The sequence below is a fragment of the Colias croceus genome, chromosome 18, assembly GCF_905220415.1.
Source record: "Colias croceus chromosome 18, ilColCroc2.1".
Classification (NCBI taxonomy): domain Eukaryota; kingdom Metazoa; phylum Arthropoda; class Insecta; order Lepidoptera; family Pieridae; genus Colias; species Colias croceus.
In genome coordinates this window covers 549,186-651,427 of record NC_059554.1, presented here as the reverse complement: position 1 = coordinate 651,427, position 102,242 = coordinate 549,186, and the positions used below count along the sequence as shown (strand labels likewise).

Sequence of the window (102,242 nt, the reverse complement as noted above, 5' to 3'; positions counted from 1 at the left end):
ATAAACTTTAGAAGTTAGATGCGCTTTTTTCATGTGATATTATAGTAGGGGAGCCCAGGATGCTAAATGTGGATTTACTCGAGCGTCACGGGAACCTATTAGAATTGGTAGATTAGACCATAGCGAGAAAAAAAGGTCCTATAATGTTTTCACTTTTAGCGGTGGAGAAGGGTTTTTTGATTTTTTTTTAATTTAAAAAAGAAAAAAATTGGCTTGGAAATACTCAAGCGCGTTAGATATTGATATTTTGCATGCTCCAGGACGTCACTGAAAAATAGTATACGTTAATCTGACGATTTAAGTGGCGATTTAATCGCTATGAAGAAAGGGTAAAAAAATTAAAGTAATATTATTCGAGCGCGTCAGATTAATATATGGGGGGGTTAATTACAATATAAGAAGTCCCCATTTCGCTAATCTGACGATTCGAGCTCAACCTTAGGGAATTATGGATTATTCAAATTTTCCAGCGGGGCCCCTGAGCGCACCCACCAACCATAACTGCTCATATTGACTAGAGGTACTAATGAATAGCTAAGGTACCGTCCCTTATAGTAATCTGACGCGCTCGAGTAAATCCCAAAATCCCCTCTTGGGCTCCCCTAATATTAAGGCTGGGTTGCACCCCGTTAGGTTAGGGAAAATATGAGTTGCACCATTTGACAATTTTATAGACTTCATAAGTTTAACACTAACTATAACCGCATAATTTTAACATTAACTACATATAACCACATGTGTTTCATCGGTTTTAACTTTTGTTAACGTTAAATAACTGTCAGAGGGGTCAAATACAAAATGAGATGAAATATGACTTGAGACTTTGATAACTTTATCTATCCTAAAAATACGCTGGTGCAACCTATTTCGTTGTATCTGTTAAAGTTACTATTATTGTTAAATTCGACATTAACCTTTACTATAAATAACATATGGTAAAACCAGGCCTAAGAATACTCATGAATTTAAGCATTTTTATAAAATTTATCTTCACATAATTCAAAATATGTCAATCTGTTGAGCAGTCGCGCGATTCACTATTTGAGCATAGATGAGCAATCTCATGTCAATGTGGCCACGACATATATTTTTATCAAATTATTATATTATGGGCAAACTGGCAATGGAATTTGGGTTAGGTTAGAATTGTGAACAGATAACGCACAGAGTCGAGCAATCAAGTGATTTATCCAAATTTTACTTATTTTACTTGGTTTGGATATTTTTTATAACAATCTTTTGTCATTCATTCTTTGTAAAACATAATGGTTGGTTTACACGTGTTTTAACTTAATTTTAAGCTGTCCAAACGTATTTAGTAGATAAGTTCATTAAGTAGTTAACTCAGGACGGACGATCAACAACTTAATACGTGTAAACCAACCATTAGATAGTACTTTTATTAAGTAGGTAATATGAGGGAAATAAATAAAACGATAATTAAGAACAATACTTTATTGATACAAAATATATCTGTATTTAATTTCATAATAAATAAAAGCACATTTACACTGAATTGCACAAGTCCACACTTAATTTTTATCACCAATCATTATTGCCCAAATCCATGAATAGTTTGTCCTTTATTTTGGGCCTGGGGTCATCCTTGATCTTTGTGTCCACTGCACCAACTTGTCCTAATAAGTATTCGAGTTCTGAAAATGAAATGAGTTCATATTAACATTAATAAATATGTATAGTGTATACAGCTACACTTGTGCGTGAGGAGTTCAATAGACAATTTGTTGTTAAAAAATTGGTTGTCTGTAAAGTCGGTTTACTGACGATAGTTGAACGTGACAACGTCCGATTGTGCTTCTTTGTCGCTCGTTCCGCGCTCTCGCTCGCACTTCAAGCCTTACATGGAACGCCTCAGATGAGTCAGAGCGAGGTAACGCCGCATGAGTCATGTTTTTTCGTGCGTGCAGCCGGCTTTATCGAATTAAAAGACGTTGTCACGTCAAAAAAGTATATGTAAAACTTTTTTGAATTATGAAAGCTCATTGAAAGGCTTTTTTGGAAAGTATTAATATTGGAATTACTATGTAATATTTTAGTTATTATAGCTTTTACGGGTGTTCGAATTGTCAGGCGTCGCCCGGGTAAGGCACGCCTCACACGGCCGCCGGAATGCCTATCTAAATTCAGAAAGCACAGAAATGCATACAAGTTCACTGCACACATTGTTTTTTTTTTCAGGATCTTAATTTTTCTGTTCGATCTGACAAAATGTATTCAAAGACATGTGTTTGAATTAAATTCCGGACAAAAAAATAAAATTTATAAACCCATAAAACACGCATGCCCATGTATAGTTTGATCTGAATTTTTTCAGGGCGATCTGATTTTTTCCAGAGCGAACTGAATTTTTTCAGAGTGATTAAAAAAAACATGTCAATCGTGTGTTCTAAATTCCTGTTATAAAATTGAAACGGACGCATTTTGCATGCGCTTCGCATGTCAACAAAACAAGAAAACACAAATACCGGAATTTAGATTATGACGTATCGTTTCAGTTGTAATGCAAAATTGATAGTATGCTGTAAATAATCTGATTCTGAATTATTAGGCATGTGTGAAGCTTGCTACCGGGTATCAGTTTATTTTTTTTTTTTTCATGTCGGTGGTTATTTTTTATGGGTATCAATTTTTGAATTAAGATTCTGAATTCAGTCAAGCATTTCGGTAGTATGACACCTTTGTAGCGTAAGTTCGTATCAAAATCCATAAAAAATAGCATCTGCTACTTCATAGAAATTTTGACCGTAAAATTTTGGGTATTTCTAAAAATTCATCCGGATTGTATTATGAGAGCTGAAATTGATTTGTACAGACATAATATGTTTCATTCGATTTTCGCTCCTGCGGTAGTGAGTCCCGCTCGCACGCAGCCATGACAGTCGTTTTATGGTATTACTTATGATGTTAACATTTTTTAGGCTAAGAGCTAGCGCGCAAGAGCAAATTTAGTCTCCGCAACTATTTTGTCTCTCCCATCAACTCTATGGGGAGATGCGTCGCTAAGTGCGCGCACTTTCTTACTAGCCCATAGAGTTAATGGGACAGACAAAATAGTTGCGGAGACTAAAGTTGCTCTTGCGCGCTAGCACTTAATGAACTTGGCACCCGACTTCATCATCGCATTTTTTGTGAAAGTTTTCGATATTATATTATAAGTATTAAGTAGTGAAACTTATTTTGTTTGTGTGTAGTAGAGATAAAATGAAATCGACGTTTCCACTACAACCTGTAGGCTCATTTTAGTCATTTTTAAAGTTTGTTGTAATCGTAAAAAGATCGTAAAATCTTCGAATCGAAAGTTATTGAGATAAAACGTTTCGAATATGGTTAAATCAATTTCTGGCTAACTATAAATAATCGAATAATTTTCCGATACAAACCTCTAGGACCAGTCATTTTAAACGTTTGTGGTAATCGTAAAATTTTCATATCGGAAATTATTGAGATAACATTTTTTGAAAATCGATTTTTTAGATTATCCGCATTCAATCAAACGAATATTTTTCCACTTTTTAGTGTCACGTTTTTACGTCTACAGCCATTTATCAGTTATTTTTAACATTCGTCGTAATCACATTATGTTTGGAATCAGTTGATGGTGTAGAAAATAAAATAATTTCTTAAAATATTTTTTTTTTTTATCTACTACAATCGAAATGCACTACAATAAACTCCAAAAATTTTTAACCTTTTAACCGCCCGACTTCAGAACAGTTGGCGTGTCCCTAGCGCCCGGCACAGTGAATCGAAAATTAAATACCTAAAAGAAAGAGGGATGTGCAAATACTTAACCTTGTGATGTCGATATTTTGTTTTAATAACGACATTTGCATTTGCGAGCGTGGATAACTAACAACTACATCTCACCAAGTTAAGTTTGCACCTTGCGTCGTTTACGTCACACTGAGGTACACTGATTTACAATTCAAGTCTACACTTAAAGTAGAGTCGCATTTTGAATTAAAATCAATTATTTTTGAACACACTGTATAGTGAAATTGCATAAGTGTGAGTACTGTGAACGCGGCAGGATACGTTAGTCGGCCTATAACAACTTGTTTTGTTTACTTTTTTTTTGGAGCAACTATAAACAAAATAAGTTTCACAACTTACTTCACATGAAAATGTTTGATTTTAACACAAAAAAATGTGATATTTAAAAAAATTTAACACATTGAAATGTTTGAAATGAACACAAAAAATGTCGGGTGCCAAGTTTACATATCCGATTTTTTAAGTTTAATACATACCATCAGTAGTGAGAGAAGTGCCTCTCAACTCATGTGGTCCCACAAACTGTTTCTTCAAGTCTCCTTCAAAGTACACAAACACACTTGGCAAGTTCCTCTCGGGAAAGTTTGGTATACACGTCTGTGCGATGGCCTTCAGGAATTTCGTGTATGGATACTTGGCTGCTAACTCTTTGAGGTGCAGGTTGAGGAGTGCACACTGTTGGATTCTGGAATATTTTAACGTGATTATGAAATTTGTTTGTCATGGCAAAATAACATGGCTTTTGTAGAAATGTTTTGTCTAAAAACATTATATTGAGGTTCACAAATATGTACCTGAAAATTTTTTAAAGATTCTCGCCTCGCTTTAATTTTTTTTTCAATTTACTATATTAATAGGGAGAAGCAATTCAAGTTTTTTTTGCGTTCTTACAGAAAAAGTTTGACATTGAGAGAAATTAGGTTTCTTTATTATTTTATTACTTCCTCTTTTGAATAATTTTCAAAAATTTATTTTGGAATAACATGATTTAAGAGATGATTTAAGATGTAGAGCCATTTTAATAGGCAACATTTGACAGTTCAAAAAAATTCAACAACGTAACCTAGTAACGACGACATAGAATAACATGATATTTCGTTTTGTTAGAACTGCACATTTGCTTAACTTTTTTCAATTACGATTACATATTTATAATTATAATGACCGATACAAGTTATTTTAAGATTTCATTTTACTGATAAACCATCCTAAACATAATAAACAATTTCTGAATTGAAGAACTGACGTCGCTACAATTTTGTGTCAATAAACCTTTTTTCTTTTTAAATACTAGAGACGTTACTCTAAAAATCGAAATCTGATATCTAGAATCGAATGCATTGATTACTTGTCAATAAAAATCATCATAAGTTAATAAATTCGATTGACAAATGTTTCGAATCCGTATCGATTAATACACTTTAATCGATGTTTTTAAGCAGGTTACCTCTCTTCGAAGATAAAATTGATACGTCAAATGTTGCCTATTAAGGGTCTCAGCACACATATGGGATCGGAAAGGGATCGTAACCGTATCGCCTCGAACCGTTCAGAATGATTTGTATTAAACTCCCTACTGCAACGCACACTAATCGGAATAGTAACGTAATCGCCTCCCCTCGGAACAGGCTCCGAACTTGCAATTCCAGTGCTAACGGCTCATCGTCCTCGCGCTTACGTCTCTCCGTCCCCGCGCTTACGACTTGCCGTACTTACCGTTTTCAGGCGTAACGCCGGTGTCGCCTAGCCGTAGTCGAGTTGACGTACAGGCGCTGCTGATACGCTTTCGTCACGTGCATACGGTAGGTTGACGCCTGGTTGACAGCGAGGCGAAAGGCGTTACGGTTACGATCCCTTTCCGATCCCATATGTGTGCTGAGACCTTAAATTGGCTCGACTATACAATAAAAACACTGTATTACCTACTAAGCATGCATTACAAATTTAAAAATCTTACCCCTGTTTATACAAATGTATGACAACCCATATCCCCTCCCCAGCCTTGTTCACCTCTTGCACATAATCCTGCCCCGAGATCTCCCGCACCTCACCAAACTTGGTCTTCTCCGCCAGCTGCTTCAGCTCAGCTATCCTCTGTCTCCTGTACTGCTCTATTACTGCTTCATCCTCTGAATCCTCCAGCTCGTCGAGCCCGTCGAGGTCTAGTTCTGATAATTGCTTGTCCTCTGAAAGATTTAGGATAAATATAAATATTAGCAATAAGTAGTCATAGAATTTAAATGTTTATGTAGATTTCACAGAACACATAATTTTATTTATGTATAAACATTTGGTTAAAAACCTACTTATAAATGGATGTGATTGCTATAACAATAACAATACAAGATATGTGCGTAATAAATCGAACACACATAATATACTAGAAGGCAATCCAATATACGATCATTTATGTATTGATTAAGTTTTAAAATTATCAGAATGTAAATATCGTCTTTTTCTTTAATTTAATTTAAACACCACCTATCTCATTCTATTTCATAAAACTAATCCTGTCCAAATGTTGCGTTAGAGATCGCTAGAAAGCTGTAAGGCCGCCTATTTAACATGTTATATGTTTTTCTCTTTTCTTTTTCTTTTCTTCTGTATGTGTGTGGTAAATAAAGAATTTGTATTGTATTGTTGTTTTCTTTATTCAGGGCCTCCATGCTTAGGGAGCGTTCAAGTAATACGTAACGCAATTTGGGGGGAGGGGGGGTCTCGTAAAACGTTACGATGCGTTACAGGGGCGGAGGGGGTCTTTCTTACAACACGTTACGTAACATTGTTTTTTTTTAGAAAAAATTAGTGAATTAAAACTCCAAAATTGGCAACCACTTTCATTTACGTTTTACGGGGAATCCCTTAATTGTATTAATTAGTCTGGTCGTCATTTTTGATTTGTTCTCGTAAGTTGGCAAACCTTTTTGTTTATATTTCACTGGGAATCCCTAGATTGTATTAAACATCATTTATTGTTGTTCTCTTTGTCAGTACTTGTTAGTGATGATGATTATAAACATAATACGCAGGTGTTGCGGATTAAAAAGGATAAAATCTGTAATATACTTTTTTGCGACTTTAGGGTAAAAGTGGTCACTTGAGTGTTACGGAACGTTCTGAGACTGGGGGGGGGTATAGTAAAACGTTATGGTGCGTTACAAGGGGAGGAGGGGGTCAAAAATATACAAAAATTGCGTTACGTAATACTTGAACGCTCCCCTACATAATATTACTGTATCTACTAAACATTGACAAAGGCAAAGCACAAGGATAAATGGCAACTGATTACAAATGAATATGACTGACTCATCCAATTGCATGTAAATAATATCATATATTATATAGGTACTTGAAATATTGGTGATAAAATATTATATATAACTTTACTTTCGTGTTACATTATTTAATGTATCAACTGATCATATAAAAGACAGAGAACCATAGATTCCTTAGCGAGGTTTAAAAATATAACAGTAAATACTCGCAGGTGTATATAACCTCTTTTTAAGTTTTGTGATTAGTAGACCGTAAAGAACTTACTTTCGGCTTGTTTTTGTTGTATCGTCTGTTCAATCATGTTAACTATTTGATCTTCGGATATTTCCTTTTCTTTTTGGGGCAATATCCCCTTGGCTCGTAAAACATCGTTCCATTCTGTATCTTCATTGGGATTCTGAAATAACAAAACAACTATTATAGCTTGGTTAAGAAAATCTTAAATAGTTACTGATCGTTCTATTCACCTGCATGTTTATTTTGTTTTGTTTATCACAATTATTTTACAAAATTTGGAAATTTTTAGATTTATTTTTAAAAAGGAAATTTGACACCTATCCCGAAAGGGAAACCAAAATCAAATGACACATGACGTTAACGGTTTATATGACAATTGACACATGAAAAACTCACGACGTTGACATGTGAATCGGATTCTAATCGGTATTTGAATTAAAATTTTTAAGTTTAACAAAAATTATTTTATTATCATAAATAAAATGAACTCATCACAAAATTAGTTCTTTTTTCTTTATGTACTTATTATCATCGTTTTAAACCTTCACAATAAATATATTTAATTTTTAAAGAAAAACGACATTACATAATTTAAACGGTTATTTTGACACTGACACGTCTTTTTTATGTTATGTTGTCATCCTGCGTCGTGTTGGAAAAATTGCATGTCGCTATGTTCAGTCAAGTCAGTTCACGAAATAAATAAATTGGTCATGGCTGATATCGAGGAATACAAACATCAGGAAACGAATTTCCATGAGGAAGAAGGTAATCATTGTTGAAATATTATAGTTAAGAGTGCGAGTGTCTTCAGTGCGTGGTGCAAACTGCTGCGTCGCGCCAGTTACCCTCGTGTGACTTGTGACATTGAAAATGGGTTCTTTTTATAATTGCTGCCTGGATTTTGGTGCTGGTCCTCAAGGAATGAGGTGCGCTAGCCTCCTCACGCTTTGTGTGTCATAAAGAGTGCAGCGAGCGCGCGAAAATGACGGGAGGATCCGATAGAAGTCTTGCCTCAGGTAAATGTTTTTATTATCATATGTCTTGTCAAGATTCATTGTCACGTATCATCGAAAATAATTGCTATTTACTCTTTAACCTTTTGCGTATATTGAAATAAACTTGAAGGTTAACACGACCTTTCGTGCAAAACATAATCGAGAATACACTCGGATAAATAGATGTGAACTTAGCGAAATAATTCAATTAAAACGATATTATGCCAATTAAAATTCCATAAATGACAATAATCAATAAAAAATTACCCATTACTACACACAAAGGATTTTATTGTTGAGGTGTATGTATGTTCTATTTTTTTATTGATCTCGATAAAATTTTATGACAAATTAAAATAATTTAGATAGTTTACGTTGTTATTGTTATTGCATTCAACAGTAGCAATTATTCATTGTGATATATTATTGATAATATTTGGTTTTGTTGTGTTTCTCTTATCGTTCTTATTACATGGATATGAACTTAGTTATTCTTTATTGGTTATAGTTTACATAAACTTGGTTAAAGACTTTCTATTATGCACTATTCTTTATAAAAATAGTAGAGTGTACAAAAGACACCATGCTATTTTATTGTTTTAATTACATCATACTTTTATCATAATACTAAAAGATAAGAGAAAAGCCACTGGGCATGATATTTATCAATTGTAGATCTATAAATCACATTGAGATAATAAAGTATTGCTGTTTTTAATAAGTTTTTATTTATATTTTAAGATTGTAGAATAAAAAGACAAAGAAAATATTGATTTCTGTTTGTTTTCATCCTTGATTTGATATTTAATTGTTATTATGTAAAAATGATGAATTTCTTGAGTTGTCTCTCAATTGATCATCTTCTATACTAATATTATAAAAAGGTAAGGTTTGTATGTATGTATGTATGGTTTTCACGCCTACTACTGACCAATTATAATTAAATTTAGCACACATGTAGAGGGTAACTTGGATTAACACATAGGATAGGTTTTATCCCGGAAATCCCACGGGAACGGGAACTGCGAGTTTTCCTCTGAAAACGCAGGCGAAGACGCGGGTGAAAAGCTACTAGTAAATAATTACATTGCAATTATTTTTTATTAGATTTATATCGACATATTTGGGCTTATGAGGAGTGTCATGCTTTTTTATAATTATTCTAAGTGATTTAAAACTACATTTAAATTGTGATATTCTTGAATCAAATAACATTTCATCTTGAAATCTTATCTAAGTTTCCATTGATGGAATTGACCTTGACAGCTTGTTTTTATAATTCTGAGAACCACACTGTGTTTATCTGATTTTAATTTATATTTCAGTCAATTATGGTTATTATTGAGTTGTCTATTTGCTCGTTATATGATTTGAATATGGTATTATTTATTTAAATATGATATGGAAAACTACTGAATGAAATGTTGATTTCAATAAATTGATAAAATACACTAATAAATAGTGAAAAAAGAAAGATTTCTATGTTAGAGTTAGTTATATTCAGTAGTTCTTCTGGTGCAAATACAGGCAGAGGAAAGTATTTTGAACAATTTATAATATTTATTGTGCTTATTCCAATTTCTTTGCTTTCTTTTTTTAATTGTATCTGGTGACACCAAATATTCATTCTTTATTGCACTGTCATATATATCTGATATGAAAAATGGAAAAAATGAATCCAATTACAATTTAATTATTAAAATAATTTTTATGGATATAAACAAACAACAATAAGTTAACTGACTCGCATCTATTAATATTATTGAATAATCATTGAATAATGATGATTTTATAACTATTGGTAGTGGACTGGATTGACGGATTGCTTTTTGTGTTTATTCTGTTTTTATTTACTTGTTTTACTTACATTTATTATGTTTTTATGAGGTTTTTATTATGCTGTAGAATGAGTGTGTCAAAAGTTTAGAAATCTACAGATGTCATGTTTAATTTCCATATTTCTTGTGCAAAATCAAAAACAAATACTCTAAAATTTATTTAGTTATTAATATGTTAGTGTGTGTCTACTATATTCATTGGCTTATTTGATTCATCTGACTTCAATTATTCAATTGTAGAGGCCTCCTTTCTTCGCTAGGATTGTATGATTGTTATTTGATGATTCAGGACTATTTTTTAATATTTGAGTAAGTCTAGGATAAAGGATCATTGACAATAAACCTATAACGTAATATTTTTTATAGAAACGAAATGTTATTTTTAAGGTCGTAAACGTATTTTGCCGAGACAGCAAAGACGTAACATTATTACGTACATTCTAGCGAGGGTATCTTATGCCACTGACCGCGTCGGACTGTCGCAGTAAAACCTAAAGTCTTCGATTTTTAGCCTTGTAAGGATTCTGGCGCGATTATTTTATGCCGAGATAAGTAACAAAAAGTGCAAATTACAAAATGCGCGTAATTTTTTCTCGCGCGGAACAAGTCGGTTTGGTCCTTCACCTCGCCTGAGGTCGGCGGAGTAACGTCATATAATATCGTATACGTAGCTTATTATAAATCGGTTGCATGTTTATTTTATGTAATTTCATTGTGTACTTTATTGTTTTCAAACAATAGTGCAACTCGTGGAGTGGGTGGTGTTACGGACAAGGCTTATTTCCTCGTCAAATTATTATTAGTTTCGACAAGTAGACAATTTCGTTATGTATGTGATCTTAGACCTTGACTAGAAAATAAAACTAGGAACGGTATCGTAAAAATCCTCGACAACGGAATAAGGAGACACACGGAGGCTAATATTTGAACATACACAAATAAGAATTTTTTGTCGATGTCCATAATATGTTTTTTGCTCAATCAAGCAAATATCAACAAATTACTATGAAGATTGCAAGTAGATGAAAATAAAACTGAAAAGTAAAGTGCAACACGATGTATGCTACCACCTACCAGTTTTTATCTGGGACGCACTATCATTCCCCTGTCAAACAGGACTGTGAGTCAACTGGCGAATGCAGGGGATGTACACGTAGGTGGTGCTAAATTTATATTCGCGTAAATTATGATGGTCGCCAAAATGCAATGAATATTATTATTTATTTTAAAACATACGTTATTTACTTTAGACTCATGTTTTCTATATCTATAATAGTCTATGCTAATATTAAAAATAGGAAAAGTTTTTACGTAGTAGGGTGTACTCTCTAAATCTCTCCCGAGTCGAAGTCGAAGTCGTTAACTACTTACTAATTATTATTTATTCACTGTAATATCATTAGTGGACTTAATCCTACTTAACAATTTGAAACACCGGTAAGACAAGTGCGTCTGAGTTCGATCGCCGAAGTGTTTTGAACGTCGGGCTTAATAATAAATTGCGTTTTAATCCGTTGTGAAGCCATTTGTTTATTCATGTACTAGATTTCCGCCCGCGGCTTCGCCCGCGCTTTCAAAGGAAAACCTGCATTGTTCCCGTTCCCATGGGATTTCCGGGATAAAACCTATCCTATGTGTTAATCCAAGTTACCCTCTATATGTGTGCTAAATTTTATTGTAATCGGTTCAGTAGAATCTGCGTGAAAGAGTAACAAACACACACACACACACACACACACACACACACACACACACACACACACACACACATCCTCACAAACTTTCGCATTTATCTAATACATATACATATATAAAATTCGTTGCCATACTCCTCCGAAACGGCTGAACCGATTCTCATGAAATTTTCTGTGCATATCGGGTAAGTCTGAGAATCGGCCAACATCTATTTTTCATAATATGTACCACGGGCGAAGCCGGGGCGGACCGCTATTAATATTATATACTTAGTAGGATACTAGCGGAAAGGCAAACAAAACAATATTCTAGCTAGATTATTCTTACAAGACTGACTCATATAAATAGTGTCAGAGTTAGATATTGAAACCCAGCGTACGTCGGACAAAGTCGTAGTATTAGTTATTCATTAGCTCATAATGAATAATTATCTCTTGTTCTATATTGTTACTTACTTTATAAAAGGTGACTCATTTGTTATGGAAATCGCATATGCACGCACATTGTGTTAATCTTCATTCTTCACACTAGAATATGGTGAAAGTGTATTTAAATTATGGAAAATGCATACAAATGGCACATTAACATAGAAACCGCGAAAGAATGTTTCCTAAACAGTTGTTATCGAAGAGAAAACTCACTTATCACTATGCTAATTATTCTATCTACACTTCGGATTCGTAACGGGACTTAGATTTGTTTTGCAAATATGTATGACTAGCTGTGCCCTGCGGTTCTACCCGCAGTGCTCCACTCCTGTTGGTCTTAGCGTGATAACCTTCCTCAACAAATGGGCTATCTAACACCGAAAGAATTTTTCAAATCCGACCAGTAGTTCCTGAGATTAGCGCATTCAAACAAACAAACAAACTCATCAGCTTTATAATATTAGTATAGATGTATGATTTCTACAATGTACAGGGCTAAGTAGGTTACGTTTGTCCTTGGCAAGTGCAACAGGATGGACGGCGGTAGACCTAAAAGGGTTATATTACATGTATTGTTGTGAATTGATGCCCTGTTTTCTGCAATACGATGCTGTAATACTTCTTTATATTGCCTCTTATAATTCAGGTAAGTACTTACTAAATCTGTAGTTTCTGCATATTAAAAAGAACGTTAACTTTTACGAATATCAAGTGTGCATATAAATCGTCATATTATTTAACAATTAGGTTTCAACCATACGGAAAGTTTCCTAACTCAGTATGCTGAGGTTAACGAATATGCAAATAGCACTGATTTTTAAATAACAATATAGGTGACATTCAGGTGAAGTTATTCTTTATGGGCAGTCTTTACAATGGCCAGCGTCGGGCGAGTAGATGCAAACACGATAGTGTAGAGAGCCTAAATGTCTATGATCGACCGTCACTGTAGAAGTCTATTCATAATCGCCGTATTAGCGGCAAACATCGACGATCAACATTGGGCCAACGCTGCCCATTATGAAGAGGGTACATTACAAGCATTTCGTGGCACACTATTAAAATCTTGCCCTACTTCTGTATCGGTCGTTGGCACCGACACGCATATCAATGGACACTAATTCGATTTAACACCGAATTATTTAGATATGGTTTCGTTAGACGAGAACATTATTTGAACATTAGATGGTACACGTGTTGGTAAAACTAATGCGTTGTAATTGACATGCGTATTGGCAAAATCTCGAAGAAATGAGTCAATAATGATGGTTCGACTTGAGACAATTCAATACTTTTATGATATTATGTAAATTGAAACACTACCAAATCTATAGTAGCTATATTTATGAAGATGTAGACATCTTAGATACTTTCATTAAGGTGCCTCTGGATGTAGTTCAGAAGATCATTGTCTAGACGAGCTTGAAGCGGCCATAATGAGTTTATTATCGAAACGCTTAAAATGTCCGCCTTAATTGTCTTGCTCATTTAAAAATTGTTACGTACGATTAAATGTCGTGAAAAATTCCACAGATTAAACAAAAAATGGCCAAGCAATGCCATTCTTGGGATAGGTACATTTCATCTTATCGAACAGAGTAAATATTCCAATACTTGGCTCATTAATAGAGATGCCTATTGATATTTAAATTTATAGATACATGTTTGATAGCAATAGAACATTAGATGTGGAGTTTGTTTGTTGATTTGGCAGCGTCGAGCGGCGATATGTAAAATATTTTTGGCACGCAGCAACGCATGTAGCAGTCAGAAACGAAAGATTCGTTAATCATGTGCGATTGGAAAGTTTTATCACGAGACAGAGACATTTAGGACAAACGAAAACACAAGTGCCTAATACGACTTATGCCTAATTAGACGGCCATGACACAAAGATCTTTAGTTTGCGCCAGCCGCCAACACAAGTGATTATATTTAGTTATGGACAGTCTATAAAACGGAAAACAGCTCTAGAAAAAGGGAAACCAAATAATAAATATGGCAAAAGTTTTGAGTCTAAGAATGAACAAAAATACCTGTTTGGCATGTACACAGTACAATGTGCATAGTGTACCTACCTAAGAATAATGATTATTTATTTGCTGCATAACCTATCTAAATAAGACAGGAGATAAAATAGATCGGAACATTGTAGCATCAGTTAACAAAGACAAATAATTTTGTAATCCATTACCAAATGCCACAAGAAAAGTAGCAATTTGAGCATCGCATGACATAAACACAATTTCTATAAAACGATTGACACGTAAAACGTAGCGTTCGTGTTCTACTAATATCATAATTAAGCCCTCTAGTTGTCACGAATTTAGTTGTATTGCAATTAAACTTTTGCACTAACATATAACGAGCGGTAACAAATATGACAAGAGAACGGCTTCAATTTGCGTCGAGATAACGATATAGTCAGAAACCCATTAACGATGACCCAAGAGGAGTACTAGTTCATATGCAGTGGATTCCAGGCCATTAGAATGAAGCTGGTAATGGTAACAGGGCAGATAGCGGTGTGAAAGCGCAGGACGGTAGTTGTTTATCTAATCTTTAAAAGCTGCCTGACGAGTGATATACCTATGTGTCGAGAAACAGGTGATGTATACTTTCACATCTTTGATTATAGGTAACTAATGCATCAAAGGAAGACACGAACAAAATATAAGGCACGTCTTTTAGCAGTCAAATAGGTTTACTAAAATATTGTGCCCAGTTTCACTACGTATTCAGGTATAGAGTAAACTCACATTGTCGGAATATTTGTATAGAAATGTTTGCCCTTCCGGTTCTCGACAAGCGACTCGAATTTTAATGGGGTTAAGTTATTTTAGAGAACAATGGACTTAAATATTTATCTATCGTTTATTATCATTCATCGTCACGAAAATTGGTCCCACTGCAGGACCTTCTATTAGGTCAAAGATGCAATTTATATTGCTTTTGTTCGCAGTCTCTAAATGCCGGAATGTCAGGTCGATTCTAATAAGCTCATAGTTATGTGAATTCTGCAGTCGTTTATCTGGCTATGACCCAAGCTGCCAAGTCAATAACCGATGCTGGACAGGCGCCAGGGTACGGGGGTACACCTGTGTTTTCTATGATGATGTTGATTCTCTTCTGTGGCGTGTTACATGCTAATGTTGAACACGCACGTGTCAGTTTATTGGGGAAAATGTCGCGTGGAATCTTGGTGTTTGTTATATTTTGTTGTATGTTGATGATCTATCGTAGATAAGTGTATGATGTCAAAATACTCGAACGTCTTTTGAGATATGTAAGATAGTTTTTCGCTTTAATTAACTAGGAATCGATAGAGACACTGCTGTAATAAAAGTAATGACTCTCATTTAAAACAGTAATTTATCTATTATCATAAGGTAACAAGTGATAACTGCGTTAAAAACAACCGACTTCAAACTTGCACTTGCAAAATTTACAAATACCTACAGACAAAAATGCTCATAAAATAAAAACTACTGGGCCTATCCGAATAAAATTTTTATGGGACCAATTCGACACCATCCCGCATGGAACAAAAAAAGAATCACGTAAATCGGTTCAGAAACCTCGGAGTAATCGGTGTACATACATAAAAAAAAAAAAAAATACCGGCTGAATTGATAACCTCCTCCTTTTTTTTTAAGTCGGTTAAAAACGACCAACCCGAACTGAAATAAATTCGATATCAATATCATAAATATGGGCGTTATAACAGATGCCAAGAATGATATTAACTAATATCATTCTCCATTTTTAACTCATTTGGCATGCAAACATGATTTTAATCTTTAATTGATACATATTTCATTAATTTTATAATATAAACTACTAGGTTTCCTCCCGCGGCTTCGCCCGCGCAGTCAAAGAAAAACCCGCATAGTTCCCGTTCCCGTGGGATTTCCGGGATTGCGTCATTTTTCCGGGATAAAAAGTAGCCTTTGTCCTTTCTCGGTTATCAAAATATCTCCATACCAAATTTCATGAAAATTGGTTCAGTAGTTTAGGCGTGATTGAGTAACAGACAGACAGACAGACAGAGTTACTTTCGCATTTATAATATTAGTATGGATTGTAATCACTACATAATATAAAAACACTAGCTGCTCCGCGCGGTTTCACCCCCGTGGCTCCAGTCCTGTTGGTCTTAGCGTGATGATATATAGCCTATCTATAACCTTCCTCGATAAATGGGATATCTAACACCGAAATAATTTTTCAAATTTTAAATTTTCAAATTTTTTCAATTTCGGACCAGTAGTTCCCGAGATTAGCGCGTTCAAACAAACAAACAAACTCTTTAGCTGTATAATATTAGTAGGTATAGATAGCTTATAAGTTGCGTGCCGACGAAGGTGCAAAGAAAACGTAATCATATTTAAAATTTAATAAAATAAATAAAAACTTAAAGTACGTTATAACAAATGATGTTTGATGTTAGCAACATAAAATATAAAAAGTACATTCACATATTATAGTGCTACAGAATTCTTAGATGTTCGTGCGCAGTGTGGTCTGTTATATGGTTTTTCGGCGGTTGCGATTAGAATTAATTGATTTAATATGAATTGCATTTATATAACATGATTATTGTTGTATAACTATTTGGCTGTGTTGTTAAATGCCCTTTCTTCTCTACGATTTATTTTTGCGTAGCTACGCTCTATAAATGCCACTTTTTAATATACCTACCTATTGTTGTCTGGAATAGCGCGTACCTCGCGATCAGGCTGCCCTATATAAATTTTTCTGTGGTATATTACCAGACTGTCTGACCATAGAAAGCTATTGTCTATATATATAAAACTCAAAGGTGACTGATATAGTGATCTATCAACGCACAGCCCAAACCGCTGGACGTATCGGGCTGAAATTTGGCATGCAGGTAGATGTCATAACGTAGGCGTCCCCTAAGAAAGGATTTTCCGAAATTCTTGCGGGAACGGGGGAAAACGGGGATGCACGTACAAAGTCGCGGAAGCTAGTTTGCAATAAAGTGTTAACATCCAGTCCATTAACATAATTATAAACGTCGTCTTCTTAAAGGAATACAGTTGTACCAAAGTTCTCAAAACTCTTAAATACTCATGGACCAGCCATGAGTGCTTGCAACTCGATATCACCTCTCTGGGCCAAATGTGAATATTCATGTGCATACGATTTATTACTTTATGTGCTTGTGATAAGATCAATTATTCCTCTGCGTCGTGCTGTGAGCTCAATTTTCAATGTTTAATTCACAATTACTTCCTGTCAATCATTTGCTTTCGTTGCGCATTCTCTAGCTGGTTGAATCTAAATGGTTTCAAGATATGGTTTGGGTTTATTTGCTTTAATAAGTACTATGTATATGTATGTGAAGTTATTTGAGTTTAAGTTCGTAGCAGCAATTACGTGTACAAAATTGGTTTTCAAGGGAATTGAATAAATGTAAAGTATTGACTATGATTATTATGATTGATATTACTATGTTTGCTGTTCCCAGCAGTTATCTTTTGAACCGTCGATATATTTGTGGGAAATTTTAAGCAAGCTTGCAATTATAGGCTAATATATTGAACACTGAAGTTAGATATAATAAACGAAACTATAACCATACACGTATCAATAATGAATATTTAATTAAAATATATGAAATTGAATTCAGGAGAATCAGTATACTAACTCAGATACAAAGATACCTCCCATAAAAATCCCTCCTAAGTTCTCTTCGTACAATCAATATTTCTACATCGTTGTATCGGACAATATGTTTCTTCTTTCAGCACAAGTGCTTCTTGTTCTATTTGTTTATCCACAACATTTTAAAACAAATATTATTGATAGAAAAAATCCCAAGCACCATATGTATACTTGTTCCAAAGGTCACGTCCATAGAAGTGAAAGCATCTCAAAATGTACCGGTTATGATCGATTCGCTCACTCGATATCCACAACGATTTATGACGTGAACTTGCGTAACGTTAATGCTGTAGAATATAGGGTGTGTTCATATTGAATGGGGTTTTAGCGGTGTTAAAAAAGAGGGAGATGTTTTGGGGATGTCTGTGGAATGCCGGGATCTTTTATTTTAAACAATTTTTTTAGATAAGCTTAGAAATTTAATGCTATTTTGACGGTATATTACTTTAAAACTTCATCCAAATACGTTCTGTAATTTTACTAACATCCAAACACCCAACAATCTTTTTAGTATAATATTACTATGTATAGATAAGGTATATAATGAAAGTAGATAACTAGAAATTTTTAGATTAATTTCTAAAGTACAAAATATAAATAAAAACTTTGCTTAGATTCAACTCGATCGTTATCTTTAACTGAAACAAATCGATATCTATCTCGATAAACATTATCGATATGAGCGAAAAAGATGCACGTAATATTATATCATATTTTAGACTGCGTTTTTACAAGTTTAATACAAAATTTACATCACTTCTACAGCACATGTCTTCGGTCACAGCTTCTTAGTTATAATTTAACTCTGTAACCACATTCAAATGCATTCAGCCGGTTCCGTTTGATCGAGTTACAAACATCCTTCTTTTTGTCTTTCTATGGGAAGGAGCACGTGGACCACTAGATAATAAGTGGTCATCACCGCCCTTATTTATATACTGGCAACGCTGGTGATATGTTGGTGCTTTTTTGAACTTTTTCAGGGTATAAATGTTTTTTTATTGTAGATCCATGTAGTTGTTCTGGAATACTTTTAAGACTTGTTATAGGACACATCACACTTTTGAAAAGGCAATTATCATATATAGTTATAGATTAAATAAAAGGTACGAATGTTTTTTTTAACATTTTTGGAATACTTTTAAGACTTGTTATAAGACACAGCACACTTTTGAAAAGGCAATTGTCATGGATAGTTACAGATTGAATACCTAAAAGAACGAAAGAGCATCATAATTCTTGTGTCCAAACTTATAAATGGTAAGATTTATGACTTTTGAATAATATTATTAGATACACGTTTTAACGGCTGCAGGTTGAATGTCCTTACTTGACTTTAAAACTTGTAAATAACCTGCCCCTGGTCAGAATCCATTTTATCTCAAATTCAATCAAAAAATAAATTGCAGGTCCGTCAATTTTCTTATCGCCTCATTTCTTATGCAGTAAAGTAATGATTCTGATTTAGCTGATAGCTATTCGATTAATATAAGAAATCAAAGATTTTAAACATAGGTCGGTAATAAATTTTCTCTTGAAAACGTTTTGGATGATATTCTTGGCGATCTCAATAAAAAAACCTACGTGAATTCTAGCTTTTAAGCTCTAGTTCTTAAAACATTTAAGTAATTTCTATACGCCATTGTTATAGTGTAATATAACTGAATACAGACTCCTGAAACACAGTTTATAACTATACTAGCTGTTCCCCGCGGTTTCACCCGCATTGCTCCGCTCCTGTTGGTCTTAGCTTGATGATATATAGCCCATAGCCTTCCTCGATAAATGGGCTATCTAAAACCGAAAGAATTTTTCAAATCGGACCAGAAGTTCCCGAGATTAGCGCGTTCAAACAAACAAACAAACAAACGATAAAACAAACAAACAAACTCTTCAGCTTTATAAAATATTAGTAAATAGTAATAGTATTAGTATTAGTATAGATTGGAGCCTGGGTCATAAAATGTATGTAACATATACATACTGCTAGTAGTAGTAGTCGGACTGGCAGTTATAGTTGGTGTAGTAGTTCATGTTACATTCTATGTGAGAATACCCTATCTCTCGAGATTAGGGACGCTTGCCAAGTGTTATTGAATGTTGCAATTTAGCTCACATAGTATCTGAAGGCTTTTATTATGTTATTAGCAACATCGAAAGACCATGCTGTTGGTTTGTTCTTTATGTTGTACTAGCTGTAGCCCGCGGCTTTACTTGCATAGCCGAGTAAATGGTAGCTCATTGCTATCCAGACCATAATATCCAAAACAAGTCGAAATTCTTTCTGTATTTTTTTCGAAACTGTAATGTATGTTATTCGTTTGTCTAGTAGTTTTCAATTCGTGTTAAGTCTAGCTTTACGTTCGTTTTTATACCTACTATAAGGATCGCGTTCAAAATCTGACCTTCTTAGTGTAACAATTCTTGTCGGAATTCCTCTGTATCGTATTGCGATGCATTTTTCAAATCTGCGTTACTTATCTACACTAATATTATAAAGAAGAAAACTTTGTTTGTTTGTTTGTTTGATTGTAACGAATAGGCTCATAAACTACTGGACCGATTTAAAAAATTCTTTCACCATTCGAAAGCTACATTATCCACGAGTAACATAGGCTAGGTTTTATCCCGGAAATCCCACGGGAACGGGAACTATGCGGGTTTTTCTTTGAAAACGCGGGCGAAGCCGCAGGCGGAAAGCTAGTGTTTTATATTGTTACTAGCGGTCTGCCCCGGCTTCGCCCGTGGTACATATTCGCAATAAAAAGTAGCCTATGTCCTTTCTCGGGTATCAAAAAATCTCCCTACCAAATTTCATGCAAATTGGTTCAGTAGGTAGTTTAGGCGTGATTGAGTAACAGACAGACAGACAGAGTTACTTTCGCATTTATAATATTAGTATGGATTATTCTTTTGCATACATCGGTTTCACTGATCTTTTTTCTTTATACAAGTAGGTGATCAGCCTTCTGTGTCCTGCCAGACCGAGACATTTTTTTTCGTCTCCACCGTTAATCGAACCCTCGGTTTTACGCTCACGCGTCAACCACTGTACGAAGGAGGTCAATAAATTTCATCTTGATACAAACTCATATTTCTAAAATAAAAGAAAGATCAACTGAATATCATATCTATATTATATCTGTTTTAAAGACTCTGTATACTGATGTATCAATATCAGTTTTTATCGAAAGAAATACTAACTATAATAGCACAGATTCGCAATAAGACCTTGGTATTTGCTTCCGCGATAATTTCAGACACATTTATATGTTTTATAATAAAACGGTTGCATTAACTTATTATCTCCTTCAGGAAGATAATAAAAATGTGCTGATATAAACCTTTCATAGATAACGTTTATTTTTTAACAATTAATTCTAATTTGTTAAGTAACTGTTAAATAAACGACTATCAACTATGGAAATTTGAACGAAATTTATTCATCTCCGGTAGGCCTAAATTAATCATAAAAAATTAAGCACATTATTCAAGTCGCTTTTGATTAGCATATCTAATAATATTCATATTCATAATACATACAACTATCAACACTATACTGTAAAAAGCCTTCGGAACTGTCCCAGTTTTGGCATATAGTAAATTATATACCATATCATATATTTTGGAATGTAAATGGCCAACTATGTATGTATGTACCATGCAATTTACTTTCATTTTCAATTGTACACATGCAAATTAGGTAACTGTTATTACAAAAGATTTAAACACGAATAATTGTCAAGTAATACAACAACAACATTTGGTACGAGCATTATATTATTATGTAAATCTAGTTTATTATATATTTGTTTTTTAACATGTTTTTACTCTGTGACGTAACGCTGACGTTATGTATGAAAGAAATGACTGGCAATATTTACATCGGCAGATAAATAATAGTGTTTTTAATTCATTATTTTTACTTCTTCATCATTGATGAGTAAATATCTCCACTATAATTAGGCAATTAACACCCAGGTACAGAGCAAACATCGATGTTCATCACATTAATATTTGCCCTGCGTGTGAATCAAACCCACGATCTCTGGCTTCGAGGGCAGGGTCTCAACTCTCAACCAACTAAGACAACCGGTCAGTCGATCATCGATATGTTACAAGATTTTTCCTGAAATATCGGTCGATTTTATTGTATCGCAAACCACTACGCCGTAAATGTTATTAATTTTACTGTTTTATAAAAGCTCGATATTAATTTAACACTATGGTCTACCAATGTCCCTGTACCTTGTTCCGTAGTACTTGCAATAATCAATGCTAACCACTTTCAATTGTTAAAGAACAATGACATATAGCTAAATGTGTGCTGTGGTTATATTTTAAAAGCATATATTGAACATAGGAATGTTTTTCTCAATGATTTCTAGCAAAATCCAAGAAAATCTTTTAGTACTGAAGTAAAATTACCCCTTCTATGTATCATGAACTGCATTAAATTAGTTCCATTACTTTTCTCAATGGTTGCCAACATTGACCTAGTCAACAGGCAGTAAACTATAGGGCTATAATCGAAATTCTAAAAAGGAAACGCTCAAATTTAGGACAATAGTGTCAAATTAAGAACAATAGTGCCCTTGGTCGGTTCGTACTTCCGGTCAGCGTTTGAGCATGTCGCTCAAGGTTGAGGTCGTCTTTTTCGCACATTTTTGTAGCAACAATAGAATGATAGTATACTTTTTTTGAATTATCATACAGGTAAATTAAATTTAGCACATCACTGTGCAATAGAATTTATTTCGTTTGTTTGTTCCGATAAATCTCCGAAACGACTAAGTCAACTTTAATGTCTATTTATTTTTTTATTTCAATTAGTTCTTACCGGTTGAGTCCAATCATATCGTTTCAATCATAACAAGTTTTGTTTTACAAAACTGTTCACCAGTTTTTTGCAGGATGACTTCACGTACAAATTTGTTATTTATTCAGCTTTTCAAATATAATTATATAACTTTATAAACTAGCTGGTGCGTTGTGCGCGGGCTGCAAGCAGCCCGCGAGCCCCTTTTGCCCCTGGGTTGAAGCAATAGCGCAGTCATTAGAAAATGTGTTAGAATTCCCAGTCCATTTGTAATTTTCTGCTAACAGCGATTCCACAGTCAGTCGGTAATGCTTATAAATTCCCCATTCAAGTATTTTCCACTCCGGGAGGCTGTCCACCTTCGAGGGAGCGTAGTGCGCGGGCTGCAAGCAGCCCGCGAAGCATCCCAGGACAGAAATCTTCAGTCATTTGAAAATGCATTAAAATTCCCCGTCAATTTGCTATTATCTGCAAACAGTGATTCCACAGTCAATCGGAAGTGCTTATAAATTTCAAATTCAAATATTTTCTATTCCGGGAGGTGGTTCACCTTCGAGGGTGCATGGTGCGCGAGCTGCAAGCAGCTCGCGGCTCATCCTAGGGCAGACATCTTCAGTCATTTGAAAATGCATTCGAATTTCCTTTCCATTTGTAACATCTGCTAACAGCGATTCTACAGTCAGTCGAAACTGCTTATAAATTACTTATTCAAATATTGTTAAATTTTTGAAACGTCTTATCGATAGCGGGCAGTGACTTTTCATAATAAACTGTTCAAGAGTTAACCTAACACGCTCGTCGCTTCGCTCCTCGCTACCTATTTGAATATTTAGGCCGGCCGCTGCCGTGACTCGCTCGCTTCGCTCGCATGGCTCGTGTGGTAGTTCAAAAGTTAACCTTACACGCTCGTCGCTTCGCTCCTCGCTACCTAAACTGCTTATAAATTACTTATTATTCAAATATTGGTAAATTTTTTAAACGTCTTATCGATAGCGGGCAGTGACTTTTCATAATAAACTGTTCAAGAGTTAACCTAACACGCTCGTCGCTTCGCTCCTCGCTACCTATTTGAATATTTAGGCCGGCCGCTGCCGCAACTCGCTCGCTTCGCTCGCTTGGCTCGTGCGGTAGGTAGTTCATAAGTTAACCTAACACGCTCGTCGCTTCGCTCCTCGCTACCCATTTGAATATTTAGGCCGGCCGTTGACGCGACTCGCTCGCTTCGCTCGCTTGGCTCGTTCGGTAAGTAGTTCAAAAGTTAACCTAACACGCTCGTCGCTTCGCTCCTCGCTACCTATTTGAATATTTACGCCGGCCGTTGACGCGACTCGCTCGCTTCGCTCGCTTGGCTCGTGCGGTAAGTAGTTCAAAAGTTAACCTTACAAGCTCGTCGCTTCGCTCCTCGCTACCCATTTGAATATTTAGGCCGGCCGTTGACGCGACTCGCTCGCTTCGCTCGCTTGGCTCGTTCGGTAAGTAGTTCAAAAGTTAACCTAACACGCTCGTCGCTTCGCTCCTCGCTACCTATTTGAATATTTACGCCGGCCGTTGACGCGACTCGCTCGCTTCGCTCGCTTGGCTCGTGCGGTAAGTAGTTCAAAAGTTAACCTTACAAGCTCGTCGCTTCGCTCCTCGCTACCTATTTGAATATTTACGCTGGCCGCTGCCGTGACTCGCTCGCTTCGCTCGCTTGGCTCGTGGGGTAGTTCAAAAGTTAATAAATATTTTCTACTCCGGGAGGCTGTCAACCCTCGAAGTTGCGCGGTGCGCGGGCAGCAAGCAGCCCGCGGTGCCGTCTTTTGCCGATGCTATTCAATTACCCTTCCTACTATGGAAATTTCCATACAAAATTTTCGAAAAAAAAAATTTCGCTTTTTAGCAAAAATTTTTATGTACCTGGAAGCGGACCAAGTTTTTAAACATTTTTTACCTTGGTGACCCCAACCTAAGTGCCACCAGTTCAGAGAGCCGTTGAATTTCGTGATGTATGGAAAATGGAAACCGGGGGTCGAAGAGAAATTCTGAGTACGCAGTTTTGTAAATCTGACCAATCAGAGCACAGAAGTCAATTTTCATACCGATCGTGACGGAACCGGCGCCACCATCTTGCTTTGAAAAATTGGCCATTTTTTGAAAAAAAATTGCGTCCAATTTGAAATTTCTCGATTGCCCTGGTAGCATCCCATCTTCCTGATCATTTTTTAGTTCTACACCCCCCACCTATCTCGCGCCGTTTCAGAGAGCCGTCGAATTTTGCGTTGTATGAAACTCGGAAACCAGCGATGGAAACTCAATTATGAGTATGCCAACTTAATATGCGACTCGATTAAAGCCCCTGTGCCAAGTTTCAGCGCGATCGGACCAGCGATGGCCGTTTTAGAATTTGTATGGCGGCGGCCATTTTTTCCGCCATTTTGAATTTTTTTCACTATCTGTGGTAATTGCTCGAGGTCTACTACAAGTTTAGTTTGAGCACCCCAGATGCAGCTGCTACCGTTTGCGCGGGCCGTTGACCGTCTTCGCGAGATGTGGGAAAGTTTAAGATTTCGGATTTTTCTGGATATCTTGGGAGCTAGGCAAGTACGAACATGGTGTGAGTGTATTTCCGCGACGCGCCACCTCGTCTAAATTTACGTTTTTATGTTTGCGCCAAAAATGGAAAAATTCCAAAATCGAGCATCCCACTACGGCTCCCTGGTAGCGTCCCAGGGTGGTGATCATTTTTAGTTCCGACACCCCCCACCCAACTCGCACCGTTTCCGCGGGCCGTTGGATTTTACGTTGTATGGAAGTTGGAAACTGGGGCCCGGAGCCACTCGAACGGGGCACCGATCGATTCGCCGGCTCGAACAGAGCACGTGTGCCAAATTTGAGACGTAAGGATTCATAAACGGCGATTTTGGCAAAGTACGGCGGCCATCTTGTTTTCGCGAAAATCCCCATTTTTCCACCACCCCTGGTAATCGCCACCAGTTCCGAGCATTTTTTGTTCAGACACCCCCCCTCCAGGTGGCACCGTTTTTGCGCACCTCCAGGGGTCCACTTGGTTTTCGAAGATGATCGAGATCGCTATATTTTTCCTCTGGTCACTCGGCGCACCTCTACACGATCACGTCGAAATCCCCCCCACTTTCCACGTAGTTTCCGAGAAAACCGATGTCAGTCAGTGAGTCAGTCAGTGGTAGTGTAGCTTTATATATTATAACTAGCTGGTGCGTTGTGCGCGGGCTGCAAGCAGCCCGCGAGCCCTTTTTGCCCCTGGGTTGAAGCAATAGGGCAGTCATTAGAAAATGTGTTAGAATTCCCAGTCCATTTGTAATTTTCTGCTAACAGCGATTCCACAGTCAGTCGGTAATGCTTATAAATTCCCCATTCAAGTATTTTCCACTCCGGGAGGCTGTCCACCTTCGAGGGAGCGTAGTGCGCGGGCTGCAAGCAGCCCGCGAAGCATCCCAGGACAGAAATCTTCAGTCATTTGAAAATGCATTAAAATTCCCCGTCAATTTGCTATTATCTGCAAACAGCGATTCCACAGTCAATCGGAAGTGCTTATAAATTTCAAATTCAAATATTTTCTATTCCGGGGGGCGGTTCACCTTCGAGGGTGCATGGTGCGCGAGCTGCAAGCAGCTCGCGGCTCATCCCAGGGCAGAAATCTTCAGTCATTTGAAAATGCATTCGAATTTCCTTTCCATTTGTAACATCTGCTAACAGCGATTCTACAGTCAGTCGAAACTGCTTATAAATTACTTATTCAAATGTTGTTAAATTTTTTAAACGTCTTATCGATAGCGGGCAGTGACTTTTCATAATAAACTGTTCAAGAGTTAACCTAACACGCTCGTCGCTTCGCTCCTCGCTACCTATTTGAATATTTAGGCCGGCCGCTGCCGCGACTCGCTCGCTTCGCTCGCTTGGCTCGTGCGATAGGTAGTTCAAAAGTTAACCTAACACGCTCGTCGCTTCACTCCTCGCTACCTATTTGAATATTTAGGCCGGCCGCTGTGTAGTAGTTCAAAAGTTAACCTTACACGCTCGTCGCTTCGCTCCTCGCTACCTAAACTGCTTATAAATTACTTATTCAAATATTGGTAAAATTTTTGAAACGTCTTATCGATAGCGGGCAGTGACTTTTCATAATAAACTGTTCAAGAGTTAACCTAACACGCTCCTCGCTTCGCTCCTCGCTACCTATTTGAATATTTAGGCCGGCCGCTGCCGCAACTCGCTCGCTTCGCTCGCTTGGCTCGTGCGGTAGGTAGTTCATAAGTTAACCTAACACGCTCGTCGCTTCGCTCCTCGCTACCTATTTGAATATTTAGGCCGGCCGTTGACGCGACTCGCTCGCTTCGCTCGCTTGGCTCGTGCGGTAAGTAGTTCAAAAGTTAACCTAACACGCTCGTCGCTTCGCTCCTCGCTACCTATTTGAATATTTACGCTGGCCGCTGCCGTGACTCGCTCGCTTCGCTCGCTTGGCTCGTGCGGTAGTTCAAAAGTTAATAAATATTTTCTACTCCGGGAGGCTGTCAACCCTCGAAGTTGCGCGGTGCGCGGGCAGCAAGCAGCCCGCGGTGCCGTCTTTTGCCGATGCTATTCAATTACCCTTCCTACTATGGAAATTTCCATACAAAATTTTCGAAAAAAAAAATTTCGCTTTTTAACAAAAATTTTTATGGGCGTGGAAGCGGACCAAGTTTTTAAACATTTTTTACCTTGGTGACCCCAACCTAAGTGCCACCAGTTCAGAGAGCCGTTGAATTTCGTGATGTATGGAAAATGGAAACCGGGGGTCGGAGAGAAATTCTGAGTATGCAGTTTTGTAAATCTGACCAATCAGAGCACAGAAGTCAATTTTCAGACCGATCGTAAAGTAACCGGCGCCACCATCTTGCTTTGAAAAATTGGCCATTTTTGAAAAAAAAATGGCGTCCAATTTGAAATTTCTCGATTGCCCTGGGAGCGCCCCATCTTCCTGATCAATTTTTAGTTCTACACCCCCCACCTATCTCGCGCCGTTTCGGAGAGCCGTCGAATTTCGCGTTGTATGAAACTCGGAAACCAGCGATGGAAACTCGATTATGAGTATGCCACCTCAATGTGCGGCTCGACTAAAGCCCCTTTGCCAAGTTTCAGCGCGATCGGACCAGCGATGGCCATTTTAGAATTTGTATGGCGGCGGCCATTTTTTCCGCCATTTTGAATTTTTTTCACTATCTGTGGTAATTGCTCGAGGTCTACTACAAGTTTAGTTTGAGCACCCCAGATGTAGCTGCTACCGTTTGCGCGGGCCGTTGACCGTCTTCGAGAGATGAGGGAAAGTTTAAGATTTCGGATTTTTCTGGATATCCTGGGAGCTAAGCGAGTACGAATGCATCATTGGTGTATTTCTCCATTGCACCACCTCGTCTAAATTTACGTTTTTATGTTTGCGCCAAAAATGGAAAAATTCCAAAATCGAGCGTCCCACTGTAGCTCCCTGGTAGCGTCCCAGGGTGGTGATCATTTTTAGTTCCGGGACCCCCCACCCAACTCGCACCGTTTCCGCGGGCCGTTGGATTTTGCGTTGTATGAAAGTTGGAAACTGGGGCCCGGAGCCACTCGAACGGGGCACCGATCGATTCGCCGGCTCGAACAGAGCACGTGTGCCAAATTTGAGACGTAAGGATTCATAAACGGCGATTTTGGCAAAGTACGGCGGCCATCTTGTTTTCGCGAAAATCCCCATTTTTCCACCACCCCTGGTAATCGCCACCAGTTCCGAGCATTTTTTGTTCAGACACCCCCCCTCCAGGTATCACCGTTTTTGCGCACCTCCAGGGGTCCACTCGGTTTTCGAAGATGATCGAGATCGCTATATTTTTCCTCTAGTCACTCGGCGCACCTCTATACGATCACGTCAAAATCCCCCCCACTTTCCACGTAGTTTCCGAGAAAACCGATGTCAGTCAGTGAGTCAGTCAGTGGTAGTGTAGCTTTATATATTATAACTAGCTGGTGCGTTGTGCGCGGGCTGCAAGCAGCCCGCGAGCCCCTTTTGCCCCTGGGTTGAAGCAATAGGGTAGTCATTTGAAAATATATTCGAATTTTCTGTCCATTTGTTACATCTGCTAACAGCGATTCTACAGTCAGTCGTTAATGCTTATAAATTCCCCATTCAAGTATTTTCCACTCCGGGAGGCTGTCCACCTTCGAGGGAGCGTAGTGCGCGGGCTGCAAGCAGCCCGCGAAGCATCCCAGGGCAGAAATCTTCAGTCATTTGAAAATGCAATAAAATTCCCAGTCAATTTGTTATTATCTGCTAACAGCGATTCCACAGTCAATCGAAGTGCTTATAAATTCCCCATTCAAATATTTTCTATTCCGGGGGGCTGTCCACCTTCGAGGACGCGCGGTGCGCGAGCTGCAAGCAGCTCGCGGCTCATCCCAGAGCAGAAATCTTCAGTCATTTGAAAATGCATTCGAATTTCCTGTCCATTTGTTACATCTGCTAACAGCGATTCTACAGTCAGTCGAAACTGCTTATAAATTACTTATTCAAATATTGGTTAAATTTTTGAAACGTGATCCCGAATTTTATTTTTTTGATGTGTCTAATCAATAGCGGTGACTTTTCATAATAAACTGTTCAAGACAATAAATGTGTGAAGATGTATAAAACATATTGAAAACTTCAAGTCATCATTAGTAGCGTCGTTTAAAATCAAATTCATTATGCTTTCGGCACTAAAAATATCTAAGTGAAAGCCATAGGACTAAAGTCAAAGGGTGTATCGAATAAGATATCGTTACACTATAAAAATAACTACTTTAAAAAAACCGACTTCAAAAACGGAAAAGTAAAAAATAATTAATTAGTTACTACATATTATTTAGTTGTGTTATTCACTATATAGCTATAGGTTTGAAGTCGGTGCCAAGCATAAGCACTTATTAAACTACGCTATTTTTTGATACAAGAACTACGATTATTTCGATACAAGAACTACCTACTTGCAATTCAATTACATTATTCGCAATACAAAAAATTGGCTATTTTCGATACAAAAACTACACTACTCTTGGTGTAAGTCCTACGCTTATAAAGCGTGAACGATTAGCTCATTCACTCAATAAATGTGTGAAGATGAATATATTATTACGTATTGAAAACTTCAGTCTTTTTAGTAGCTTCGTTTAAAATCAAAATCATTATGTTTTCGGCACTAAAAATAAGAACCTACTTTTCCGTTTTTGAAGTCGGTTTTTTTAACGTAGTTTTAATAGTTTTTAACCTACGTAGTTTTTTTGTTTGAGTGGGAATCGCCCTAAAGTCGCTTCTGTTCAAGAGTTTACTTAACACGCTCGTCGCTTAATCGCTCCTCGCTACCTATTTGAATATTTACGCCGGCCGCTGACGTGACTTGCTCGCTTCGCTCGCTTGGCTAGTGCAGTAGTTCAAAAGTTAACCTAACTCGCTCGTCGCTTCGCTCCTCGCTACTTCTTTGAATATTTACGCCGGCCGCTGACGTGACTTGCTCGCTTCGCTCGCTTAGCTAGTGCGGTAGTTCAAAAGTTAACCTAACTCGCTCGTCGCTTCGCTCCTCGCTACTTCTTTGAATATTTACGCCGGCCGCTGACGTGACTTGCTCGCTTCGCTCGCTTGGCTAGTGCAGTAGTTCAAAAGTTAACCTAACTCGCTCGTCGCTTCGCTCCTCGCTTTTTCTTTCAATATTTACGCCGGCTGCTGACGTGACTTGCTCGCTTCGCTCGCTTGGCTAGTGCAGTAGTTCAAAAGTTAACCTAATTCGCTCGTCGCTTCGCTCCTCGCTACTTCTTTGAATTTTTACGCCGGCCGCTGACGTGACTTGCTCGCTTCGCTCGCTTGGCTAGTGCAGTAGTTCAAAAGTTAACCTAACACGCTCGTCGCTTCGCTCCTCGCTACCTATTGAAATATTTACGCCAGCCGCTGCCGTGATTCGCTCGCTTCGCTCGCTTGGCTCGTGCGGTAGTTCAAAAGTTAATAAATATTTATTACTCCGGGAGACTGTCGACCTTCGAGAGCGAGAGAGCAAGCAGCCCGCGGCGCCGTCCTTTGCCGTTGCTATTCAATCACCCTTCCTACTATGGAAATTTCCATACAAAATTTTCGAAAAAAAAAATTTCGCTTTTTAACAAAAAAAATTATATGCCTCGAAGCGGACCAGGTTTTGAAGTATTTTTTACTTTGGCGACCCCGACCTACCTGCCACCGGTTCAGAGAGCCGTTGAATTACGTGATGTATGGAAAATGGAAACCGGGGGTCGGAGAGAAATTCTGAGTATGCAGTTTTGTAAATCTGGCCGATCAGAGCACAAAAGTCAATTTTCAGACCGATCGTAAAGTAACTGGCGCCACCATCTTGCCTCGAAAAATTGGCCATTTTTAAAAAAAAAATTGCGTCCAATTTGAAATTTCTCGATTGCCCTGGTAGCACCCCATCTTCCTGATCATTTTTTAGTTCTATACCCCCCACCTATCTGGCGCCGTTTCGGAGAGCCGTCGAATTTCGCGTTGTATGAAACTCGGAAACCAGCGATGGAAACTCGATTATGAGTATGCCACCTCAATGTGCGGCTCGACTAAAGCCCCTGTGCCAAGTTTCAGCGCAATCGGACCAGCGATGGCCGTTTTAGAATTTGTATGGTGGCGACCATTTTTTCCGCCATTTTGAATTTTTTTCACTATCTGTGGTAATTGCTCGAGGTCTACTCCAAGTTTAGTTCGAGCACCCCAGATGTAGCTGCTACCGTTTTCGCGGGCCGTTGACCGTCTCCGCGGGCTGTGAGAAAGTTCAGGATTTCGGATTTTTCTGGATATCCTGGAAGCTGGGTGAGTATGAATGCGTCATTGGTGTGTTTCTCCATTGCACCACCTCGTCTAAATTTACGTTTTTATGTTTGCGCCAAAAATGGAAAAAATCCAAAATCGAGCGACCCACTATGGCTCCCTGGTAGCGTCCCAGGGTGGTGATCATTTTTAGTTCCGGGACCCCCCACCCAACTCGCACCGTTTCCGCGGGCCGTTGGATTTTACGTTGTATGGAAGTTGGAAACGGGGGCCCGGAGCCACTCGAACGGGGCACCGATCGATTCACCGGCTCGAACAGAGCACGTGTGCCAAATTTGAGACGTAAGGATTCATAAACGGCGATTTTGGCAAAGTACGGCGGCCATCTTGTTTTCGCGAAAATCCCAATTTTTCCACCACCCCTGGTAATCGCCACCAGTTCCGAGCATTTTTTGTTCAGACACCCCCCCTCCAGGTACCACCGTTTTTGCGCACCTCCAGGGGTCCACTTGGTTTTCGAAGATGATCGAAATCGCTATATTTTTCCGGTGGTCACTGGGAGCACCTCTACACGATCACGTCAAAATCCCCCCAACTTTCCCCGTAGTTTCCGAGAAACCCGATGTCAGTCAGTCAGTGAGTGAGTGGTAGTGTAGCTTTATATATATATGATAATAATATACTAATACATAGTGAGATTTCTCATTCGTTTTTTGAAGTGAATCTTCTTTAGGTGCGTTGAGAGTAAAATGTCAATGTCGCGTCATGGATATACCGTCATGTCATGGAATAAGACGACGATTTTTGTACCTTTGAATATTGCCAAAAAAAGTTTAACTTCTGACACGTATGCTCGGATTAGCTTTCGCTCTTTTTTTTCGTTTTAGCTTTCGTTAGTAGGCAATGTGTGTTCATACATGACGTATATCATTGTTTTCGTATCACAATACAGATTTGTCGAAAGTTTGTTATTGATGTTCGTGCATCACATCATCACATCAAAGTGGAAGTTGATAGAATGGAAAAGCCCAATTTAAACTACCCAGCAACGTGTATTTGTAACTATTTAATGGATATAGACTTAGAGGATAATATTAAACCTTTTGCTAATCGCGAATGACTCCTCAATGTTATTGCAAATATGCAGACGCGAAATTGAAACCGATAGCAACTAATGTTTTCGTGAGAAATTCACAGGCAGGTGCCACTATCACCTGTAAAGCAATCGCAGTCTTATCTCAAGGAAATAAAGTCTATAATTAAACGTAGTTATCAAGATGGAGGTGCGAAGACTAAGTATAGAGTTTCACACGGATGTATCAAGTTAGGTGTACCTATCTGATTCACGGTGACTAATTATAATGTGGTTATGATACAATTTCGACTTAATAATAATATTTAAATAAGCTCTTAGCTGTTGTTGCAAGTTGATTCTTATCTTGTTATTTGATTATCTTTTGTTGTCTTTTGATCTGTGTGCCTAGTGCGAGTTTTCATCGAGTACGAAACGTTACTATCGCGTTTGCGTCACAGCGAAATTTGTATGGGGAATCAAAGCTTCCCCATACGTCCGCTAGGGGCGCTGTTCGATTTCCCATACTAATTCGACTGTGACGCAAACGCGATAGTAACGTTTCGTACTCGATGAAAACTCGCACTAGGCACACTGAGTTATATGTGTTTTTTTTTGTCATATTAGGATCTTTTCGTCACAGTCGTAAGAAAAAAGTTAAAACCAGTATTTACTTTGTTATCTCAACAAAAAACACAAACTAAAATGAAATGACCACTTCTAATGGTGGAAAATTTTTGCAAACGTTTTTTTTTTCTCAATTTATAATGTTACATAACAGATGTCGCTTCAAGAGTATATAAATTTAGATAATAAACTATATATTTATTCTATTAAAATCATGTGTATGTTTATTATACTCTTCAATAGATTTAAAAATGTCCACTAAAAATAACGGCCGAATTGATAACCTCCTCCTTTCTTTTGAAGTCGGTTAATAAAGGAACCTAGAAAGGTAATAATTATTTATCTTCAAAGTTATCAAATTGACACTTTACTTATCATCTCATAAAAACATTTTACTTTACAGGACACCTCAATTAAGTTTAGCAAAATACGCGAATTTTAATGTAATTTTATGTTATCCTCCATTTTTGTCCTCCTATTTATTGGTCACAGGTAACCTTCCTCGATAACTATCCAACCCAAAAAAAATCCAACATTCTTCCTGCATCTTCCCAATTTAAACAAACTCTTCAACCCCGCATATAGTATAGACTATAGAATAAATATAATATATATTTCATCCATTATATGTCTTGCAAGATACTAATCGATGTATTCCCCATAGTCACAGAGAAGCCGGCGCCGGCGCGGACGGGCCCGCACGGCGTCCAGGTCGTGAACACCGGCCCCGACCACACGTTTATCCTGGACGAAGATATATTAGCGGAATTGCTGCTCCAGGATGACATTAAAGATAGATCAGTGGTCGTCATATCGGTGGCAGGCGCGTTTAGGAAGGGCAAGTCGTTCCTGCTCGACTTCTTTCTACGGTATATGCATCATAAGGTTGGTGTTTTTCTATGATTAAAAGTATAGTCAATTCTGCATGCGTAAATACGAATAACTAATGAAATTCTGTTCATGGTCATATTTGTTACAAAAATACAACATCATGTCATGTCATTAAATTGAAACAAAACCAAGAATTATTAATTTTCTCCCGACTGTTTTTATCTCTCTTGTTGTTTTATTTTACTGGTAAATATCTAATAAAATTAAGCTTGTCAAATTAAATAAGCTATAATTATAAAGAGTTTTTTAACCTTTTTTTTGGAAAATTAGAGTCTTCTAACAGTGCTAAAAAGGTAATCATGAATATGTGATTTTTTAGTATGGTTCCGGGGGCGGCGGTGGGGACTGGTTGGGTTCAGACGAGGAGCCCCTCAGCGGGTTCAGCTGGCGGGGCGGCTCCGAGCGGGACACCACCGGCATACTCATGTGGTCCGAGATATTTAAGGCCACGCTCGATGATGGGGAAAAGGTTGGTATAAAGATAATTTATAATTTCGTTGAATATCGACTTATAAACAGTTTGAATTGTTTAAATCTATACTAATATTATAAAGCTGAAGAGTTTGTTTGTTTGTTTGAACGTGCTAATCTCGGGAACTACTGGTCCGATTTGAAAAATTCTTTCGGTGTTAGATAGCCCATTTATCGAGGAAGGTTATAGGCTATATAACATCACGCTACGACCAACAGGGGTGAAGCCACGGGGGTGAAACCGCGTGGAACAGCTAGTATGACATAAAATTTAATTCAATCTGTAAAATTACAATCACTTGAAACATTATCAATAGTATTCCTATCCTAATCTTAAACAATGTAATAAAATCATCAATCAATAGGATCTATTAAAACTTTTTCCTTGTAGAAACTGAAACTACAACAAAATCATTGAATTACACATCTTTTAATCGTTACATATTACTTTACAATGTTCTATTCGCTTAAATATCGTAAAATGTGTTTTTCAGGTAGCAATCATACTCCTAGACACACAGGGGGCGTTTGACAGCGAATCCACAGTACGCGACTGCGCCACAGTGTTCGCGCTGTCCACTATGCTGTCCTCCGTACAGATATACAACCTCTCACAGAACATACAGGAAGATGACTTACAGCACTTACAGGTAATTTGAATAATAGAATATTGTACAGCGTTTGATTATGTACATCTGCATATTAATCTTTATTACACTATTATATTATATACTTACTGTTAATAAACAACTGCATGTTCAATGTTCATAGTATTAAGACATATTTGTAAAACATATGAAATAAAATTTACAGGAAAACATTTACTTATGTGAATAAATGTATCGGTGTCCCACAAGGTTCATATATTGGTCCTTCGTATTTCCTTACATTCATCAATGGTTTTGTTTAGTTATTCACAGAATACGGTCGGCTCGCGCTAGAGGACGGAGGGAGAACTCCGTTCCAAAGGTTGCAGTTCGTTGTGAGGGACTGGAGCTTCCCGTACGAAGCGCCGTATGGTGCTAGTGGCGGGCAGCTTATACTCTCTCGACGGTTAAAGGTAAATAACATTCAGATTGCATTTTTAGCATAGCGCTAGAAACTAATTTTAAAAGTGTCAAATGTTAATGTACTCTATTGTAAATTCCACTAATGTTGAGTGTTGGATTATATTAAATCCTACCAATGTTTAGTTATAAAAAATAAAGTTAATTTTTCAATCTTTTTTTTTCTGTAAATTTAAGTCATCTATGTTTCTTAACAAAATACAATTTAGTAGAATTTTGTTCAGTAATGTGTATCTGTTCTATTATATTATTAAAATTTAAAACCTTCAGACATCACCCATCAATCGTGAACTTATTTTAATCAGGTATCAGACAAACAGCATCCAGAATTACAGTCACTCCGCAAGCATATCACTTCTTGTTTCGGTGAAATCGGCTGCTTCCTGATGCCGCACCCTGGACTCAAGGTCGCCACCAGCCCTACGTTTGATGGAAGACTATCTGGTAAATATTCTTACTGACTTAGGGTGCATTGCCACCAATGTGCGAGGGTGTATAGCGAGCAATGTGTTTGTAAAAACCAATCATATTACTTCATTTAAGTTTGAAGAAGTTACGTATTTGAAATGTTTTATTTTTCTGCAAATAAAATTTAAGTTACATATTTACTTGGGTTACAGATATCTTACAACTCGAGTTATTATAAAAATCTTTTTTTCTTTCTTCGTCTTCTCTTGCCTAAACTGTTCAATCTTCTGTTTGTTCTGGAAAATGTCAGTGTAAATCTAGTTTTGAATTCAAGTTTCAAAAGACCAAGAACTTAACTTTATTCTCAACTAGCTTCCGCCCACGACTTTGTACGTGCATTCCCGTTTTTTCCCGTTCCCGCAAGAATTTCGGGAAATCCTTTCTTAGCGGATGCCTACGTCCTAACATCTACCTGCATGCCAAATTTCAGCCCGATACGTCCAGTGGTTTGGGCTGTGCGTTGATAGATCACTATATCAGTCACCTTTGAGTTTTATATATATAGACTAGCTTACCGCCCGCGGCTTCGCCCGCTTTGTCTTAAACCTAATAAATTATATACTAAAACCTTCCTCTTGAATCGCTGTATCTATTAAAAAAACCGCATCAAAATCCGTTGCGTAGTTTTAAAGATTTAAGCATACAAAGAAACATAGGGGCAGAAAAGGTGACTTTGTTTTATACTATGTAGTGATACAACATATTTTTACCAAATCTTCCAGACATCGAGGTAGACTTCAAGCGGGCGCTACAGCAGCTGGTACCAATGCTGTTGGCGCCAGATAACCTCGTGGTGAAGGAGATCAACGGGCAGCGGGTCAAGGCCAAGGACCTGCTGGTCTACTTCAAGGCGTATATGAACATTTATAAAGGAAATGACCTGCCCGAGCCGAAGAGTATGCTGGTGGTGGGTTTACGATGATTAAAGTATTATGAGGGGTAAATGTTGTGCTGCTAGTGATAAAGTTGGTAAACGCAAGCCTTCCTAAAGAAAATCATATATGTGTATTCCAAAGTCATTGATTTAACAATTGAGAAACTAGATAAGTAAAATAATTGACGTTATCCATTTGTCTAACACTTAAATCGTTCTTAATAGCAATCTTCATTTCCACAATTTTTTTTCAATAATCCGGCTTGAAGGACCAAAGGTATTTTGATCCTTCGAGTCGGATATTAACAAAGATTTCAACCAAATTTAACTTTAAAATTACAGGCAACAGCGGAAGCGAACAACCTCACAGCGGTGGCGGAAGCGCGTGAGATATACACGACCTTGATGGAAGAAATTTGTGGTGGGGCGAAGCCCTACCTCCAGACGCAGCTGCTTGAGGCGGAGCACCGAAGGATCCGTGATAAGGCGCTGCACGCTTTCCGCTCTAAGAGGAAGATGGGTGGAGATGAGTTCAGCCAAGCGTACTGTCAACAACTGACGCATGTGAGTTTTTTAATCTGTGTGAATTTTAGGTTATAACTATGGTCTATGTCATGTTTTATTTGTGTAATTATAGTCGAGCCAATTTAATAGGCAACATTTGACGTCTATCAATTTTATCTTCGAAGAGAGGTAACCTGCTTAAAAACATCGATTAAAGTGTATTAATCGATACGGATTTGAAACATTTGTCAATCGAATTTATTAATTTATGATGATTTTTATTCACAAGTACCTAATCAATGCATTCGATTCTAGATGTCAGATTTCGATTTTTAGAGTAACGTCTCTAGTATTTAAAAAGAAAAAAGGTTTATTGACACAAAATTGTAGCGACGTCAGTTATTCAATTCAGAAATTGTTTATTATGTTAAGGATGGTTTATCAGTAAAATTAAATCTTAAAATTACTTGTATCGGTCATTATTTTTATAAATATGTAATCGTAATTGAAAAAAGTTAAGCAAATGTGCAGTTCTAACAAAACGAAATATCATGTTATTCTATGTCGTCGTCACTAGGTTACGTTGTTGAATTTTGTTGAACTGTCAAATGTTGCCTATTAAAATGGCTCTACTATAATCACTTCCGATATAGTTTTGGATAAATATTAATACTGATGTAAGCAAATGTGGTTCAATCATGAATTTTTGTAAGCTTTTAAAATGTATAAAAGTAATGTTAATGACAGATTTACAATTATTGTACTAAACTTTTAAAACAGTAGGTTCAAAGTGACCAACGGCAACGTATTAAACTAGCACGGATAATTTGTTTTTTTTTTTTATTGTATTATAAAATCGTCAATGTATGGTAAATAAAGGATGAGGATTCGTAAAACTAAAAATATCTACAGAACGACATATTTTTAATATTGTTATGACACATTATTTAGAACCATTGGCATACGTCTAATTTGGGTTTTAGAAAAATAATTTTCTGCTGCATACTTTCTACTTTCATTATTTACTGGCACTGGTAATACGTGACTTCTCAATCCAACTAGCTTAAACCTAACTTTGAAGGGATTTGACAGCACACTAACAGACTACTAGATTACATAATGAGCTTGTTTCGTTCACAGGACCTGGAGGAGCAGTTCCAGCAGTTCGTGGCGCACAACGAGAGCAAGAACATCTTCAAAGCTGCGCGCACGCCGTCCGTGTACTTTGCACTAGCACTGGCTCTGTACGTGCTCAGTGGAGTGCTGGGCTTATTGGCGCTGTACCCGCTGGCCAACCTGTGCAACCTCGCCATGGGGCTCGCGCTGCTCACGCTCGTGCTCTGGGCGTACATACGGTACGTGCTGAACGTGCGGTGCGTGCTGTACGCGTTGTGGCGTGTGTGTGCGGCGCTCTGCTATGGGTGGTGGATGCTGGTCAATAATAATATACACATATTATTATGCTAGCGGCTTGTCAAACTGTGAAATGAAAACAAGTGATACTTCTTATCATCATTTGTCAAAATATTTCCAGCTCCTGCGTCAAAATATTACAAGTTTCCTGAATGTAATTATTATAGTATAAATTATGACGTTATATCCATGATTTCTACTAATATGATAGATATATAAAAATACCCGTGAGATAATTTAGAAAAGAATGAAAAGTAATAATAATAATTTGTTGGTAACAGGTATAGCGGTGAAATGAGAGAACTGGGAGTGACGATAGACGACAGCGCTAACTGGCTGTGGGATAATGTAAGTACCTTCATCCATAAATAATAAATTTTAGCTTTTTGTGACTTTTTTGTATAAAATCTAATTAAACATTAAAATTTAAACGTATTTAATACACTGAGGGTATTTCAAAAAACTAAAATTTGCCATGTAGTATTAATTTATGAAATTAATTAAACAAAACGCGTTTGTCACGCGTATTATTGCAATAACAATTAGTCATTAAAAAAATAATTGGTATTGTACATACAGCATTGTTATGTGTGTCTATATTGCAAATAAATAAATAAAAAATGTATTCTTTCAGGTAATGAAGCCAGTGTACCAAGCTGGCATAGAGAAAGGCATGGAGCGAGCCGCAGCGGCCGCCGCAGAACGAGTGGTACCAACCACGCCCACCACCAACGGGAAACACAAGCAGTTGTGATGGCCGCGAGACCCGCCGGCCATCTGGGATCCGGATAACTGGGACCCGGCAACCTGGGATACGGCTAACTGGGATTCGGCAACGTGCTATCCGAACACCAAGGTTCCAAAAAACTGGGAATCGGCAACGTGGGATCCGTTAAAACGGAACCCCGCAACCCAGGACCCGAAATCCTGGGATCCGGTATATACGGATACGTTAGTCCAGGATCCGACAGTCCGGGTTCCACCAAGCCGGGATCCGGAGACTTCAGCAAGTGCTACGCCGGCACGCGCCCCGCACGGGACACACAATGACCACACATACGAAAAAACAAGATTAAAACGTTGGGACGAAGACAAGGGGTGTGATGTGCTTCAAGTGATAGTTTATAGTGGGGGTAATAGTGATATGGGCATATCAGCTGTATGTAGTGTTGTGAATACTTTAAAGCCACTTAAAACTAAATGGAAACCTTATTTTGACGCCATGTTACGAAATGATATTTGTCTTTCAAAAGATTATAGAAGCAAAGTTTCAAATACAAGATGTCAAAAGTACATGGAATGGAATAAGTGTAAAGTTTATTTCGTAAATTTCACAAGTCATATTATTTTACATTGGAAATTTGGAATAGTTGAGTTGTTTAATTGTGTGAAAAATAGAAAATTAAAACGATACAAGAAGAAGCAGAAAATAGATACAGTGAACTGTGCTCGCAACAAACAAGGATATCAAAATACAGGGAATTACAATCATTTGTTTAGTGCTGTGTGTAGAAATTGTGATGTTGGTAGGAATAGTAAAAATCCAAAAGTGCAGCTCAGTTCACATATTGAAAATAGCACAATTAAGCCATCGCAAATTAAACTCAAAATGTCTGAAGCATATATGCAGATTTATGGGATTCCTAAAGTATATACTAAAATTATATATATATTTTACAAACAGTCAAAACTAAAGAACATAATCTGGATCGTGTTCTCTCAATTCCTCATTAGTTTCTAAAAAAATATGAATATTGCACTAAGATATTAAAAAGCAATACAGTAGAGCAATAATTTTAAAACATGTATAAATATATAATTGTTGTGGAGAAGAATTTACTAAAATAACATGCACCACAGTTAATAAAGGACAAATCCAAGGTCACAAAGGTTTGTGCGAGTCACAAAAATATAACAGGTTGTGATTGTGCAATATATGAATATGTTGCTTATAAATAATTGTAATAGTTATGCAATGGGCATATCAAACTGTAGAGGAATTGATAGAACTAGAAAATACAGATATATTAAGTGTTTTATTAAAATATCCATAAAAAGATCGACTGACCTGAAGCCATCTCTATTCTCTACGCAGTCTGCGAAAACAATGTGAGAATCTTGTTGTGGTGTGGAATAGACAATAGAAAGGACTAAGTGTGACGCGTGTGATGAACATTATCGATTCTTTATGGTTTTATCTAGTTTAAAAGTAACAAAGGAGGTTTGTGGTGAGGTTAGGTTGGTGGCGGAATGTTTTTGGGTTCTGTACAGTGGAATAGACAAATTATAGATTTTAGGTATAGATAACGCTTGGTTAATCTAATTTGAGACGTCTAATTAGAATTAATTACCGCTTCGATTTCAATAATTCGCAAAATACGATTTTTGCTTACTATTGCAATAACGGCTGGTCATGATAATTGATTTGTGTCGTTAACGTTGTTAAATAATCCATAGTTGAAATTAACCGATCATTACAGTAACGTGAAGGACATCTGGTCTTTTAGATTTCTGGTAAATGATTAACGCAAAATTTCTATTTAAAAAATAATTTATTAAGAACAAATTGATTATTCATGAACAGTCACTACTTATCCTGATTTTAATCCTTTTTCGGATTGACGAAGCAATTTTTTTTAGAATAAAATGTAAAATCGTGAATAATATAATGAATAGATTTATAAATTTTAACGTAAGTAAGCACAAATTTTATCGAATAATGAAAACGGATAAAAATTTCACTTGTTGCGTTGCACATTATTGAATGTACTTAATTCTAAATTTAATTGTTACATTATTTTCGTCATTTTAAACTATATTTTCAGATTTAAACATTTTGGTGTAGAGTACAAAATCTCATTATTTATTAGTGTAAAAAACATCGTTCAAAATTTTCCGTATTACTTTGCGAAATATCGCTTGATGGTTTTAGAAGAAATGTTTAAATCTGACGAATAGCCTGAATGTAAATACTTCACTTTCGTTTTATTTTTTTCATAAATAAAAATTTTCCAAATGTGCCAACTTGTATGACGAAAGTTTTGGAATTTTGAGAATCGGGAACATTGTTTTATTGTATTTGTTGTCCTGTTTGAGAGTTTATTTCTTTGTTTGTCACTTCACCTTTATCCCTGTTTCACTTTTTATAATAATTTTACGATTTTAAATACTGTTTAAATGATGCATTGTTAGTTTTATTAATGTGGGTTTTAATATTTTTAAATACTTGGTTGTGTTCTTTTCGTAATTCACAGTTTAATCGTTTTAATTATACTCTGTGCACTTTTTTTTCTTTTCGCGCCTTTTCTACACAAGCGTTCTGAAATGTATTCTTATTACCTAAATTCGATCATAAATTATTATTAACATATCAATCGTTACGATTAAAAAGAAGATGTTTGTTTCCATTATTTATTAATTTAAAAACTAAGCGATTATTAAAAGTCAACTTTATATTTTCAATCTTTAATTACATGACTTACAAAATTAAACCGAACACTTTATTTTACAGTTATTATACAATATATGTTATTTAAATTATGTGTAAAGAGTTCAGAATAAAACAACCAGTAATGTATATAATACCATAAGTGCCTATAATTTTTGGGGGTTCAAAATTTTGTGCAAAGCACGTTGAAGGCGTTATGTTCATTATTATTGTTTTTGGAGTGAATATGATGCCTATTAACATTCAAAAAAGTATTGCGTTTATCGGATAAATATCTTTATGAACATTGTAATTATAATATTAAAATTTAACGCGTTGTAATTATTGTATTCTAAATTAGGCCACAGGCTTTTTCAGGCAAGGGCATTAAATTTATTAGGATATTTTTCACGATACGGCAACAATATGTATGCGATCTCTTCAAGGCTTCCACTTGCAAATTTAAATTATTTTGAACAAAAAATTGGTCGAAAAGAATACCTTCTAGTATAATGAATTTAGCTTTCAATAAACGTGTGTGCCAAAAAAAAGCTTTTTTTTTTTTCTGGTTTAACTCAATCGGGAAATAAAGCAGTTTTAGTCGCTTCGCCTTTGGCTACTGCATAAGATTTGTTGAGATACTATATTGTCACATGATATGTTTTTTTATGGACGATAATATTTGCCATATCTTCAAATGTTGAAATTCGACCATTTAGATACGAAACGTGTCAGGTAATAGAAATTACAAATAAATCATAGCATTTTTTCATAGTCAATTTTTCTTTATCTTGGACACTTCGATATGTAAATAATAACTAATATAATATTATTTCTGCGGGGTTGATTGTCTCATTCATATGATGTAAAACGTTTATATAGAACTTATGTCAAAACGTAAATGCACGTAAAAGCGAAACGTTTTACAACATAGGAAAGGGAATTACAGGAAAATTTTGTAAGACGTCAATTTTCAGTAACATAGTATAGTTTTAATGTTAGACTAAATTTTTGTTAAAATCGTGGTCCATGTGTAAATATTAGATCGACAATATACTCTACTTCCGTTGAATGAATTGTTTTATTTATTTACCCTACATATTCCTTTTTTATTATGTATTATAATTGAGTATAGTGTAAGCTAAAATAAGCATAGAGCTATGAAATTTAAAAAAATAGAGACCGTACGGATAATAAGGCCCCTGTGACCTGTCCTGTATAGATGCATCGAATAAGATAGAACACGAATTTCAGAATAAATCAATAGAAAATACAGGAACCTATGACATAACACAAACATTTCTACATAACAAATAACAGAAACATATTTTTGCTTGATCATGTTAAAAAGAGAGCAGGTGAATGTTTATATTGTAGAGACACCTTTTCATAGGTCCAAGGTAGAGCCAAGTTATTCTATTGATTATTGAATATAAAAGTACAATTAAGAGCTAGCGCGCAATAGCAACTTTTGTCTCCGCTACTATTTTGTCTCTCCCATCAACTCTATATGAAGTTGCGTCGCTACGTGCGCGCACTTTCTTACTAGCCCATAGAGTTGATGGGAGAGACAAAATAGTTGCGGAGGCAAAAGTTGCTCTTGCGCGCTAGCTCTAACAGCTAAGGGGCATGTTCTAATCTATGCATCGAAGATAAATACATGATATCAGACATACGTACAGACTTTACTACTAGGTACACTATGAATGAAAACGTAAGGGAATGAATGGACCACCCTAGGTGGCTCATACCACTTCATTCAAATTCACGCTTCAACAGTCGTGCAAGTAGGGTACCTATAACTCAGTAGATTTTGTAAAAAAATAAAATTGCAAGTAAATAATATACCTATGTAGTTAGTTACTAGATGGAGCATGATCAGTAATTTCTTATCCGTGATTCAACAGAAACCGTGAGGCACAGCTAGTGAACGTTCTACATAGTAACGTAGTAAATACATGCTATGACCGTGGAACTTGACTTTGATAACTACGAGTAGCGCGAACACCTGCGAATCAGCTTTTGACCTAATTTTAACCATATACTATTTATACTGTACCAGGAAATTAATCCAAAATGTAACAAACTAACGTAATGCTCTATTATTACTATCAAATTGACCTTACTATAGTAAACTTCTGTAAGAAAAATAAAATCAAATATTCACACGAAACTATGATATCATCGCCTTATGACATCACCCGGCCTCGCTTAGTTGACCAATACAGCTAGAAAACAGCTGACGCGTTGCACAAAAACATTACGAATTTCGCTCAATTTGTATATAATATACATGTTTATATGATAACAGTAAGTGGAGTGTCTTTAATTAATTAAAATGCTATGTGTATATAGGTATATCTTTACAATATATAGCTGTAATTGATATAACTCTACATAGATACCTAAGTAGGTATTTACCTTTAATTTATCATAAATGTACATAAATGAGTTTTTTAACGATTGTGAATTGCTACGCATTGTGAACGTAAAACTACGTTTTGTAAATGCTTTGTTTAAGCGACCTACAACAATAATTTGAATCGTTTAATAATTATCCATATTATTATCAAATTATATTTACATTGATCACTGCTCATAAACATCAACAAAATACCTATGCACAAGTTTAAATAGGACAGTGTTTCATAGACGACAATGTTTTTAAACTATTTAACTAAGAACACCAAAAAATATACGTCAATCTTTAATTAATGCCCGCTACGCAGTTGATTTGCATTTTGTTATTGTTTTCCTTGTGACTAAGAATTTTATTATAAGAATAGCTGATCCCCGCGGTTTCACCCGCATTGCTCCGCTCCTGTTGTCTTAGCGTGAAGATATATATAGTCTTCCTCGATATATGGGCTATCTAACACTGAAAGAATTTTTCAAATCGGACCAGTAGTTCCCGAGATAAGCGCGTTCAAACAAACAAATAAACTCTTCAGCTTTATAATATTAGTATAGAAGTATAGATTAGCGAGGAGAAATTAACGGTTTTACCTGTGGAAGCCGCAGGCAAAATAAAAGCCATTCTCTATCTTTAGATACTTATGACTTATGTCAATTTTTTATCACCGATTTGTATAATGTGTTATTCTGGTACATAAAGTACACGACCAAATTCCATCAAAATTTGTTCAATGATTTTGGCGTGAAAGACAAACAAACATCCAAATATCGCACTGCACACTAACTTAGCGGTTGCATTGAAATCGGACTAGCGCGAACGCGCTACGGCGCTAATCTCTGGAACTATTTCTAGAGATAAGTGCGCTCAGTATGTAATAACTAGAAAAGTAGGATGAATAGAATAATTACTGTATTTTTACTTTTACTTTGGATCAATGGACAGGTCTTTGAATAAGGTTCGATACACAATTTTTAATTATTTAATGATTAAATTACGTATCACTGTTTATCTACGTTTAATATTAGTTACGTATTGTGAAAAATTTTCGGCTAGAATGGCATACATTTTATTCTTTTCATGAAAATATATTTATTTATTATAAATTGCAAAAGATAGAGACCACATGCCGATAAAAACGTCTAGGTACTTTATAAAAATATGTTTTTTGATATTTTAACCTTTTCTACAGAAATTACACAAAATTTATAAATAAGCAAATTCGAATCGTGTGCAACAGCTTGTTTAGCAATATCTAACCAAACCTTCACCACAAAATTAATTTAAATTATCAGTATCATTGCAGCCTATTTAAATAATTATTAATTATTATTAATTAGGAATTATCGTCATATTAGTTGGACGTGGTCCGCATGCACGGTCGCTAATTGCAATTCCTACATTACCTACTATTTGAATTTTTAAGTAAGTAGTTAAAAATTAACAAAATATAATAAAATAGTGATGAGAATATCTTAAAGGCTGATTGGAAAATTACTGATAAGTGGTGTATGCTTTGTGCCAAGATTTCACTTTATAATTTTAATTTTACATTATTTAATCGTTATTTTTGTTTCTCTATGTATTATACTGCTGCTACAGTCAATGAATTCAATAAAACAACAATCAATTAAAAAAATCCATTTATTTTCTCTTTCAGAAATGGAGGGTTTAAAATCCGGGTATGGTATTCGCGTGGTAACGCCGTCACCTGACCACACCTTCGAGCTTGACGAGAAGATGCTGTCAGAACTGCTATTACGAGATGATGTCAAGGACCGCGCGGTCGTGGTTCTGTCCGTGGCCGGTCCTTTTAGGAAGGGCAAATCTTTTTTATTGGACTTCTTCCTTCGATACCTTCAGCAAACGGTAATTAAGAGGTCTACTTATTAGGAAATTTAGTGTAGGCCTTTCATTATATTTAAAAATTAAATGCTTAAAAAGGTGATTGTAGATTATTTTAAATTGTCGACTTTGTCGACTGTTATGGGCTTTACGTTATCAGCTTCTACCACTTACCACATTGAGACTTCTTTGTTATGTGAGGAGAATCAAACCTACGGCATTTAACGTATACTTACCAAAATTTTACAAATTACTTCTATCTACTTTTCGATTACCTTTAAAGTCTACAACATCAAGTTACATCAAGTACTGGATCGCCAATCATGTCTTATTTTACCTAAGCTAGCAAGGGCTCATAAATTAAGTACTGTCAGTTTCTCGGAATTTTATTTCATAGAATTTTCCGATTAGGTACATATAACTACTGTAATATTCTTCTATAATTTTTTATCTCTCTTTTTAGTACAATATAAAAGATGGCAGTGACTGGTTAGGCGCAGAGGATGTTCCCCTCAGCGGCTTCTCCTGGCGAGGCGGCTCAGACAGAGACACAACAGGCTTGCTGCTCTGGTCACAACCATTTTTTGCCACCCTAGCCAATGGTCAAAAGGTAACTTTAATGAAAAAGTCGAATGAGACGCGGTTTTGTCACGTAATTTGCAATGTTTTTTTTTATAATAGCCTTCCCTAAATTCAACAACATTCTATGACAAAAAAAATTGAGTCAATTCGAAACAAAAAAAATCCCCTTTAAAATATTGACGACTTTATCGATTTTTATCAATAACACATAAAAGTCTATTCACATGCCAAGAAATAAGTAGCATAGCATGCATAGGAGTTTAATATTTAAAAAACCCTTCTGCTTCAGGTGGTGATATTTCTAATGGACACTCAAGGCACATTCGACAGCGAGTCAACAGTTAAAGACAACGCGACGGTCTTCGCGCTGTCCACCATGCTGTCTTCTGTACAGATATACAACTTATCGCAGAATATCGAAGAAGATGACTTGCAGCATTTACAGGTAGCTGGTAATTGCAAGGCTATGGACTTCCTTTATTTATTTATTTATTTATTAACACTTTATTGTGCTGGCATACAAATAAATTCTTAAAATTAAAACTTAAAACTAGTCCAGCACAGAAGGCGGCCTTATCACTTAAGAGTGATCTCTTCCAGGCAACCTACTGTGTGGAGTAATATTATGAAAAAGGAGGTAGGTAGGAAGTACAAATATATATATAAATATATACCTATACACATACATAAATATATGATCTATTTTATTTTATTTTATTTTTATTTTTTTTATAAACAGGTACAGTTACAGACTGCAGAACATTACCTTATATCTAGCTCTTATCTAATAATACATATAAATTCTACAATCCAATTAATACCGTACACAGCTTACTTATACCAAGCTATAGCCAGGAACAAAAACAAACTAAGAACAAGAAAATTCTAACAGAGTGAAAAAAAAGCCACTATTTAAAATACAAAAAATAAAAACAAAATACGTTGTTACAGCAATTTATAAACATTACTTCTAAAAACATCAAAACTACCCAAGAATATGTCACAATCCGGGTCTAAATTATTATACAGGCGGCACATTCTGTGTACAGGATTGTTATGCGAAACATTGTTTCTGGTAGGTGGTATGCTGAATAGACGTGGAGTGCGTGAAGGGCGGGTAGGAGCTCTAAAGTTAAGGCTAGACAAAAGCTCGTTCCCTAATAACCCATTGGCTATTTTATGCAGATTGCACAAATCAGTCAGGGTCCTACGGCTTTCTAGATTCATTAGGTGGAATTTACGCAAACGCTGATCATATTCAGGTATTTTACGCCGTAAACCTAATTTACCACATAATGTACGTAAGAAGCGCCTCTGCACAGCTTCAATGCGGTTTATGTGATTATTGTATATTGGAAGCCACACCGATGAACAATATTCCAATATACTTCTTACAAGGGTTAAATATAATATTATCCACGACTTCGGATTTTTAAATGGTGAGGCGGTACGTAAAACAAAGCTCAAACTTTTATTGGCCTTACTGACAATGTAATCGTAGTGCGGTCTGAATGATAGTGAAGAATCGAACATCACACCTAAGTCTCTAACGACATTGACTCGTTCCAGTGTTACATGACTAATGTTATAATTAAAAATGATCGGCCTTTTACTTTTAGTAAAACACATTACTTGGCATTTTTTAACATTGAGGGTCATACGATTGGTATTGCACCATTCACTGACGACATCTAAATCCCTTTGTAAGGTCTGACAGTCACTATAATCTTGTATTCTGTGGAAAATCTTGACGTCATCCGCATACGCAAGAGTATTACATGAGATTAATTCAAGAAGATCGTTAATATATATCAAGAATAGCAGTGGCCCCAAATTGGAACCCTGCGGTACACCGGAAGGGGATAAGAATGGAACAGAGTCATAGCCATACAATGCAACCAATTGTGATCTATTTGCTAAATATGAACTCATCCACCTATACAGACTACCATGTATGCCAAGATGATTGAGTTTTGAAAGAAGGATAGTGTGATTTACAGTATCAAATGCTTTGGAAAAGTCTGTATAAACAGAATCCACCTGTAATTTATAATATTTCTTAAGTATGTAATATCTATTATAAATACATATTACATACTTAAGAAATATTATATATATTACATATAATATAGTATAAGACATAAACAAATAATAATTATATTACATTAATTCATACATACATAAACTCATACTGTAGTTTAGTTAGAAAAATAAATAAAAACAAATAATAAATTAATTAATCTTACTAATCCGAGTTAAATGCTAGGTTCCTTTGTTACCTAAGCCTACCTTTTAGAATATCGACAACTTGTGTGCGGTTAATCGATTGTACGATGAAATTATGCACACACGTAAGCTTTTGTTTACATAACAGGAAAATTGAACCTTTATTTCTGTTACGAAAAACCGAGTTAAGAGGAAATTTATAAATAACTTTGGACAGTTATCTGCGGAATATACTTAAGTTAATATGCATCATTTGTTTAATAATAATTATATGCATTTGCTTTTTTATACGAGTTAATTGAAATGAAAATTAACACAACAAACCGAAAAATGTTTCGTATTGGTTGAGATAGTTGTTAATTATCTAATAGATGGCGCTCGGTGTGTCCCTTAGACACATAAAACTGAAAGAATAGAACAAATTCGATCGCTCTGGCGCTTAGATCATTACTTAATGATCTAAGCTCTGGCGGGATCACGGGTGGCTGAGTTGTTCAAGCGTCCGCCCCGGATTGGCGTGAAAGGATGCGGGTTCGAAACCGCCTCGTGATCAAATTTTTGCTATTCTTTGTAAATTTATATTGGCCACTTCAGAGTGGTTGGTCAGCCAAGTGGTCCACTTGTGGTCAGATAAGTAGCCCTGTCACATTATATTCTAGATTACCTATTGGCCATCAAAATTTCCTGACAATCCTTTGATTTGAGATGCTTATTCTTTATTATTTCAGCTGTTCACAGACTACGGACGTCTAGCCCAGCAGAACATTACTGGCAAGCCGTTCCAGCAGTTGCAGTTGTTGGTCAGGGACTGGAGCTTTCCGTATGAGTACGCTTATGGAGCGAAAGGTGGTTCTGAACTGCTTGAAAAGAGGCTAGAGGTAAGAATTTCAATACCTGAAAACATGTGGCAAAGGACATGTTTTCAATACGAAGCGCTTGTTGTAGTAAAAACAGTGCTGGAGACCTTTAAAAAAATACTAGGTAGTAAGTTCTTGCCCGTTCTGATACTTTTATTTCGTAAAAATACGATTAAAATGCATAAAATAGAGAAGGTCCTAGAAAACTTTCTATCCCACAATTTTTCTCTTCAAAAAACAAGGATTCAATTAGGTAGGTACATACTCTTCTATATTTTTTCTAAAAAACAACGCAAAATGACAGTTTTTGTGGTTTTATTCACGTTATTAGGTTCACGAAGACCAGCACGAAGAATTGAAATCCATCAGACGGCACATCGCGGCGTGCTTCGAGAAGCTGACCTGTTTCCTCATGCCACACCCTGGCCTGAACGTGGCCACTAACCCCAAATTTGATGGAAAACTTGCGGGTAGTTATAAATATTGATTAATATTTAGAGTGTATCCTTTATCTTTATCCCTATAAAATTATACCCAGAACGAACTTAGGTCGAATAATAGATAAGATGGTATTTAGCTGGTTTTTTTTTTTAATTATTGATATGGATCCTAAACCTAAATTGAAAATACCTGTCTGTCTATCTTTTATGCTTAATCGTACACAAAAAAAATGCTACAGAAACAAAAACGAAACCATTATTCGACATTATAGAGACAACTAACTACTGATTATACACAAATTGTCTCATATTAATTTTAATTGTAAAATTCTTAAATTATCAGATATTAGCCCCGATTTCAAAACATCACTTCGTGAGCTGGTACCATTGATGTTAGCTCCAGAAAACCTCCTGTTGAAGAAGATTGCTGGCCAAGAGTTAAAGGCGAAAGACTTGTTGTTTTATTTCAAGGCGTATATGAATATTTTCAACGGGGACGATTTGCCGCAACCGAAAAGTATATTAGCGGTAAGAGAAAAACTGAAAATTTAGTTTTTATTAATACAAACGATAAAGCATTTCCTTATGTTTAACATTAAATTAAATTCCGTAATCCATATTTATCATCGATGTTAAATATTTCAATAGGTTCTCTAACCTTATACTAAACAAATAATGCTGTTGAAGAAAGCCTTTTTTTCGTAAAGTTTTTTTTTTTAATTACTTTGTTATAATATCTAAAGGATCAAAGTATCTCCATAACTTTATCATTATCATGTATTCCTACAACTACTACATACTACAACAATTTTTATATTCACAAAAAGTGAAAAAACCTTGAAAACCCCTTCCTAGGCGACAGCAGAAGCGAACAACCTATCAGCCGTATCCGACGCTCGTGACGTCTACGAAACGTTAATGGAAGAAGTGGTTGGTGGGAACCAGCCCTACATGGACCCCACCAGACTGGAGGAACAGCACCAGCGCGCTAAGAATAAGGCGTTGCACGCCTTCCATAGTAAGAGGAAAATGGGGGGAGACGACCTTGAAGCTACTTATATGGAAAAGTTGACTAAGGTAATCTGTATAAGCAATTTTCATTCATTTTTTGTACAAAAAATCCAATATTTAGAATATTTTATGTGACAAAATCTTTGACCACATAACACAGCATGTATTCTTATATCTCTTCACTAAACACACATCCGCTAGGAGTATAATAGGTATGTGTTTTACGAACACGTAGCTTATGAATTCACGCATCGATAGGTACTTAATTTAATAAAGATTAGGATGGCTAATTAAGTTAGCTGTTATAAGCTAAACACTGTACATATCTATAATATGAAGTATGGAAAAATCTGAAACTAAAGCTCGATATCAAAAACAGTGCATTAAATTAATTTTAGACTTCAAAGTAACATGCACTGTTTAGACGCAGCATAATACGGTATTATTAATGCCTAGATCAAAATAGTGTTAGTTTTATTTTTAAAAACGTCCAGATTCAATTCCCGTACTACAAACAATAAACAGTTTTTCACAATCATCGTAAGTCACGTAAAATAAAATCATCATCTGCGTTTCTTGTTTCTTTTTTTTTTGTAATTGTTCTGTGTTATGATTGTCAGTTGTAATATGTGTTATTATTGTGAATAAATGTTTGTCTATGTCTATGTCTAATTAAAAACAAAACATACCAATTTTTAATCCCTCTACATAAATCCAGGAGCTAGAAGAGAACTACGAGCAATACCGCGCGCACAACGAAGGCAAGAACCTCTTCCGCATGGTCGGCACGCCCACGCTGCTCGCCGCGCTGGCGCTGCTCGGCTTCCTGGTCAGCTTCGTGGGCTCCACGCTGGGGGTGCAGACCGTGGTCGCGCTGGGACAGATCATCGCGGTAGGGGCGCTTGTGCTGCTCGGTTTTTGGACTTATACCAGGTACGTTGCATTATTAAAATTACAAATATATACTTCAATGTTAATACAACTTCTTAAGGCGCGTTGAGGGTAAAATTTCAAGGTCGCGTCATGACAATATCGACACTTTAAGGCGACGATTTCGGTATCTTTGAATATTTCCAAAGAAGTTTCACTTCTGACACGTGTGCTCGGCACACAAGCTTTTTTATGGTACCTATAGATTATTAAGTTTCGATACAAAGTATTTTTAATAGTTTCAGTATTAAGTACGACTGTATGTATAAAATAAATTATTAAAAGAATACGAACTCAAGTTATTTAAACCTAGCTTTCCTCGGCCATCACGTTATTATGGCCATTCTATTTAAATAGTAGTTAAAATATTATAGATTTAAATCTTTCTCAGTGCAACTTTCAATTCTTTTGGTCTTGCACCAATGTCTATTATAATTGCCTCTTTTTACATTCTGTTGTTTTCATTTTCAGAGCAAGTGGCAACATGCGCGATGTTGGTCAACAAATCGATCGAGTAGCAGACGTAATCCGAACTCATGTAAGTGTACAACTTCATCATAAATCGTTCATCTTATTAACTCTCCACTTATTTATTTTTTTGTCAAAAGCAAAACGTCATCTACCGTCATCCTGTTTAAATTCATCTTTTTATTTAATATTCGTAGACGAAAGCGATTTTCTTAACTTCGACGAGTAAGAAATACAAAATCACAGCTCCATTTATTCAGCCCTTTAAAATGTCATAATTTTATTTGTTCCAGCTAACGCGGCAACTCCTTGGCGCTGCTACGAATCAACTGGCGCCATCTTTGGGACTTTCTAGAGATAAACAAGCGTAGACATATTATATTTATGGAACATTCTAGTCTCGCTGATCGCCATTTTGTTAATACCTTCCTAAATTTGAATCTCTGTTGAGCTAGAATAGCAATTTATCGAAACACGTGAAGAAGTGAAGGTGAAGGTGTTGTTGCAAAAAACCACAAAGTGGAATTTATGTATTTTGTATGATGACAATAGTTAATTTTGATAAAAATAATTATAAGATTTTATAATTTTGTAAAGTTACCTACATTTAAAATAAACTGTCACAAATTTTTTTACTTAAGGAAAAAATGCCACCGTATATTTTATAAAGCCGTAATTACCTACCTGTTATTTAGTTAACATGGAATACAATGTACATTATTACAATTATCCCTTTTATAGATAAAAGTCAATGTTGTAATTATTTTTTATACTTCCATTTTATACAAAAAAATGTAAAAAGAATATATTTTTTCATATGTGAAGTCGTAATTACTATTACAATTCTACCTACCTGTTATTTAGTGAACATGGAATACAATGTACATTATTACAACTATCCTTTTTATAGTTATAAGTCTATGATGTAATTATTTTTTATACTTTCAAGATTTTTTTTACACAAAAATGTAAAATTTTTTCATATTGTGGGAAACTGAATAAAATGTTGTTTTAATTGAACGACTTTTATTTCGTACATTTTCATCCACACTTATTTTATACACAGTGTTGCCTACATAAAATGTCAAAAAGTTCAGACTTATTTTACTTATATTATTAGTAATTAGAAATATGATATGATAAGTAAATAAAGAACATTAACTCATTTCCAGATTGTTTTTGAAGACATTAATACATAATTATATAATCTATGGTGGGTGTCATAGAGTAATTTATTCTTCATTTATGTCTCTCTTTCTTCCTCCATAATAACATAACGTATTTGTAAACACATAATGTGTATAAATAATAGTCAGTTAATATATAAAGTATCAATAAAATAAAGTTAAAATCTAGACAACAGATAAAACATAATACCATTTTTTGTACAAAAAATACAAACAATATTTAATTTAATATTACATAAATGAATTGCACACTAAAATGCATCGGTCTTACCATATTTGTAAAGCCCTCCCCCATAGAAAGGATTCTACATTGCATTTGTACAAACATTATAATCACTTAAAATGGCCCATACACAAAGTTATTTACAAAATACCCTCACTATTGTACAAAACATAAAAAAACTCAATCTCTCTGAATCTAATCAATTCAATCCTACGATAGATTTTTTCTTCTTTAAAAATTTCTCATTAAAGCATTTGAATGCTATAAAACTTATCAAAAATGACTAACTTTTAAAATAATACAATACATATACTTTGGGCCACAATACATTACAGATTAAACATTCTCCTTACCATTCTGTTATAGTCTGCTTTAATTCCATTAATAATCGGATTAAGGTGTTCTGCCCTTGCTTGAGCATCTCTGTCATCAGGATTCACCGATAATACATACTGTATATCTGCCCAAGCATCCTCATACAACTTAAGACCTGTGTTAGCGACACATCGCCTGTATCTTGACTTTAAGTTCTGTGGATCATGGTCTAGAGCTTTAACACATAATTCTTTGGCTGCTTCAAACTCCTCGAATTGTAATTGGCAGTGTGCTAAATTGTTGTAGAGCTTTACCTGAAAGTTAATACAAGTTTATATTAAGAATTATTTTTAAATTCATTTGTTGATTAATCATTTCAAATGAAACAGGCATTGTATTTTATGCAGTACTAGCTGCGTCCTGCGGTTTCATCCCTGTGGCTCCGCTCCTGTTTGTCTTAGTGTGATGATATAATATTATATAGTATATAGATTTCCTCGATAAATCAGACCAGTAGTTCCTGAGCTGAGATTAATGTGTTCAAACAAACAAACAAACTCTTTATAATATTATTATCTTAATATATATAAATTTCGTGTCACAATGTTTGTCCTCAATGGGCTCCTAAACCACTTAACCGATTATAATAAAATTTGCACACCATGTGCAGTTCGATCCAACTTGAGAGATAGGATAGTTTAAATCTCAAATCGTTTTAGAGAAAGCGGGCGAAGCCGCGGCCGGTAAGCTAGTAGATTTATAAATTTGAAAGGAAATACAGTACCTTAACATCAATCAGTTCCTTTACTTGGTCCTCCTCAATATCCTTTTCATCAAAAGGTTCTATAGCGACAATCATCTTCAACCCTTTGCTAAATCTCCGGAACGCGTCTGCAATCCTTCCTGCCCGCACTAACGACACTCCTTTATCTTTGTGATGTAAAGCTGACTCGTAAAGCCGATTCCAACTCCAATCACTGATTAGTTGCTCTTCTGTGACCTCTGACAAGTGTATCTGACAAGTTATATCTTTAACAAGTTTGCCGTTTTTATCTTTATACATCATATTGGCGGTACAAGTTTCGCCACAGCACATCTGCTGTAAAATCAGTTCAACGTCCTTGTCTAGGAAGAAATCGGTGTCTCCGATTATGACGGTCCCATCGAAGTCAGGACCGAATATAACGCTTTCTGGTTCTATTGTGCATGGGCCATCGTCATTTGTACATTTTACATCGCTCACTGTAATTTTACAACGAGAATCTTCGTATGGAACGATAGTGTAATCGCCGGGTGTGATGATTGTTTTACATATTTCTCTGTCCTGCCGCGTACTTACGATCGTTTCTACGTCCATTTTTACGGTGAAGGCTTCAAATATCTTTAATGAATAAAAGATCGGTTAACAGGTAGGTAAGATATTTTTAAAAACTTTGTTCAATGTGAACCGCTAATCCGTATTGTTGTGACATTTGAAAAATGTCAATGTCATTAGAGTAAGAACTGAGTATTGATTTTAGGTGTTTTCAATTTAAGCAAAGAATTTTAAAATAAAAGTTATGGGGATTGAATTTTTTTTTGTTTAGAATATTAATTATTTGTTATTTTATGCGTGAAATAGGCTCAGATACAAAGCAGATCTATAAATTTTAGGTACTATCAATTTATTCACAAAATTGACTATTGAACGCTCAATTGAACGCAGCAATAAACGGAATATTAAAAAAAAGAGAACATCAGCTGTTTTGTTTTGTTAAAATGACAGTAATGATTTTTGAACTCGATTCAAATTTTATTTTTCTTTTAAATATTTTAGCTACCTAGTTATAAATAAAATTAATATGTTGAATTACTACGCACACTAAGTTGGTGTTATAAAAACCTTTGAATATTGTAAAGGGTATTATATAAAACTAATATTACTTTCGCCAGGTAAAAAATTGGAACCTAGTAAATATAAAATTCTTGTGCAAAGGGAAAATTGCAATATCTTCTATTGCTAAATATAATAAGAAACTTTTACGTTAATTGCTATTTGCTTGCTATGACGCAATATGTCTGGCATATATCTCATTAGACATTTTAAAACTATAACCTAGAAAAAAAATATTATTTTATAGACTAAAATTGATACAATAAAGACTTTGTACATATTTCTGAGCTACATTTAATTTAATTTTATAATACCTATAATGAAATATCAATAAAATGTTACTTAGTCCTATGACTAGAAAATACTTAGTTATAATAACTTAAAATGAGGCATCCAAACATATTTATTTTATTTCTGTCTTTGCTCTTGATAAACCCATTTAATAGTAGTAGTTTCTACAGAGAGCAATTATTTATTTAATAAATATGTAAAATACTTTTCATTTTCATTAATAATTATGAATTATTTAAGGTAAGATGACGTTACTATTGAAAAGTATGTGGAGGAACGTCCTGAGGAACAGGCCTCTCAGCAATTCTACAATACGATCAAGTCTCTCCTCTAGCAGTTAGTATATATTATTCTACTTTGTCTATAAATAAACATACATTTTGTCCCATCATTTCCACATAAGAGTGTGATTTTCACTGTGCATGTATATCCCATTACTTATCTCCTTTATTTTTTTTAATTGCCTAATTTCAGTGTTGTTTTTACAAGTTACTATTATATAATATAGTTATGGCATCTATAACTGAAAAATCAACATTAGAAATGTGACAAATTAACATCTATTGTCTATAAACCTTTCAAATACATTTGTAGTAACAGAGTTATTCTTTTAATAAATCTTTAAATATGTTTTCAGTATCAGAGCTAACAATAACCAGACCAACGGATGTTCTGATGAACAGCATCAAGTCAGCGCCCAGCACTGCGGAGGTGTTAGCGGCCGTGCAAAATAACTTGGGCTCCTTGACGCACAGGCACATGCTGCAAGCTCTACGCACATTGTTTGAGCTGCAGAGGTCTAGCAGGTATATTGAGCTCTTCTTTTTTTAAATTTCTCATGTCACTCGTGATGATCATCAGCACTGTGTTGTGCCCAAAAATTTTACTGAAGTGGTACAACCAATTTTTCACAGGGAAAGCTCAGGTGCACAGCTGGTCATGTATACATTCTTAACTTGCATTCACACACAGTTGTATTCGCCATTCGCCTATAACACGACGAAACATTCTTATACGAGTGTTGTCGCGAACAACTGTTAACTAATTCGTAAGTAGCACGCTAAGGTCTTTGATTACGTCCAAAAACTGCTCACACAAATCTGAAGACGAATAGGGAATGGACTGTTTACATTTGCGTCTTCATTATTCGCTTTGTTTTTTCGCTCGCTGTACGCAGGAATGTATAAACTATAAATGCACTATGAGAAATTTATTTAAAAAAGGATCTAAGATAAGATTTATTTATAAAATGATTATGTAAGTTGAAATTATTTGTTTCAGGAATGATCCAGAAGCTCTCATAAAGGACCCGGGTTTCAGTCTTCTATGTCAAAACTTCAAAAAACATGTTCGCTCGCTAGAAGTCGGCGAAACGATTGAGGCTTTAAAAGTGCTCTCTTACCTCCGCGTCCCCGTTGACTCACTAATCGTACAAACTCTCTTACAATTAGTTCGGTACAACATCAACATGCTTAACATCCGACAAATTATGTTCCTAGACTTTCTTTTGTCGCGTTTCGACACCAAGAATCATTTAGTTGATGCCCTCAAACTAGCATTACCTCTCGCTTTCCAAATACACCTTCCTTTGGAGCTGGACCACGATGATCTTCCTCTGTTACGAGACATGCTCATGTACGCGTGTTCGCACGACTTACCTGATAGATGCATCAACAATATTGTCACGGGACTGCTTCTGCACGATCAGGCGATCGATGCCCAAATAGCTAGGTCGATCATATGGTCACTATGTGACGTAAATTGTACGGAAAAGGCCTTCCCGACTAGGGTCCAGCTGCTCCACATTTGCTGTGACATTTTAACGAAGCGGATCAATAATTTATCGTATGAAGACGTTCTGAGAACTGCGGCGAGATTGAAGGGCAGAATTCTCGAGAAACACCCGGAATATTATCACCAAGAGCTGATGGATGCGATCGCTGGATATGTGATCAATAATAACGTGCCGTTTGAAAAGGGGCTGCTTGTGGCTAGGGTGCTGTCTAGGATCGTAAGTTTGTATTGTATTTTTTTACGATCTGTTTGCGCAGGGCATAGTTTACGATAAAATTTCGTTGGGTTAATTATTAAATGTTTCTACTGGCTTATTCTGTGGGCTTATTGGTACTTGGCCTGTTTCCCCGCAATGTTTTCCATTATCTATTAGAAAGGTGATATGGTTAATAACGGGCAAATAAATTGGAAAACCAATTTTCTTTTCACACATCACTTTTGTCGAACTGCTGACATTTAAATAGGCAAAGCGTCAAATACACGAAGTTTCGCTTTTTGAAACTTTTATAAAAATCTATCTAACTTATATTCTTGACATTAATCCTGAATAAAAAATTGCGTTTTTTCAGGCGCACACGCATCTAGGACTCATCCAGTACCTGTGCGAGGAAGCTGCGTCCAACCCAGAGACGTTATCAAACGCGCGCACAAACATCCTCTTCGGCTTCATTAACTGCCTTTCAAATAACAATTTCACGCCAGAAGGGACTCTATGGGATGAAATACGCAAACAAATATCCCAGAATCCTATCCTCAACGCGAATACTACAGCATTACCGTGGACAAAAGTGTGTCTAGAGCTTGCATCTTTGGGCTATTACGATGACAAATTACTAAGCAAAGTGTTCTCAGAGGATTTCATTGCGAAGTATTTGTCGAGGGAGAACAACAACTTGGATTACCTGCAGCTACTGACTCTCCATGAGGCAGTGAGAGCGTTCCACAGCGATGAATATAGCTTGCCGAGTGATGTGCTGGAAAAAGCAAAGAATTCTTACCCCGTGCATGCGATAAATGAAGAGTTGGAGAAATACCTGGTGAAAGGATTGGGAGGGCAGGAGTATGTTGTGAGGAATGTGATGTTACCTAGCGGTATTATTGCTGGTGAGAATTTTGTTATTTTTATTATTCTTAAATAAGTTATCAATAGTTATAAATGTACACAACATTTGAAATGTGTATCCACTTCTCAAGACCAGTATTAAGTTGACTAACATTCCTCCAAAATCTTCACTTAATGTTATCACAATTCATATTTCCAAAGTTTGGTTGATCTCTCTCTAAAATCCGATGCTAAAGCCTTAATAGTAATTAAAATAAGTTCCGTCGGGTTTTAAAGGAACAATATATTTCCAGAATTTACAAATATTATATTTCTTTCAGATGTAGTTATATGCTTGAAGAATGGCTGCCCTGTAAAACTACCCGCACTAAGTAGCAATTTTAAAGTTCCATTAGAAAACCTCAACATACCACCAGGAGCTATTACGTAAGAGAAATATTATCACGACTTTATAAACATAAAAACACTTGTCAGAAGTGAAACTTCTTTGCCAAGATTCAAAGATACCAAAATGGTCGCTGAGAGTACAATTTACTCTCAACGCGCTTAAAGAAGTTAATCATAAATAAAATTTACCTGAGCAAAAAAAGTTGTAGCTAATTTTTTTGTTTCCTTAAACGTTTACACTAAGATGATTTACAAGCATCTTAATAATAATTAATATTTAAATTTCAGGTTATGCATCATGAACTTCAACTACGGCTGTTTCTCAATGAACAGCAATCGACTGCGCGGCCCGTTCCGTCTCGTAGTTGATATTTTAGAGAAACAAGGCTATATTACAGTCGCGTTCAATGTTAATGAATGGATGAACGCACCGATGCACGAACGCATCCCATACATAATGAGAGAAATAAACTATAGATGCGGGGAAATCGGCATGAAACTGTCAGCCACTTGAAAATGTAATTGACATACCTTTTTGGGGAAATATTTAAATTTTAGTGAAGAACTGTTGATTGAATTAAGTTTTATAGTTGTTTTTAGATTGAGTAAAATGTTGAAGTGGACAGTGTTTTTTTTTTTGCATTCATCTAGAATTTTACGTGATTACTACGAAATTAAATCATCTTTAACGATTTAATAATTACCAATAGATACCAAACATACCAAATTTAACATACTGATTACCGTGGGCAACGTGGCAAAAAAATCTACAAGGCATCCTAATCAGTAATCACCTGGCAGTATGAAATGTTCTTTATTCTTTACAACCTATTAGTCTAGCATACCGAAAAAAATTACAAACATGAAAATTAAAATAACATTCCAAAATGTCTGAAATAAAATAAAAGTATAATTCGCGCGTTTGTATCGATACAAACGCGTTCACACTCACAGTGCGTATCTGCACTTTGTAGATTTACAAGCGCTGCATCACGTGCAGAGGTTTAGCGTTGGCTAGGCTTCTTTAATTAATGCACTCAATGTACGTTAGCGTCTTGTGCAAAGTATCTTTCTAATGTACATAAAAAAAATATTTTGTCCGCTTCCCACTAGGCACTAACAGCTTCTATTCCTACTATTAACTACACAAATATTCAAATTTCGAGCCACAAGCGTTAAGATGCGTTCAAAATCATGTCAAAATCTTGTAACTTCAATAAATCGTATGTCAAAGTCAAACACATGCTTGTCATGTTGACACAAGAGCGATGTTTGAATGTCTAAACAAACAAATTAAATTTTATAATAACAAACAAAGAGAAACAGTAATTAGAAAAAAATATTTAATTCAATAGTTACTTACGTATGAAAATATTAAAGCATGTGTTGTGTTTGTGAATGTTTTACCGAGTCTTTATTTTATTAAATAACAATGTTTTTCCGCTTCAAAAGTATTATAATAGTCCACATATTATTTATCATTTGTGAGGCTAAATATGGATTCATTACATGGTGCGATAAAGCTGTTATATCCGTGACTGATAATGTCTACGATATACCGGCTGTACATGTCGCCAGGGCTACGTATTCGAATGAAATAAATTCAACGGGGTTTGTATATTTTTACTAATATAAGTTTTAATATCAAACAAACATTAACTTTTAAAGATAATTATGGATGTATTTTTTCGCACTATCTAATAAATCTGCACTATTTAAAAAAATGCAATTTACATATGTTACATAGCTAAACTATTATAAATCATCATGCAAGTTAGAAACCAACCTGATTGATTATACTTAAATCAAGTTAAATTATAGAGATTATATAATAATATACACACACACAGAACTAATACTATACTTGAAAAATTAATACCTTTATGGAGTTTCTTGCAGATTCTTCTCCATAGATACTGCTTTCCGAATCGGTGGTAAATGTTAAAAATACTTATGTAATGACGATTCGAAAGTGCTACTAAATAGTAGTCTAATTGAATAAATGAATGTTTGAGTTTGAGTTTACATGCAAATCTGATATATTTTAGCTGGGCATTCCTGGAACTGCACACAACAGCAGACTCCAGTGATGAGAAACAGGCATTTGCAGCTGGCTTTCTTGAGGGGTACCTCACAAGGGACCTCATTTGGATGCACTGGCAAAATATGCTCAAAGGGTAATGGTGGATAAATATTTGAATTTAGAAATCTAAGCTGTTAAACTAGCTGGCTTTTTTAACTCAGAAAAAAAAATACTTACTATTAAAATAAATACGAAGCTCAGGAATAATTAAGCCCTCTGCATAGAATCTAATTTATAGGATTTTTACTTAAAAAATTTGTACTTCAGAGATTAAAGACACGAAATCCTTTTTTTTTGCGATAAAAAAATAATATTAATTTTACAGCTATTGCTACAACAAAACAGATGTGTGTGGCTTAATAGAAGATTATGTGGACAAAAATGAAGAATACCTTGCTGATATGATCAATAGTTATCCAGATGACCCATACTGGTATCAGGTGTGCATAACATGATCTGTTTTATTGCTTACTAGTTGTCCTCCACAGTAACACCCGCATTGCTCCGCTCCTGTTGGTGTTAGGGTGATGATATATAGCCTATAACCTTCCTTGATAAATGGGCTATCTAACACCGAAAGAATTTTTCAAATCGGACCAGTAGTTCCTGAGATTCGCGCTTTTAAACAAACAAACTCTTCAGCTTTATAATATTAAGAATAGATAAAAAATTTGATTGAAATTGAACCACGAACCAGTTTAGAGCAATGCAATTTAAATATATGTGCAGGAAAATAATTTATTTTTATTATAAAAATAAAATAGCAAAATAAACTACATAATTAGACACCAAAAAATAATGAAAATACAGAAAAAATTGTCAAAAAAATTATATAGTTAGTATCATATTCTTGCGTAAAAATGAGTAAGATATAATGTTGTGTTTGATTTTTACACTACAGGTGAAGTTATACAAAATTCAGCTGGAAGGTTTGGCTGCGGGCTACAACCAGGCCACTTCACAGCCTTACGAGTGGCTCACGGCTCGGGACATTTTGTAAGTACATTTTCCAGCAAATGTAAAAATGGAATTTAGTGGTAGTTTATGTTACTAATCACTACATAGTATAAAACAAAGTCGCTTTCTCTGTCCCTATGTCCCTTTGTATGCTTAAATCTTTACAACTACGCAACGGATTTTGATGCGGTTTTTTTAATAGATAGAGCAATTCAAGAGGAAGGTTTTAAGATATCATTTATTAGGTTTTAGACAAAGCGGGCGAAGCCGCGGGCGGTAAACTAGTGACTAATAATTTGCTACTGCAATTTTTAGTTCGCCAATGGATGAGCCACATTTCCACTTGGCAACATTTAGCTCACAACACGTGACATTCAATATGTACGCAAAATCGCGCAATAGCGCGCGATGTTGCCGGTTGGCGCGCAATGTGACACGTTTTTCAAAATAGCACTAATATCTCTAGGGACATTTTTTTTTTTTTTTTTTTTTTTTTTTAAGTTCGGATAGGTAGACATTTGACCACAGTCCCACCTGATGGGAAGCGGTGACGCGGTCTATGGTGGTAAATCATGTCTACCTAGAAAATGCCTATTTATTCGCCTCTTGAAGGAACCTATATTGTAGTTCTCCGGAAAGACAGATGCTGGCAGGGAGTTCCACTCCTTGGCGGTTCGAACTAAGAATGACGACGCAAAGCGTGAAGTGCGAGCAGTCGGCATTTCCACCAAGTAAGGATGGTAACCTGCAGTGCGCCTGGATGTTCGTTGAAAAAAAGGGGAAGCAGGGATGATGCAGGGACATGACTAAGATAAATGTGTTGTACAAAAGTTTAACGCTTTCAATATGTAGGACACTAGTTGTACAACATGTCGCGCGCCAAATATTACCTAAAGGAATTGCGGAGGAAATGGAGGAGATTCTCAATGTCTTCATATTTTTTTTGTGTAAAATTTTTTTTTACTTTATGTAGGTACTTTGCCTTTTATTTGCGAATAATTTGTTACGTTGCATCCACTTACTCTGCTTTTATATATTTTTTTTATTATAAAAATCGTTACACATATTAATGTATCCAGGTGGATAAACATGCTAGGCGACCTCGACGATCTGGCGTTCGCGCTCACAATGCCGACCCTGACCCCCGAGGGTCTGCTCTTCGGAGAACACTGCAGTGGTCTGGTCAAACTGCTGCCGGACCTGTCTGATCTCTTCACCTCACATGTCACGTGGAATAGGTGGGTTTTATGGCGGAGTAAATATAAAAAGTAAACGTTTTATTCGTGAAAATCAACCTGCAGACTTATCCAGGTTAAAAAAATATCGGGTACTGTAAGTACACAAATTTTTTTGGTGATTCATAAAACGAAACTGCACTATGAAACCAACACTTTTAAAAATGGATATTTTTCTTTTTCCCGCTATCTCAGCTACCAATCAATGTTACGTATACAAAAGATGTACGTACTGAACTATCGCACTTCGCCGAACGACCCCCGCCCCCTCCCCGGGAGGAAGATGTCGCTCACATCGTATCCAGCTTTTATACAGGTATGAGATTTTTTTTATACGTTGATAAAATTATTGTTGATAAAGTGTAATAGAATGAGGGTAGTTTATTTTTATTTTAAATGTGAGTATAGCTAATAAAATAAAATGTGAGAATGTGTGAGTATAATAATAAAAATTAATTTTGATATTTATTTTTGCTTTATAAACGATACATTTCTCAAGAACAGCAAAAAAATCGATCACGAGCCGATATTCGAACCACAAGAGTTAATTCGGTTTGGCAAAAGAATCGGATTTCAATACCCCTATTCTTTAAAATGTTATCTTAAAAAAGCATTTGAATGCTATTGGTTTAATACCTTTGCATTTTTTTATAAATTTGCCACAGATAATAAACTATTCAGTCCACAGACGACTGGTACATCACCAGCGCTGGTCTGGTCGCCGCTGAGACCACCATCGGCAACAGCAATAGGACGCTGTTCAGCCTCGTACAACCTACTGGACAGGTGACTATTTGACACACACACGCGTACACACATACTCAACACACGCACGCACACAGACGCACACAGACGCGCACACACACACACACACACACACACATAAAATAAAATAATCTAGCTACAGGTATTCTTTTACGGTATATTTTGGGTCGCATATAAATAGACGAATTAAGACGTTTTTTTCTTCAATTACCTAATGGAATTTCAAAAAATTTCATGTTATTTTAATATTATTGTATGTAATTTGTAATATGTTTTAGTAATTATTAGGCATGGTACCCGCAAAAGAAAAGGCTATTTTGCAGATATTTGTTTGAACTAAAATAGGAAATTGAACCTTCAGGTAATGGAATTTGTACGTGCAATGATCGCAACTCGCTTGGCGAAGAGCGGCAGAGAATGGGTCGAAATATTCCGACAACACAACAGCGGCACTTATAACAACCAATGGTTAGATTTCCTTTTTTTGGATATTCCTTTTTATTCCATAACTATCTGTGCTCCGCGGTTTTACCCGCATTGCTCCGCTCCTGTTGGTCTTAGCGAGAAGGCCTCGACGAATAGGCTGAAATTTTTCAAATCGGACCAGTAGTTCTCGAGATTAGCACGTTCAAACAAAAAAAAAACTCTTCAGCTTTATAATATTAGTATAGATTAATGAAGAAATTTGAATTTGAATGGAATAATTTGCATTTATTTAAATTAAATTTCAGGTACATAGTAGATTACAAGAAGTTCAAAAGTAAAACAGCCGTTTCGGCGGGAAAAATCGAAGACGGCCTCTTGTGGGTGATCGAACAATTACCTGGCAATACTGAAGCGGCGGATCTGTACGTATTTATTATGAAATGTTTGTATGTTCATATAAATAACAATTATTTATGTACTTTTTAAAGTGAAATACCAAATATTAAGAACTTAGGTTACTATTTAAATGTTCGTTTTTTTAATTTGTGCGTGTTTATTTGGCTTTCCTTTAATGAGAAAATTTTTAATGAGAATGTTATTCAATAAATTTTATCTGTGATGTTGAACATCTAACAGACTAAAACATAATTTGACTGACTGATTGGCTTGGTTGGTAGTGGCCCTGCCTTCCAAGCCAGAGATCGTGGGATCGATTCCCACCCGGGGCAAATATTTGTGTGATGAACATAGATGTTTGCTCTGTGTCTGGGTGTTGAATATCTATATAAGTATTTATTTAAAATTATATATGTATGTTTATCAGCCATCTGGTTTCCATAACACAAGCGAAAGCTTAGTATGAGATCAGATCGTGTCGTGTGAAAAATTATCCTGAAAAAAAATTATTTATAGTTAATACCATAGATATCGGTCAATTAGGGAAAGCTGGCATGTTCACAGTACTCACACTTATGCAATTTCACTTACAGTATGTTCAAAAATAAATGCGACTCTAGTTTCATTTTAGACTTGAATTGTAAAATGGGTGTGTTGTAGATAAATATATTATGCAAATATAATTATGAAAGCTCTCATAATTTACCTGTAAAATTATACTTTATAAGTAAATCAATTGATGAAGTTAATTATTTATTCTAATAATAATCAATTGGATAAAAGTATTAATAATCATTCAATTATCAAATAATAATTAAATTTCAGGTCATAAAAACAATACAAATAACACGTGCGCTCACTCCCAACACACGGATGGTTGTTTTGATAATGATCAAAGACTACTATGTATATACGGACAATAATGATTTAAATAACGGACGTCTTCTGCAGTTGCGGAGCAGTCTTGTCCTGACTTAATGGCTGGTTTACACTTTGATTAGTGTGAGTGCAGGTGATTAGTGCGAGTGCAGGTGTGTAGTGCGAGTAGTGTCCAATTCAACTGCGAGTGCAGGTGATTAGTGGGAGTGCAGGTCAATGGTGCAATTCGCGACGCTACACACTACGCTAAACACTAAACACTAAACACTCGTGTCCAGACGTGTTTAGGCAGGCACACTGCGAGTGAGGGGGAAGGGAGGGCGCGCGGGACGTGGCTACTCGCAGTCCACTCGCAAAAAAATAGAACACGCTTCTATTCACTTTACTACACAGCCTACTAAACACTTGCACTAAACAGTCGCTGTCCACACGTAGTTACTAAACACCTGCACTAATCACCTGCACTCGCACTAATCAAAGTGTGAACCAGCCTTTAGTCGAGTAAAGATATCTAAGAAATATTATATTTGTAGAAAGTACGTAATACCTACCAATACGCGCTGACAAATATGTGTTACATGTTTATTGTATAATTTTCACACTATTGGTTTTAAACTCAAACTCAAACATTTATACAATTAGACTTCTTCTAGAAGCACTTTTGAATCGTCTTAGCAGTTTAACAGTTTTAACATTTACCACCAATTCAGAGAGCAGTATCTAAAGAGAAGAAGAAGAATCTACTTAATCATACCTAATCGTAATCTTCTACTTCACTGAAACTTTCATCGCTCGAAGAACTCGCCGTCGGAATTTCATAATGTTATTATAAATGAGTCAGTGTAATTATCTACTTTTGGTTCTAATTGAATATATTTTTCCTCATGTTCTCGCGTCTTTCTCCAAACTTTCTAATATTTTTTTTAATAATGTGATAACTCTGATTATTAATTAGTAATTTGATTTTTGAAAAAAAAATGCCGATTTTAGTCAAAATTTATATTTTTCTAACAAGATCCTTATCATCCAAATTTCTACCTTGGTGAGAAAAATTGACATTTCTAATGAAAATGAACAAAAAATTAAATGATTTTATTAAATACTGTAAAATAGTCTATAATTCTTCCATTTACTGTATCACAAAATTCTTCATAGATTTTTAGATATTCGTAGGTACTACACCAATTACATCACCCTGTATTTATAAACAATTGCAAAATATGACACATACATAGGCCGGGAGATACTGACACAAAATTTCGGGTCATTTGTAACAGAATGGCGGTTCTACAGAGGTCTTATTACGCAATGACTAAAAGAAAAATGATGGTCAGAACGCTGGTACCGGCGGACTTGTCGCGTGGGCGTTAGTCGAACTCGTCGTATAAATAGCGAAAGTCAAACGATTTGTAACACAAAAATTTTAGAATTTACCGATAGCCCATAAAAAAGATGTAGTCCGCCGGTACCAGCGTTCTGACCATCATTTTTCTTTTTGTCATTGCGTATTAAGACCCTTCTAGACCGCCATCCTGTTACAAATGACCCGAAATTTTGTGTCAGTATCTCCCGGCCTAACATGTGCAATGTGTAAATGTGTTGACGTTCCAGCTCTTCTTAATATATCAATATTATGTACTTACATTTCTATCGAATAAATATTTTTCAGCACAGAGGAGCTAAAACGAACAACCTACTTCCCATCGTACAACATTGCTTATTTCCTGCGCATTTTCAACCTCAGCGGCGGGAACGAGCGGGTTGCCACTTTCGGCGACTGGTTCGGATATAAAACTAACCCGAGAGCTAGAATGTTCCAGAAGAAACAGGTTTGTTTGTGTTAATAATAATTGATTGTATTATGTTATGTGAACGTATCATAAACGTTAGTTTTGATTTTAAAATTTTAGAAAATATGACAATTATTCCCAGTTATAAGCTATTTGTCACTATTAAAAAAACATTGAAATGCTTATGTTTAAGTATGTTTTTAAATAATATAGAGGAAAGAAAATCAAGATGGAAGGTTATAGAGGAAAAAAATCGGGATGGAAAGTTGCTATCATTCAAGATTCAAGAATGACAGAACGGATTTTAATTTTATTTTTTTGTACATAATAAGTAAATTGTATCAAAATCTTTTCTTATTCTAATTATTTAAGTACCATTGTTTTTTTCAAACTCCAGTCGTCAATAACATCGCTACACGACACGCTCACAGTGATGCGCTACAACGACTACAAGCACGACCCGCTCGCGCGCTGCTCGTGCGCGCCGCCGTACAGCGCGTGCAACGCGATCGCCGCCCGCAACGACCTCAACCCCGCTAACGGTGGGTGACGCAAAAAAAAAGAAAGAAAAAGCAATAAATTTGGCGGGTTTTGATTTAAATTGACAGAATAAAAAAATATATTGACAAAAAATTTTATTGTTTGAACGTTAAGGGTACGTTCACACAGACCGGCAGAGAACATTGGCGCGTATTTTTCTTTTCGCACAGACCGAATCGTATACGCTTGGAATTGGTCGAAGCGGAGCCGCTGATTGCATATAGACCGGCTGGAAGCGATCTGAAAGCGGATCGGATACGATCGGAGGCGGTCACCTCCTCTTAATATTTTACACCAAGCGCGTCCAAACATTCCTAATGACAAAAGCAGTGAACATGTAAAAATATACCTTACTACAAATACTAAAAACTCTGTTTTCAACTAGTATAGATAGTTGAAAAATAAAAATTATTTTTTTAAACAATTAGGTACATATCCGTTCCGTGCGCTCGGGCACCGAAGCCACGGCGCGACGGACGCGAAGGTGACGAGCTCGGAACTGGCCGGGAAGTTCCAGTTCATCAGTGTTTCCAGCCCCACGTACAACATATCGAGGGGGATACCACCGTTTCAGTGAGTTTTGATTTTTACTATAAGGTGGGAAACATATTTTAAACATGTTTAATAAAACATGAATTTTAAATTTTATGTTTGGTAAAAAATTGTACATGCCTAATAATCGACAACCCTCAAAAAATATTTTTTAAGCGTAATATATAAATAATTTTGCCTTAAACCAATTACTATAAAAAAGATGAAAAAAATTGAATACTTTCACCTAACAAAAATATGCTGGTCGAATTAAAACCTTTTTGGAGTCGGTTAAAACATAATAAACTTTATACGATACTTATAATTTACGTATTTATTTAGTGGACCTAAATTTTAACCTACATATTAATTATCTCATATTCGTTCGTTATTTATATTCTTTCTTGTACTTGCAGATGGAGTGAATTTGACATGGGTTCCCAGATATCGCATGAAGGCCATCCAGATCTGTGGATGTTTCCACCACTCATTCATGAATGGCAGTGGGGATAATTATGACTGCTAAAATTCGCCTGTGGTTTTTTTTGGGGTTTACTTTTAACCCTTTAATTATATTTTTAAAGAAGTGAAAACTGTTTGCTTACAAACGAGGCTTATAAATATTGGTCAATTAAGGAAAGCTGGCATGTTCACAGTACTCACACTTATGCAATTTCACTTACAGTATGTTCAAAAATAAATGCGACTCTAGTTTCATTTTAGACTTGAATTGTAAAATGGGTGCGTTGTAGATAAATATATTATGCAAATATAATTATGAAAGCTCTCATAATTTACCTGTAAAATTATACTTTAAAAGTAAATCAATTGATGAAGTTAATTATTTAATCTAATAATAATCAATTGGATAAAAGTATTAATAATCATTCAATTATCAAATAATAATTAAATTTCAGGTCATAAAAACAATACAAATAACACGTGCGCTCACTCCCAACACACGGATGGTTGTTTTGATAATGATTTAAATAACGGACGTCTTCTGCAGTTGCGGAGCAGACTTTAGTCGAGTAAAGATATCTAAGAAATATTATATTTGTAGTAAGTACGTAATACCTACCAATACGCGCTAACAAATATGTGTTACATGTTTATTGTATAATTTTCACACTATTGCTTTTAAACTCAAACTCAAACATTTATACAATTAGACTTCTTCTAGAAGCACTTTTGAATCGTCTTAGCAGTTTAACAGTTTTAACATTTTAATTCAGAGAGCAGTATCTATAGAGAAGAAGAAGAATCTATTTAATCATACCTAATCGTAATCTTCTACTTCACTGAAATTTTCATCGCTCGAAGAACTCGCCGTCAGTAAATGAGTCAGTGTAATTATCTACTTTTGGTTCTAATTGAATATATTTTTCCTCATGTTCTCGCGTCTTTCTCCAAACGTCACTAAACATATCCAGACTAATATGGCATTTGCTTCCTTTCTAAATAATTCTTCCACAGTTTTCAAGTTAAAGTTCACATTTTGTGATGCTACTTTCCCTTTAATTATGCCCCATAGTAACTCTATTGGGTTGAGTTCTGGATGGTATGGTGGAAGGCGCAATACACTATGTCCATGATCTTTGAGGATTGCATCAAGTAAAAATTGTGTATAGTTTGGCTTATTTTTTTTAATAATGTGATAACTCTGATTATTAATTAGTAATTTGATTTTTGAAAAAAAAATGCCGATTTTAGTCAAAATTTATATTTTTCTAACAAGATCCTTATCATCCAAATTTCCACCTTGGTGAGAAAAATTGACATTTCTAATGAAAATGAACAAAAAATTAAATGATTTTATTAAATACTGTAAAATAGTCTATAATTCTTCCATTTATACTGTATCACAAAATTCTTCATAGATTTTTAGATATTCGTACTACACCAATTACATCACCCTGTATTTATAAACAATTGCAAAATATGACACATACATAGGCCGGGAGATACTGACACAAAATTTCGGGTCATTTGTAACAGAATGGCGGTTCTACAGAGGTCTTATTACGCTTTACGCAATGACTAAAAGAAAAATGATGGTCAGAACGCTGGTACCGGCGGATTAGTCGCGTGGGCGTTAGTCGAACTCGTCGTATAAATAGCGAAAGTCAAACGATTTGTAACACAAAAATTTTAGAATTTACCGATAGCCCATAAAAAAGATGTAGTCCGCCGGTACCAGCGTTCTGACCATCATTTTTCTTTTTGTCATTGCGTACTAAGACCCTTCTAGACCGCCATCCTGTTACAAATGACCCGAATTTTTGTGTCAGTATCTCCCGGCCTAACATGTGCAATGTGTAAATGTGTTGACGTTCCAGCTCTTCTTAATATATCTTTACTCATATATCGTCTAGATAAGAACTAGTCTTTGGGATTTAAATCCTGTTATGCATTGTCAATACTGTAAGGGTCAACTCACACCGAAAGGGCGGCGAAGGGCAGCGAAGCGGAGCGCAGTTTCCGTGTCATATCAATTTTTTTTCAATTTCTTATCATGGAAATTCGAGCCCGCGGCGCCGCAGGAATTCCACGGAATTCCTGCGGCGCCGCGACTCGTTCGAGTTTCTCAGGCGATAATAATTTTTATAGTAATGACAATAAAGTAAAAATTCATATGACACGGAAACTGCGCTCCGCTTCGCTGCCCTTCGCCGCTCTTTTGGTGTGAGTTGACCCTAAGACCTAATCACTTAGTTATTTACGTTAACATTACATTCTAATGTTATTACTACATTTTGTAATACTACTTTGTATCTAACGAGATCTGAAGGGATTTTATTGTTTACTAGCTTTCCACTCGCGGCATCGCCCGCGCAGTCAAAGAAAAACCCGCATAGTTCCGGTTCCCGTGGGATTTCCGGGATAAAACCTATCCTATGTCCTTTCTCGGGTATCTAAATATCTCTATACCAAATTTCATGCAAATTGGTTCAGTAGTTAAGGCGTGATTGAGTAACAGACAGACAGACAGACAGAGTTACTTTCGCATTTATAATATTAGTATGGATTAATACTCAAAACAATTAAATAGAACAAATTAATGGAATTGTATAATAATATAGTAACGGATTTTATTGTAGGTATATAATACTCAAAACAAATAGAAACAAATTAATGGAAATGTATTATAATATAGTAACTACCAATTTTTATAATTGAACAACTGTCTCAAATATACAGATTTTAATGTATTTATATATTCTAAGAACTGAGAAATAAAACAGCAAACATGTATTTAATATTCTCTATTTAGATTACAAGGTATAACTTATACACTTTATAAATAAAAGATTTACAAGATAATATATGTCTTTTTATAATTTATTTATATACAAACAATACTAATGAGATTTGTTGATACATTCATAGTAAATTACTAGCTTTAAATAAACACCTTCAAACAATTTAGAAATTAAAAATTTTAACGGATTTTAAACGCGATTTATACATTTTATTATGACCCCGACGGCCAGTCTCCCCGTGATCAAGCTTTCTGCAAAGTGTGCAAAACGTCGGGATAATAATTAAATGAATAAATCGCGTTTAAAATCCGTTCAAATCTTTATTCTCCAAATGTATAATACTCGCGTAAAATCAATCGCAAGAAAATACTACCTTCAAACGAAAAAATAGCAGTTCAAACAACTCGCCATACCTTTGCAGACAGAATATTTACACATTTTTTAAAACGCATGTATGTGGTGAATCTATATGGAATGAGTATTTACCTACATTGCATACACAAATTTAGGCATCAAGTACAGTTTGATTCAAACTTAATGGCGGTTCGGAAGTTAGGTGCAGGTGTGAGTGCGGGTGTGCACAGGTTCCTTAACGTCCCGCTTATAACACCTTTGTATGACCATATACGAGCAAATAAACAGATTTGATTTGATTTGATTTTATTTAATATCTAAAATTGATTTTTTGCGTATCAGATCGTATGATGTTCCGAGCCGCTATTAAGTTTGAAGCATATTTAAACAGTAAGGGACAAAGACCACTTATGCCTATCGCCTATAATATTCATCAACTGCAACATTTAACACAAATAACTTATTCTAAGGAATTCAGCATCAGCAACTGCTTCAAGACCTTGGTTTGTGATGTCTCTCTTATCTCTCCTGCCAGGAACATTTCATCCACTACTGTGTATACCTATAATGAAAACGTGAGATAATTTCAGTAATTTTCCATACTTTTATAGACGATAAAGATGTGATTTTTAAATGGATAAATTTAAAAAGTTTTTCACTGACTTTGGAAAATATCCAATGATTTTGTGTTTCTATTGATGCCCATTTTTTATTATTTTGAAAAATTAGTAATCTAATTATCTGAGATCATATTATTATTATGTTGTTAAACTTTAGTTTAAAGAAAATATGCTTGAATCACAAAAACTGCTACATCCACTTAGGATTACTTAGGATAGGCTTCTTGCCCATTTATTACTTACCTATTTTATCATAAATTAAGCTTAAAAATAATATCAAAATCTGTATTATTAGTTTACCTTATAGAAATTGAATACCAGATCCAATTCACATACATTGTGGAAGTATTCATTGAGGACTTCAACAAAATTGTGAATGGCTTCCAAATAACACAAGTTGTTATCATTCACATCGACGCATATGCAGAAATATAAGCCAGCGTAACGCCGGTACACTATTTTAAAGTTGCGGAACTGAAATAAAGGTTTAAAATCGAATTATATAAAACATCTAACAAAGATAATTTTATATCTACCAAGTGCACGTACCTCGACGAAATTCGTATGTTTTGCATCCCTGACCGTAACAACAGCGTGCACTTCTTCTATGAGCTTCTGTTTCTCGTCATCATCAAAATTCATGTACCATTTCGCCAATCTTGTCTTACCCGCTCGGTTTTGGATCAAAATGAAGCGAATCTGAAATTTAGAAGCACACTATGTACAATCCGTTGACAAAGACTTTTTTGTAAATTTACGAGAGCTTTCATCTTTACTCACCATTTTATTTTAATTAAACTTATATTTATTTTAGAATTACAATATCGTTAACGCCTCCTTTGGGCTTTCGACTTTTTGACATTGACATTCGAAAAATATGACAACAAATCTAAACAAAAATCTTATTCGAAGCGTTCAGTAAGATGATTTTTTACGGCTTTGTGAAATTTGTAACATTTACATTTTATTTCAATGTATTCTGTTTGTTACACAGAAGTGTTTGTTACGTGATTTCAAAGTCTTTGGAATACAAATTGTAATGTCATTTATGAGAAATACAAAATTTTCAAGTATATTTCGATTTTCTAAACCAGTGCAAACTTAGCACCCCATCTATGGAATTTTGGGTCGAAAATGACCTTGATCGTTAGGTCCCCGTTAGGTCCTTTAAGGTCCCTCAATTTTTTCGTTAGGTCCCCTTTAGTTTTTTTTTAAATAATTTTTTAAATTTTAGGTATAAAAAAATGCAACTTTAGCACCCCATCCATAGAATTTTGGGTCAAAAATGACCTTAATCGATAGGTCTCCGTTAGGTCCTATAAGGTCCCACAATTTTTTCGTTAGGTCCCCTTTAGTTTTTTTTTTAATATTTTTTTTTAATTTTAGGTATAAAAAAGTTACACTTTAGCACCCCATCCATAGCAAAATTGGCGAATTTTATCAAAATCGTATTCTTTACCGTTAGGTCCGTAGAGGCCCATCATTGAAATTGTTAAATTATTTATGTTATTAAAATCTATATAGTATATATTAAATAAAAGAAAGTCGTGTTAATTACTCCACTTATAACTCAAGAACGGCTGAACCGATTTAGCTGAAAATTGGCAGGGAGGTAGTTTAGAGCCAGGAGAAGGATATAGGATACTAAATATGTACCACGGGCGAAAACGGGGCGGACCACTAGTTATAAAATAATTGAAACCTGCGCATGCGCCTTAGAGCATTAAGGCATGCGCACATCATACATAAACAATGTGAAATTTAAATTGGTATCGTTTCATTTATTAAATTTAAATCAATAAATAAATCTTGTGTCTATACTAGTCATGTCTGGTTCGAAAGATGAAACTGGCTTTTTATTTTGAAAATTTATTTGGCAACACTTGACAGTTATCTGTCATTAAAACCTGAGTTGTTGATGTGTCAAAGCTTGTCAAAGTGTTTTTTTTTCTGCGATTCTAGCTTAGGATTTTAGTGATTTCAAAAAAAAATTAAAAAAAAAATATTTTTGAAAACTGAGTTGAAAACATGACGAAAACTTTAAACTATGATTAATAAATTTAAAATGAAACAATTTGAAAGAGATGTAGTTTTCAAGGAAAAACAAGAGTGTTTACGAGAAATATCTCAATGCATTGTTAAGTGTGACTTGATATTTTGATGCTTTTCATCTTGATTGCATTGCACATTATTATAAGTTGGTATGATTTGTTTAATATTATTATTATTATTTTGCATGGATGATACCAGTAATCCAGTTAAAAACTATTCAAGCAACAATATAAAATTGAACGATCTGTCCGTTCAAAATGTTTAAAGACACAAAATCAGTATCTCGACGAGATTTATTCTATGACCAAACGGTTATTCATGTTGAAGAGCAGTACAAAAAAAAACAAGATGGAATAACTGCAGACATGGAAGAGTTAACGATGTCAGAGATAATGATAGTGATTCTTATTCTTTATTCGCGGCTGAACGCGGCTTTTAGATTTAATATGATTATATTGATTAAACAAAATTTAATTGTATTTTATTATGTTTTTTCTTACTTTCACTAGCTGTTCTTTTTTATCTGTATCAGATAACTGTACCAGATTACATATATAAATTATATAATATTATATAGATGAAGATGTTGTTAATCTCTCAAAAAAACAAAGCTCGTAATAATAAATTAAAGTATCAAAACTTTATTTCCAACTATAACCTAAGTTACCATATGATGATTTTTTGAATTTGCCGCCTTTTCATTCGTTAGCCGGACTCTATCACTATCACTACATAGTATAAAACAAAGTCGCTTTCTCTGTCCCTATGTCACTTTGACCTTTGTACGCTTAAATCTTTGAAACTACGCAACGGATTTTGATGCGGTTTTTTTAATAGATAGAGTGATTCAAGAGGAAGGTTTATATTATGTATAATAACATCCATTAAATAGTGGAGAAGTACTGTTATTTTTGAGGTTTCTAATGTGATGTCGTAAAAAATTACATGTTTTCCGCTTACATTGCAAACGCAGGCTGAACCCTACGAGTTTTATCAAAATAATGTACTAAGTATTATGTAAAACCTACTTTTCAACCTAGAATTAAAATAACTATTAGTGTATTAAGTAGTGTCAATCTATGGTGTATATATTAATAAATAAGCACTCTCAGAACAATAGATTTATTTAATAAATGAAACGATACCATTTTAAATTTCGCGTTGTTTATGTATGATGTGCGCATGCCTTAATGCTCTAAGGCGCATGCGCAGGTTTTTATTATTTTATAATTTTAATAAAATAAATAATTCAACAATTTCAATGATGAGCCTATACGGACCTAACGGTAAAGAATACGATTTTGATAAAATTTGCCAATTTTGCTATGGATGGGGTGCTAAAGTGTAACTTTTTTAATACCTAAAATTAAAAAAAAAATTATTAAAAAAAAACTAAAGGGGACCTAACGAAAAAATTGTGGGACCTTATAGGACCTAACGGAGACCTATCGATTAAGGTCATTTTTGACCCAAAATTCTATGGATTGGGTGCTAAAGTTGCATTTTTTTATACCTAAAATTTAAAAAATTATTAAAAAAAAACTAAAGGGGACCTAACGAAAAAATTGTGGGACCTTAAAGGACCTAACAGGGACCTAACGATCAAGGTCATTTTCGACCCAAAATTCCATAGATGGGGTGCTAAGTTTGCACTGGTATTTTCTAACAATGAATCAATAGAATTTATCATATCATATTATTGAATGTGGCAATACAAGGGTCGAGTTGTTTTTCAATTTTCAGTGGTTTTTTTGACGTTGATAATCTAACTCGTTACCTAGCTCTTCAAGATTTCCTCAATGTAGTGTTTAGGTTTTCAAAATGTCTATAATATAAGTAGGTAAATAGAATAAACATCTTGTACAATCTTAAATGACGCCCACGAAGACCACTACAACTGAAGTAGAAATGGTGATACGGAATAGAAAAACTGTTATGAAAGACGGGATTATGACAATGTCGGGCATCGGTGAACCTTCTGTTGTGCACGCTCTGGTGGTGATATTTTTGGAATTCTTCGCGTGGGGCCTGTTGACTATGCCGATTATATCAGTATTAAACGCCACTTTCCCGGATCACACGTTTTTAATGAACGGCCTCATCATGGGCATCAAAGGAATTCTATCGTTTTTGTCAGCGCCTCTGATTGGCGCTCTATCGGACGTGTGGGGAAGGAAGTTTTTCCTGCTAGTGACCGTGTTCTTCACCTGTGCACCGATTCCGCTCATGACAATAAACACTTGGTGGTTCTTTGCTATGATAAGCATAAGTGGAGTGTTCGCCGTGACCTTCTCGATCGTTTTCGCGTACGTGGCTGATGTGACTACCGAGGCTGAGCGATCTCGGGCCTACGGGCTCGTTTCCGCGACATTCGCAGCCAGCATGGTGATATCGCCTGCCCTGGGCGCGTACCTGATGAGTATCTACGGAGAAGCGCTCGTCGTGGTCGCAGCCACTGCCGTCGCGGTGCTCGACGTATTCTTTATCATGGTGGCAGTTCCTGAAAGTCTCCCTGAGAAAGTTCGACCGAGCGGCTGGGGGCCTGCTATCAGCTGGGAGCAGGCTGACCCATTTGCCGCTCTGCGAAAAGTAGGCGCAGAACGTACAGTGCTTATGTTGTGTGTTGCAGTGTTCTTATCGTATTTGCCTGAGGCAGGACAGTACTCTTGCATATTTGTGTACTTGAAACTCGTGATGGGTTTTGGTGTGGTGCAAGTGGCGATATTCATTGCAATTGTGGGTGTTCTCAGTATTGCTGTGCAAGTAGTGTTAGGTTTTCTAATGAAATCCCTCGGAGCTAAGCACACTATAATGGTTGGACTATTGTTTGAAATGCTACAGCTGATGTGGTATGGCTTTGGAAGTAAACCATGGATGATGTGGGCCGCTGGAGTTTTGGCAGCTCTGGGCTCCCTCACCTACCCAGCTATCAGTGCCTATGTGTCTGTAAACAGTCGGGCAGACAGGCAAGGAGTTGTGCAAGGCATGGTGACTGGTGTGCGAGGCCTATGCAATGGTCTCGGGCCAGCCATGTTTGGAGTGATATTCTATCTATTCCATGTAGATTTGAATGAAGATCATGCTGTACAAGGAGTTGAGGGTCGACCTGTTGAAGATAAATATGTGAGAATTGTGCCAGGCCCACCATTTGTGCTGGGAGCCCTATTGGTAATCTGTGCTCTGCTTGTGGCTGCATTTTTGCCAGAAGACAATGTGGTGAATGCCCGGCGAACCTCTCCGGACCTACGATTCGAGATCGAGCACGGCCGCCGCGTCGCCGGCCCCCTGTCGCCGTTGATGGCTCCAGAGTCTGCGGCTCTCTAGCTAGCGGCCAAAACTGGCCGAGCGGCCAGTGTGTGAACTCCAAAGCTGTTAGCCAGCGTGGCAGTGAGGCATTTAGAAGGTACCAAAGCAAACTCAGTGAAATGCGAGTCTGTTCTATAAACTGACATTCCTATCCATCATCTGTTAAGTTCCGCTTCGTTACTGTTAATGTTTTTTAAAACTTTTTACCTGTTTTTGTAATTCTCTCTGGCTCTTGAGGGCATGTACATATTATATAAAATAAATATTTTAAAATCATTGTACAAGTCCTCTGTTTCTCATATATGTGACATCACACAATACTGGGCAGCTCATATACGATAAGGTTTACAGCAGTATTATTAGGCATATCTTGTATTTATTGTGTACAAAGCATTTAGGGGAATTTTCAGTATCAATTTTAGAAGGTCATTTTAATTAAAACGCAATTTTTCAAAATACGCCATATTTAGATAATTAACTGGGTTTATTCCATATTTCATGTATGACTCACATACTCTTATCAAGTAATGAATAAACAACAAATCATTTAATCACATACTTTAGATAATAATAATTAATAAGGTAAAGCTCATATAGCAGGACTATAAATAAGATATTGTAAACATGCTGGCTAACGTGAATCCATTTACTAACTCATCTATTGAATACAACATTACTAATATGCTTTCTGCTTCAAAAATAGTAAATAAATAATTAATATTTGGCTCTTATAATAATGACCGCCTGCTTGGTACAGTTGATGCGTGAGCGTAGCACCAAGGGGTCCTGGGTTGGATTCCCGGTTTAGACGAAGAAAAAAAAAATGTCTCAGTCTGGTAGGACACAGAAGGCTGATCACCTACTTGTCCCTAAAGAAAATCGATCAGTGAAACAGATATTATATAATGCATCTGCCCCTTACCCCACTAGGGGACATGGGACTTCACTTTCTTACTATTGTAATTTGTATTGTATGTTAAAGCTAAACTTATGATTTTAAATAAAAAAAAACAATTACAATTTTTTTCTAGTAGGTACACAAAATTAATAAACAAAAAAAATAAAAAAATAAAGAGAATTTTATTTTTTTACTTTACACAGATTAATAATTTTATAAATTTTTAAAAGTTTATCTGTTAAAGCATACCAAATTGAAGACTATTGTTCTAGTAACCATTAAGTAATCTATGCTATTCAAACATATTTGAAGAACTGGAATGTAACATCTCAAATCTCAATTAATATGCAAATATATTAACATTGACCTGGATTTGTTTCAAGTTCAGTTTAAGATAATTCACTAATGCTTAGAACATAATGTTTTGGTGATTATGTAAAACAACATTAAGTGAATAACTAATGAGCTTTAAAACGTTTAATGTTTAGAGTTTAAAGCATTTAATGATATTTAAAATAGATTTGAATTTTATTCATTGAATAGTCCGTTGAATATTATATCCGTACATATTAAATTCCGAAACCCGTTTCGCGTTGTCACGGCATCACGCGTGAACGGGTGGACCGATTTCGATAATTCTTTTTTTATTATATTTCTTGAAGTACAAGGATGGTTCTTATGTAGAGAAAACGTAAATATGTACCACGGGCGAAGCCGGGGCAGACCGCTAGTCCGCCCTGGGTTCGTAGTTGATAAATTTTTTAAATAACTAGTATAAACTAAAAAATACAGATACAGATAATCCAAAAATATGTAATGCATGACAGAACCTTGGCAAAAAATGGGTATTTCTTTTTATTTCATAGTCTGTGCCAACTACTGTGTTTTGCTATGGAACTCATTCATAAGTTTATTAAATCGCAAGTCACGGTCGCGCCACATGCCGTTATGTCATTTGTTGTAACTTGTAAGAATTACTAAAATTGGCGCAAAATGCAAGACATGCTTTTTTCAAGGTTAGACTTCCTGGTTAATTACTAATGTAATAAATTGTTGGATTGTTCTACATTTCCGTTTTAATAAACTTCGTTGATTCTAATTTACAGTAATAAACAAAAACTTAATTTAATTGTTAGAATTATGTGATTGTTAATGATATAAATTTATGGAAGACCTTGTTACGTGAGTTTTTCATATAGAGGTGCGACGCGTTTTGTGGCACGTCAACGAAGACATAATATTTTGCATAATATTAGGTTTTTAATGTTAAAACCAGTTCTGAGAATGTTTTATACCTTTCATAGTATCTATTTAGTTTTGTTATAACAGAAAACAAAAATATCTAAATGACGCACGCAACTTTGCTAGCTACTCAATTGAAAGCCTAGTCTCTTTATTAAACGGCGTCTGAACTGAACTTCAACTGAATGATATTCGTAACATCCTTAAGACTTGGTGACGCGATAGCTTAAAAAATGTTGTAGTGTATGTACTTTAAAAAAAATTGAACGACACCAGTACGACTTAGTTTTTGCGTTATCTCTCAAGGCTTTGAAGTTTGAACGTGAAATGAAACGCTAAAATCAAGCGACATAGCCTAAAAGTTGTATATATATACACCTTTATTCTACCTATACAATACGTATGCGGGTATACGCCAGTAACCTTCCCATAGGCCATAGTGAGAATATTTCGCAATTCTATCATGCTTTTACATAAAACCATAGCTTCTGTGATTAATTTGTAGTTTAAGTATAGAAATTTATTGGCTTCGTTGAAGACGTCATCATACGTCATTAATTGGAACATGGCAATAAATTTTAATTTATAGACGTTACATTAGTGTGGCCTCTCGTCATGGGTAATTTTACCATATAAGGACAATGATTCGTTAAAATATTATATTATCCTTTTTCCTTATATCCACTGTTGGCCAGACTGTGCAGTTTTTATGGTCTATAGTCTATACTCTATTGTATTATGCGTATGCTATTATAATCTGATTCAATCGTGGATATAGCATAATATGCAAATACGATGACACTTTTATGTGTCTCCTTACCCTATATTCATTTTCGCATTATAAAATAGCTGCTGCTAACATAAATTATAATCCAGATTATAAAAATAAGTATTATATTGCTTAGTGGACTTTTGAGGGCTATGACAAGTGCTCAAAATAGATTGTACCTACTTTATTCTCGTGGAAAGATTTTTCCAGTAGATTTTAGATTACAATACGAACAACAAAGATCCTCTTTATAATGTTACCGTAGATAATAATTTTTAAGTCACTTTTGTCGTACGATTTATAAAAGAATTGCGCTATATACCTACCTTCCTTCCTACATAAAAACATTTTTTAAGTTCGTCACAATATATTAAAGAATAAAACTTAAAGATCACGTTCAATTTACAAAAAGTACTCAGTATCTTATACATATAAAATTCCCCTGTCACAATGTTAGTTACCATACTCCTCCAAAACGGCTGGACCGATTCTCATGAAATTTTGTGTGCATACGTTCATCATACATAACGTTCGCCGGGACAGCTAGTAATAATATAAACTATAAAATAAACCGAACCGACCCACAATGCATACTTTGTGGTAAAGTTTAATATACAACAGCTATTTATATATTTTTTAAACATACCATCAGAGAACTTTATTTTCTTCTATTATCTATGGACCGCATTGCTGTAGACAAAGCGTTTGTTTCGTAATCAATGGCACATTGTCTGAACCACGACGAACCATTGAGACAATATTGCATTTCGCTGTTTTCAGAATAATGGTTTTAGTTGCGCTCTTTTGGGAAATTATAATTCGACTCGTTTTATAATGATGATTTAGAATTTAACTCATTCAGAATGTTTTTTCTATCTGTGACTTGAAATTCTAAAAAAAATTAAGCAAATCTGTCCGTCCGTTTCAAATACGAAAATTCATTTTAAGATTGAGTAAAGTACCTATTAATAGTAATTCACTAAGCTAGTTTCTGATTTCAATTAAAGATTTACAAATAATATGATAACACAATACGACTTTGGAGTGGTAAAACAACTTAGTATAACTTGAGCGAGTCAAAAAATCTAAAATACTTACCTATTGATTTGTAAACATCATATATCGATTTATTTACGACTTTTCATAATGCATCTATTTTCAGCTTTAAAAGCATTTTTGTGTTAACGTTGTTAGAAATAGCTGGACAGACAAATCCATAATCTTTCTGTTTATTTTACACGTGTTGCCAGGATTATCTATTTTTGTGTAAAATTTCGTCTTATATTGCGTATTATCACGAAAAATGTTGCCATTCTGTGGTTGCCATTAATAAAAATAGCAATACAGAAACATCTATTTTAACAAAATTGCCTGTCTATTTGAAAAAAGATTCCAGAAAATTTGATATAACTGCATATCGTATCATCACAGCATACAGATAATATATACCTAGCGGTCCGACCCGGCGCGTGGTATATGTTTACTTTTTCTCTCTATAAGAACCATCCTCGTACTTCAAGGAATATTATAAAAAAATAATTATCGAAATCGGTCCACCCGTTCACGCGTGATGCCGTGACCAAGGGAAATAGGGATTCATTTTTATATAGAGACTACTGGGTATTATTAAATATTGTCTGTGTTATGCAAGATATTAAATAAAAATATGTTTATCAAATACAAAGAGATAACACGTGATAAATGTTAATTTCTTGGAAAGCTGTCACAGGTATACAGGTACATACAATTTAATATTATTTATATAGTAAACTATTATATTTAAACATGTTACGGACTTTCGTTGAATACTGAATTGATAAGCGACGTTTCTTATCTGGACAACCTACATTCCAATTGTCTGAAGTGAAACCTTTGAAAACTTGAAAAGACTTAGGACTTGAATACAATACTATTGTTTAGGACTTTGAAATGTAACTACTCAAAAGAGGCAAGCGCCAAGCAAGCAAATTTTATTTACCTATTTATTTAAAACTTTAATAGTAATTGTAACTTGTAAGTACAAACAGGAAACGTTAGAACTACTTATAGATAGAATAGAGTACAACTAATTTGGCGGTCTTGTCACAAATAGTGATCTCTTCCATTCAACCTCGGTAAAAGCTAACGAGCAGATATTATTGGCGGGACGAGAACTTAAAAAAAATAAAATTGTTGAAACATCCAAAATATGCAAACAAACATAAAATTATTAACTTTTTTAGTTAAAAACACTCGGTAAAGTCAAAATGTTATTATAATTGTACCTACCTAACTAACAAGTAACAAAATGGGAGCATCTAATTATACAAAATTAATTTCTGACACACTAATATTAGATAGATATAGGTAAACTAACATGGAAAATGATGTACTTCTGATTTTAACAGTAAAACTTAGTGAATTCTCTAATATGAGTATTTAATTTTGACCTTGAGGAAGGAAATATGTATGTTAAAAATTTAAATACATACTATTTTTAGTAGCGTAAATTTTAAATCGTCACTTGTTAAACTAGTTTGAAGCCACGATTGGAAATCGTAAAAATATATAATCATTTTTGTTCAAAGGAGCCAATGAATTTCTATAATCAGTCAAATAATTCAATAAGCCGATATTACTTATGTCAATAAAATAAACGTTTAATCAGCTGTTATCAGATATGCACGTTGAAAAAGTCGCACGTGCGTCATTTAGGTATAAGTGTGGTATTAGTCTGAAATTCATTGGAAATTCACGTGTTTATTTAATTTTTGGCTAAACTGTACATTATAGGGCGTAGAGTTGAGAGTCGTAATTTTTTTTATGGTTAGCTATTGTCCTATGGAACCTAAATCTGAAATTTCACACCAAGGAAACTTTTAGTTTTTGAGTTACGAATTTTTGAAAATCGTAAAATTACTATAGAAAGTTACTCCATCTTGTTCTTGTTACGCATATTTATTGTTTTGTCAATGTCAACCTGACACACAGCACCTGCTTAGTGTGATTCATTTCAAGTACAACATTTCTAACCATTAAATAGAGTAATTAATTTTATTTAACTTTTTACGAAAAAAAAAAACACTCCGAACTCGAAACAAGTTAGGTTAGGTTATGTTAGACTTTTTTTAAACAATCGAGCGGAGCGAGCGCAGCGAGCGGAGCGTCTCGAATTGTTTTACGTGAAATGCAAATGAATAGCCAAATTTGACACTTAATTTATTTTGTTTAACTTTTTACGAAAAAAAAAACTCTCCGAACTCGAAACAAGTTAGGTTAGGTTATGTTAGACTTTTTTTAAACAATCGAGCGGAGCGAGCGCAGCGAGCGGAGCGTCTCGAATTGTTTTACGCCAAATTTGACATTGACAAAATAATAAATATGCGTAACAAAAACAAGATGGAGTAACTTTCTAAAGTAATGTTCCGATTTTCAAAAATTCGTAACTCAAAAACTTAAAGTTTCCTTGGTGTGAAATTTCAGATTTGGGTTCCATAAGACAATAGCTAACCACAAAAAAATTGTCGACTCTCAACTCCACGCCCTATAATGTACAGTTTTACCTAATTTTTTTATCAGATTTGAAGGTAGGCTAAAGTTTCCTGCAATAAATTATTTCCGAACGAAGGTCTATCGTGTGATCCAAGGTGTGATCGTAAGAATAGTGACTTTTAAACTGTCTTATATCGCGCCAAAAATTCTAAACTCACGTGAACTCTATTCCAAATTTAAATTTCCCAATTTATATTTGAATTTTTCGTTCCATCCATTTTTCTTTCTTTTTTGTATCTGCTTTTGTGAACACAAAAGCTATAGAAATTTGATGTCCATAAATTAAACATATTATACATAGTAATTGCCTAAGTCGTAACTTTTGAGAGCGCCTACTTATTTGAAAGAATCTATTGTGAACTAGAAAATCTTGTGAGCGTATTGAATGCCAATGACGCGACGCGACACGTGACGTCATACTTTGCACAATAATGTGTTTCACAATAGTCCGACTCATTTTCCCATCTGTAATAATTCTACATTGCATCTTTGATATTAACCTTCGCTGTGCTTTTTGAAAATATTTTGTTTACAACAAACCGTATAGGTATGGACTTAATTTTTCTATCCATTGTTTTGACGTGAAAATTATATCGCTGTTGATAATAAAGGCTATAATCATTAGTCATTAGAATGTATATGACCTTGGCTGTGAAGTCCCGTGTCCCCGTAGTGGGGTAAGGGGCAGATGCATTATGCATACATCTGTTTCACTGATCGATTTTCTTTAGGGACAAGTAGGTGATCAGCCTTCTGTGTCCTACCAGATCGAGACATTTTTTTTTTCTTCGTCTCCACCGGGAATCGAACCCAGGACCCCTCGGTTCTACGCTCACGCGTCAACCACTGTACCAAGGAGGCGGTCATATATATCATATGACGTTGGCACACACAATTAATGATGTAATTGTCGTTGAAAGATCGTTAATATCAAATTAATGTTAATCTATAATATAAAAATGAATCGCAAAATGTGTTGGTAAGCGCATAGGTAACTCGAGAACAACTAACTGAACCGATTTAGTTAATTAAAGTGAAACTTTTATTACATCGTCTCAAACTTTTTGGTCTGTGTAGCGCATGTCGCGTGTATCGCGGCTGCCGAGTAGGTATACCTACTCGGCACGCGACATGCGCTACACAAAGCAGTGTTCGGAACCGTTCGAACAGTTTCACTTTTACCGTGGTTTCATAAAACCACACAACATTTTTTCTTTTTTTATTACATTTCTTGAAGTACGAGGATGGTTCTTATGGAGAGAAAACGTAAAAATGTACCACGGGCGAAACCGGGGCGGACCGCTAGTGAGTAATATAATATTTTGGATTTAAATTTAATGGGATTGGTCACATATTGGTCATGACAATAAGTGCTGAGTAAATGCTCAGTGTCAAGGTTCAAATAGATCATAGCAATAATTGTTTTAAACTAGTCTCTCTCCCCGGTTCTCCCTATTTGGACGGAGGATAAAGACAATGCATTAATTACTCCACTTAAACACTGGTGAAATAATTTTTCAATAGAGCCTATGTTAAGTGATTTACGACTTTATTAATAACCTATAAGACAATCAAACCTGTAGAAAACTCACACGAACATTATTTCGCACTTTTTAATGGCAACACAATAAGCTCATTACACTTGTCTGTGAATGAAGTCGGACGCATAAATCAAATTTTACAAGGGCATTAACCTTAACCTCTAAAGTGGCCCTGAGAGAAAACGTAGATATTTCTCGTATTCACATCATATTCAAGGCTTCGTAAAACTAGATAATGTCACGTAATATCGCTTTTGGTGCGTGACTTTGCGTAATTCGGACATATGTGAAGCTCAGAATTCCGAGAACCCTGTTCGGAGGTGTACGGTATACCAGCATAGTATACCAGTTAATAAAATTTCCAGGATTTAATATAGGAATGTTATTAAATTCAAAATCAATAAAATTCATGTTATTTTAATCATTTAAAATTTAAATTATGTTTTAACATCAGTTTCGCTCGCGTAGTCATAAAAATGGAAGTTACACCGCAGTAAAAAGTATAATTAATATAATAAAGTCTCGCTATCTACCAGACACAATAATCATATAAAAAACTCTCCGTTGCGACGTGAAAGAAACACAAACAAACATACATGCACATTTAAAATATTTGAGGCTATGTATTAGGCTAAATTTTACCATCAAATCTGGGAGATTTCAAGAATACATTTTAATCTAATCTTTTCCTTTTGCCTTTTTCAAAAGAAAGATACAAGGAGATATTTTCATTTAAAATGTGTTGAAACATTACAATCCACCGTTCGCTTCTTCCATTTTTTCAACTATTTTGACAGCGTGGTCAAGAAAGAAAAAAAATATTTCCCCATTTCACTACCTAAAATATTTTCGCTACAAATCATCAACAGTGTGCATGTTTTCATAAAAAACCACTCTGTTAAGCATTTATATTTATTAGGTATCGTAAAAACGTAACATACAGTCATACATTCTTATTGCATTAACAGGTTATTGCAGGTCTATAATAATACGCAACGTGTGTTCGCGGTACCTACTACAGAACAACGTCTATGGATAACTGAAAAATTGAGATTAATTTTTTTTCTACGTATTTTTCCAGGATAAAAAGTATCCTATTTTACGCCCAGGATAATAAGGTATAATTATACCAAGTTTCATCGAAATCGAACCGGTAGTTTTCACGTGATGTCTTCACATACAGACAGACAGACAAAAATTTTTTTAATCACATATTTGGGTTTGGTATCGATCCAGTAACACCCCCTGCTAGTTATTTTTTCAATATTTTCAATGTACAGAATTGACCCTTCTACAGATTTATTATATGTATATGTTACAGTCAAAACCCTGAACCAGTCAATAACGTTATTGACCGGTAAAATCAGTTAATAAGGATATTGACTAAGGGCGTCGGTTATTATCCTTATTAACTGATTTTATCTGATTAAACCAGTTAATAACGTTATTGACTAAGGGCATCGGTCAATATCCTTATTAACTGATTTTAAGTCGAGACATCTAGTCAATATAGGTTTTAACCGACGTGCCCAGTCAAAACTCATAAAAAGTTAAGGACGTTAGTGAAATTATACTAGAAAATCATATAAAAAGGTTCATAAAACTTTTTAAAGTGCAATATTTAAGAGTTTTATGTTTTATTAATTAATTTGGGGTATTGTTTGTAAATTGCAACCGCGCGAGAATACGTGCCCCAAAATATTTTTGAAGATGGCAATTGTGTTTAAATAACAACTACTTAGGTTTCCGCCCGCAGCTTCGCCCGTGCACTCAAAGAAAAACCGCATAGTTCCCGTTCCCCTAGTATTTCCGGGATTGCGTTAGTTTCTGGTTTGATGGAGTGACCTGCAGGTGTACTTCGAAGACTGCTACTGGATCTAATAGACGAGTAGAGCTAGGAATGCCGAGTTTGGGCTCGTTTTGTTAGTTATGTCACGACCTTACCTCCGGACTTGATGGAGTGACCTGCAGGTGTACTTCGAAGACTGCTACTGGAACTATTATACGAGTAGAGCTAGGTGTGCCGAGTTTGGGCTCGTTTTGTTAGTTATGTCGAGACCTTACCTCCGGACTTGATGGAATGACCTGCAGGTGTACTTCGAAGACTGCTACTGGAACTATTATACGAGTAGAGCTAGGTGTGCCGAGTTTGGGCTCGTTTTGTTAGTTATGTTGAGACCTTACCTCCGGACTTGATGAAGTGACCTGCATGTGTACTTTGAAGACTGCTACTAGAACTAATAGACGAGTAGAGCTAGGTGTGCCGAGTTTGGGCTTGTTTTGATAGTTACGTTGAGACCTTACCTCCTGACTTGATGGAGTGACCTGCAGGTGTACTTCGAAGACTGCTACTGGAACTAACAGACGAGCAGAGCTAGATTTACCGAGTTTGGGCACGTTTTGTTAGTTATGTTGAGACCTTAACTCCGGACTTGATGGAGTGACCTGCAGGTGTACTTCGAAGACTGCTACTGGAACTATTATACGAGTAAAGCTAGGTGTGCCGAGTTTGGGCTCGTTATGTTAGTTATGTTGAGACCTTACCTCCGGACTTGATGGAGTGACCAGCAGGTACTAACAAAACGAGCCTAAACTCGGCACACCTAGCTCTACTCGTATAATAGTTCCAGTAGCAGTCTTCGAAGTACACCTGCAGGTCATTCCATCAAGTCCGGAGGTAAGGTCTCGACATAACTAACAAAACGAGCCCAAACTCGGCACACCTAGCTCTACTAGTCTATTAGTTCCAGTAGCAGTCTTCGAAGTACACCTGCAGGTCACTCCATCTAGTCCGGAGGTAAGGTCTCAACATAACTAACAAAACGAGCCCAAACTCGGCACACCTAGCTCTACTCGTATAATCATTCGAGTAGCAGTCTTCGAAGTACACCTGCAGGTCACTCCATCAAGTCCGGAGGTAAGGTCGTGACATAACTAACAAAACGAGCCCAAACTCGGCATTCCTAGCTCTACTCGTCTAGTAGATCCAGTAGCAGTCTTCGAAGTACAACTGCAGGTCACTCCATCAAATCAGAAACTAACGCAATCCCGGAAATCCCACGGGAACGGGAACTATGCGGTTTTTCTTTGACTGCACGGGCGAAGCTGCGGGCGGAAACCTAGTTGTTATTTAAACACAATTGCCATCTTCAAAAATATTTTGGGGCACGTATTCTCGCGCGGTTGCAGTTTACAAACAATACCCCGAATTAATTAATAAAACATAAAACTCTTAAATATTGCACTTTAAAAAGTTTTATGAACCTTTTTAAATGATTTTCTAGTATAATTTCACTAACGTCCTTAACTTTTTATGAGTTTTGACTGGGCACGTCGGTTAAAACCTATATTGACTAGATGTCTCGACTTAAAATCAGTTAATAAGGATATTGACCGATGCCCTTAGTCAATAACGTTATTAACTGGTTTGATCAGATAAAATCAGTTAATAAGGATATTAACCGACGCCCTTAGTCAATATCCTTATTAACTGATTTTACCGGTCAATAACGTTATTGACTGGTTCAGGGTTTTGACTGTAACATATATGTATAGATGCTCCAAAATTAAATTCGGAAGTTATGCACATACTATAGCTATAATACTAGGCAAATGACTAAATACCTATTTAAAAACAATGACGCATGAAACAAGCTATATACCTACGTATATTTACTCTTGTATACTACAACAACGTGGGTGTTTTCTCATTGAGACTCAAAGTACAATGACTTGGTCAATATTTTAACTAGCTTATGCAGACGGCTTCGTCCGCGATGCATGAAAATTAAATGAGAACATATTATAATATATGTAATTAATTAAAAGTAAAATTTTTAATGCGATCCATGTTAGTCCTCTCAAAAATGGTCATGCCGTTTCGCAAATCAGCGCCAACAGAGCGCCAACAAACACTATGAAGTTTAAATATTTTTTGTTAGCTATGCATAATAATATAAGATGTTAAAAGCTAATAAAATATAATGTCATTACAAACAAACAGTACAATTTTATTCTCTCTATATGAAAATACTAGCTGCTCCGCGCGGTTTCACCACCGTGGCTCCACTCCTGTTGGTCGTAGCGTGATGATATATACCCTATAGATAAATGAGCTATCTAACACAGAAAGTATTTTTCAAATCGGACCAGTAGTTCCCGAGATTAGCGCGTTCAAACAAACAAACAAACAAACTCATCAGCTTTATAATATTAGTATAGATACGGAAAGTTTCATAACAGCGGCTGGCCGCTGGCAGATTAAAATACTAATTACCTACAGTATTTATTATACACTAGCTTCCGCCCGCGACTCCGTCCGCGCGGAAAAATTAAGATTTTTTTTTCTACGTATTTTTCCGGGATAAAAAGTATCCTATTTTATGCCCAGGATAATAAGGTATAATTATACCAAGTTTCATCGAAATCGAACCGTTAGTTTTTACGTGATGCCTTCACATACAGACATACAGACAGACAGAAAGACAGACAGACAGACAAAAATTTATTTAATCACATATTTGGGTTTGGTATCGATCCAGTAACACCACCTGCTATTTATTTTTTCAATATTTTCAATGTACAGAATTGACCCTTCTACAGATTTATTATATGTAATAGATTTTTATATTATATCGCTCTTGATAATATTGATATCGGTAAAAATATTAATTATATTTATACCTATCGTTGTAATTTGCTGTTATCTTTGTAAGAAGCCAAAATAATTTGCTGACAACAAAACGGTATAAATTATTAATCAATAAGTATTTAATTATTATATGTATAAGATAATTTAAAATCGTAATATTAAATACATCGGTATTTTTATTTAGTAACATGTGTTTGTCACTGTTTCACTCTGAAACATCTAGAGGTTTTTTGATAGAATTTACCAATTTATAAAAAAACCTCGTTGGAGGAAACCAGGTCGTGTGGCTAGTTCACAAATGAAATAATAATTCACCTTCATGCTCATACATAATATTATTTACAGATACTGCGAGGTAAAAATATGTAAAAAATATTACCCATTTTAAAATAAACCTTAGCTCCAGTTTTATGAGGGTAATAGGTATTGTGTGATGACAAATTTAATTATGTAAAGCATTATTTAAAATTTAATCATGTTTCATGTTATAATAAATGTATTCACATAAAATTGTACATACGTCATACATGGGCCTAACCGTGGTTAAAAACTAACAAAAAGTATTTTTCAAAATGTCGAATTTATTAATTGCAAACATTCTTTTTTAATTTGAAATGTATATTAACTTACATTATAAAATTAAAGCCATGTACATACTTATATTTTATTAATGTAGTATTTTTTACGACAAAACAAATTGTCGCTCTTTAGATTCTCGATGGCGAGAACATTAATAAAATACGATGTATGAACATAAGTAAATTTTGTCATTATAATAATATTGTATAAAAACAATTAATTATTGTAAATATGAACTTGTATTATAGATTGTTTCCCTGTAGGGGTAAGTGTTGAAACGTTCACATTTTATTTGTGTTGAAGGACATTGAGATGGTCTGGTGGACTTAGATTTAAAACAAATGTTAGTTAAGTATTTAGGTGTCTAAGCAAATATTGTATAATAGTGAGATAACTTAGGAAGGACACAGGACTCGATAAATGGCACGCTACGATGCTAGAGTTAGAAAACGTGTCAAAATCAATATAATACACTAAAGTATTAGATATAACATTGTAATAATTCTACTTATAAAATTCGATACCAACGTTGCACGAATCCAATGTGTATATAGCTCTTAATGAGCGTGGATGCAACGAATCGAAATAATATATTTTTATGATTTGACGATTAACTGTGTGGTGCCATTAATGGCCTTAGTGAGCTCTAAATTGCTGTATTTTCTTTAAAAAAAATAACATATCTGCTTATATGCACCAGCAAATTAGAGTAAGTCCACACGGCGCGTCGCGTCAGCGTTGCGTCGTCGCAACGCAAATATTTGACGCATAGCCGGCCACACGGGCGCTGCGCCATCGCAGCGTTACTACTACTACAACTGAGCGCTGCCGCTCCGACGTCGCAATGAGTACACCCCCTCCCGCTTCGTCTCGGGGGCTGCTGTCCGTCACGTATGCGTTGCGCCGACGCTGGCCGACGCAGCGCGCCGTGTGAACACCTTGGTTATTTGTATGTAAAACGACGCAGCGACAGCGCTGCGACGACGCAACGCTGACGCGACGCGCCGTGTGGACTTACTCTTAGGCGACACGAGATCTCTGCTAGTGCGTTTTTATATAGTCCATAACGTAGTATTCATAGATAATATTGTAATTTGTAACGAATAGAAAGTATTATTGTAGAATAATTTGGTAACATGGCGGACTGTGCGTTGTGGTCAATTAATGTTCATTGAAGCACAAATGAATGGTTTTGTCAACTGGAATTTCGACAATCAGCCTCTCTCGTGTATTTAACAATTAAATTTAAATCACTATTTAACTGCAATTCTCCGGGACCATATTATGAGAAAATTATTTATACTAATTAATAAAAATTAAAGGTACTTTGTTTTTCAAATTCGATCATAAAAATATTATCTATGATTAAAAATAGACACGGTTTTAGTTCTAACCTGAGACAAAAACACAAAAAAAAGAAATATGTAATTTACACATCTATTTAAAGTTGAGCAATATCAGCGCATGTCATAATGCAGAAAAAGTATCGATTTCGCGCCAGTTGACGACACCATAGATAAATAATCAATCAATATTTTATAATCGTCTTTTTGCAATTTCACACTCCACAGTGGCTGGTAATGGGTATGTCTATCTATTGCATTTGTAATGAGTGAGATATTTATTTTCCTGTATCTAATACTAAAAGCTAAAAAATGTTATATTTTATGAAATGAGTACAAGATTTCCGTGTAAATGTGATAAAATATGATTATTTAGAGAGACAATATTTAACTATGGATCTCCAATCTACTTACGTCGTAATTTTTTAAATTATTCTACTTAGAAAACACATTTGGGTCTTATTTCGTATTTTTTAACAATTCCATGGTTAAATAATGTTTACGGATAGATAATAATTTGTACATATTATAAACATAAACATTGTAAACGGGATTTGGGTTGTGTTTGTTTAATTAAATATTTAAATTGCACGGAATAACGAAGGACTTTTCGAGTGTCAAAGATTAATAGTATAGTTTCGTTGGAATTTAAAAACGATGGCGTGGTGAGATTTTTCGTTACTATGAAAATGTTTCCCGGCAATTTAAATACTTGTGTGATACCATTAAACCATAATATGCTTCTATGTTGAGAATTAATAAATCTGAATGTAGTAATTTGCTGTTTTCTTTAATCCAAACTCTATCTATGTAGAAGATTGTCTATAGAGAGCAAGTCTCGAGCGCTTGAAAAGATATAATTACGTAACGCCCATCTCTATGTGGGCGAGCATTTTAAGGCTAAGTTCATATGACCGCGCGGAGCCGCGCGGAGCCGCGCGGTAAGAGCATTCACATGACGGCAAATGTATGCGCGGCAGTCTGGCATCAACATTGCTTAAGAATGGACGTGGAGGAGGCAATTTGCTTATGGATTTTATACCGAAGGCTGAGACGTCGCAGAAGAAGACAAAGACGATACTGGGTGCATCCCATTTTAAGTGAAAGACTTTCTTCAAGCCTGTACATTACTTTATATCCCGACCTGAGACTACATGAAGAAAAATTTTTTAACTACTTCAGGATGTCTGTTGCATCTTTTGATTTTTTATATGATTGTGTTGAGAACGATTTAAAACCCAGTGAAGATGCTATTAGATATTGCATATCACCAAAAGAAAAACTCATAGTAACATTACGGTAAGTTAATTCTTTATTACTTAAAAGAAACAACCACTAAACAAAAATCTTTAAAACGAGAAATCAAATAGATAATTTAAGAAATGAGACTTTCCAGCAAATTATATTTTAATTATTATTATTGAATAAATCCAGTTCTTGAGAATCTTCGTATGACCCGGGTGATGTTACTTGTGAAAAATTTGTGGGAGGTGAAGTGTAGGAACTAGTTGTATAACCATATTGTGATGAAGCTTCTCTATCAGAATACTGCATCAGGTCTCTATATTGAGGACTTCTGAATGAAGTTGAATAGTTTCTTGGCTGCTGTTGTGAATTATATGAAGTAGACGGGTAGTTAATGTCTCCAAATGACTGTGCTTCTGCGGATTGGTAGCGCTCTAATAAATTATACATTTCAATTTTCAACTTCAAGCGCCGGTTTTCGGAAACTTTTTTTATTTCCTTAACCAATGAAAGACAAAATAACTTATCTTCATCATCTTCTTCTTTTTTTTCTGTTACATTTTTATTACGAGCATCTATACTCCTTTCTAAAATATTTGCGAAATGCTCATCGGCTGGATTCAGTTTATATTTCTTTCTGGGCAAATGTTCAATTGAAGATGATTTAACGTTGTTCGAATCAACATTTTCTGAAGTTTCCACTAAGTCAAGGCTATTATCAGTTACTTTTTTTTGGACAACTTGTTTAAGGAATCCTAATCTTTTAAAATATCCATATGAAGTTGTTGAAGCTCCAGAACCAGATTTCAAATTTTTATTTTTTTTAAATTCTTTAACGTAGGCATCTCTTAAATTTTTCCACTTTTTCTGCAAAAATGATCCTAAAACAACAAAAAAATATTTATGTTGCAGGTACTTAGCCAGTGGTTGTTCATTAGCAGAGCTGCAGTATGGTTATAAAATTGGCAAATCTACGTTATCAGCTATAATTCAGCAAGTGTGCCAAGTTTTATGGAGAAACTTAAGAGCTATGGTCATGAGCCCACCAACTACAGATATGTGGATAGAAATATCTAAACAATTTGCCAATAAAGCCCATTTTCCAAATTGTATTGGCGCTTTGGATGGCAAACATGTTCGTTTAATTCAGCCACCACACTCAGGATCAATGTATTACAATTACAAACACTTTTTCTCGTTAGTTTTAATGGCTTTGTGCGATTCTAACTATTGCTTTATATGGGTAGACATTGGAGCTTACGGAAAAGACAGTGACTCGGGTGTTTTTAAGGAAACGTCATTTTACAAAAAACTATCAGAAAATTTGTTAAACATTCCTGAGCCCAGATCTATCACCGATAATGAGAACAATGCATTTAAATTACCATACGTAATTGTAGCTGACGAAGCCTTCGGTATGACTAAAAATCTGATGAGACCATATGGAGGTAAAATGTTGTCAAAAGAAAAAAAAATATTTAACTACCGTCTTTCTTTAGCACGAAGGTATGTTGAATGCACATTTGGAATAATGTGTAACAAATGGCGAATTTTGCACCGGCCAATAGACGTCAAGATAGATTTTGCCAATGATATCGTCAAAGCCATTTGTGTTTTACATAACTTTGTTAGGACAAGAGATGGTATAAAATCCGAGGACATGAATTGTCCAGCGCCATTACCTGACATAAATCCCACTAACACTGGACGTCCAATTCATGAAGCAGATAATGTTCGAACTAAATTAACGAATTACTTTGTAAGTGAAGGTAAATTAGATTGGCAAGAAAAATATATATAACTCTTATATAATATTATACATACCGCACCTTTAAAGTAAAACCGTTACTAAACGAAAATTTTCATGAATTGAGTTATCAATGCCATCTATGTAAAATATACGTAAACTACAACATAAACTTGTCATTTTTGTAAAATATTGTATTTTACGCCATCTAGCGGTAAATTAAAGCGTTACCTACTAAACCGAGTTATGATCGGCTCGCGAAATACAATATTGTGTCTATATCAATAAGAAGGAACATGTTCGTAGAAGAGTCATAACGGAAGTTTAAAGTAGCAGTGTTATTACCTATTTGGATAAACACGGCTGTATGTCACAGAAAAGGAAAAGTGTTTCAATTTATGGTAAAGTGTTACTGGTGTTACTATAATAATATAAATCAAAATAAATAATACTGTAAATGAAAAAAAATTACTTTCGTAAATCACGTGTCATAATGTAAACAGAGATCTATTGTTGTGGAGTGGACTGTATGAGATTTCATAACGGTTTTACTTTAAAGGTGCGTACGATTGTAACTTACCCAAGTTTTTCTTTTTTTCTTCAGAATCATTATTATTGCAGAAAATTAAAACTAATTCTTCCCAAGATCTTCTTTTTATTATTTTATTCGAATATTCCTTGGAGTTGATATTCCAGATAGCTTCTCTTTTTTCAATCTCGTCGATAAGCAAATCGATAGATATGTCGTCTTCGTCGGTGATCATATTTTCTGCAATCTATGCGACTATCCGTCTCAACACGCGCGGATCAACTGAACAGGTCGGTACAAGTTTGTAGAACTTGAAACGCGCGGTGCCGCGCGGTTTCTCGCGGTTCAAGAACCAGCGCGCGGGTCGGAGCGCGACGCGCGGTACCGCGCGGTGATGTCAACAATACTAGCTGTTTACTTCGATCTTGTACCGCGCGGTCGAAAGATCCGCGCGGCTCCGCGCGGTCATATGAACTTAGCCTAATTAACCGACTTCAAAAAAAAGGAGGAGGTTATCAATTCGGCCGGTATATTTTTTTTTTTTTTTTTATGTATGTACACCGATTACTCCGAGGTTTCTGAACCGATTTACGTGATTCTTTTTTTGTTCGATGCGGGATGGTGTCGAATTGGTCCCATAAAAATTTTATTCGGATAGGCCCAGTAGTTTTTATTTTATGAGCATTTTTGTCTGTAGGTATTTGTAAATTTTGTGCAAGTGCAAGTTTGAAGTCGGTTGTTTTTAACGCAGTTATCACTTGTTATTTTAAACCTATGTTCGCTTTTAAATCATAAAACTGGAATGGAATCTATATTATTCCCTTGCGAGTCTGGATTCAGTTGCAGTAAGTATATTATTATAAGATAATTTTACATAATTTAAGATTTTACCCGCATAGCTCCGCTCCTATCCGTCTCTAGCGTGATGAATGATGATATACCTACGGTTTTTCTCAATCAGCGCAGAAAGAATTTGGGTACCTATCATTTAAGCTATCACCAATTTAATTAGTTTTGTGTTTCTTAAATAATAGGTAGGGTTTGTCCTCAAAATAGTAGATCTGTCACCAAAATGTAGTCACCAAACAATGCAAAATCAGTTCCACAATAAATCACCTAAAATACTGAGATATAAGGTCTAGTACCAAATGAATGTTTTTGTATGTATTATAATAGGTGTGTCCTAATAAGTATTTAAGCAAACTAATCTAAAGAGATCACCAATAAATCATATTACTTATGTTACTAAAAGTTAAAATAATCAATATTTATTCTTAAAAATAATAACCACTTAATAATCAGCTCTTTAATAGCTGGCTAATAAACATAATTGTAGATAAAACACTTAATTAAAGTTAAAATAATCAATATTTATTGTTAAAAAACAATAATCACTGAATAATCAGCGCTGGTTTGGATTTCGAAGGGCGCCCCCTTTTTCTTTTCTGGCCGATAAGCACATTTTTTGCTTCTGGTGGGGGGTTGGCCAGCTTTAAGCGTATGGCTAATCCGATAATTTGTTTGCACATGTCAATTTTTAAAGCGCGCCAATTTGTCTCCGCCCCTTTGATCATTTTTTCATTCAAATTATAAATTGATGTATTAAATTGATAACGAATACTATTAATTTAATATCTGAACGAAATTAAATGTTACTACTGTATTGGTGACAAAATATCAAATAAAAAGGAGTCGCAGTCAGGGATCGATAATCGATTTATTTGGATCTAGATGGATGGAGGATAGGAGATCTACCATTCTGAGCACAGAGCTATTGTTATTATAAGAACGAAGTTTAAATTCATGTAATACAATATAATTTTATTGGTTATCGATCTCTTATTTTACACATCTATTAACATTAATTTGATAATTCATACCTGGGAACAATTTTTGTTTATCTGAGAACGAAAATATTTCGTGGTGATAGATCTATTTATTAGGTGATACAACTTGATGACAAATATAAATTTTGGTGATAGAAAATATAGTTCCCAAAGAATTTTTCTAATCGCACCCTAATTCCTGAGATTGGCGCATTTAACCAAACAAACAAACACTTATTAATAGGTATTAGTATAAACTATAAATTATTCTATTAAATAAAATAGCTCCTACACTTTTTTTTAATTGTTGTGGTTTACCATCCGAGAAGTTATTTCGAGGCTTTTCCGGTAAACATGACAATGCTGAACCTGTCGCGGAGAATTTGAAGGCGCCATTAACAAGACGGTAAGTACCTACTCGCGTAAAGATCGACGTTAGTTGCTGAATATTTACAATTGGCTTAAAATTTCGTATGATGAGGTTTCCGGATCTTTGTACTTCTAAATCCTACTACTTTACAAATCTATAACTGATAACATTTGAATGTAGATAATAAGTACCTATTACTTAAGTCATAAACTTTGTACATGAAAAATACTCGTTTTCTACAGAGAATAATTCATGAATAAACAATTTATGAGGATAGGTAGTGGTTTTTTTTAATAAATAATAAAAAGTCTAGGGGCTAGGGCGCCAGCTAGTACGAGATAAAAATATATTCAAATAAAAAACACATAAACCGTGTATTGTGTGTGGGTCAGACACAATGGTCTCTAGTCAACATTTGATTATTATTTCATAAGTGGTTGGTTTTTTTTATAAGAGATGAATTATTATATTGTGCGTACTATGTACATAATGTCTTTTCTGAACCCCTTCTAGTAGTCCGTTATTTATTTGAATCGCAAATAGGCACAGTGAAGAAAATAAGCCGATGTCCTATCTTCTTAAGGACATAAACATTTTCTGTTTCCATGATAAATTTACAAAGTAAAAAAGGTCATTTGGTCAAACTATTGTTCTATAGATAATTTTACTAGCTGTGCTCCGCGGTTTTACCCGTATTGTTCCGCTCCTGTTGGTCTTAGTGTAATTATATACAGCTATCTTTGATAAATGGGCTATATATTATATGATATAATAAATTTTCAAATAGGAACCGTGGTTCCTTGGGCTAATACAATAAATTTTCAAATAGGAACCGTGGTTCCTGAGATTAGCATGTTCAATCAAACAAACAAACTCTTCAGCTTTATAATTTTATATTAGTATAGATAAGTAACTGAAAAAGCGGTTGTTACCGAAATTTTAATAATATTTCAGAGGAACCTTATAGTTACTTAGTACTTACCTATATAATTGATAATCACTAACATTTTACTTTTTAGTGATAGTTTTTTTTAAGATTAGGTACTTCCTCATATTTCTAGGTTTAGATTCATCGTTAAGAGCAGCAAGACGGGTATGTACTACGTTTGTCTTTATTAAATTATGTGCAAAAGAATTGACACCGGCCTCAATACAAATCGAGGTTCGAGTCTCTATTATCGACTTTAATTCGTCCATAAGAAGTTGTTTTAAAACAAAGGTGAATCAGGGGACATAATATAATGGATCACATTTTCGGTTTTCAAACAATATTTGTTTTCTTAACCTACATCTAGATAAATCTTTCGAACTATTTAATGACTTTTAGAAATCAATTTGAAAATAAACGAGGAATTGTTAGAAATAAATGTAAGATACCCAAAACAACTAGTACTTTTGACGAAGGAGAGCAATGAGCAAATTCTTTTTGTGTGTCCTAACTCCTACATAAGGTTTAAAACAAATTTCACATTGGTATGTTTATTTATATATTAATATGCTTATGAAAGAACTGTTTTATAATGAGTGTAGTAACGAGATAGAGGTAGGTAACACAATAAAACACACCATAAATATAACTATTTTATTAAGTAAAAAAAACTTATCAATAAATTCAAAATGGCACGACTGCAAATGACTGCCACTATACCTAATACTGCTACATAAGTGTTACTTTAAATACCTAAGTTTATACAAAACTAAATAATATGGTAGAAATGTTACAAAAAACTGAATAAATTGACATAAAATAAAATAAATGTAACCACCCTCGTAACTTTTCGCAATTTTTTATGAAAATACACAATATATTATATTAAATAGCTATTGTTTTGAAGTACCAAATTGTTCCATCTATACGTTCGTTATAAAATAAAAAGAAAACCTTACACTGAAAACTTCGTTTATTCCAAAATTGCGGTATATGACTCCAAATGTTAGAACTTGTTAATTTTTAATTTTATGTGACCAATCTAGTCCGCTATGTGAACTATAACTAAAATATATTAGTACCTATTTCTAATTTCTAAACAATTCATTATTTTATTAATTTTTGACTGTGGTTGTGTGATCTCAAAATTAATTATCATAGCATCAAAAGTGAAAATCTATTATGAACGAATAATATAACTTTAAAATACTAGTTGGCAGATGCTATACAATGCTAATTATCAAATTGAGTTTTTATTATCTTTATTTGACACAAGTTTGATTTTCGTTATATTTAGGTATATGGAATCAATATAAAACTAACTTGTTACCTAGTCATCAAAGTAAAAAAAATATTCAATATTCATATTAGTGTACACACAACTCGTCTAAAAAGGGGTTTCTAATGCAGTAATTATTCACTATAAAATATAAAATATGGTTTTAACTTTTATTTTATTATAATCTAAATAATAGGCCCAAAATTCGGCGGAAGTCATTAAATATTCTGTATATTATGTATAATATAGAGTAATGTTTACGCAA

At 35.2% G+C, this 102,242-nt stretch overlaps 9 protein-coding genes across 13 annotated transcripts; 6 read left to right on the top strand and 3 right to left on the bottom strand.

Moving 5' to 3' along the window:
- Positions 1 to 1,440: 1,440 nt before the first annotated feature.
- LOC123699520 (viral IAP-associated factor homolog) lies at positions 1,441 to 7,669 on the bottom strand. Its single transcript, XM_045646488.1, has 5 exons — positions 7,539 to 7,669; positions 7,336 to 7,468; positions 5,753 to 5,981; positions 4,272 to 4,480; positions 1,441 to 1,655 (listed from the first exon to the last, which is right to left on the bottom strand). Exons 1-5 carry the CDS (start codon positions 7,542 to 7,544, stop codon positions 1,543 to 1,545), a joined length of 690 nt encoding a protein of 229 aa, XP_045502444.1. The 5' UTR covers positions 7,545 to 7,669; the 3' UTR covers positions 1,441 to 1,542.
- Positions 7,670 to 7,952: 283 nt separating this feature from the next.
- On the top strand, positions 7,953 to 42,984 carry LOC123699506 (atlastin). 3 transcript variants are annotated; one of them, XM_045646468.1, is made up of 12 exons: positions 7,953 to 8,076; positions 8,231 to 8,327; positions 33,947 to 34,167; positions 34,493 to 34,642; positions 35,139 to 35,294; positions 35,555 to 35,704; positions 36,017 to 36,155; positions 36,902 to 37,086; positions 37,396 to 37,617; positions 38,698 to 38,912; positions 39,252 to 39,318; positions 39,605 to 42,984. In XM_045646468.1, exons 2-12 carry the CDS (start codon positions 8,294 to 8,296, stop codon positions 39,722 to 39,724), a joined length of 1,659 nt encoding a protein of 552 aa, XP_045502424.1. In that variant the 5' UTR covers positions 7,953 to 8,076; positions 8,231 to 8,293; the 3' UTR covers positions 39,725 to 42,984. The 3 variants fall into 3 exon arrangements, with proteins under 3 accessions (XP_045502424.1, XP_045502422.1, XP_045502423.1); XM_045646466.1 differs by lacking the exon at positions 8,231 to 8,327 and having other exon boundaries at positions 7,966 to 8,076; XM_045646467.1 differs by lacking the exon at positions 7,953 to 8,076 and having other exon boundaries at positions 8,088 to 8,327.
- Positions 42,985 to 44,620: 1,636 nt separating this feature from the next.
- LOC123699512 (atlastin-like) lies at positions 44,621 to 54,185 on the top strand. 2 transcript variants are annotated; one of them, XM_045646476.1, is made up of 11 exons: positions 44,621 to 44,707; positions 46,471 to 46,679; positions 47,119 to 47,265; positions 47,527 to 47,682; positions 50,192 to 50,341; positions 50,652 to 50,790; positions 51,104 to 51,288; positions 51,616 to 51,837; positions 52,490 to 52,704; positions 53,173 to 53,239; positions 53,463 to 54,185. In XM_045646476.1, exons 2-11 carry the CDS (start codon positions 46,473 to 46,475, stop codon positions 53,538 to 53,540), a joined length of 1,566 nt encoding a protein of 521 aa, XP_045502432.1. In that variant the 5' UTR covers positions 44,621 to 44,707; positions 46,471 to 46,472; the 3' UTR covers positions 53,541 to 54,185. The 2 variants fall into 2 exon arrangements, with proteins under 2 accessions (XP_045502432.1, XP_045502431.1); XM_045646475.1 differs by lacking the exon at positions 44,621 to 44,707 and adding an exon at positions 44,820 to 44,895.
- LOC123699518 (FK506-binding protein-like) lies at positions 54,184 to 56,382 on the bottom strand. The gene is made up of 2 exons (XM_045646485.1): positions 55,679 to 56,382; positions 54,184 to 55,208 (listed from the first exon to the last, which is right to left on the bottom strand). The coding sequence occupies exons 1-2, from the start codon at positions 56,249 to 56,251 to the stop codon at positions 54,909 to 54,911; spliced, it is 873 nt and encodes a 290-aa protein (XP_045502441.1). The 5' UTR covers positions 56,252 to 56,382; the 3' UTR covers positions 54,184 to 54,908.
- Positions 56,383 to 56,645: 263 nt separating this feature from the next.
- Positions 56,646 to 60,925, top strand: LOC123699505. Of its 2 annotated transcripts, XM_045646463.1 has the most exons (7): positions 56,646 to 56,826; positions 57,299 to 57,394; positions 57,696 to 57,864; positions 58,340 to 59,069; positions 59,422 to 59,956; positions 60,236 to 60,341; positions 60,591 to 60,925. In XM_045646463.1, exons 2-7 carry the CDS (start codon positions 57,304 to 57,306, stop codon positions 60,814 to 60,816), a joined length of 1,857 nt encoding a protein of 618 aa, XP_045502419.1. In that variant the 5' UTR covers positions 56,646 to 56,826; positions 57,299 to 57,303; the 3' UTR covers positions 60,817 to 60,925. The 2 variants fall into 2 exon arrangements, with proteins under 2 accessions (XP_045502419.1, XP_045502420.1); XM_045646464.1 differs by lacking the exon at positions 56,646 to 56,826 and having other exon boundaries at positions 57,275 to 57,394.
- A 646-nt stretch (positions 60,926 to 61,571) lies between these two features.
- LOC123699508 (putative phospholipase B-like 2) lies at positions 61,572 to 70,495 on the top strand. The gene is made up of 13 exons (XM_045646470.1): positions 61,572 to 61,913; positions 62,351 to 62,479; positions 62,711 to 62,825; positions 63,287 to 63,381; positions 64,422 to 64,580; positions 64,773 to 64,893; positions 65,259 to 65,363; positions 65,704 to 65,810; positions 66,074 to 66,190; positions 68,713 to 68,872; positions 69,231 to 69,375; positions 69,802 to 69,946; positions 70,321 to 70,495. The coding sequence occupies exons 1-13, from the start codon at positions 61,735 to 61,737 to the stop codon at positions 70,415 to 70,417; spliced, it is 1,674 nt and encodes a 557-aa protein (XP_045502426.1). The 5' UTR covers positions 61,572 to 61,734; the 3' UTR covers positions 70,418 to 70,495.
- A 2,660-nt stretch (positions 70,496 to 73,155) lies between these two features.
- On the bottom strand, positions 73,156 to 75,020 carry LOC123699523 (AP-2 complex subunit sigma). The gene is made up of 4 exons (XM_045646491.1): positions 74,922 to 75,020; positions 74,691 to 74,840; positions 74,442 to 74,615; positions 73,156 to 74,083 (listed from the first exon to the last, which is right to left on the bottom strand). Exons 1-4 carry the CDS (start codon positions 74,922 to 74,924, stop codon positions 73,982 to 73,984), a joined length of 429 nt encoding a protein of 142 aa, XP_045502447.1. The 5' UTR covers positions 74,925 to 75,020; the 3' UTR covers positions 73,156 to 73,981.
- A 2,902-nt stretch (positions 75,021 to 77,922) lies between these two features.
- LOC123699514 (hippocampus abundant transcript 1 protein) lies at positions 77,923 to 79,783 on the top strand. The gene has a single exon (XM_045646479.1). It carries the CDS (start codon positions 78,066 to 78,068, stop codon positions 79,515 to 79,517), a length of 1,452 nt encoding a protein of 483 aa, XP_045502435.1. The 5' UTR covers positions 77,923 to 78,065; the 3' UTR covers positions 79,518 to 79,783.
- Positions 79,784 to 94,956: 15,173 nt separating this feature from the next.
- Positions 94,957 to 97,369, top strand: LOC123699515 (protein ALP1-like). Its single transcript, XM_045646480.1, has 2 exons — positions 94,957 to 95,352; positions 96,211 to 97,369. Exons 1-2 carry the CDS (start codon positions 94,964 to 94,966, stop codon positions 97,097 to 97,099), a joined length of 1,278 nt encoding a protein of 425 aa, XP_045502436.1. The 5' UTR covers positions 94,957 to 94,963; the 3' UTR covers positions 97,100 to 97,369.
- Positions 97,370 to 102,242: the final 4,873 nt, after the last annotated feature.

What these genes read in the sequence shown, in the direction of transcription:
- LOC123699520 (XM_045646488.1), bottom strand. An exon ending in ACAACAAAAACAAGCCGAAA is followed by an intron (nt 5,982 to 7,335) that starts GTAAGTTCTTTA and finishes TAAATCTTTCAG; the next exon opens with AGGACAAGCAATTATCAGAA. An exon ending in CACTTCTCTCACTACTGATG is followed by an intron (nt 1,656 to 4,271) that starts GTATGTATTAAA and finishes TTTCATTTTCAG; the next exon opens with AACTCGAATACTTATTAGGA.
- LOC123699512 (XM_045646475.1), top strand. Translation starts at nt 44,835, where the DNA reads ATGTACATAAATGAGTTTTTTAACGATTGTGAATTGCTACGCATTGTG. An exon ending in CATTGTGAACGTAAAACTAC is followed by an intron (nt 44,896 to 46,470) that starts GTTTTGTAAATG and finishes TTTCTCTTTCAG; the next exon opens with AAATGGAGGGTTTAAAATCC. An exon ending in ATTTGATGGAAAACTTGCGG is followed by an intron (nt 50,791 to 51,103) that starts GTAGTTATAAAT and finishes TTAAATTATCAG; the next exon opens with ATATTAGCCCCGATTTCAAA.
- LOC123699514 (XM_045646479.1), top strand. Translation starts at nt 78,066, where the DNA reads ATGACGCCCACGAAGACCACTACAACTGAAGTAGAAATGGTGATACGG.
- LOC123699515 (XM_045646480.1), top strand. Translation starts at nt 94,964, where the DNA reads ATGACCGCGCGGAGCCGCGCGGAGCCGCGCGGTAAGAGCATTCACATG. An exon ending in AAACTCATAGTAACATTACG is followed by an intron (nt 95,353 to 96,210) that starts GTAAGTTAATTC and finishes TTTATGTTGCAG; the next exon opens with GTACTTAGCCAGTGGTTGTT.
- LOC123699505 (XM_045646463.1), top strand. Translation starts at nt 57,304, where the DNA reads ATGACGTTACTATTGAAAAGTATGTGGAGGAACGTCCTGAGGAACAGG. An exon ending in GAGCTGCAGAGGTCTAGCAG is followed by an intron (nt 57,865 to 58,339) that starts GTATATTGAGCT and finishes TATTTGTTTCAG; the next exon opens with GAATGATCCAGAAGCTCTCA. An exon ending in CTAGGGTGCTGTCTAGGATC is followed by an intron (nt 59,070 to 59,421) that starts GTAAGTTTGTAT and finishes GCGTTTTTTCAG; the next exon opens with GCGCACACGCATCTAGGACT.
- LOC123699506 (XM_045646466.1), top strand. Translation starts at nt 7,974, where the DNA reads ATGTCGCTATGTTCAGTCAAGTCAGTTCACGAAATAAATAAATTGGTC. An exon ending in GAATTTCCATGAGGAAGAAG is followed by an intron (nt 8,077 to 33,946) that starts GTAATCATTGTT and finishes TATTCCCCATAG; the next exon opens with TCACAGAGAAGCCGGCGCCG. An exon ending in TACGGTATATGCATCATAAG is followed by an intron (nt 34,168 to 34,492) that starts GTTGGTGTTTTT and finishes GTGATTTTTTAG; the next exon opens with TATGGTTCCGGGGGCGGCGG.
- LOC123699518 (XM_045646485.1), bottom strand. Translation starts at nt 56,251, where the DNA reads ATGGACGTAGAAACGATCGTAAGTACGCGGCAGGACAGAGAAATATGT. An exon ending in AGGAACTGATTGATGTTAAG is followed by an intron (nt 55,209 to 55,678) that starts GTACTGTATTTC and finishes ATTAACTTTCAG; the next exon opens with GTAAAGCTCTACAACAATTT.
- LOC123699508 (XM_045646470.1), top strand. Translation starts at nt 61,735, where the DNA reads ATGTTTTTCCGCTTCAAAAGTATTATAATAGTCCACATATTATTTATC. An exon ending in AATGAAATAAATTCAACGGG is followed by an intron (nt 61,914 to 62,350) that starts GTTTGTATATTT and finishes GATATATTTTAG; the next exon opens with CTGGGCATTCCTGGAACTGC. An exon ending in AGGGGGATACCACCGTTTCA is followed by an intron (nt 69,947 to 70,320) that starts GTGAGTTTTGAT and finishes TTGTACTTGCAG; the next exon opens with ATGGAGTGAATTTGACATGG.
- LOC123699523 (XM_045646491.1), bottom strand. An exon ending in AACATACGAATTTCGTCGAG is followed by an intron (nt 74,616 to 74,690) that starts GTACGTGCACTT and finishes CCTTTATTTCAG; the next exon opens with TTCCGCAACTTTAAAATAGT. An exon ending in TGGTATTCAATTTCTATAAG is followed by an intron (nt 74,084 to 74,441) that starts GTAAACTAATAA and finishes TTTTCATTATAG; the next exon opens with GTATACACAGTAGTGGATGA.